Consider the following 139,861-nt stretch of genomic DNA (forward strand, 5'->3'; position numbering starts at 1 on the left):
CCACTGCTACTGCACGTTAGACACCATGGAGGATCACGACACTGAGCAAGGCGATGATCCATGGCCAGACATCGAAAACATTTGCTCTAGAACACCTTATTATAGGACGTGGCCAACGGAGGAGCCTTAATGCTGGCCGATGAGGTACCTTGATGGTGCCTTAAATTCTTCTACCACCAATATCTTGGTTTCACTGCTTGCCAAATCTATGAAGCTTCTCGTCGAACAGGTTGCCCGCGGTGCTGCGCCTGCCTGACGAGAGCACTAGATTGAATGCACTCACGCACAACCAAGACGGACTGGAGCTTGGACGGCTTCTTGGGCTAAAGGACGATAGGTTGCAAGGCGAGTTTCGGCAGAACCTCGGGCATGGGGTCTTGGCTTGCGCGGCATTGACCGCGCTCAAAGCCTTGATGAGCAGTAAATGTGGCAATAATGCCGGAAGGTGGAGCTGTTGCTTGAGGGGGAAAGGTGGTTTTCCCCTGATCTTTAGCTTATGTCAGGGAAACCTTGTTGTGCTCATCACTAAAAAAACTCAAAATTCCATCAAATTGATCTCATCCTATGTATCTTCTAATCACTCCACACCAAACCGTAACTCCTCACCCTCTCCTCACACGCATCTTCCTTCCTTTCACTACACGGAAGGACATATGAAAAGTTGCATTTCCCCATCCAAGCATTGGGCGAAATCTTGGTTGGGCACCAACAGTTTTTTTATGGCCGGATCAGCCAACGGCTATGAATAGGCAGAATAGCTAGGGGCACACATCACCCGTGGATTGGCCCGAGGTCAGTATTAGAAAAAATAACCCTCGGGGGCTCAGCTAGGCACAATCGGGATTAGAATATTAGCGTCCTAATGTATAGACAATATAATAAACAGGTCATACAATGATACAACTATCATGATTGATTCTGTCTTCGATCAGGCGGTCAAGCTTCATAGTATAGTTCCATGTTATATGTAGAAAAATATAATAAACATGTCTTACAATGGATTGTCACCTGGAGAGTTGACGTCATAAATAACAGACGATATGGGAAAAATATTGTTGGTAACTATAGACTACAATCTCTCTCTTGTTTCCCTTTCCTCCGCTCATGAAAAATCCTAGTTGATATCTCTTATAGGTAGCTGATGTCACTCTATATACACGGCCTACAATCTCTCTCTTGTTTCCCTTTCCTCCTCTCATGAAAAATCCTAGTTGATATCTCTTATAGATAGCTAAAGTCACTCTATATACACGGCCTCATGGTTCTTGTTTTTCCCCCAAGGATAAGTTGTTCTTTTATTAATACACTTTCATATGTTCCAGTGGAAATAAACTACTCCCCCCCGATCCCAATTGTAAGTATATATAGCCTTCTCCCAAAGCATCAAATATAATTATATTAGATCTCCCATGCACCTTTTTGTTTCATTCTTCCATATATGTCCATACTTAAATGCACCCTAATCCACCTTAACTCTAACAATAATTGATGGACAATAGAGCCATTGTATCTCTCACCTTAATTCTTACTACCTTTGATTCCAAATATAATTTCACTTAGGTCTGTCCTAAGTCAAACATTTCTAGTTTTGAGCATCAATAGCCAAAAAATCATATAGATTAAAAACATAAGCTTGATGTAATTATATTCATCATGAAAAACACTTTCATAATATATAATTTTTTCTATTTGAAATAAAATATTTTTATAAATATTATTAGTTAAAGTGCCATATTGGAGACCTTGTCGATGTCCTTATGGACTTATATTTTGGGATAAGAGGAAGTATGTGTTTTGTAAAAAACAATAATAAGAGCATGAATGCCAATATTCCATAAATAAAAGAACATGAGCACAAGAAGATATCTCCATTACACATGATTTCACAAGATAGTAACAGTATTTTACAGAATATAAATGCAGTAACCATGTGTACTGATGAAACTGAATAGCAAGAATAAAGAGCTAATATAAGTGTTCTCATATTGTTTTGCAACAATTGACTCCAGGACTTATAAAGTCCTGCCCCTTAACTATTGCAATCTACATGTCATAAATTGGGTTGAATCTAAGCCTTCAACTAGTTTCAAAGCCTGTATGAAACTCTAGAAGAAAGATAAAAGTAGGCGGTGCTGCTGTTCTATTCTAAAATTCAGCAACTCAGAGGAAAAAATTCAGATCATATCAACAACAGAGCAGAACCATCTCAACACATTCATTAAACAAACTGAACAATGAGATCATGGAATTCATATATCGCAACAAAATGATCTGAACTAACATCAGTACCTCATCCAATTAATCGATCACATGGCCCAAACTAATTTACTTAGACTACAACCACAATTTTAGTGCATTTGATCATCACAGAACATTAAACTCAAACCACTGTTCAGATCAGAGGAGAACCTTTATACTCATAGAGAAACACGCTCAAAAGCGTTGATGACAGAGGCTAGGCACGACACTCCATCCGCTGACCCAGAAAACCTATCACCTGTCGTTGCCGATAGAGAGAAGGAGACCAGAGATACAAAGCCCCAACCGCACTACAACGGCAGGTGCAGGCGAGCCTCAGCGTCACAACACCGACTTCCATCACCACCAGCTCCCTCCGGTGTCGCACACAACCGAGGAAGAAGAAGATCCCAGTACACACACACGTCGGGCCGAGAGGAGGCAACCCCATGAAAAGTGTGAGAGAGATGTCACTTCTTTCTGCTTCCAATCGAGAGGAGAACCAATCACAAATATATGAGGCCCTCACTTGAGCACGCACTCCAAGGATGGCTACCTCAACCGAAATCAATTCAGCCTCCCCGATCCTCTTTGCAGCACGGGTAAATCCCCAAGGTCCAAGCCCGATCCAGCAAACAGGAGGAAGCCCAGCTATGCCACGGATGTGCGCACAAGCGCGGGAGATCCGGGCACAACCGTTCCACCATCGCCGCCTTGGAATCGCCTGAGGTCAGACCGAATTGGTCTCCTTCTACTCCCCGTCAAACCCTAGACCCGCCCCAGCTCAAGTACTGAGCTTCTCGTGGGCTTGGTCCAATTTCAGCAGGGGGCCAAAACGGAGGAGCCCAGTGGTTAGCCCAAGAAAGAAAAAAAAATTCAACATTAAATTTATTTAAATGAAAACAATCCCCACCACATTTTGATGTTGGAATATCTGGTTTTATATACATGTTTTAAGTAAGATGTACCTTTCAGGTTTGAACGTAGTACCGAGCTACACAAACTTTGGCCCACACAGGTAGAGGATAGAACCTTGATCCTCCACCTTTGTGTGCAGACCTCCATTCGTATAGCACCATGTATGAGGCTGCTTTGCCTTCAGTTCTGGGGTTGGATGTTATGGTCATGTCCATGTACCTTGATTCATGAGTGCCACCTAGAGAAGTACCCGCCTTCTCTATGATTGTGACCACACAATCATACTCACATAGGTGAATTCTCCTAGATGTCCTGTAGGACAACATCTATTGCCATACTGCACTGAATTCATTAAGAGCTAACAGCTCACCCTCTCCTACAGAAGAGCAATGCAACCAATGGGATTCAATTGCTCTTATGTCCACACAGCTTGTTGTCCTAGAGACTAGTTCGCTGGATCTCCGGTCTCTTAGGATAGGTTACTGCCGGTGTGAACCTAATCAGTGGGTAGTAATCCCATTTCTTTTGATGTTGCCTGAATGACCTTTCTAGCCATTCATTTTGTGAAAGGATCTACAAGGTTTCTTTTAGACTGAATATAATCCACAACGATTATACCCATCTCAAATGCATGCCTGAGTGACTTGAGTCATCGTTTTATATGCTTTGAAGTCTTCATGTTGTCCTTCCTACTCTTCACCTTAACCAAAATAGTTTGGTTATCGCAGTAAGTGAGAACAGCCAAAACTGGCTTATCCATTATTGGCAAGTCAGAAAGGAGTTCTCGGACCCATTCTGCCTCTACGACTGCCGAGTCTAGCGCCACTAGCTCAACCTCTATCGTGGAGCGAGTAAGAATGATCTGTTTATAAGACCTCCAAGACACAGTTCCGCCCGCTAGAGTGAAAACATATCCACTTGTAGACTTCATATCATCCAAGTCACTGATCCAGTTGGAATCATTAAATCCCTCAATGACTGCGGGATGACTAGAATAATGAATCCCTAGGTTCTTTGTCCCCTTTAGATACTTAAGTATCATTTCCAGTTCTATCCAATGATCATCTCCTGGGTTAGATGTACAACAACTCAACCTACATACTTCATATGAGATGTCAGTCCTAGTTGCACTGGCCAAGTACATGAGGGAACCTATCACCTGTGAATATTTTAACTGATCTTTCCCATGGTCGATATTTTTCTTCAGCTTAGCTTGGATCATAGGGCCTGGCTGCATACTTACACTCTATCATTCCAAAATGTGTAAGCACCTTGTCCACATAATGAGATTGACTTAATGTTATCCCATTCTCGCCCTTTAGCAACTTGTTGTTTAAAATTACATCGGCTTCTCCCAGATCTTTCATATCGAAGTTCTGAGACAGAAAAGACTTTGTCTGGTTAATCATTTCCATGTACATCCCAAATAGCAAGATATCATCCACATATAAACATAGAATGACACCTCACCCCCACCATAATTGTAATGTCCCAAAACATTAATTACGAAATTAAGCATGCATGATCATCATTGCATGTGTTTATATGTATTTGTCTATTAACTTTAGTTAAAGGTGTTTCAAAAGTGCTTAGGGATGGTCTATAACTCTTTAGGAAAGCCCAAATACCTAGGAGAGAATGAGGAATGGAAGAGGGAGGACATAGGAAAATTTCAGCAAAAAAATCCCCTCGTGATCTGACCGGGGTCACCCGCGGTCTGACCGCCAGGTGTGCTGCCTCGTGGCTTGCCGCGTGTGCTTGTCGCGGTCAGAACGACACTCTTCGCGGTCTAACCATCAGCACATAGAGGCTCGAGTTAAGGAGATTGACCAGCTCTCTCTCTCTCTCTCTCTCACTCCCTCTATCATTTCCTCTCACTCTCACTCTCTCCACCCAACCCTAGAAAGTGAGAGAGAGCTCCAATTGATGTGTGAAGGTCGGGGATCGATGAAGAGAACCCCCATGAGCTTCCCGAGGACTTCCCCAAGTGTTCGCCCTCTTCTCCCTCACCGGAGACTCGTACATCGACCTCGACCTTCACACCACTTCGAGAGCCGATCCGCGAATTGGAGCTTCCCTGGAGGAAACCCATCCGCTAGAAAGCTTCAATACGCTAAGGTGAGACATTCCCCACCATTTTTCCACCAATTCCGAGCTTTAATCGGACTTCATTTCATTTAAGTCCCAACTTAACCCTAACTTCGCTCCTCACCGTGGAATCTTTCGAGGTTCACTCGGTGAATGTCGTTCAATCCACCCTAGAAACACTCCACTAGTCCCCTAGAATGTTTTGGTGCCCTTCACGGTAGAAGGCATCACCGCAATCCTCACGGGTGACCCCACAAAGGCGCTGCTGGTAAGGTCTGGCGGTCTGACTACCACTCTGGTCGGTCTAACCACTAGTGAGGACCGGAGTGTCTGTATGGTCCTCGAGTCGTGTGGGTAAAGGAGTATCCACTGCAGGGTGTAAAAACAATTCAAATTGGCGCACTCTAGGTCATGAGCATGCTTTTGTTCATCCGCATCAGTCATAGAGTTTCCAGATTTGGGATGATTGGTATGATTTGTTAGGCATGGTTATGAATGGTTATTGTTTACATGATATGTTTCTAATTACATCTATGTTCCATGAGATTACAGGTTGAGAAGGGTATGTTGGTTAAGTTTAGATGCCCACACATATGTCTCTAGGTTGCGGGCACATGTGTTTTACTTATCCTTATGGCATTTTTCCTTGCTAATGGCTCAATGCAGACTCTCATTTTTGTTGTTCATAGGTTTTCTTCCGCTGCATAGTTCTCTTTTATTGGTTAGGAGTTGAGTCAATTTTTATCTCCTCCTAGCTCTCTTTTGTTGTAAATTGTAATAACTTTGTTAATGCTTAAGAACTTGTAATATAACTTTAATTACTTGTTCTTTCTTAAGCTGTGTTGTGATGCTATATGTTGGAGAGGTATGTGTTCCGATCTTGGACACAAAACACGTGCCATGAATACTGGAGCGGTATTCTGATTAATTGTCAAAGTCGTGATTAAGAAAATGATAAACTTAATGATTAATTAGAATACTGTTTGGACGATTCCTCATAGCGTGGTATCAGAGCTTGGTTTAATGAAGTAGCCTAAAAATGATTTAGACATTGTTTACTAAGTGTGTCAAACCCACTAAAGTTTCTTCTTGCACCTTTTCGTGATAATATGTATAAACTTGCTATACTATGCCCCTAAGTATAACGTATGTTTGGTTGATACACTTGGTTTGTTTGTGTATGCATTGTGTTGTTCCTCATTATGATGCTTTTGTTAATTAGAATACAGTTTGGATGGTTGCTCACAATAACAATAGTACACACACTTATTGGCTTCATTAACACAGAAGTCGACCGAGGTTAGTGCAGTATCAAACTTTTTATGCCACTACTTAGGTGCCTGTTTGAGGCCATACATGGACTTGATTAGTCTGCATATTTTACCCTCATGTCTTTTTACCATGAATCCATATGGCTGCTGCATATAAATCTCCTCATCCAACTCACCATTAAGGAAAGTAGTCTTGACATCCATCTGATGCACAAGGAGATTATGCGAAGCTACCAGTGCTAAGAGCACACGAATAGTGGGTAATTTGGAAACAGGAGAATACGTATTAAAGTAGTCTTCTCCTTCCTTTTGTGTAAAACCCTTAGCCACCAATCAGACCTTGTACTATTCTATAGTACCATCAGGTCTGTGCTTTCTTTTGAAGATCCATTTGCAACCGACCGGCTTGCAGCCAGCTGGGAGGTCTGCTAACTCCCAGGTTCCATTAGTGATGATTGAATCCATCTCACTACGGACTGCTTCCTTCCAGTACTCTGCTTCTGAAGAAGTGTATGCCTCTAAAAGGTTTTGTGGTTCATCATCCACGACAAAAGTGACAAAGTCATCTCCCAGTGATTTTCCAGGTCTTTACCGCTTGCTCCTCCAAAGTTCCAATTCAGGAACCGTGTCACTGACACTCTGAGGAGCAGAGTCATCAACTAAAAGATAAGGGATATCAACCTCCTTCGCTTGCATAGGAAAGATGTTCTCAAAGAATGTCGCATCCCAAGACTCTATTATTGAATGAATAGTAATGTTTGAGACCTCATAATGGATGACTAGGAATCTATAGGCAGTACTCTGGTGTGCGTCCCCTAGAAAGACACAATCGACAGTCTTTGGTCCTAACTTCCTTTTCTTCGTCTGGGGAACATAAACTTTGCCTAAACAATCCCAGGTGCAAAGAAATGACATGTTCAATTTCCTCCCCTTCCATCCTTCATAAGGGGTTGCGTCGCAGTTTCGAGGAGCGACCCTGTTTAGGACAAAGTTAACTATGAGAATAGCCTCACCCCACCATGAGTTAGCCATAGCAGAACTTTGTAACAAGACGTTAACCAAGTTACAAATCGTTCAGTTCTTTCTCTCGGCTACTCCGTTGGCCTGTGGTGAGTATGGTGGCGTAAACTCATGGATTATGCCACTTTCTCCACAGAAGTCAGAAAAATCCCTGGGGATATATTCCCCACCTCTGTCAGACCTCAATCTCTTTATTGTCTTCCCTAGTTGGTTTTTCATCTCAGCCTTATAGATCTTATAATATTTTAATGCTTCAACTTTTTTTCTAAGCAAATAGATATAGCAGAACCTAGTAGCATCATCTATAAGAGTAAAGAAGTGCCTTTTGCCACCCTATGTTAATATTCCATTTATCTCACAAAGATCAGAATAGATCAGCTCAAGTGGTGAGGTGCTTCTCCCCTCAACCGAGTGAAACGGTTTACGAGGTTGCTTAGCTAGCACACACACCTCGCACTTATGACTCTTGTCATAATTATATGAGGGAATAAGGACCATCTTGCTCAAACGCACAATTACTCCATTATTGACATGACACGAGCAAGAATGCCATAGATCAATATTCTTATTAGAATATGAAGAGTAGAATTTTTTTTTTGCAGAACTATCAAAAATAGAAATGCGAAACATGCCTGCACAATCATAGCCTTTTCCTACAAACGGCCCACACCTGATCAACACTACTTTATTTTTCTCGAAGACTAACTTTATTCCTTGCTAGCACAACATTGATCCGCTAAGTAGATTACGGGTCATCTCAGGCACAAACAGTACGTCCTTCACGACCAGAGTCTTGCTGGAAGTCAACTGCATGCTCACTTGTCCTACTCCATGTACTGCTGTTGAGACCCCATTCCCCATCAGTACGAATCCACCATCTGTGCCCTATAGAGAAGTAAAACACGTCTGATCAGCACAAATATGCCTTGTAGCACTTGTATCAACCCAACAACTTACTGGTAAATTTTCCATAAAGGCCTTAGGTACATGCCCACTAATGGTATCGCCTTTGTTGGTATCATCGGCCGTTACAACCGCCACATGCACTTGGGCTTTGGATGCCTTTTGCTGCTCAGGTGTCGACCCTTGCCCTTACAATCGTGGCATATGTTGGCCTTATGATTCAATCTTCCGTAGACTAGCAGACAATCTCGGGCTTCTTCTTCTTCATGGCATTAGCCTTCGGTCCTGAAAATACAGGCTTGGTCTTCTTTTTCTTCACATTCCTTCCAAACTGGTTCTTGTGCTCGACAAGGTTAGCTTGAGCGGGTGAATTCACCCCACCATAGCTTGCCTTAGACTTCTCGTCGACATTTATGGCAGTGATGAGCTCATTAAGAGTCGATCAAACACTACTTTAAGTGTCGACGCATAGTGACAAAGTCACGCCAAGAAGTAGGCAGCTTGGCTAGTATAACATTAACCTGAAAATTCTCAGGGATGACACAACCATACTGGCCTAAGTCTTGCATGATCAGCTGCAACTCATGGATTTGTTCCATGACTAATCTGCTATCTCCCATACGAAAATTCAGATAACTGGCCACCATGAAGAACTCATTGTCGTTGTCACTTTCAACGCACTTGTCATTTAGCTCCGACCACACCTTCCGTGCTTCCCCGAACCCCATGTAGACGTCAAAGAGACTGTTCGACAGGACAACCAAAAGGCGTGCTAGAGCAGAGGCATTAGCCTTCTCCCAATGGGCTCTTAACCCATCGAGACGCGTTCTTTCGACCTCGTCTTGCACGGCTTCCCCAGGAGGGGCGGGACGGCTCTTCGATGAAGACCCAGAATAATCCAAACTCCATCAACCATAGCCTCGCCCGGGCCTGCTAGAGCTTAAAGCCAGTCCCATCAAAACTTTCAGGCTTAATCGCGTCCGAGGTCGACGGTGGTAGGGTAGAGGAGCTAGAACTTGCCATCTTAGGAGCGATAAGTTTTCTGGATTGTTGTATAAAAGCAATAATAAGAGCATGAATGCCAATATCCCATAAATAAAAAGAACAAGAGCACAACAAGATATCTCCTTTACACATGATTTCACAAGATAGTAACAGTAGTTTACAAAATATAAATGCAGTAACCATGTGTACTGATGAAACTGAACAATAAGAATAAAGAGCTAATATAAGTGTTCTCATATTGTTTTGCAACAATTGGCTCCAGGACTTATAAAATCCTACCCCTAACTATTGCAATCTACATGTCATAAATTGGGAAGCCTTCAACTAGTTTCAGAGCCTGTATGAAAACTCTAGAAGAAAGATAAAAGTAGACAGTGCTGCTGCTCTATTCCAAAATTCAGCAACTCAGAGGAAAAAATTCCAACAACAGAGCAGAACCATCTCAACACATTCACTGAACAATGAGATCATGGAATTAATCTATCGCAACAAAAACGATCTGAACTAACAGCAGCACCTGGTCCAATTAATCAATCACAGGTCTGAAACTAATTTACTTGGACTACAACCACAATTTCAGTGCATTTGATCATCACGGAACATTAAACTCAAGCCACTGTTTAGATCAGAGGAGAACCTTTATACTCAAAGAGAAACACGCTCAAAAGCATTGATGATGGAGGGTAGGCACGACACTCTAGCCGCTGACCCAGAAAACCTATCACCCGCCGTTGCCGGTGGAGAGAAGGAAATAGGAGATATAGAGCCTCAACCGCATTGCGATGGCACGTGTGGGCGAGCCTCGGCGTCACAGCACCGGCTTCCACCACCACTACCTCCGTCCAGCGTCGCACACAACTGAGGAAGAAGAAGATCCCAGTACACACGCACACACCGGACAGAGAAGAGGCAACCCCGTGAAAAGTGAGAGAGAGATGTCACTTCTTTCTGCTTCCAACCGAGTGGAGAACCAATCACAGATATATGAGTCCCTCACCTAAGCATGCACGCCAAGGATGGCTACCTCAACCGAAATCGATTCAGCCTCCTCAATCCTCTCTGCAACAAGGGTAAATCCCCAAGGTACAAGCTCGATCTAGCGGACAGCAGGAAGTCCAGCAATGCCACGGATGCGCACACGAGCACGGGAGATTCGGGCACAACCGTTCCAGTGCCGCCGCCTTGGAATCGCCTAAGGTCAGACCGAATTGGTCTCCTTCTGCTCCTTGTCGAACCCTAGACCAACCCCAACTCAAGTACTGAGCTTCTTGTGGGCTTAAGCCAATTTCAGCCAGGGGCCGAAAGGGAGGAGCCCAGTGGTTAGCCCAAGAAAGAAAAAAAATGAACATTAAAATTTATTTAAATAGCAACAGTATGAAGTCTAAATGGATTTATATTTGGGGTCAGAGGGAGTTGTTCCTATGAACTTCTATAAAAGTTATACGTTTCAAATATAAACATGTCTTGAAGTTGTGCTACTATTATTCAACAGAAATTTTGCAGGAAAATTCTTCATTTCCTTACATGAATTAGGGAAAATGATCATGTTCCGAAAGAGGCTCCGTCCAATGTTTAAATCGGTAAATCATTGAGAGTTTTTGGATTTTAGTTAAAGCTGAAGAATTTAAATCCAAATTAAACACCCACTTAAAAATGCCCCAAGGTGAAGAGTTGAAGAGCAACACGTTATATATAGCCTATATGAAAAGTCTATATAACCCTCTGAATATTGCCCGAAAACGTATCCAACACCCCAACTATGAAACTATTTATCTAGCCGTGAACATTCTAAGCCAGTTCAATTACAGTAACACATTAAACACATAACCTAGTTTTGCAAGGGATCAAGTACATGACATTGCGAAAGTTCAGCGATTGAATTCCTGATTTCTGAATTAGAGCTGTCGTTGTGTGGACTTTTTTCTAATCTATATCGGGTCAGGATTATTTGTTACCGTGTCATGGCAGTGATGTGAGATTTTCATTTCATCGATCATACTCTTGGTACTTCTGTAGCGAACGATTTGGAAAGATCAATAACAAACATTACACCGTACCAATTTTAGAAGTTCACTGTTGGCTGTTGCGCATGAGCTGTGGCAGCCAGGGTTCAAAAAAACCGTCGGTAACCGCCCAAAAATCGCGGTTACTGACCTTCCCGGTCCGGTCCGGTTTCAAAAACCGAACGGTAACCGAAATTTGAATTCAAAAAATTCGAAAAAATAAAAAAATTCAAAAAAAATTCAAAAAAAATCTTGAAAAATACTAGACACAATTCTAAGACCTTCTGTGAAAAAAAATTCAAAAATAATGTCGTTTGCATCATATTCTATAGGGAGAAAGTTTGAAAAAAATGAAAAAAATTGAAGCGTGCGGCTTAATTATTAACTCACGTTAAGGAAAAGTGTAACATGCAAACACATATTTTTCTTGTATAAAATGTATTTTAAGAGAATCTTTAAAATTGATTTCACTTTATTTAGAGTTTTATTAAATTCTCTATGATTTTTACAAAGTTCACAAGCATAAAGTGAATATGTTAAGAAACAGCACTGTAATTAACTTTTTCATGTCTACTATTATTTTTTCTACATAAATCATAATATAAATAAGCTAATGAAAGTGGTTTCACTAATTTTTGAGGTGTGATGGGTCAGTTATAAATTAATCTAGTTGCAACACATTTACACAATCATGCATGTTACAATAACTAATTCATGAGTTCATATATTTTTAAAAAATATAGGATCATGTAAGAAGACTAACAAAATTAGTTTCATGATTTTTGGATTAGCAAAGAGTAAACTATGCATTTAACTTGGTTTAAAAATAAAATTTCTCACAGAAAGTTTTGAACTTTTTTATGAGTATAAATACTTTTATCATGTAGATCATGTTACAAGGAAGCCAACAAAATTTGTTTCACTTGATTTGAAGCTCAGATGAATTAGTTATTGATTTTACAAGATTGAACCCTTTTTTAGGTTTTTTTGTTGAACTGCATTGAAATTCGATAAAACCGCTCGATAAATCGAGAAAACCGAGCGGTTACTGACCCGAACCGCTCGGCAACCGACCAAATCAAAAATGCGAGAAAATCGCTCGGTAACCGACCCAAACCGCTCGATAACTGACCAAAACCGAGCGGTTACCGAGAAGGCAAAAACACGATTTTTTCGCAAAAATTCAAAATTTGCCGAATGAATTTTCTCCGAATTTTTTTGAATTTTTGACTGGTAATCGCGGTTACCGCGGTTTTTCGGTTACCGCCGGTCGGTAACGTGAACCCTGGTGGCAGCATTATGGCCCGTAGGCATGCTCAGATTGATCTGCTTGGAACGCACGCATTCAAATCAAATAATGCAAGGGAATAATTTTATAGCAGATTCTATATTCTTTTCGCGAAACAAATTCTTGTTCTCTTCTGTAGATAAAAAATCACAAGCCGAGAGCTAGCTTAGTCCCGGTGCGACGTGGGTTATATATTCTCATGAAAAGTTCCTGTGATACAGACGGACCTTAGCGGATGACCACACATCACCTTTGGTTGACAAATAATGCTCACGCAAAATATACTTTGTTTCATTGCATGCATCCTGCATGTGAAAAGCGATGATGCTAGTTGAAGTTTATTCGGTGTCTTTGCAGAAAAGGTAGTGTTAGATGCTAATCTTTATCTAATTGACATGATCAGTGTGGTTAGGTCACCGATCGTGGACTCGGTCATGTAGTTATAACGGGACTGAGATCATGGACTAAAATTTCACCGAAATTTCGATGAAATTTTATGAATTTTGGAGGAAAATAAAATATCTAATTTTAAAATTTTCTTTCACGAATATATGAGATCTCATAGTAGAGGATAAAAAATAACCAAAATTTTAGTAGAATTTTGCGAATTTGGATTTTTTAAATTAAAATCCGTGACTGAGATCACAACTAACCGGTAGCTCACAAAACGAGTAAGCACGGGCAAGTTCATTGGTCTTAATAGCTAACTTTGCAGATGGACCGATCTGCCCGATCGGCCTTGTTTTGCCAGTTTGCCACCGACTGCAGTGCCTCTTCGACCATGCATTAATTGTGTTGTGTCACAGCTCACATAATCTCTCTCCTTCAACCTTAGTTTTATTCAGTTTAGCTTTACGGGCGGAAAGTCGTCGTGGCAGCAGGTTTCTTTCGTGGCTATCAAGTTTGCCGGCCTCGGGAACTTTTCGTGCAAGCAAAGCTTGGCGTGAATACCTGATGACTAACGTGTATTCACACTTGGAATGACGACGAACGAAGCAGACGTGGCAGCAGGAGAGATCTCAAATATATACGAAATACAAATACTAGCTACTAGTGTCAGTAGTCGAGAGATAGATATTAGAGAGAATGAAACTTGTGTTTATTGATTGATGAGTTTAAATATATATATATATATATTTAAGGGATATGAGTATGTCGGTTCGGGTGGCAGTTTCACTGAACAGATATCCCTCTGTAATAACTGAGGCTAATTGATCATATGTTAATTACAGAAGTTGTCTGTTCTTAATACTATCTCTTAATCAATTATCTGAACGTAAACTTCTTATTAGAACTCCTTCAAAAAACCTGTGAAAAAATATGAGGAAAAAATAATATATTGATATGTTAATATGCCATTAAAACTCCTTTCAAACTCAATGGAAAAAATAAAGAAAAAATGATATAGCATATATTGGTTATTGCTTCGTTGTAAGCTTATATGAGAAACCTAGAAAGGAAAACTCATTGGTAAGTTTAGAGAGTAATAATTATGATCTTTGAATCTATTAAAACCTCCGAAAATCATTTAGAAAAATAGGAAGAATAAAATAGATATTGCCTCATTAAAAATCTTATATGAGAAATTGTATAGGAAAAACTCATAAAAGAATAGTGCAATATAATATAAATATGTTATTATTCAAGAATCAACTCCGCTGAACCTTGCAAATCTCACCATCGTTGCATACTAATTTTATGAACATATTTTGGAATGTACAAGTTGGTAAGGACTTAGTGAACAAATCAGCGAGGTTATCACATGATTTAATTTGCAAGATTTCTATTTTCTCATTATTTTGCAATTTATGAGGATAGAATATTTTAGAGGCAATATGTTTGGTTATATTGCTCTTTATGTAACCTGTTATATTGCTCTTTATGCTCCTATCTAATGGAGTTTAGTTGGAGCAGCGCTACGCCTAGCTAGTAAGTTCGCTGCAAATACGATATCAGGTCTGGTACAATTTATGAGATACATAAGCACTCTAATAGCACTGAGATAAGGAACCTCGAGTCTCAATATCTCTTCTACTTCCTTCCATGGTCTAAATAGATCTTTCTCCATATCAAGAGATCGAACAACCATGAGAGTCTTGGATGGATAAGATTTATCCATATTGAATTTTTCTAATATTTTCTAGGTATACGCGGCTTGATGTACTAGACTTCCTGAAGGAATATGCTTGAGTTGTATATCCAAGCAAAATTTGGTTTTATCCAAATCTTTCATTTCAAACTCCGTCTCTAGATAACTACGTGCTTCATCTATATCTTCTGTATTTCCGATGATATTCAGATCATCAACATAGACATAGATAATACAAAATCCTATTGAGTACTTCTTTATGAAGACACATGTGTAATCATCATTGTTGGAGTACCCTTTTTGTAAAAGGAACTCTTCTAGTCGATTGTACCACATTCTTCTCGACTGCTTTAAACCATACCATGACTTTTAAACTTTACATAATACATGTTGCGGTTTGTGTTTGGATTCAGAATATCTAGTCCTTCAGAGACTTTCATATATATGTCCGAATCAAGTGACCCATATAGGTATGTAGTCACTACATCCATCAACTGCATAGATAGATAATCTTGAACTGCCAATGAAATTAGATATCAGAACGTGATTCCATTTATTACTGGAGAATAAGTCTCATTGAAATCAATGTCGGGTCTCTGCATGAACCCTTGTGCTACAAGCCTCGCTTTATATCTCACCACCTCATTGTTTTCATTCCGTTTACAGATGAAAACTCACTTTATATCTAACCACCTCTCTTTTGGAGAGCGAGCGCAATTCTGCTTGGATTGCATCCTTCCATTGTGTCCAGTTCGAGTGCTTGCAGCACTCTGCTATAGTCTTGGGATCTGGATCATTGAGAAGGCCGCTTGCAATCTTTGAGGAGAAGTATGTGTCGATAATTGTAGTCTTTCTATCAAATGATTCTCTAGAATCAATATAATTAATGGAAATTTCATCTACCATTTCTGACTCATCGTGATTTCCCATTACGATAGAGTCTAGGTGTTCCGATGTCCCAGCATTAGTATTTGTGTGCACGGTTGAGCTGGGATTTGAATGTTGAACATCCACTGGATTGTATAGTATCCATAGATCATGGGTGTCTTTCAACTTGACGTTGATTTGCATTTACTATTTTGGAGGAAGGATTCCTCTGTTTCGCGGTAGCTTACAAGAAGTTTTATCCTTTGCAGCTGTACTTCTCCCTCTCTTATTTTGATTTGGGAGTTAAGTGATTTTGTTTAGTAACTCCACTCTTTCCGGTACATTCCTAGCAAGAATATAGGATTTAGTGACACCTTTATTGTCAGTAAATGCATCTGGCAGGTTATTTGTAATTTTTGCAAATCTATGATTTTCTGAATTTGGAGTTCAGATTCATGAGTATGTGGATCTGATGAGGAAATGTTTATGGCATTCCAATTTATTTTCTGGCATTCTTTCTGGTACTTGAAATCTCCCCTTAATGCCAAGAAATGCTCCTCATCGAATATGCAGTCAGCGTAACGGGCTATAAATAGGTCCCCAATGAGGGGCTCTAGGCATTTATGATCGACGAAGAGTTATACCCCCACGTAGATCCCTAATTTCCTGTGTGGGTCCTTTGATGTACGCTGCGATGGTGAGATCAGTACATAAACAACGCAACTGAACTTTCACAGATGAGAAATACTTGGAGGATTTCCAAGTACTAACTGCAATGGGAAAGCAATGTGATATGCAGTTGGTCGCAATTGAATTAAGTCAGCAGCGTGTAAGTCTGTATGACCCCAATATAAAGTTGGTAAGTTGTAATTATGTAATAATGGTCGTGCAATGAGCTTGACTCTCTTGATGAGAGATTCTTCCAAACCATTCTGAGTATGGGTGTATGGTACTGAATCCTGGACTTGAATTCCTAGGGCCATAAAATAATCATTGAAGGCATGTGAGGTGAATTCAGCAGTATTGTCCATTCGAATGGATTGTATCCTATGTTCAGGATAATATGCTCGTAATTTAATAATTTGAGCAATTATTTTGATAAAAGCATGGTTTTAGGTGGACAAAAGACACACATGTGACCATTATGTAGATGCGTCAATGAGAACCATGAAGTACCTGAACGGTCCAGTTAATAGTTGGATAGGACCACATATATCACTTGAATGCGTTTAAGGAATTTGAGTGGTTCAGCTTGGATTTTAAGATAAGATGGTCTTAAAATCAATTTTCCTGTGGCAAATACGGTGCACACAAAATCCGAATATTGTGGGAATTTGGCAGTATTTATGTCATGACCAATTGAATTGCTGATAATTTTTTGCATCATTCCGATGCCGAGATGACCAAGGAGATCGTGCCATATTTGGAATGTGTCAACATTCTAAAAAATTACTTTATACGCAACATATGGTACAAGTTTGATATATGTATAGTACAATTCTGAAGATAAAGAGGGATTTTTTTCTAGTATTTGTTTGGCATATCCGTTATTTTTGGTAATGAGGAGATATTCCTCTTTGTTGTCATTATGGGTTTTAATATGAAAATCATTTTGACGGATATCTCTATAACTTAGTAGGGTACGTATTAAATCGGGATACAATTGAGCATCGTCGATTGTAATTTGAGTACCCACATGGAGAGTGATTATAGCACGGCCAGAGCCAACAATCAATAGCATCGCGTCCTGCGATTGTCAAAATATTTCCTTTACTCTGTTTAAGAGTTTGAAAATATTTAGTTTCCCTAAGTATAGGGTTAGTGGTACAGCTGTCCACTAACCAAATTTCCTCTTGAATTGGATTGTCCCCCGTAGACATCTATATATAGAAATGGAGAATTTAAGGTGAAATTCTTCATAGATATATATATAGAATACATACAGCTTTATTGAGTATCAATATGTTGATACATTATTGGAATACACAATATAGTATAAGATGACAACAACCTATTACAACACTATGTAGGATATAGATATTAAAATATCTAATAATTGGGAGTCTAATTGAGGTCTCCAAATAAGTCGTTGAAAGCAAATTTCATGAGCATGTTGTCCGTGCTCTCAAGGTCCTCTTGTTGCTGCAGAGTGATATCGTTGTTCGGTTCTGGATGAACGCTTTGAGAACAACTTGCCATCCTAATGGTGTTAGGTTGAAGATTGAAATGAGCTTCATATCTTTCGCCTTGAGTTGGTCGGTTTTGTCCAATGGACTTAAGGTAGAGATCAACCAGGTGTTTTGGGGTGCATTTCTTAGTTGTGTGGTTGTAGTAATCACATTTACGACAAATGTCATATTTGTCTTTGTTGTTCTTGAAAATGCCCTTCCCCTTATTTTTTCTATGGAATTTCTGCTTCTTGTTATGATTCTTCTTGCCTTTGAAGTTCTTTGGGCAGCATTTGTTGTCGTCAAACTTCTTGGTATTCTGAATATTAGAGTTAACTTCAGGTAAAGGGGCAGTGCCTGTAGAGCGCTGGTGATGATTCTTCAAACGAAGTTTATCATGCTTTTTGGCCTGAAGTAAAGTGTAAATTAATTAAAAATAGTGCTGGTAGTTCCTAGCACGGTATTTTTTGTTAGAATACCCTATGGGCAGGAAGCATTGTAGACAAAGTTTTTTCAGTTTTCTCCTCATCAGTGAGAGCTTTGTCACAAAATAGCAACCTAGAGCAGATCTTGTGAACAAACATTGGTTGTATTCTCCAATGGACTTAAAGTCCTAGAGGCGAATGCTGGACCACTCGCGTTGTGCTTTAGGCAGTATGACTGTCTTTTGTTGTTCATATCGCTCTTTGAGATAGTTCCATAAATCATGTGGATTTTCAACCATAAAGTATTCATATTTTAAATCTGAATGTAAATGGTACCTTATGAAGTATAAAGTCACATACTTGATTTGATCTTGAAGTGGCGGATCTCCCTCTTGTGGAGGATTAGTCGCCGTTATGAGTCCGCATGAAGATAGACTTATCTTCATATCCATTGCTCATGTTAGATAGTTTTTGCCATCTAACTCGAGTCTGTTGAACTTGACGTTGGACATTTTGTCCTACAAATTGATCGATGATTGAATGAACTTACACTTTGGGTAAATTGAATAATCATGGTAATGTTGTAATAATGCAAAAATTGTAAAATCAAGTTGAGATTTCAATTATATAGTGTAGACCTCAAATTATGTTGCTAACACATTGAAGATAGTCACCAAAATTGGTATAAACCTATCAGTAGTGGGGGCATAATCTGTAACTATGCAATGAATCCCACGACTTTGTGTTATGCAAATCTTGTAGTAGCACTTTTAAGGTAATCACTAAAATGGTGTACACCTTTATTTAATTCATATTCAAATTGAGTACGTATGATGAGGATAGTCACTATGTGCTAAACATAGTGTAGATCCCACAGTAGTACTTAGTTACTACCTTATGTATGGCCAATATAAGATATGAATTAAGGTAATCACATAAAAATATGTAGACCTTGGTTCCAAATTTGACATTGGGTACGCACGTTAAGGATAGTCACTATGTGTTAGACATAGTGTAGATCCCGCAGTAGTACTAGAATACTACCTTGTGTATAGCCAATATGTAAAGGTTTGGAACATTGTGTTATATCAAGTCAGAGAGGTAATCACTTAATTTGCAAGAAATAAAATTTCAATTGCAAAAATAAAGTTGTAAACATAATTATATGTCATAGGGAATGCACAAGGGCAAACACATGGGACATAATAATTTTCCAGATAAAACAGGGTCTGGAACATCAATTCACAACATAAAACAGTACGAATCACAATTATAGTTCAAGACAGGGGCTAAAACATAAGTTGACAGTATTGTAAATAGTAAATTTTGAACATGGCTCAAATAATAAAGAAACCTAAGGGGTTTATTGTAAATAAGCTTGACCATTGTAAATTTTGGTCTATGGACCGAAACAACTCGGGCTCTGGTCTGTTAGGCCTTTTGGCCCATGAGCCTGGTCGAGCTCCCCCTCCCCACACCGTATAAAATGGTGAGGCCAGCGGTTAGGGTTGGAACCCTAACCGGTCACCGGCTGTCTCTTTTGAAGCCATCGCCGCCTTATTTGACTGGCCGGAGCTGAGCCGCCGGCCGCCCGAGATGGGCCGACGCATGTTGGTCCGGTGCTGTGATGGCTGCCGTAGAGCCGACGGTCGGCAGTTGATGGAGTGGCGGCGTCATGCTGAAGATGAAGGAGACCACATCAAAGCCGAGCTAGGAAGGAGGGCGTGCCGCCGGGGAAGCCAGAGATGAAGGGCGCGCCGCCAGGGCTGAGCCGGCCGTTCACATGGTGGTCACCGTGGACAAACATGGTGCCGCTTGTGCTGCCATGGAGCCACTCGAAGCAGTCGGAGAGAGGCTAGAGCCGATCCAACGGGATGGAGGCCGGACCACTAAAGATGGGAGTGGCCCAGCCGGCGAGCCACCGAGTCGTGCGTCACCATGTAGTTGGGCCAGCCAAGGTGGAGGTCAAGCCACCAAAAGGGGCCGGACCCGATCCAGTCTAGATGGTGTCGCACTGGTGAGGACGTTGACGAGGGGGTGCACCGCCCCCTTCCCGTCACATGCGCGCATGAATAAATATGTGTAGCTCCTTCCCTAAGCATGCACGCACGCCCGAGCACGCTTAGGCGCCTTCGGAGGGAAAGCCGAAGGCCCCAGGGGCCCACGACCCCGGGCGGAGGCTCGGATGGCGGTTAGCCGCCGCTGTGGCAAATCGATGAAGGGTGTGGTGGGCTGACGCAGTAGGTGCAGACACCATGGATCTAGCGGTCAAGGTCGAGGAACCACGTCGTGTTGCCATAGTGCCTCCGGCTAAGATGCACGGCGCGATGTCAATGGAGGCGGAGGTTAAAGACTCATCAGAGAGAGCCTCCTCGACCTTAAAGCTGGAGTCGATGAAGGCCGGCGCGACGGAGGAAGACCTAGCCGGCATGTTGAGGTCGATGCCATTGGAAGAAGAGGCGGGACCATAGTCCGCCATTGCTCCAAGATGGCTCCTGTCGTGGCGGACTCGGAAGATCCATTGCGGCGAGCGATCGTCACATTGGAAGATTTCGAAGCCGGTTCTGCCATCTTAGAGGAGGCTCCAGTGGCTTGCACTGGAATGGAGCGAGCGGCCTCAACCCTTGGAGGAGACAGCGGGGTGTACTCAGGAGAGTACAACCAAATGCGCTCCTCCGGATCCTCCTCCTCCTCCAAGGAAGACACCACCACCGCTGGAGCGTTGAAGAGAGGAGTAGCACCATAGTGTGCTGCCATAGTTGGTGGTGGTCCGGAGTCAACCCCCATCATGTTGGGAGCCGCAGTCGTGAAGGATCTCAAGCCGTTGGCCGGTGCTGCAGACGCCCGAACTCCAAAAGAGTAGGGCAGCATGGGTAGCGAGGTCAGTGCCAGTGAGAGCAGTGGCCAAATGTTATACAAGACTGTCGCATGTGTTGCGACCCGTGAAGGATTGCTATGGCGGCCAAAACCACGATGAGCAACACTGCGGTGTGGACGATGTCGTGGTTAATGATGGTGAGGACGACACGGCAGGACAACGACGATGACGTGCGGAAATGCAGGTATGCCATGGATTGGGAAAAATGGGTTCGCCATGGAGTGCTCACTGTCTGGGAGAGGCCTTCGTGCCTCTCTGTTGGTATTTGTTGTTTGGCCAGATGGTCTCTTTCTTCTTGCGAATGCTCAGTGGTGAACTACGTGCTTGATAACATGTTTTAAATGAAAGACAGTAGATCGAGAGGCAGAGATTAGAGAGAATGAAACTTGTGTTTATTGATTGATGAGTTTATACACATATATACATGTTCAAGGGACATGAATATGTCTGTTCAGGTGGCAGTTCCACCGGACGGGTGTCCCTTTGTAATAACTACTTATGACAGTTATCAGGCTAATTGATCACATGTTAATCTCATAAGTTGTTTGTTCATAACACTTTTAAGGAGAAGATGAGTCGTCCAGCTAAGCAGTTGGCCTCAGGTATAAGGTTTTCTTTTCTTTTTTGTTTTGCGATGCCTCCTTGCTTATAATTTATGAAGTTTACTAGTTAAATACCCATGTGTTGCAATGGTTCCTGCATTTCACACGGGATATGAACTAAGTAATCAAAATAACAAATTTATCCCTAAAGTAATATTATGGTTGCATAATCATGGTTTCATGTACCTCTGGCAAAAATTCATGTAATATTAATGAATTTCTGAGTTCCGCCTTTTTGCTGCTCGATGCCATGGCATGCAATGTGCAAATGAAGGATCAATGATAGATGGAAACTTCAACAAACATGTACCATACATACTCGATAGCACTATCTAGAATAAAGGATCAAATCAAGAGAATCATAGTACCTTATTGAAGTTAAATACAATGTCAACCTCGCATACATTCTTAAAGCATCTATCCAATGTTTTAACAAAAATTGTGCACAAGATAAAGTGTATACAGATTAATCAACCTCGTAAAATCAAAGCTGATAAAAGGAGTCCTTTTAGACAAAAGTAAGAGAGAAGCAGTTTTAGTGACAGTGAAGTACAAGATGAAAAGTTCAGTAGCTAAACAAAATTGATGGACAGAGAAGCATGTTGATAATGTGCTACTGTAGTTACATCAAAGTTCATAGGTACTTAGCAGCAGAGAAAGATCGCATTGCAAATAAAGAATAGAAGATCACAAGCAAGGGTTTTTGAGTACTGAAAGAAGCATATTAGCAGCTGATGATTTTGTATTAAGACAAGTCAAATCAGTGAATAGCATGATAACACAGTGCATATAATTCATTATTATGCAAATGCCTTCCTCTTTTATTTAGGCATAATACATGTGCCTATCAATTCTAGCAACTGAAAGAAAAACAATAGCATCAATAAGCTATTAGGTTACCTTGTATGAGATCGAGCATGACGAGTTCATTCTCGGAGCTATCAAACACAAAAACAAAGTATGGTGTAGCCAAATGCTTGTATACCATTTTCGTTCCCTACGGAGTGTAAAGAAGAAAATCAACTCTTTCTGACCCTCATCAACTTTTTGTAAGTAATATGAACAAAAGTCCCAACATAATTTTAATCAACATGTAACTTAGCTTATTCAGATATTTATCCCAACATAATTTTAATTTTTAACCTAGATAGAACATAAGTTCTAAACCTAGTAAGGAAATCCCAACTTAATTTTGGACAATATTGCCTACACAGTAGCAGTTAGTACAGCCTACATTACATGCAGTTAGCACAACCTACATTACATGCAAATGGCTAAGATAGCATCAAACAATTTTTCCCTTCTGCATAAGATTTACTTTTAGCCAATTTACCTTTAGCCCGTACAATTCAAGCAAACATTTCATTTTCACATACTCACCCCTAGTGGAAGGTAACCCTGGCACATAAAAAGAAATAAGGGTCTGTTGCAGGTAAACATGGCGATGATCAAACAACTCTTCAAAGAAGTTAAGCAGTAAAGAAGCTCTAAAGGCACCTGCCTAGAAAAAAAATGCAAGCATAGGCAAACTGTAATCGACATATGCTCAACATTGAATAACAAGTGGATATAATCAAACACAAAAAAAAAGCCATTCTAAATTTGCAGTTTATCCACCTTTTGAATAGTACAATTATAAATTCAAAATTTTCTTCATAATCAAACTTAGAAATAGAAACAAAAGAAAGGCTGGGACCGAGGCCAGACCAAGCCACAGAACCGAAAGAAGGCCTAGGACCAATGCCAGACCATGGACCATCGTAAGACTGGAGATGTAGACATGTAGTTGACACGGAAGACCAAGAAAAAAAAAGGCAACCCAACAAGGTTTTATGTGACCAAAAAGACGAAACCGGGATAGAAAGCTAAAAGAAAGTATTTAAAAAAAACTAATGTAACTTAGAGAATCAATAAGCTAACAAAGCATAAAAAAGGGGTTCCTATAAGACCTTCGAGTTCAGCTAGTCGATGCTGAATGGATGCATTGAATCGTCCTTTTAGAGCGGCCAATTCTGAGTAGGATATGGGTGTCCTTTGATTCTTAAATATTGCATCTTCAAGCTCTTCAATCAAGGTGCAAGCACTTCACCCCAACCAAAACCAAGAGGTAAAGCAAAGCTTCTGTCCAATTATCACAATGATAATATGAACTTTGCAGCTACATCACAAACAAACAAAAATATTAGCAAACACCTAAAAACATAAGATAAGCAATTTTTCTAGACCAGAATCATTGTTTCAGGGATAATCAGATTTTTCTAGACCAGAATCAATCGCAAAATTGCGACCTGATGGAAAACTGGATAAGGCCCTATTTGGGGGAGCTTCTGCTTCTCAGAAAAGCTAAGAAGCTGAGAAGCTCCCCCAAACAGGTTGATTGCTGAGGAGCTTTTCTGAGAAGCAAAAGCTGGTTTCTGGTGAAATGAACTAAAAGCTGAAAAACTGGTTGAGGGTGGCTTTTCTGAAAAGCTGGTATGCTGAGAAGCTAAAAATTAAGCCTATAAGCCAAACCGCTTATCTCAGAAGCCATAAGCAGCTTTTCAGAAAAAGCCCATAAGCTCCAGCTCCCCCAAACAGGACCTAAGTCAAGCCATCCATCGAGGGCAAATCATCGCCTTAGAGCACTGCTAATTAAGTCCTAGTCAAACTTCACAGAGATCCATCTCACAGAAAACTGAGACCATATCCAACAAAGAAATTTGCAGGACCTCACAGAGATGCATCTGCCCCAACGCGAGCCATGAAAGCTAATGCTCAAGTAGAAACCCAATTGTGCACAAAGGCATGAGCTCCAAGTGCAGCCCATAATCCCCACAGCCCCACCACGAATCACGCTAGAATCCAGAAATACTATCAAAATCACAGCTAAATCTCGTCGAATTCTACAAACCCTAAGTGAATCCCGAATCAAACCGACCCCAACATCACAACGCCAATCCAATACGCGACCCCGGCGCATCCGATAAAAATAGGCAAAGCGCCACACAAACCGAAGAACCATTGGCACGCACCTCGGCTAGACCGTCAACGACGGCGTTCCTCTCATAGCCCCTATCCACTATAGCCATCTCCTCTTCCCCTTCCTCCTCCTCCTTCTCACCGGCACTGCTGTTGTGGCAGATGGACGAGACCGCCTGCAAGATGACGGGGGGCAGCGAGAGGTTGCAGGAGAGCAGGTTGAGCACACCGATGAGCATCCTGGCCTCCTCCACCGTGTTGCCGGCCTCCTCCACCGTGGCCACTGCGGCAGGTGCCGTTGCGGCCTCCATGGACGCCGCCATAGCTGGCTAGGGTTTCGCGCCTGACATTGTAGATTGTGATGAGCGCCTGCGAGCCGCTGGGCACGAGGATGATGGGAACGATGCCCTTGCTGAGGGACTTCTCCACCTTGGGCTTCGCCAGGGTGACGGCGGCGGTGGAGGGCTCGTGGCGCGAGGGCGTCGCGTCCTTGTCGCCGCCCTTGCGCTGCTCGTCCTGCCGGCACAGGGCATTCTGGAGCACATGAAAGTCGCGGCCGCAGGCGTCAAGGAGGGCGTTGCGGTCCTTGAACGGGCCGCTCGAGGGCGCGGATGTGGGCCCCGTGACCGGCTCATCTGTTCTGGCGTCGGGGTCCTCAGGCGTCGGCAAGGGTGGGTGGTGGAGGTGGGGCTCCTGCGACGACGGGAGGGGGGGAGGGGAGGAGCGGGTCGGTGGAGGGGAGGGAGTTGTGGCCGAAGTGGAGGGGAGGGGAAGAGCGGGTCAGCGGAGGCGACTGGCTGCTGACCGAGGGCGGGCGGCGTAGGGGGCAATACGTGGCGGGCGGGCGAACGCAGAAGGGCGGGAGGTGGCTGGCAATGGAGTGGGCGGCGGGAGGAAGCAAATTTTATAGGACCATGTCCAGAAAAATTCTCGTGAGACCCCATCTATGCCATCCATTCTGTGATCCAATGGTTAGGCTGAAGAGGAGAGAGAGGGAGTGGACACGTGTCATCACAGGAGAGAGGGTCTTTTGTTTAACCGGATCCTATAGAATTTGCTTCTGCGACGGGATGAGGCGGAGGAGCGGAATTAGCGGGATTTGTTGGGGAGTTAAGGAGAGGGAGCCTGTCGGAGGATTAACTCCAGTCGCAGGGATCCCGAGAGACCCCTTTTTAGAGATTCGGCCGGGGGATGATCCTGAATAAGTTCGCCGGAGAAATAAATGGGAATGAATGCAACGGCCGGTGGTGGGGGTGTTAACCTAGTGCAAGAAGAAGTAAATGCACCGGAATTTAGACAGGTTCAGGCCACACGGGGGCGTAATACCCTACTCCTGTATAGATGCTATAACTGTCCTGAGGAAGTCCCTCAAGGATATTGCTGGTTACAAGAATGTGGGTCTATCTAAGAGCTTGGAACTCCTTGTTCTTCGGCTGGGACTAGGCTCAGCCTTCCTCATAGTGTTCTCTTGCGCTGTGCTCTTCACGTTGGTTCTTGGTCTCTGTTTTGCTATTCTTCGTCTCTTGTTTTTTTGCCTCTGTCTCTCTCTTTTTTCTGCCCTGTGCCGCCGGCTGCTTTAAGTACTCGGCGTCCGCGACTTGCCCCGAACGGAAGGAGGGGGCTCGAGTTCCGAGACTCCATAAATGGAAAGGGCATCATCATTTCCTCTGGGCGAAGTGACCAGGGGTGGAAAATACGTCGCACGCCCGGTCATCCGTCACCATAAATGCCCTAACAACGGGCGCCGTGGAGAGGGCCCACCGGGCAGCCACAGAGCAACCCGGCGTGCCCGTCCTGTCTTGTTTCCCTACCACAGTAGCGCGGCAGACGGAACGCCTTGATCCTTACGACGTTATCCCGAGACAAGCCGGATGGCATGGGACGGGACCCGTGCAATTAATAACCCCACGCCTCTCTGCCAAAATATGGCAGGGACTGACGCTGAGTGCGGCGGTAGCAGTTGGAGGCGTCAGGCCACGCACGCTCATTAAATGCGGCCTCGGGCCTTTGACTGGTGACACCTCATCGGTAGGCCCCTTGGGGGTCTTTCTGGGTCATCGGGGTACCGAGTGCTCAGGGGTACTATTCACATCCCCAAGCACTCTCTCCCGGGAATGCCTTTCCTTGTCCTCGGGGTGCCGAGTGCTCGGAGGTACTGTTCACCTCCCCGAGCACTCTTGCATGGACCCTCGGGGAACCGAGTGCTCGGGGCCGCACGCAGCCCCGAGCACTCTCTCCTGAAATTTAGCTCTTCTGATCGTCGGGGACTAGGGTGCTCGGGGGTGATCGTACACCTCCCCGAGCACTTTCTTCCCGGTACTTGGATTCCGTGGATCATCGGGGAACTGGGATACTCGGGGGCCACCGACCGTGGCTCCGAGCATCTTCTCCCGGGACTTGACTTTTTCTCATCCTACAAGAGAGACCTTGCGGGATGGCACCATGTGGCGGATTGCTGGCCTGACCTCGGGATTCGGGGACCTCCGGTTCCTGATACACCGACAGAGCCGAACGCACGTGAGAGGGGGTACGGTGAGATGGGGTGGGCAGCAATCGCAGAGGAATCTATCGAGCAGAGAATTATTATTCTTAGTAGGTCATACATGTTTTTTTTAAGTAGGAGAGAAACCAGTTAGTTAGATACACATCAAACTATCACGGAATACTTAGAAGGTCGGAATCGACAGCTTAACAAACGGCTCGAGAATACTGAGAGCATTTCAAGCAGTCAATACACATTTATTAGACGCTTACACGGAGGAAGAGATGGAGAAAATTATACTACCAGGGCTCCATCCGGTACTGAGGCAGATCATAACGTCTGCTATTATAACCTATTCTAGTAAAACCTAATTTAACATCTCACACAGGATTTTCCGAAACTTGAAGGATAAGCGCAGCATGGTACTACATCGACCAACCGAAGTCTGCACGGTGCATGGATTTTGTTGGACCCAGCGGCGAAGTCAGACTAAAATAAGAGGTGCATGTATAGTTACTGTTTGACAAATTACTTTTTATTTACTCTTTATGATAACTATATTTAATAGTAACTTTAGATGTGAGGGATGCCTGTGCACCTGTCTCACACAACGTGGCTATGCCACCAGTTGGACAGAAGGTGTCGTCGTTGCGATACATATGTTGGTTAGGTATTTTTCATTAGATATTTTAAAAATTTATTCATATAACACTATTATGGTATATTCTAACGTTATTATAGTACTATTTATTTTTTATATCTATAATAGTTACGCTATTTTTTACTTTTCATTACTCTCCTCTTTCTTTTAAATCCACCTATCAGTCTCTATAAACAGTGATAAAAAAGAAAAGTACTTAAATTTAAATATCTCTCTCCTCCCCTTTCCTATAACGGTAGAAAAAAGACTGCAAAATATGCACAATGATAGCGGCATAGTAAATCTGCTTTCTGATGGTCATTTTGGTCCGTTGTGAGACCATGGCTTGCAAAGAAGGTATTTAGCGCAAAGAACTTCTTCCGCTTTTGGAGATTCCACTAATTGATGGAAGGAAGTGGATGCGGCAGGATTAGCCTCAATTAAATCACTAGTAGAAGAGATCCACGTGCAGAGACTGTTAGGAAGATGCATATAAAGGGATATTTGAATTGTTGCTAGAAGGACTTACGATGAATAAATTATTAAAATAGGTTGTGAAAGGGAATCATAAGACAGAAGCTACTGACATGAGGGAAAGAGGAATATCAATTAGAAACATGTTTCTCAAGTGTGATTTAAGGGCTCCGTTAGAGGAGGACTTAAGATCTTACGTTCTAGTCTTAGATTTGACATAAATACTCATATTTTTTAAAATCAAATGTTGAAATAAATAATAAAATGTACATATGAGTACCTACACGGGATATCGCCGGAGGATGGATGGAGATGCTACCCGGTAGGATTCGATGGATGGAGGTGCCTTGCCTCGTCTGCAAAGGTCCAAACTGACCCTATCTGCTGCTCATTTCTTTACTCCTTTCCAGGACGATATTATACCGCCCCACATGACACAACCAGCCAAAGTGTGCCCGCTGTCACATTTTTCAACGCGATTTTCTGCGGCATATCCTTGCTGGGGTCCTGAGTCCTGACTCCTTCCGACGTGTTCACAGTTTCGAACGTAAATATGTTTCCAATTATGATACACGCTCTCTTAAAACAGCAAATGTCTAGTGCACAATCATCATTAAGTACGCAAGGTGAAAGTACCTTCTGCTTCTGTGCTTTTTAGGGCACGTTTCCTCCTTTCGTATTATCAGTCCTAGTGTACTTGCCAAACAACTCCAGAATAGCAACGAGCGATGCGCTGCAGAGGATCCAGCCCAACCACTTCCAGACCGTGGTGGGCCAAGCGGGTACTACTCCATGTCCCGAAGTCCGCCCTCCCCGAGCGCTCTCCCACGCGAGATCGACTAGTCAGTCACTCAATATGTTACAGTAATTCGCGTGAAAGGTACAGTGTCTATGTAGTTTTTACTGTAGCGAAAGTAGTAAGGCTCTGTTTGTTTCAGCTTCGGATTCTGGCTTTCAGCTTTTATAATCCGAAGCTGAAACAAACAGGCAGCTTTTGGTTATAGCTTTTTAAAATCTGCTGGTTGAATTGTGATAATCTGAGAAGCTGGTTTTTCTCAGCTTTTGATAGATTGTGAAAGTCCATTTTACTAAACTGTCCATTAAATTTTTTTAGAATCTACAGTCTAAAAGTTTTTCACAATCCAGCTTTTATAAACTGCTTTTCAGAATCTCTAGCTGAAACAAACAGGCCCTATGAGCACTGCATTACGGGTCCTGTAGCACTCATCGCTGTTTGTCCGCTCACGATCTGACAGCTGAGAGTTAACCAAAGTCGCATTAGTGTAGCATGATACGAATCGCAGGGCCGGCACGAGCCGCGCTGCACTGGCCCGACGCTTCTGCTCCTCTGGTCCAGCGCCAGCTCCAAGCCTCCAAAACCTGCCAACTCGATCCCCCACGCGGGCCTCGCGCCCCACCCACCCCGCGCCCACGAACCGCGGGCCCGCCCGCAGACGGTATTGGGTGACCAAACCCTACCGCACCACGGAGGGAGGCGGCTCGGGGGTCCACTCATCGGACGGCCCCTGACAACTGGTCGCTCCACGTGCCTCCCACTGGACCACCCGACCCGGGTGGCCAGGCTTGGACTCTGGGACCGGGAACTTCCGCAAGGCACGCACCGCATCTCGAGATAATACTCAGATACGGTTAGAAAACGAGCGGGAAAATATTCGGCCGCTGCAGAGTATATGGCAATTATTTTTCTGAGGGGAGGTAGATGATATCGGTGGGAAAGAAATAGAAGGGACAGGTGATTGGAAGCGAGGAAGAGAGAGAAGGAAATTGGGAGTGGTTGACGCGTCGCCGTCGCCCCGCACCCCCCCCTCCCACCCGCCCTTTTAATCCCTGCCGCGCCCGCATACATAGCCGCCATCTACTTGTGCCAGCCGCGAGCTCTCTCCGACTTCCTGGACTGGAGACACTGGAGCAATCAGGTAGTTGCTGCTTCTCCTTTTCTCTTTCTCTTTTTTAGTTGTATGAGATGATGCTGTTTGTGCGGTTCCTTAGGACGGAAGAGGTGTGGGGGGGGGGGGGGGGGATTTGCCTTTTTTTCTTTAGTTTTCTGGATCGTTCTTGCTGAGATTTTGCGATCTAAATCTCTTCAGTTCGTTACGAGTGTTTGTTTGTGTGAGTTGTAGGGGAGGGGGAGTATATTGTAGTTATTCTCTGTGCGAGATTGGTGATTTCCTGGAGGAATATTGGGATGCTTCTCTATCACGCAAGCGTGTGTTCTTTTTGTTCTTCGTCTCCGGGGTTGTGGATTTGCTTCTGTCTGGGGGAAGTTTTGAGGTGTATTACTTCAGCTGTGTTAGCGACTTGTTCTTGGGCCACTGCTGCTCTTTAATTTGCTGGGGATTGCTAGGAATTGGGTCGGGAGCGATTGCTTTGTACTAATAGGTAACTTCTGGTTGTGATCTCATTGCGCGCATCTTGCCATCAATGAATGAATCGAGCTGCAGTGTCCGGGAAACAATTGATTTTGCTTTTGAGGTCAATGATGCTAGACTGCTACTGTAGTGTTTGCACTAATCAAGTCTTTCTGTTGTGTGTACCATCGATTCATCATTAACCAACTTTCAGCTAATCTACCTCTTTGATTCTTCTTGTAGAAAACTTGTACTGTCTTGAATTTAACTTAACAATAAATAATTTCGTCGTCTGGTTTAAGAGGAGTATTTGTTTTTTTTTTTTATCTCAGTATGCTACTAGTAGCATCGTTGATCCACCGTACCGTGTGCTCCTTTATTGTCGGTTGGTACGCGTTTTGCTGTGCTTTCTTTGCGCCTGCAATTCTGGTTTGTTTTGGGAACTGACCGTGATTTGTACCAGAGGACACAGATTATTGGTTGGTTCCGTGACACGGCAAGATGTCGGTAACCAAGAAGGAAGAGGTACTCAGAAACTTCCTCGTTGTAGGTCCACTCTGGTTGTTTGGATGTCTCTATCCAATTCGTACATAAATTCTGGATGTTTTATGAGCAGATTTGCAGTCAACCACACGTTCTGCGATTTGGTGACCCGGCGGTTGGTGTGCCAATAAAGAAAAGACCATTTTCATTGTCTGATGAACCGGTTCCATCTGGATTGCCGTTCTCAATGAATCCCTCGTCTCTAGCGACGGAGATGTCCGTTTCAGCTGCAGGTGCCAGCTGTGCCAAGGAATCCTTCTTCAACACTGCTAAACCAGACACAAATGTGATCACCAAAGGTAAGGGAATCGTTAATTCCCAGATCCAAGACCATGCCAACAGGTCCTTTACTACGCTATCCATGACCAATAGCAATGGAGTGCTATTTAATGGATCAAGAGAGATCCCTTCTTGTGAGAGTGGTAGGAGTGTTGCGCCGGTTGACGAATTACAGCACCAGAGCTTCTTGGCTCTCGGTCTACAGTTACCATCTCGTCGAAATGGCAAAAATAATGGTGGTTCTGTTGTGAAGGAAGAGAAAGTAGATCAGGGGTTTTCTGGCTTTTCTTTAGCACAACACCCCAAAAATGGTCAAATAGCAAGTGAAATCAATGCTTCTTCTAACAGTAGCTTCGGCAAACTACCATTGGATCTGAATGTGCCATTGGACCCAGTTGATTCACTTGAAGGCTTGCCTACAATGCATGGAAGTGGGATTGGGTTGTATCATAGAACAATTCAGCATAAGAAAGCACAGGTTCCCCCAGCTGCACCTGTTTCTACAATAAGCAGTGGACTGAGTCAGAATATTGACAGTACTCTGAACTTGTCCAATTCATATGGGCTTTCTCATAAGTGTGGACCAGCTGATGTTACCTTAGATTTGCAACTTAAACCACCAGCTAGACCTGAACTAGGGATAAACTGGAAAGAACTTGCTCCTGCTCCAGAATTGAGTCTCTCTCTATTTGGTAAGCCCATGGATGAGCCTAAGTCTCTCAATGCTTCTAATGCTTTATTTCATTCTGAACCAGCTGGAAGTTCCAAAAAGGTTAGTGAGGAGGCTGCTACACCGGGGTCAGATAAGTCAACAGTTGAGAAGACTGTGACACTTGTGCCTTGCAATGCAAACACTCAGAATACCATATTGTCGAATGTTTCTGGACCTGATAAGATGGTGTCTAATAGCTTGGTGAAGAAAGAACCTGAAGAACCATCCCAACAGCATATTCTAAACAATGCTGAAAAGGCACATCTGGTAGAAGGACAAAGTGTTGGACTAACTAACAATTGCGCTGAATCTGAAAAGGCTGACAGTGCACCTCAAGTTCCCAGTAAGACTGGCTTTGATTTAAATTCTGACATCTTTCCAAATAACAGTATCCATAACGGGCTTGATATAGCAACTGATAATATCCCAATACCAGCTGAAAGTTTGCCTGATATTGCCCACACTGAGACAATGACTACTGTTCCTGAAGTTGAGAAGTTTGTGAAGCTTGAAGAATCCACAAGTGCTACCCCTAGTCCTGCGGTAGCAACAGTAAGTGGTCATTCTGCACCTTTGATGGCAGCAAAATCATCGACTTTGGAAAGTAATGTTGCCAATCCTGCTGTTGGATTATGTGAATCATCGAGTCAGCCCTTCATTTCTACTTTAGAAGCTTCATGTTCTAATACTGTTTGCAAACCACCAGCCAGTCATATTCATGCTCATGAGGATGTGACACAGATGCCTTGTGATGCTAATGGAGCTTATGATGCATTGTGAAGATCCTCCAATCCTATGGCTGAACCTTTGGTTCTTAGTTCTCAGGACCAGGCTACTATTGATGGTATGTCACAAGGGAGTGCTGAAATGGATTGTTCAGATGATGATGATAATACTGATTCACGGCTACCTACTACTAACAAGCCTCATGGTGAGCCTTTGGGGAGTGGTCCAATCACTGAGGATGGTATCGATGCTAATAACTTATGCAAAGAACTAAAGAAAGAGCATGACAGTGATACGCTTCAGGATTGTTCATCTTTGACAAATAAGGTGAGCATGGAAGGTGTTGATGATAACAAGTGTGCTAAAATCAGAGTGGATGCTGTCAGCCCAACAGGTGAACAGGGGCATCGAAATGAGGTTTTTCTTAATGAAAAATCTAAAGACAAACAATCATTGAAATCAGATGAGAATTCTTCGGTGAACAATAGTGACAATAGCATGCATAATATTAAAGCTGCCATAGGCTCCAGTTCAACAGATCTCGAAAGGTCGTCAGCTTCGCAAAAATCTACTTCCCCTAAAATGGAATCTACTAGGCAATCTCCTAAGTCTTTGGATATCTGCCTTGAGAAGGCTATAAGCCCAGAGATAAGGTCAGAAGGGTCTCCACATGGTAAGCAAGCTGCTAGTTGTCGTGAGGACCATGCAAAAACTGTTGCTGTGAAGACGGAGCATCAGACAGAAAGTGAAGAGGTCGCTAAACAGTCTGATTTACACCCAAGGGATTCAGTCCTGGGTGAAGACTCAGAGCTTGATGGGGCTTCAAGCAGTCAACCACATAGTGAATGCGGCAAGTTGATGTCAGTGTCTGACAAGTCAGAATGTGATAAATCTAAACCTGAATCGTGTAAGACATCTTTACAGATTGAAAGAGATGGACAGCTTGTTGGGTCACACTGGAGAGATCTGGGTCATGCTTATGTGAACAGGTATGAATCGTGTCATTTGTTTCCTTTGTGGGATACTGAGTAATCATGATGCAAGGTCCCCACACATACGGTGCCTAGTTTTGCTTGGTTTTAAGTTTGACTTGAATTACAAAAGTTTTCCCCCCTTTTTTTCAATTTTTTCTTTTACAGGAATGAAAGATGGGAAAGGCTCATGGAGTCCGATCGAGAAAACAAAGGAGAGTACCATGGTGGCAGACATTCATATGACATGATCGACCCACGAAAGACAGACCACCGTTATGGTGGTTGCGGTGCTGGATCCCGCAGTCATCCGAGGAACTTCCGAGATCGAAGAATGAGCAACGAGTCTGAAATTACCTTTGCCGATGAACCTATTAGTGGAAGGAGGCACCCATTTGAAGAGGACGTTGGGCACTTGCACCGAATGCCGCATAGGCGGCGTCGTTCACCGCCCAGCTGCCTCATGAGAGATATGGACATTGACGATTTCCATGGAAGAAAGGTTCCAGACCCTAGACTGGATCTACCACATGACATGATCGAAGAGAGGTTTTTTATGCCGCATTCCTATCGACATAACACACAAGGTGATCATGGATTCATCCACAGACAGAGGAGCCATTCGCCTGTGCAAGGAAGGGGTGCTCCTGTGCATTTCCACCGGGGACGATCACCTGAAGCAATGCACAGATCACCACCCCTAATGCGAACTGAAAGACCATTCCTGCCGCATCGTCGTCACACACGACGCAATGGTTCACCTTTGGATCAAATAGGCCATGATGAGAGAGGTATGCAAAGAAACATGAGGAGGTGTGGCATGATAGATTCACATCAAGCTCTGGAAGGAGATGCCTTCGAGCTACCTTTGCATCCTGCTCACCTAGCTGAACTTCGAGCAGAAGACGAACTCGCGGATAGAAGGAAGTACAGAGAGAGGAGAGGGTATCGTCGTCCCTTGGAAGCAGGCCTGGTTGACGAAGAGGAGATGCTTTCCTACCATACAGAGGACGACATGGATTTTGCTGAAGGTGGTGGTCCACGAGAGCTGGATGGTCGCTTCAGGAACAGGCCGGGACACAGGACGAGGGGCGAGCAAGAAGATGGCTGCAGGCACCGTGGTCCTCAAGGGTGGCGTGATGGCAACTCTGACGATAACAGACCAAAGAGGAGGTACTGACCGACTAAGTCAGAGTTGTGGCCGATACAAATGGATCTAAACTAATGCACACCTCTCGGTGGACCGATTCATGCATCTGCGCCACAGTTCTCCTAACTAAACCCATCAATATTTTGCAAGCGGCTACCGTTCCATATATTGGTTTGTTTCTTGCATTCTTTATCAGGAACATGCTGCAGTGTAATATCTACAAAAGCACCTGCAGCTTCCACTACTTTTACTCCTAAGTAGCTCTGGATCCTGCTTGATACAAGCTGAGGTGTTGGTACATGGGCATGGAGGTGAAGCAGACATTTTCTCTTGGCTGGAATTGAGCGAGGAGAAGAATCTCTTTGAGCAAAAGCTATTGCTACTTGTGCATGTAGGTAGGGCCCCTGTATTAAAGTTGATCTTGATAGCAGATGGGATAGTACTGCTGCCGCTGGATAGTGGGTGCCCGTCTGGTCTGCGTTACGTTGTTGTCTTGGACTGTACTCTTGTTATTTATTGGGTGCACAACTACGGGGCAATACGCGCCGAATAAATGTGTGTGTTTTTCACACCGTCCTTTTATCGGAATCTAATCGTGCCGTGGAAAAGGTGGGGCAGGCTGTGATGAGGGCAACACGACTTAGCTGGAATTTCACGCGATCTCCTGTGTTGGCATGGAACTGGAAGGAGCTGTGAAGCTGCAGCTCCGTGCTGGAGTCATGAGTCAGTGTGAAAAGTTATTGCGATGCGTATGATTGGTGCCTCACTTGTTGACGAGCTTCGTTGATTGGCTGGCGCCTAGTGTACTCGCGTAATGAGCTTGCTGTTTGTGGTCCAGCCGATGCAAGGCATACGGTTTGGCCTGTGAATGGTGTACCATTGACGTCCATGGGCGTTGACGCGGAGCCCGATGGGCCCGTGAAAATCGATCGGTTAGCCGCTCGGCATGTCGACGCTATGCCGGCGTTGCGTTTGGACGGGCGAGTCGTCGTCTCCGTCTGCCAACCAAAATAAGGATTGACGTTTTCTTTAAACTGTGTGTAGTTATAGGATTAGCATATATGTACGTTAGGTGTGTGTGAAGTGAGTGTGCACGTTCATGTTCAGATATTACAGTTGTATTCAGTGGTGAAGAGTAAAAAAAAACCCAAAATTAGGAATTCGTTTGCCGCTTTCGCAGCTTTGCGCTTTCTTGCAAAGTCGCAACGAATTAGGCATGCAAAACGCCGGGGAGGTCGATCGGGCCGTCACCTTCTGTCCTGCGGTTGATCTATCTGTCAGACTATCACCGCCGGTGGACGGCCCGTGACCATGGAGCTAGCCCCTGTGTCCATCGCTGCATGTGTGGCCAGAACTTGAACTGAGGAGCAAATCTCAAGTGCAAATTTCAGAATGCGAGACGATTGAAAATCTGGAGCCTCTGTTTTAACTCATGTTCTTTGGGGATTGATTTCTCAGAATCTCGAGGAGATAAGGGTTAAACGACTTCAAAGTTGTAGCCTTTTCTTGACTCAGATGGTTAGGATTTTTCAAGTTTACACAACACGCGTTTTCGGCAACACAAGCGACTCACAAGATAGATTACAAAGGACGCCCTACCAAAAACCAAAATTCCGGAAGAGCTCATTCACCGCTCGCCGGCGGCTTGGGTGCCGGCGAACCCGGCCATACGCTGATCCGCTCCTTCTCGTACTTGACGAACACCGCGCCGGCCGCCGCGACGGTGTACGCCTGCAGGAACAGCGTGGCGGGCTGGTGGTACTTCACCAGAGCCTGCCCCGAGCCCAGCTCCACGAGCAGCAGCGCGGTAAGCCCCAAGGCCGCGAGCGCGCCGTTCAGCCGCTCGCTGTACGCGGTGAAGCCGAACTCGATGGGCGCGCCGAATGCCGACCGGGCCTCCCGCAGCGGCACGGGCGGGAGCGTGACGGCGTTGGCGACCGCGGCAGCCGCGGCCTTCTTCTTGCGGGCGCTCCGCTTCTTGGGCCCGACGCGGGACTTGATCCGCAGGACGCGCTCCTCGAAGTCGTCGTCCGTGGTGGCCGGGGCCGGCGGCTGCTCCTGGTCCGCGGCGGCGTTCTCGCCGGAGGAGGCTGCGCGGGGAGGGGAAAGTAGTAGCAGCGCGCGGTGCCGGATCGGGGCGCGGAGGGTGGTGGTGGGGGCGAAGGGGCTGGAGAGCGGCGTCGCCATTGCTCTTCCCCTGGGCGCGTGCACGCACCAGCACTTCATGGCGCGCGCGCGGGTGCGGCGTCTCCTCTTGGATTGGCGTGGCTTTGGCTTGCCTCTGGTTTTGGATAGGATCTTGGCTGGTAGGCGAGTGGCTCAGGTGGCTGCACGGTGCCTTGAAAGCTGCCTCACGTAGCATCGCAGTCGTGTGATGGGGTATTTTTCCAGCAAAAATTGAGGGCAATTTGTACCGTGACTTGTGATGCGTCGTTGTCACGTTGATCATTTCGGGCATGCTCTCTTTTGGCCCATAATTTGGTCACATATGTCCAATATTGAGAGTAGATTACAGAGATGAGGGATTAAATTTGTTATGTTTTGTTGTATTGAATCATATATTTATACAATAAGAACAAGAACAAATATGTTTATATCCGTTCGCAAGGCATCCTTCCGTACGGACATCTTCTTCGAAGGGACATGCCGGTGTTTATTGATCAATTCAGTCATCAGTATATATTATGCGAAAAACTCCTCCAAAAATCATGTGAATCAGTGCCAAAAAATAAAGACTCTGTGCTAATCCCATTTCAATAATAGTATGGTGACCATTGCCCCTTTCTAATTATATATGTTACAACAAACAGTCCAATCCCAAATCTTCAATTTCGCCCCAAATCTGAGAACCAAACAGCCGGGAAACCGACGAGACCAATGCGAACTTGGAACCGATCGCCGCCCTCTGCAGTAGGCCAGGCCAGGCCATCCTCTGCAAATATATTTGCCTAACGGAGGGGGGAAACCCTAAAGCTGCCCCAGCAAGTCCAAAGCCAGATCCACGCTGGCACGCTGTCGTCCGCCACCTGCGCGCCATGCCGGACCCTGTAGCCGTTGCCTCCCGATTCTCCGGCTCTCCTGCGTGGGTCTCCTCCTGAACTCGTTTGCGTCGTTCGGCGATCGCATGAACCACACCACAGCTACAGGCTTGAAGAGTGACAAGCGCCCCGTCACGGTGTCCTTCGAGCTCGTCGATCCGCCAGGAGTCTCTCGCTGGTTCGTCCACTACAACGGGTCGGCATCCTGCCCAGCGGCGCTGGCGAGCACTAATCCGTCGTCTTCCTCGCCCCTCGATTCAAGCCTCGCACGGTGTACGAGATCCACGTCTTCTCGTTGGAGAAGCAGGCGTGGAGCACCAAAGTCGCTAGATTGGAGAGAGTACTTGATATTTCTGTTTCACCATTTTATGCAACCATCTAAATGAAGATAACATATCAAAATATCAATTGAAATGCCAAAATTAGGAGTAGCTCCAAAATCTACCTATACTCTTATATAATGCATAAGTTGTAACCGATTCGATCAATCTTCACTGTCTATCCAAATTGATCAAGTGGTTATTGTGCAAAGTTGAACATCGTTTCTCTTTTAAAAAATACATTTAATCTCCTATTATTTTTCTTTCATATTTGGACGTTCAATATTTATCTTCTATATATTTCAAAAATACATTCAATATTTTATTATTTATTTTCCATATATAGGCGTCCAATAGTTATCTTCCATACATTCACCATTGGGTTTTTTCTAAGGATGTGTCGCCTTTCACACTTCCCATATAGTATCAGATTTCTCTAGAGAGTGCACTGCCTCTCGCATTTCGTCTACATCGTTGGGTTTCTCTATAGGGTGCATCGTCTCCCGTACTTTGCCTACATCATTATCTTTCTAGAAAGGGTGCAACGCCGCTTGCACGTCGCCTCCACCGTCATCTACCACGAAGGTCGTCTTTATCATGCTATCTTTACAAGGTACTATACAAGAATTATTTTTACCCCATCACAAATCGATCACCATCTGAATCCTTCTTACAATATTGCTATGAACGGTAAGTCTGGACGATATAGTCCTTTCATCCTCCTATCTAGGTATTTGTCATTCTCCTCACTCTAAAATTACATTATAATATTGTGAATTTTATATTTGTAAATATCTCTTTTTCTATACTATATTATTTTAATCATTCAGATTGTTATATCCTAATTGATTCTCACACACATGCGTAAAGTTATAAACTTACAGTCGATGACCATAAAATCATAAATTCCAGCCCAGAACCCAATTTACTGCGTGCTAGTCTTTGGGTGGGCCGAGCAGGCCCATTTGCGTGAAGACCTGAGGTAAATGGGCTCAGTGGCGAGAGACTGCGCAGAAGAAGAGAAAAGAAAGCAGCGAACACAAAAGAAGGGAAATATCTCTCGCCGCACACAGCGTCCGCGACCTCCCCGACGACCGCTCTCCCTCTCCGACCGTCCCCGATGGCATCTCAGAGCTCCACGCCCGCGCAAGCCGCGGACGCCGCCGCGCCGTCTCCGGCGGCCACGGTCGCCGGGGAGGCGCCTCCGAGCGCCGCTTCCCCCACGCCCGCGCGGAACCCTACAGCTGCTGCGACCGCGACGGCCGGGGCCACGGATCTGGAGAAGAAGATGCGCCGCGCGGAGCGGTTCGGGACGCCGGTGGTGATGTCCGAGGAGGAGAAGCGCAGCAGCCGCTCCGAGAGGTGAGTGCTCCATGGACCCCCTTCCCTAGGATTTAGAGGATTTTTCTTAGCAAATCCTTAACATTCATTGATCTCTGCGCGTGTTATGTCTACTGGTGATAAAGTGTGTTGGTCATGGTGATTTAAGCACAATATCTGTGTAATCTCGAGCAATTAGTCTGTTACTTGAGTTAGACATAGAATAATCTGCATAGATGTGATGCAGTATTTAAGTTCTGGTCATTGCGTCTATATTGAATAGCAAAACTGTAGGTTTGGGGGCGTTTAGGGGTATTAAAGTACAGTCAGTAATGTATACTGTAAGGTCTAAGCGTCATAGCTTTCTACTACCTGTATACCTCAAAGGTTGCAGTTATCCACGATGGTGCAAGTTAAGTTGGTGGTGTTGCAGTGATTCTTAAGTTTTGTTTGCTGATTCGATTGATAGAAATCTTTGTGCATTGCAGGACCTAAGAGGCTAGGTCTTGGCATGACTTATAGTTATTGTGTTTCATGCACTTGCTAATTCAGGTAGTTCATGTTAACCTTGACACTGCTTGCGTAATGCGGTGTTGGACTTTATCCTTGATTCCCATCTTTCATTTCCAGGTTTATTGTGTAGGATAGGTTGTAAGGAGTTCAAAAGCTTTAGCTACATAGTTGTATTTATCCGTGCAGTCATTAAATACCAAAACAAAATTGTAGACAGTTAGATGCATACCTGGTAAATAAGTATTCACAATATTTTAGCTTGTTTTGTTCTAGTATTGGAGATATTTGATCCACTTTAAACATTAGAGGAATAAAAAAGCAACCAGTTGCATCATGGTTTAACCTTGCAACAAATCGCAAGTTCTCATTGGGAGCTTCCTGGGTATATTGACTATCTTGTGAAACCAGAAGTGTTTTAGATCTGAGTCATCTCTATTTTATTTACTAGTCTGCTTCAAGTGTTGGAAGAAGTTTTACCTTGAGTCTGATGTTTTAACCTCAGTAGCAGTCAAGTTTGAAATGTTCTAGATTAGTTTCGTTGCTTAGGCGTGGTAAGATCCTTGTAATAAAATGATGTTGTTATTACTGAACGCTTCCCAATCCTCCCTTTTGAAATCTGAAGGCTGATGCATCAGGTCCAAGGATATTTGGTGATTAAAAACTGTGCTAATATTATGCATATGGCATGTTTAACTTTATTTAAATGCTAAATTTGTAAAATTTATGGTATATGATGAAAATATTATAGCTTTATGTGCTGTATTATATATCTGATGAGCATTAGCTTTAGTTTTTTTAATTGAGGTAGTCAACTGATTTCTATATCCATGAGATGCTTCCTGTAATGCATTGTCTATTTGTCTCTGAGAAGGTTTGCGAAATTTACTTTCTGGGGGCTTATACTGATACTAATAGAGGCTGTCAAATATAAATATGCAATATGTTGATTTGTGTAGTATTTCATGTATTTCACTAAAGAAGTGGTTTGCAACACTTGTTAATACCAACCAAAACCTCACTATTCAATCCAGTTGAGGCATAATGTTTTTCCCTGGTACCTTTTGTTCTTGACTTTAATTTGATCGCAATTGCAGCTGAAAGAAGTGTCGCTATTTTTGAAGTATATCCTTTGCCCTCTGGGTTTGATTCAGCATACTCCAAACTTTGCATCATTCCTATTTAGCTGATCGATTTTCCAAATGACATATTACAAAAATACTAAGTAAAGTGCCTTTTACTTGTCTACAAGGTTCGGGACTGGATCTTCAAATGTAAAGGAGGAAGAGAAGAGGAAGTCCAGGGCTGAGAGGTGTGTTAATACCTCTGTTTATACTCAGAAGAATCTGTAATGGTGTTCTAGTTTTTTCGTATGCTCCCAAGTAGTGAACTGATGCATAGTTGAATGAATGGAATTGATAGGTTTGGCATTGCCTCATCCTCTTCTTCTGATGAAGAGGCTAAGAAAAAAGCTCGTTTAGAACGATTTGGTCAGGGTGCAAATGTTGACAAGGGAGAAGAAGAAAAAAGAAAGTCACGGGCCCTCAGGTTAGTGATTGCGGCAGCGGCATGTCATTCTTGATTCTTGACTGTGGAACTTAAATCTAGCAATCTGCTTAGCTTACAACTCTTTGCAACTTTTCCAGGTTTGCAGAGACAGCTAGTGGATCGCCTCAGGGAAATGGCAAGGACAACTCCAAGCCGGTATGGTTAATGGTTTTGTGAAGAGCTTTGACCTCCTGTTTCTGCATGATATTGTGCGGAACTTTCACCTCCAGTTTGTTCTAATTGGCTCTTCTTCATCTGTTTGTATAAATGCTTAACACAGGACGCAGCCGCTGTGACAGGCACAGCGTGATCGAAGCACTCTGCCTTCCATGAGGTTAGATGATGCCTTTATCAACTTATCATCCCATAATAATGTCTCCTTTCGAAGGCTTGCTATTGTATTTTCCCTAACATGGACAGAATCAACTCCGTTTCTCACAGGTCTCAGATATTATCCCTGGAGACTTGGTGAAGCAATACTACACCACTAACTACGTGAACGGCGTCATGTGTTTCCTAGTCATCATGAGTGCTGGTTTTTGTGTATGACTTGCTTACTGTACTTGCCGGGCAGTGTAGCTAGATTTGCTGCCTGGTTTGTGGATGGTGGTTATGTACCTTTTTGTCGCTCCCCCTTTTGGTGACGATGATTTCTTATCTATGTACTCCAGTTGGTCTTGCTAGCTGTTAGAAGGTGGCACACGTTTATTGTGTTTCAGGCTACTTTTCAGTTGCTACGTGCTACAAGTATGCAAAGCCTATCAGGACTCATGCCATCTGAGTATTATGTGACGCCTGCAAGTGCGATGCGCGTCCAGTGGATAAATGGTCCATTGCTGATAAGCTATACAAAGATATGGATCAGCAAATTGCCATTGGCTATTAACATCTTATGGCATGCTTCTCTTGCACAAACGGAAGTAGATGCATGCATAACTGAAGGAAAGAAAGAAAAAAGAACTACAATGAATGCATTTTTTTGTTTGGTAGAGTTTTTTTTTATCTAAATTCTCTGTGAAAAGTGATTTAGTTGAAAGTGATTTTTTAAATAAACTATATGAAAAAATGATTATGTGGAAACTGTTATTTTCAGTTTCTTAGCATCTGGTTAATTTTAGAGTATCACTTTTATGAATTCTACTTATGTAGAATTAAAAGTTAAAAACTGTTATTTTATAGAGTTTTTCTTGATTTTAACTAAGAAGCTGCTCCGAGAGCTTGATCAAACAGGTCTAATAACTCCCAAGTATGACAACACAGCCACATGAGCAGATCTTATTCAATTCTCTAAGGATACTCATCTATGCAACACTATGAAGTATGAATACATCATCCAAAGGAACGACACAACCTCTGATGGAAGCTGACTGAAGCGAATCACGATTTTCCTCAGTGGCCGTAGAGCTCCCGGTGCGCGACGAGCTGCGACCGCCGCTCGATCGTGTAGCGCAGTTGCTCCTTCACCCGCCGCAGCGCCAGGAGAACGGACTCCACGTCGCCGTGCGGCTTCGGCGCCGCAGTGTCCGCGGCGGGCTGGGGGTCGGCTAGAACGATCGCGAGCCTGTTCTCTTCTTGTTCTTCCCCGTGAGCCACGGCCACGGCCTGGGGCTCTGCGGTTTGCGCTTTGCTGTCTTCCTTTCCTGAGTCATCGTCTGCTCCTAGAACGAGCTGCGGGTCTACCAGCACCAGAGCTAGCCTGTCCCTGTCACCGTCGTCGTCTCGGGAGTCTTGTTCGGATTTTGCTGAACCATCGGATGCAGCAACGTGTTGCCTGGTACAAGAACACATTACACGAGTCATGTACAAGGATTCAAAAACTGGATTACTAAAGTTAACCGATCCAGGCCAATATGGACGGCAACCAGCCATCACCAGCCGGTTACCAGTATTTTTCTCAATCTATTCCGGTTAGGTATTCTCTTTCTTTTTTTTGCATATTGTTTCCTCAAATACTGTGTTTGGTTAGTCTTTCATAAGCGTTAGAACTATGATTACATGAAAATTAATGTGAAAACACCTCATACCGGCCGGCGGTATTTACTAGTCTAGGCCAGTACGGCCGGTAACTGGTCGGTTACCACCTTTTTTTTTTTTTGGCTCCCTGGTCATATATGCTGCGAGTGAGTGACAAAGGAATTGCCAAGATAGCTGCACGAATACAATTGCTCAACAAAATTCTCTCTAAATATACGCATATCCTTTGTAGTTACTTGTGACGGTTATGGTTTAGAGTGAAAAACACTCACTTCTGCGATTCGGTCATGTGGTTTGCAAGCGCATGATCATTTTAGACAGCTATATTAGCATTGCTGGTGTGACCAAGGAAGCTCTAAGGTTGGTTTGCTTCATTCCATGTGGCGTACAATGCCAGAAAATCCGTCCATCTCCTTTCCTATAGTAGTGTGCATCTTTGTAATAATGAAAGGCTATGTGCATCTAAGGGTGCAAAGTCCGGGATAATTATATTCCTTAATCTAAAACAAAAATCTCATTTCCTATCCTAAAAGGCAATAATTCTGTTCTAAGCCAAAGGGAAGCACTAATTGTTTCCTCTATACCTAACATGGTGAAAGATGCCTATTGGAACTACCCGACAGGTATTCCGAAAAGGTAAACATTAAGGAGGAATTCTCTGTCGCTGGAAGAAGGCAATTCCTCTAGAAAAAAAGATAATAAAACTAAAATTAAAAAATTGCGCAAACAAATTTCGGAAGCAACTAAGCAAGATTTGAGCTTTCAACAAGCAAAGTACTCGTTGTGCATGCATACCTCTCTGAATCATGATCATCAGCAGTCTCCTCTGAACTACAGTTGTTGCTGGTGCCCCCAAGATCCATGCAAGGACCGGCCGCCGATTGTTCGGACACAACTGAGCTCCAGCTCCCGTCCTGGGTGGAGTTCATCTGAGTGCAGGAACCAGCCGAGGAGATCCCGGCGCTCTCGCCGTCTGCGTCACCGGCTTCCGGAGAACCGGAACTCAGGGAATCAATGCTGCTCAACGAGCCAGGATTGTTCCTCTCCTCCATCTCCGGCGCCTGGTGACCGGAGCAGGCATTGGAAAACAGCGACCCAACGGAGCCATCGGAGAGCTCGACGTCCAGGATCCTGAGAGACTCCAGCTTCTTGATGGCCTTCCTGAGCCTCCTCTCCGCCTTGTTCCTCACCTTGACCTCGTCGGCGAGCTTCTTCTCCAGCTCGTCCAACTGTGACCAAACCAACCATCACATCAACATTCAACAGACAAAGTGCTCAATTAGGTGTGAACCAACAGCAATTAAAGAAGATGAGGTAGTACGGAATGTTTGTAAGAGAAGGTGAGATAAGGTACCCTTTTGGCCAGTTGGTCGGCTTCCTCCTTGGAAGCCTTGGATGCCACCCTCTCTGCAAGCAGCCTCCCTCTCAGGCACTCCACCGTCCTCATGCCACCACCACCCTCTCCACCCCCACCAATCACCCTGCAATCAATACAACAAAACATAGATGCAGGTACAGGTCAGGAATTGATCCTTTCGGCCCATCAGCCACCTACAAGCAGCTCAAAAACTGATCCTAGGTAGCCAGAATCCAAGGAACAACAGAGAAACCGATGCTAGAAACCAAGAGAATTTACAAGAACGGAAGCAAACGACCCTATCAAATTGTACTGACCTGCGTTGTATGGTCTGCGCAGCCATTCCTCCTACCCTTCTCGTATCCAAGCTTGTCAGGGGATACCAGCTTGTGTTTGACCCGCAGCGTGAGACGGCGGCTTTGGGCGCTCCTGCTCCGTGGCTCTGCTTTTGAGCTCGCGCGGCAGGCAGGGGAGGGCGCGGTGGCTGCTGAATTGGAGGCAGCTTGAAGCGGAAGGTGTCGGACGCCTATATGTTTTGGGGGCGTAAAGGTGAGGCGAGGCGCCACAGGACGCTCTCTTGGGGGAGTACTGGAGCCTAGAAAAGAGAGGCATGGGATTTGCTCACCACAGGAGCCGGTTTTGTCCGTGACCGCCACCCGTGAGGCACATTACTGGCGTCACTGGAAACATCTCTCTTTCACAACACTGCAGTACATTGTTCAGTTACTGGCTGCATTTTCCTTTTTCTTTACACTTCAACGTTTTTGAAAATTTGCTGACATAAGTAGGAGTATACATGCACACATTTTTTTCTTCCAAAAACAAAGAGAAAAATATAAAGTCTTGAATGCAACGTTGCAGCAGTCACATGAGAGTGTTGAAAAAGTATTTTTTGGCTATTGCCAAGACTTGCAGAGTAGATGGTACATATATGTGTGCTAATGATACTAAAAGCAATGCTGTACTTACCAGTGGTAATTAACAAAGAGATGGTCACATGGGACATGTGGGGTTATCACCTTGGGCTTTGCAATCTGCACTCTGCAAGACTGCAAGTATTAAGCGAGAGAGGAGCGGAGGGCAGAAAGGAGAGACACGTGAAAGGCAGATCCTGCTGGTTCATTTAACTCGCTTGCTGTTCGTTCGGCCCCATCACTTCAACAGGCCTCCTGTCCTCTTGCTGCATTTTCTTTTGCTCGTGGTTTTTAGCAGCGTCTAAATTCCGAGCAGCCACCGACTTCTCTGTTGTATATTTCTGAACGAATGAATGTACGTACCAGGACAAAAAAAATCCAGTGTCGCTGTCGCGCTGCCTCACGAGCTGCCTGTGCTGCTTCTGCGATTTGAAGCTGAACTGAATCGGAGAGATAACCGACAGGATGGTGCAGTATTAACAATGACATTTGAGCTGTCGTCTCATGTGGCTCTCAAATATATATAAAAAAAACACTAACTAACAATATTAGCATGAGAGGAGAATGCAGATCAGTTTCGTGAGAGAAGCATAGACTAATCCGAACTAACCTGCCATGTTAAATGTTGCGAGGAATTAGCTGGAGAAGCGCTAGAGAGATTGGCACCGTCCCAACTTGAGAGGCATGAGTGATTTGTGATAGTACTTAAGATTCTCCTCCAGCTGCAGGAGCTGTGGCTGTTCTTGTACCGTACGAAAATTCCTTCGCCCACGAGCTTAACAGTCATGAACGCGCGAATAAACGGCGGGGGAAAAACAGACAGAGCTGCGACGTTTTTCATGGGATCACGCCAGGTTCCGTACGGTGCACCGTATAGGGTCCTCCGGCAGCTGCCACTGCAGGACCTTGGACACCATGGTTAGAGACTTAGAGTATAGCTTTAAGCAGTCAAAATTAGGCTTTGAAAAGCAAACGGTTAAAGAAAGTATAAAGCGATCAAAGTACAACGACAAAGACGACGAGATGGAGACCGTACCTACCCCCAGAATTCAACCAGATACCGCTGGAAATGGTTACTTCTAGGTACTGTGTTAGTATTCTTCTACTGTTGGTCCACGCCTTTCTTAACAGCATGATTACTACGTAACCAGTGAACATCATTCCAGATCTGGGAGTGGAGCTTTTGCGCCGAGACTGACGATCATGGTGTTGGCCATGCTTCTCTGGCAAGTGAATGCAAGCACATATAGCCCATGCCGTGGTAGGGGCAGTGTCCATGCGCAAAAGACACCGCCTCCTTGGCCACCGCTGGTTATTACCTAGCCGTGACATGGGAGGTGTATCACGTGCACAAGATATCAGTATCATAATATAGTACCACCGAAACGATTCAAAACATTTTGAAAGATAGATCGAGACACAGGAATGGACAATTGGACATAATTTGGCCAATGGCCAGGTTTCGATCAAAACAATTTTTCTAGAAATATACAGGCAGTAGAGATAATGCCAAAGGGGATGAAGTGAAAAAAGTTCCCCCTGATCTGTCCCATGCTGGTTTTGTTTGTGGTAACTTGTGATGTCTCTACATCTAGGCACCCCGTGCTCCTAACTATGAAATGTTCCACCACTCATGCACTGTTTTTTCTGTGTGTGCTCAGATGGGAATGCAAAGCTGTGCACTATGATTAAAGAGATGTGGTAATTATACTCACTTAGCTTCACTTGAACTCCAAGCCTCCAGGTTGAGCTGGACCACCACACATCAAGATTGTAAGGCTGCACATAGCCGATGGCCGAATGCGCTTCGAATCATCTCATCGAATCCGCTACAAGTAACGTTATCCCATTGCCTCATTCGCCCAGTCAGTCACTGCATATGGATATCACTGCAGCTTTCAGCCTGTGAAGTTTAGCATGTGAACCCTGGGCACAAAACGAAAATAAGAGTCATGGCTTTCTGGTAGTGAGGCCAGAACAAGTTGGGTGCAAATCAGAGAACTGCTTGCGTGTTTTTCCTTTTTGGAGTTCATGAGCTGGGGAGTAGTGAAGTAGAATGATCCAAGCATGTGAACATCCACAGGCAGGAGGGCACTAAAAGACAGATCTTGTTGTGCTAGCTCTGTGCAGTTCTGATTCTAATGCCAGGATAGGATAGGATACGGGACATGCAAAGCAGGTATGTGCATTCGATTTAAGACAGAGGAAACAAATGCCGAGGAGAAAATGAAGGACTGTCAAAGAATATTGCAATGCATTTTACTTCTGTACACATGTGTTATGGTGTGTCAATAGAGCAAATGTTGATTACGGAAGGTAAATGTTGCAAGGTAGAACCTTTCTTCATTGGATCCACAGCACTAGAGCAACTTTTTGTTGATGAAGTGAACAATCTTCTGCGCATTAGTCGTTTGGTATTCCATCCAGGAGTAGGGTTGCACTCAGATCCTGAAAATTCAGATGTTTCCAAAGTTTTAAATAATCATGGAATTACCCTCCAAAAGTTAGTTAATCAATCAAATCAATACAATTGAATACACCATCGGATGTGAAATACAGTGGTTCAAATAACTCTAAATGTCTGGTATGCTCAGGCATGATAATCATGTCTCAACTATTAGATCCACTGAATGCCATCAATAAAACTTGTCTTCATCTAATAATGGTTGAGGACAAGCTCTTTTCTATCTTTCAGACCAATCAACCATATACAACCAAGTATTTCTTGCATCTCGATTGCTTGATGTATCCACGGCAACAACAAAAAAAACAGAGCATTGATCCCCTCAATTCCAACTACACCCAGGAACCTTCTCCAACCCAACTCCCCACATCATGCTCCTTATGATTTCAGCTTCTTCCCATTTGTCAGCGTTTGAGTATAAATTAGCCATCACAATATAATTACCAGTGTTCTTCGGCTCAATCATAAATAATTGATCGAAAGCATATCGACCAAGCTCAACATCACCAGCTTCTGCTGCTCCATTAAGCAATGGACCCCAGACCTTTGCATTTGGCTCAAACGGCATCCTGTTGACAAGATCAACTGCATCCTTTAGCATCCCAGCACGGCTGAATGCAGAAACCATGCAAGCGTATTGCTCCATCGCTGGAGCGATACCAAACACGACCTGCATGGAGTCAAAAACTTTACGAGCATCAGATACCTTTCCAGCATGAGCACAAGCAGTAAGCACGGCAGTGAAAGCTACGGTATCCGGCAAAGTGCCAGAACTGATCATCTTATTGAACAGGCGCAATGCGTCTGCGGCTTCTCCATGAGCTGCAACAGCTGATATCATTGATGTCCATACAACTTTGCTTCTATCACCAGTCAATTCAAACACCTTCCTAGCCCCATCAAGAAATCCAGCCTTTGAGTAAGCCTCGATCAATGCACTCACAACATTGATGCTCTGATCATAGTTGTTTCTAATCACATAACCATGAGCTTGCTTTGCTCCCATTAGGCCTGAGAACAAAGGAACTGAAGGAATGATGATTGAAAGTGTGGCCGAATTGGGCAGTATGCTAGAACCAATCATCTCATGCAGTAATCCAAGCACATAGGACTGGCGACCATTTTGAATAAGTCCAGCAATTACTGCATTCCAAATGCTGATTCCTTGAGCATCTGCTCGACGAAAAAGCTCCATTCCCTCGTCAACATGCCCATGGTTCATGTACCCAGTAATCATGGCGCTGTAACTGACTGGATCTTTCTTAGGCATCCCTTCAAACAACTCTCTTGCATACTGCAACCGCCCACATTTGGCGTAAAACCCAACTATTGAGTTCCATACTGCGACGTCCATATCAAGCTCATTCTCGGCAGCAAACTGGTGCACGTTGACCCCAAAATTGACAGCCTTGAGTTGCGCACAAGCATGCAACACGCTTGTCACCGTGATGCTGTTCGGTCCAACACCACCACCGGCATGAACCCGCGTCAACTCCTGGAACAGCTCCAGGCACTCCCGGTACCACCCTGCACGAGCGTAAGCCGATATCAGCGAGTTCCAGGAGACGACGTCCCGCCGAGGCATTTCATCGAACACCGCGCGAGCGGAGCGCGTGTCCCCGGCGATGGCATACGCGGTGATGAGCCCATTGGACACGAACAGGTCGGTCCCGAAGCCGCGCAAGAGCGCGACGGCGTGTAGCTCCCTGGCGACAAGTGGGGAGAGCGCCGGCCCTGACGCGGCGTGCGACTTGAGGAGCGCAGAGAGCGTGACTTCGTCAGGGGAGACCGCGGATGAGGCGAAGAGGCGGATTGCGGCGGAGGGGTCGGGCGAGTGGAGCGACAGCGCGATGAGGATGGCGTTCCAGGCGAAGATGCTGGGCTGCGGGATGGCGTCGAACACCCTGCGTGCGTCGTGGAGGCGCGCAGCACGGGAGTAGAGGGAGATGAGTTTGGAGGCGAGGAAGTTGGATGGCGTCACGGAGAAGGCGACAAGGCGGGCATGGAGCTGGCGGCCGGCGGCTAGGTGGCCGGAATCTGCGCAGAGCTGGATGAGGTGGCCGTACGCCCGAGGGTCCGGCGGCACGGCGTTGAGCCATGATGGCAGCTTCATTGGCTCGTCATGAAGGGCCTAGGCGGGTTAGGCTGTTAAGACTTAACTGCTTTTGAACTCAAAATTTCACATGAATTTTACAGATTTCCACATGAAACAGTTCAGTTTATGCAGAATCCGGAAAAAAAAAAAACCCACAAGTACCAGTCGAGCCTTTGGCCGCCAGATTTGGACCGCGCATGATCTAAACTGTTCACGTCTCAGATCAGGTGACCACGAAAAGAAACAACTGTTGTTGCAGTTGTCATTTGCCAGAGAAGAACCAAGAACAGCATATCAAAAGAACAGGCTAACAGCTAACTTCACCCATGAAAGTGAACCATACATCTGATACAGGCAGCATTCAAACCCAGGGGAACGTGACAGAAGTTGCCAAAACAGATTTGATGCGATGACTACAACGCGTAACGAGAATGTCACTCCTGCAAGGAATAATTTTGTGCTCCTGACATATTGTATCATGGGTAAATTACAATGGTAGAAACTCCACACACACAAACCCCCTGGTTTTGTGTTCGTATACGGTACAATATTTTGCATCGTCGACTTACAACTCTATCACACCCGGTGTCCAACACACAAGCTGTGATGGCTCCCAAATAGCTTAAGTAATCCCCTCAGCAACATGCTACGTGCTATGTAGTGTTTCTAAAAAGATACCAGCATGCTCAGCAAATTCAGTGGCTAATCCACCAAACACAGATGACACATAAGTTACTGAGGATCACAACCAGCTCCAGACCATCAATCAACTCAACCATCTTCCAAAAATTGTATGATCATGAACGGAATATCACCTTGCTTCTGCTTCTTCTATTACACTATAGGCTAATGCTATTTTAGAAGTATCCGCCATATCTTTCTCATGTACACCACTAGGGACCATATTGCAAGTCCAGCGGATACATAAAGCAAAGCAACACCAGGAGTAACTAAAAGACCTTGCCCAGGTAGACTGCAATGCAGAGCACAAAGGCGAACCATATCATCTATCAATTAAAAAAAGAAACAGTAACAAAGTTATATTACACTGATGAAGAAAAGCTTCAAATACCTTGGGTCTCTGCTGGCAAGAAGGAGAGTCAATGCTGTCATCTGTGTCGCAGTCTTCCACTTCCCTAAGTTGTTAACTGCCACAGCCTGTTGTGGCAAGTAGAAACCCGTTCAGTGATTGAACTTCTAATTAAGACAATAGAACGTAAATGGAAGGGTGACAGAGCACAGAAGGAACCTCAAGAACTTTGCTATTCTGAGAAGCAGCCCACTCTCTAACAGCTGACATTGTAATCTGCAGAATCAAGGAGTGATATCTTATGTTAGCTCGTGGCAAGCATAGCAAGCTCCCACACTACATTGCAGCAGATATAATTGTTATTCTTCAAAAGGAAAGTGGATACATGTCTATGATTAAGAAGAAAAAAACTAAAGCTGCTCGTGGTAGCACATATCTTCACTGGAATCGGAAGGTTGTCAGACAAATCTGGTGATTTCCCTTAACTTTTAGGGCAACTTATATAGCTCCTCAAAGCTCTTGAAGCATGAAAAGAGTTAATTTTATTATTCAAGGCAGTCTCAAGCTCTAGTTCTATTTGAAACGGGCGGCGATGCTCATCTAACTTAAGAGACGAACTGCACTGGCTCCACTAAAAGAGGTAGAGGTTAGCCAAACAGCACCTTTTCATTTCATGAAGTTAAACATGTATAGTGTATACTTAAATGATCTAGCTAGAACCGATATTACAATAACCAAGTTAATGACCAGGCAGATAATTGTGATGTTGTCAAATTATCATGTAGCATTGGGGGATAAAAGCGTAGATAAAGATTGACTAAGCAGTTAGTACTGCATGAAACATCCATCAGAAGGCAAGATGCCATACTTGCAACAGAGCAACACATATATCAACATAAGCCCCAATAGTTTAATTAAAAATTATATGCACCATGCTAATTTTTCCAATTTATGATTGTCCAATGCCCACCACGACAATTTTACTAGAAACCAATTGTTTCACTATTTGGGAAGTGGCAAGGTAGATTGGCTGAGTAACTACCTCCCTCCCAATGATAGCAATGGAAGGAACTGTTAGAAGCCATGGCCCATCCCTGAGAAGTGAAGTTTCCAAAGGTTTGGTGCACAGCAAGACTAATGTTGCGGCTACCATAAGCTGCACAAGAGAATGAGAGTGATTAAGTTAGATCTTGTGACATGAGTACATCACATTTGGAAACTAACAGTATAAACTAACAGTATAAGTTGTAAAGATGCCAGAAAATGGTGCGAAGGGCAATTTAAGATCAGAGCAAAAGAGAGAGAAAGAAACCTTGTCGGCCACAGGATCAAGAAATGCACCAAAAGGTGTTCCTAACTGCATCTGCATAGTAAACTATGTCAGGAAACAATTTATAAAAAGTTGAAAATGCTGGTACAGTAACCCTATCTAGCATATTTTTCAGACAATATTTGTCACAAACCTTTCTAGCAATATAACCATCCAGCCAATCAGTGACTGCGGCAGCAAGGAAGATGCCAGTAGTGGCAGTTGCTGCCCAAGGATCCTCCATGTAGAAAGCTGTTGGCAGTAAAAAATAATTAGCTCTTAGACATAAAAAGAAAAAATAAGATAAATAAATCTTGGTGAAAGAACACTTGTGCAATCAAATTAATATTGGTAGGTCAAACATAAACACAAAATTAAACAAGTGTAAAATGCACATCAAAGAGCAGTGGTCAGCAGAAACGAACAGAAACATATTGGCTGACTCGTGCATGCCTGCATGGTGCTTAAAGTCAGCTAACATTCAAGCAGGAGAAAAGCCCAGTTGCTCAGGGAGGCCAAGGTGATCAAGACCAACTGCATGAAAATTAAGCTGTTGGAACTTGTGAGGAAAACGCATTGTTCAACCTCCAGTAAACAAGAAGTACTGTTTGACTTTCCATGGATGATAAAGTCGTGTCAATTAATTCAATCATTGCACAAACTCCACACATCATTGAGAGCAAAAGGTTTAATAAAGCTGTGGGCTGTGAGGTTACAAGAAAAGATAATTGTTCTGAAACTTGGATGACTCTAGCGATGGTTGGAAACGTTTCAATGATTCATGAATTATTTCCTCTCCACACTCCTCTTCTAATGATTTACGTTCAGTTAATTACAGGAAACCATAACCTCTGGGGTTCTTTGCAACTTGGACTGTAAACTCTTTACTTTGATAATACGGCAGACTTTAATTGTTTGTGCAAGTTCCATGAACATGAATGAGCTAGATACTGGCGATTAAAGATTAGGGCAGTGAATCAGGGAGGTTAAAACACTCACGCTGTTCCTCCACCATTGATCACTGGAAAAGGTGGCTAACAATTCAATTAATTTGTTCCAGCAATCTACTAGCAACAAAACACCTACGACCCACTAGCCTTTTCAGCCTCTATCTTTCTCCTACTTGCATATGTTTGAATGGTCATACAGGCGAATTTCCCACATTGGTACCACAGACGAACCAACAATACCGTAAAATTCCAACTTTCCACATCCATACTCCACATCACATCATAAACCGATGAGGAAAACATAAAAAGTTTGTGCAAGCTTTCGCTCGCGCTTACTGCTTATCAGGAGCGGCACGGCGGCGACGCGGCCGATGGTGAGCACGGTGGGCAGCGTGAGCAGCCTGGGTGGCCCCGGCGGCGCAGAGGACGGCGGCATCTCCTTCGACATCCCGTTCACCGCCGGCGCCTCCTTGGGCACCCGCCTCCTCCTCCCCGCCGCCCCGTCAGATCCCATCACCTCACCGCCGGCCCCACCGCCAGAATGCGGCGCGGCGCACAGCCCCCGCGCTGACGCGGCCGCCGGAGGCCGCCGGAACCAGCAGCTCGCGGCGGCGACAGTGGCCGTCGGCGGGCGGCGGCCGCAGGCCGTCGAGACTGGGGTGCGGGGAGCGGGGATCCTGGCGGCCGCGCGGGGGGAGAAGAAGGGCTTGGGGTGGAGGTGGGCGGGCCCGGCGGCTGCGGCTCTGAAGAGGAGGAGCGATGCGTGGGTGGCGACGGATGGGGGCATGGAGCGGATTGATCCGATTCCTCCCTCCCTCCACCTTCTTGTTGGGGTTGGGGGAAAGGTGGGCGGCGTAGGCGTGTGCGTGTACCGCGAGCATTGGATGGTGTTCGGAAGGGGTCTCCTAAACTTGGGGGGCAACAAAGGCGGTTGATGGGACGCCGCATCGGAGAGAGTCGGATCCGGCCGGTCGGGCTAGCGGACGGCTGCATTGGATCCTACTGAGCGCAGCGAGCAGCATGGGCGCAGTCCCAGTCCGGCACCGACACGGTGCACGGCGCTCGTGGGGCCGCCGCGGTTCTAGATCGGCTCTTGGAGGAGATAATAATTACTCCCTCCGTTTTCATTTATTTAACAACTTTGACCATGGCGAAAAACAAGGTAATCATTGTTTTTACATAGAGTGATCAAACACGGTGCATGGCATTGATTAAAAAAATTGTCACAGGTTGAAGCTGATGGAAATAATTCGTCCTGTGCTAGAAATGGGCCTTGTTACGCTACTGATGCTACGTTAGTCTTCACCATGAACCTTCACAAAAAATAAAATATCCTTCTATGTTTTTTTCTTAGTAAGTGCCATTAAATTTTTCTATCTATATACTACATGACATAGTAGTTTGAGCCCACGAATAGAGTAGGGTAAAAATGAAAAATGAAATCTCATAAAATGTAGATGTGACAAGTATTTGCAGACAAAAAAAGTGATCAAAATTATCAAGTAAACGTAAATAGAGAGAGTATCTTTGCTCATAAAATATAGATGTGACAAGTATTTACAGACAAAAAAAAATGGTCAAAATTATCAAGTAAACGTAAATAGAGGGAGTATCTTTGTTGCGGGCCATGGTACACAGTGGTACTATACCCAACACGTCCAGAAGAAACGTACTCTCCGTACGTAGGAGTACAGTAGAGACAGAAACTTGTGGGCTCGTGCGTGCCACGTTACATGCCTACACGGCCGGCCGTGTCTCTAACAGCTGTATCGGTTTAGCATGTCCATCTACCCAAGGCAGCGGTTGAGTAACACCGCGGGAGGGAACCAAACAGGTTTACGTAAAACTAGACTCAACCTACTAGATGTACCTATCGTACCGGAGATCATCAATAAAAAAATCGGTGTTTCATATTGATCCCATCATAGGTAGCAAAGATATTTTTAAAATGGGGCAAAGATATTTTTCGAGCGAGAACTGCTGGCGTCACCTAATTTGTCTCGTCTCCGGGGTGTGTGTAGCTCAATCATGTCACTTATTGGGCCTAATCAAATACTCCATAGTACTACAAGCTATGGATCTAGTACTAGTTTTCGACAAGCTCAGGTCCGCGAGTCGGCCTAATTGCCTCCAGGATCTCCAGCTTCGTCCATGACCGACCGCGCCAGTCCATAATCAGGGCCGGAGCAGGCCACCAGCCCAGCCCGACCGTCTCGTCCGGCAGGCTCGTTCTCTGCCGCGCGGTCGCTCAAGGCCGCAGTACGCAGGCTCCCTACGTGTCCTTGTGCCGTGCGCAAGCGTCTGGGCTGGCCGCGCGCCTGTTCTCTTGTCTGCTGCTGGTCGTCGCGGCTGCGGCCCGCCGCAACAAATCCGATACGAATCGAATAGTTAGAGTCAAAAAAAAAAAATCGAATAGTTTATTTTTCATATTGCTATCTACATTTTAATATGAATATGAATTTAAATACTGTTAAATGTGAATATAAATTGGATTATTCGAATATGAATCTGTATACGAATACTTATTAGATTCAGTTGTATACGAATATCCTATAATTTTAACGATAAATTATGAAATAATAAATTTATTTAACATGAACATGATAGTAATTCAACTTAAGAAACTTCATTTTTTAGTTTATTGATCATTTATCTTAAGTCAAAGAGTCACTTTTAATATAATACTATAACTTTAGATAATTTTTTACCATTAGATGGGAGATGAAAAAACTAGATTTATCGTTATAATATACATAATACAGTACCAAACAATAAAATAATATGTAGGATCAAAATAATTATGTAAGCTAATAATATAAAAGAATAAAACTTTATATTACTCATATTTATATATTATAAAAGTATTTTTACATATTTGGATACGGATATTATTTATATCTATTTTTGGGAAAAACAGATTCGGACATATCTATATTCATATCTAGAAACAGAATTAAATATATCTTTATTTATACATGTCTTCCAATCTGATATAAATTTTTCTTACCACATTTATATTTAGCTAAATACGAATATTAAATAATACAGATATCTCATATCCATTTTCCACCCTACCCATGTGGTGGTGCTCTAAGTGTGTTTGGTTGGAAGACAAAGTAGAATGAAATATGATCGTTCTTGTTTTTAGAGATGAGATGATCATCTTTTTTGTTTGATAGATGAATAGGATGGGCTTCTTTTTTATTTGGTTGGAGGGATGAGGAAAGATAGGGACGAGTATCTTTTAATTTTAAATAATAGTCATTAATAAAATACTAATCAATATGCACTAACACGTATTAATATTACTCTTGACATAGTCATTACTAATTAACAATAAAATATACTAATTAACCCTAATCATACTCTAATTAGCTTATTAATTACCACTAATTAGCACAATAACCCTTACAAATTCTAATCTCATAGTAATATACACAATGAGCATGACTAGCAAAGGTAGATGATTTCGTCTCACCGATTTAGAGGAATAACTTTATACAGCACATTAAAAGAATATTTTTTAAGATAGATGATTCCACCTCTACTGCTCCTGAACCAAACATCAATAAAAAAGAATCGCTTACTTCTATCCTATCTTACCTCATCCTCTAAACCAAACACACCTAACAAACAGGGACCGCGTGTCCACCAGATCTTCTGGGAGTGTAGGAGCCATGTCCTCTTCCGTCCAGCCTTAAAGCGTGCATCACTTCGTTGGTATAAGGAGTTATCACGAATGCGGTGGCATGGCGGGCTGAAAAGCGTCGATCGATTCATGCTTTTTGCTGCGGATCGGAGCGCGAATTTGCTTTGTTTTCACGCATGTAGCCGTAGCAGGCCGTAGCATAACAAGTTAACAACCGTTTGGTAGTATACCGTGTACGTACACTTACTTGGTCATGGTTTAGATTTGAAGCTGCTGTCGTCTGGTTCTAAATCAGGCTGGGCCACAGAAATAGTCCCTCCGTTTTCATTTATTTGACAACTTTGACCATAGCATAAAAACCAAGACAATCATTGTTTTTACCTGGAATGACCAAAATACCCCTGATTAAAATAATTGTCACATGTTAAAGCTAATGAAAATAATTCGTCCTGTGCTAGAAATGGGACTTATTGTGCTACTGATGCTACGTTAGGTTAGTGAGACTTCACAAAAATAAAATATCCTTCTATGTTTTTTACTTAATTAGTATTATTGGAAATTTCTATATATATACCGCATAACATAGTAGTTTAGGTCCACACAAGTCAATAAAGAAAGGTAAAAATGAAAATAAAATCTCATAAAACATAGAGATGACAAGTATTTGTAAATAAGAAAAGTAGTCAAAGTTGTCAAATAGATGCAAATGGAGAGAGTATCCACTGCTAACGAAACGACCAAACGACGAAGCATGTAGGTCAAAGCTTGAGACACGGGAACAGTAACACCACGCACGAGCGGCACCGTGTCGTGATTAAAGTACCACTGCGCATGCTCCATTAACCAGTGGCCCGATTATTCTGAAGAAACATGGATCACAGACTATACTACTGGGAACCCCATTTTTGACCAATCTCGTCGTTCCAAATCCAGGTCAAAACCAGGCGATTAAATTCCTAAACACATTCTAATCTCCTCCTCCCCCTCCTCCCCACACGCTGCTTGGTGCTGCAACTCTGCACCGGTCGGTACCGTACAAGCCCAGGCCAGAGGCGTTCGACGAATCACGGCGCCCGGACCGGCCACCACGGCGCGCGCCGCGCGGCCGCCGAGCGCGGCGGCCATGGGCGCTGCGGCCTTTGACCTCGAGTACAAAAGGTGCAGTATGCTACTAGTGCAAATCAAAGCCGCGCTCATGCAGGAGCCAAGCCGAGGGCGAGGGCGCGCGGCATCGTCGTGCCGCGCGCCACGTGCTCGCGCTCTCGCACCGATGCGAATTGCAAAACTGAGTTTTTTCCCCCTTTCTCTTCCCCTTCACCAATCTGCGCTGCTTCTTCTTCTTCTATTCCTCTTCTGCGCTTCGCGCCTGGGCCTCCCTCTGGTGCCGTAGCGGGGCTGCAATTAACGGGCGCACGACTCCACCCGATCTTGCCGCGATCCGTTGCAATCCCTGATTCCTTTTTCCAGAATTTTCCATTCCATGTGCGTGGATCTCGGGGCGCGGGCTAGGGTTTATGGCTTTGGTCAATCCATGGCGTGCGGTGCCGAGGTCGCCCTGTCGCTTCTTCTTTAATGCGCTCTGATCCCCATGGACGCCGAGTCCCGGTAAAACCCCCGAAAGGCGCCTCCTTCGCCACTTCGCCTGACTCCTCTCCTCTCTTTTGGTGTTTTGTTCTTTCTTGCCGTATTGTCTAGGTTGGATTAGCGGGGGATTAATGCCGTGGTTGGGGTTGCCTCCGGGCGCTATGGTTGATGGTGGTGAGGTTTGGCGCAGGGATGCGTATGGATTCGCGGTGCGGCCGCAGCATCTGCAGCGTTTCCGCGAGTACGCCAAGATTTACAAGGTACTTTACCACAGTGGAAATGTTCTGTTCCTTGTTTGTTTATGGGAAAGCTTTAATTTTTCTGGAGGGTTGTTTGCTAGGAAGAGGAGGAGGAGAGGGCGCACAGATGGAGGGACTTCTTGGACAGGTTGGCTGAATCTGCGGATGTTCCCTGCACACCGGGCATTTCGCGGTCCCAAGATGACACTACAGCCGGAGATGGTGATGGAGGAGCTGGAAAGGCAGAAAAGAATAATGGCAGTGGAATACATTGTGATGAAGAAGAGGAAGCTGAGAATGCAGAAAATAACAACAAATTGGAAGACCCGAAGGAAGCTGATGCCAGCGATGAATCACGAGAAGCAAAAGGCGAGTCAGAAAATCTGAACAATGTAACTGACAACTTGGACAAGCTGAAAGAGGAGACTAGTAGTAACTCTGCAGAATCGATCAAAGCCTCAGAGGAATTGAGGGAAGTGAATGGGGGTACTGAAGAATTAAAAGATTCAAGTGGAGGCTTGGAAGAATTGGGAGATGTGAATATGGACAACTTGGAAAAGCTGGTAGAGCTCTCTTTGGATAAGGGGTTGTTGGATGAACTGAAGCCCATAAAAGTTGAGTCTCGGAGGCGGGTGCAGGCATCACTTAGCATCATTGAGAAAATGATGAGCTCTCGGGTGGTGAAGATAGATAACGGTGCAAATGACAATCATGGAAAGGATGCAACACAGCTTTCGTCTATTGAAGAGGAACAAATGACTGCAGAAGCGAGTCATGAAGGGGATCCAGCTGAGGAGTCTTATGTTTCAGAGAAGGTGGAGCTTGGACAAGAGACACCTGATGATTCTACAGGTACTGCTTTGGATGAAGGCGACGCTGGGTCATATTTTCCTTGGAGGGAGGAGCTTGAGAGCTTGGTTCGTGGAGGTGTGCCAATGGCTCTTAGAGGAGAGGTGCAACTGCAAATCAGATTTGCAACTTGCTGTTGTCTGCTTTGTCTGTGAGATTTGATGCCTTTACACTCACATATGGTTGACTTCCCTGCAGATATGGCAAGCATTTGTGGGTGTTGGTACTCGGAAAATTACTGGGTACTACAACAAATTGCTTGATGAAGGGACTGCGAAATCGGATGAAAATGACCTTGAAGACCCAGAGCTGAACGAAAGGGCAAGTGCACCCAGAAAGCTTCCACAGCGTGAGAAGTGGAAAGGACAGATAGAGAAGGTTGTTATTTGAAACAATTTGAATTGAGAGGAAGTATGCCATGGTTAACAAGCTCTAGTGCTTCTATACACTTAGTTTGTCTGTTGTCATTACAGGATTTGCCACGAACATTTCCGGGACACCCTGCATTAGATGAGGATGGAAGAAATGCTTTGAGGCGGTTATTAACGGCATATGCAAGGCACAACCCATCAGTTGGGTACTGCCAGGTAAATCTATGCTCATTGAAGATAATTTTGAATTTTTATCTAGCCTCTCATAAGCTTAAGTATACAAAACTAAAGATTGTAATCCATGCTAAGTGGTCCATGCGAACTATGAAAAGCCATACATCTCGATCATTAGTTCTGATGGGCATTTGAGCAAAATTGTAATATATGGCCTTAAAAATAGGGTTGTGATCTATGATATGTAATCCATTTTGAGCTATGACAACTAGGTACTTTTCAATCATTACTTCTGAACTTCTGATGAGCAAAACAATTTTTAGACCACACACCTATGGTAGCTTCAGAAGGGATTTACAAAAAAAGTAAAACCAACGAAGTCTATCTCAATATACACAATTTGATTACCAGCTAGCTTTACCAGGTCAGCAAAATTACCACATGTACAACGCAACCTAAGGTTACATTTATATTGCTTTCCACATGCCTCACACTATTAATCTGATTTCTGAAACAACCACTATAACCAAAGTACATTTTATCTTACATTATCAAAATTTTCCCTTGCAGGCTATGAACTTTTTTGCTGGGTTATTTTTGTTGTTCATGCCTGAAGAAAATGCATTTTGGTATGTCTGCGTGATATGTGCCTTGTATCTAGAAAAAGATACTTAGTGGCTTTTTTGTAGTGCAAGACTGCATGGTGTCTCCATTGTCATTTGCTTTTGAATTTCAGGGCTTTAGTAGGGGTTATTGATGATTACTTTGATGGTTACTACACTGAAGAAATGATTGAATCTCAGGTACTGTTGAATTCGTGAATCATGATTCATGCCCTGTTTCCTTTCATTTAGATTATGTTGCTGCTCAATTCACAGGTTGACCAGCTCGTTCTTGAGGAGGTTGTACGAGAAAGATTTCCTAAATTGGGTGTGTAGTCCATTTATATTACTGAAATTTGTCTTTGTTATCCTCTCAGTATACTAAGAACACACACATATGCTTATTGCTAAATATGAATAGTGTATCAAAGCATCTACACTTCAAAACTCTTCCGCTGAAAGATTTTTTTTTTTTTTTTATGGTTATCACTTAGCACTTACATCATTTGCAATTCGTTTCAGCCAAACACATGGATTTCCTGGGTGTTCAGGTGGCATGGGTGACCGGACCATGGTTTCTTTCAATTTTCATCAATATGCTTCCATGGGAAAGTGGTCAGATTTTATACATTGTCTTGGTGCTTTCATTACGATATATACTATAAAAATAGTTTTTTGGTAGTTCACTTCGGTGATATCCCCTTATAGCCAACTAACATTTTAATCTAACTATTAGGATGTGGAAAATCCATACTCTTATTTTTTTTATATGTTGTGTATTCTATGTACCATGTGTGTGTTCCAACAGACCTATGGTTTAATGATATCTGATTAAAACTGTCCCTCTCTTGTAGTACTTCGCGTTTGGGATGTTATCCTTTTTGAAGGAAATCGTACAATGTTGTTCCGGACGACGCTTGCTTTGCTGGATTTATATGGTATTAGTTATCCCTCTTTTCATGTTAGCTCTGTTTGTTAGCGTATAAAAAATGTTAATAAGTCGTTTTATTTGTTCTTTTTGATCAATTTTGATGTGCAATCAACATTATTGTCTTCGTATGTTATTTTGTAGGGCCTGCACTGGTGACCACAAAAGATGCCGGAGATGCAATTACATTACTCCAATCTCTTGCTGGCTCTACTTTTGACAGCAGCCAACTTGTACTAACAGCTTGTATGGGCTTTCAATCAGTCAGAGAATTGGGATTACAAGAGTTAAGGAAAAATCACAGACCTGAAATCATAACTGCAATGGTGGAAAGATCAAAAGACCACAGTTCCTGGAAAGATAAAAAGGGTTTAGCAACAAAACTATATAGCTTTAAGCATGACCCTTCATCTGTGTGCCCACAAGTTAATTCCAAGGAAGATGGTTTGAAAGTGAATGGGGAGAGTGGATCATCAAATCTTGAGACCTACCTTAGTACTAGTTCTGTACTAGAGAATGATTTGGATCAGGGTGTTGATCTTGAAGATCAGGTAAGAACTCTGATATTACGTATCTTTAGGATGTGCTAATCTTTTTTGTAAAAGAAATGGGAAATATTGTGTTCAAATATATGGTTTAAACTGATGGTTAAAATCTGGTGATTTATAATGGTTCCATGTTAATATCATGATTTTTTTTTGTAGAACTGAATGGTTCTTGTCATCTTGTTTATATTTTTCTCTTAGAATAATATCCTGACATATACAACCCAAGTATTCAGATGCTTTTTTCTTATGTTTACATGATGGATTCTACACCTTGCAATGTTCACGCAGGTAACATGGCTAAAGGTTGAACTGTGCAAGCTGCTTGAGGAGAAAAGATCAGCTGACCTAAGGTTTGGGTTACTTTTTGTTTGGGACATATTTGTGCCTGTATGAGTTAAGACTAGCAACTTATGCTCAATTTAAGTATTCAGCTCTGGATACAATACCTTAAACATTATTACTTGGTTGAGCAGATTTAACGTATCCATAGATTACAATATGTTTTCCCTTCGGTTGGGACAACATTGATGCTTATTAGCGTTCTTCATACCATATTTGACTTTACTGTTTATTTTCTGGGACAAGGGAAAGATTAAAAAGAACATGCTAAGGTAAGTTGAATCATAAGCTTTTTTTTTCTTGGGTGACAAAATTCATCTTTATTACTGTTCTTTGGTTTCATGACACATCTAGTTAAAATTGTTTGTAAGTTGAATCATATGACTTAATATTGTGCTGTGGCACTATGTTAAGGCCCATTAATATATGTCCATAACTCTAATATTTTTTTATATATTTTAAGAGGTGAGGAGTTGGAAACTGCTTTAATGGAGATGGTCAAGCAGGACAATAGACGAATGTTGAGTGCTAAGGTATGATGGTATCTGGAATCACTTCTCTTTTTTTTCCCTCTCAGTATATGGTTTTGTGATAATAGAATCTCCTTGTACTATTGTATATTTTGGACTTCTTTCTGAACAAAACAGCTGCTTTAACATTTACAGATGATAGTTTACTTTTAGTCCTTGAATCCCCCTTTTTTGTAAGGTTTTTTTCTGTATACATTCTTGACTTAGAAAAGATTAACAGGTTGAGAAATTGGAGGAAGAGGTATCTGAACTGCGAAAGGCTTTTGCGGACAAGCAAGAACAAGAGCAAGCAATGCTTCAGGTGTTGTCTTATTGCCTACATTCTGTGGCTATAATTTGTGGGTTCTTAAGCATCATATTACATGGACCTATCAAGTCCATTGTACCATCTGGTTGGCTAAAAATATCCTCACATTAACTTGCTTGTACAGATCTTGTTAAGAATGGAGCAAGAACAGAAAGTGACAGAAGATGCCCGCATAGCCGCCGAGCGAGATGCTGCTGAACAAAAATATGCTGCTCACTTGCTCCAGGTTAATTCTTCAAGGAACTTTTTTGAGCAATCTTCTGAAAGTGTTGCCCTGTTACTTGGCTACTTGCACAATTTTGTTGTCTGAGAAGACAGATGCTTAAATTTTTCATAACTTTTGTATGCAGGAGAAGTATGAAGCAGCAATGGCAGCACTTTCACAAATGGAGAAGAGAGCTGTAATGGCAGAAACAATGCTGGAGGCTACAAAGCAGTACCAAGCCGGGCAGGTTAAAGCCAACCAATCTTTCACTTCAAGGTATGTTTTGGTTGCTACATTGAACTTCCACCTTCCAAGTATCTGTGTTACAAGCTACGATGAAAAAAAAACCCTATTACTTTTCACTCTAGTCATGATTAATTTTCTTTTGATGCATGTGTCTCACTGACTATTGCTTCAGTTGGTTTCTTTTCCTCTCCCATTATTTCATCTTTTTCTCTCTCTCTATTAGACCTAGATTTTTGCTACCAATCATATTTGATTGATATTCTTACTGGTTTTTTAAACTTTGAATATTATCTTCATAAGGTAATACTTCATTTACTTGGTATTTTTGTAGTTCACCATGTGCAGACAATGTCCTTGGGAAGACGAATCTAGAGCCAAATCAAGATGCACCTAACAGGAGAATGGGCCTGCTTTCTCGGGGACTTGGATGGCTAGACAAAAGCAAGGTGTGTCCATAAAGTCAAAGTTTACCAAAATAACACTGAGTCAATGACATGTCTGCATTGTCATTATCACTGTGACAACCTTTTTTTGGCAAGCTTTGATTTCTACTGCTATGTTGTCGACTTTCCTAAATATTTAATATGCTAGAACATAATATTAACTGATGTGTCCCTACTGAAGCAGCAGCCTCTTTATATAATCTTTGAAAAGGAAACATTATTCATCTTTATAAGAAAGAGAACATACATCTATTCTGCACTTGCATATCCAGCATATTGAAAAAATGATGAACCTAATTGCTCTAGAAAAATTGTACAAAGTTGACGTGCTGTTGGTTCATTATTGTTGTAATGCTTTTAGCAGGGAAGACAGAATTCCACTGAAACAGCTGAAGGCTAAACTCTTCTAGAATCCGGGAGAAAATCTTGGCTCCTAACAAGATCTTGATTTTTCGTTAATGGTTGGATTGCATGATCACCAGAAGCATTGATGTTTTGCCGCGGTAAGATTCAGCTGGCATTTTCCATGAAGTTTTGCAGGAAGTGTACTTTGTATCATATTCAGTTCTCAGATTAAGTTCTCTTGGTAGGTCCGAAAATGGTGTTGTAAGGCATCGGTGTAAATTTTCTTTTTCTGTAGTTTTGTTAAGATTGTCAATAGTTAGTGTTTCAAGTAGGAAAGAGAAAAGAACACAACTATCCATACACATGAGAAAAAGAAACTGTGTTAGATTAGTTTACGACTCTTTGAGTTGTACTGGAGAAGAGCATGTTTTGTTTCTCTTCGGAAACAGTTGTCAAAACCACTGAAAAGAATGATCTTTCAGTGTATTCTTGTTCTATTGATACGGATGGCTTGCAACACTTTCTAGTTTCTTGGCACGTCTTATGTACGACGATCGTTGTGTCAAATTGCGAGGTATCCTGGAAGGCTGATTATTGTTAGAGGTTCGTCACAATGCCGTCCAAAATAATTTTGGTAAGAACATCTCATTTCTTCCCTAAACCTGTACGTATCATACGTGAAACGCTTGTCTCATGCCTTGACAGTTACACTACGGGATCTAAGTTCATGAGGTCTAAGGTTCTAAGTTTATGACGTCTAAGGTTAGATATGCTATAGATTTTTAGATAGCTGTTTGGTTGATTGTATATTTTGTTAGCCTTCTAATCCATACGTTATACACTTAATTTTTTAATTAACTTTATTACACTTGTGATTAAGAATTTTTTAATTATAATTTTTGTGGCAAGACACACTTGAGATCTTAAACGTGACAAACTTAGACGTGAACCAAATATGCTCTACATTTTTTTGCGAGGAATTATTATACTACAGTTGAAGTAAAAAGTGACTAACATACCCTAGAGTCAAGACCAGCTGGACGATTACACTCTGAAAATGGCATACATATGTGGCCGAGAGGTTAAGCAAACATGTTGGAGATCATCTACCAAAAAAGGTATACAGCAGAAATGTACACAATGTGAACCAAACCCTTTTACTCTTTAGGTACATGCTACTGCAGAAAACAATGTACATCATCAGCATCTAAAGAAAGGGAAACGAGACATCCACTTGATCTCTACAAAAGCGTCACGAAATACTATGGAGCTCTATGTCGCAGACGACGATGTCTGATAAGCCTCAACCACAAACATATACCAAAAGTAAAAAATATTAGCTATGAACTATGGAAAAAAATCAACATGTCCTTCCCAGCAATTACCGTTTGAACAGTCAGTAACCATCGCCACAAAAAGCAGGTCTAACAGAAGAACGCCATTTTTGCTTTGCACTGGACTCCTCAGCTTCTTTCTCCCTGATACTGGGCTTGGTTCCCATCAGAGCCAGCTCCAGTTGGTGTGCTGGGAGCCGCCGATTGTCGACGGGCTGTCCGCCACCTGCTTCTGGACTCCATTTCTGAGATCTCGGCGAGAGCTTCAACGACATCTGCCATGGGTGGTCTCATGTTCGCTCTTTGATTGACACAGAGTGCAGCAACAGCGAGGGCCCGATACAACGAAATCGCGTGGTACTGACCCTGCAGCGCCGGGTCTGCCAGTTTGTGGAAATCCTTTTGGTTCACCAGGGGGGGAGCCTGAAATCATACGGGAAAAAAAAGGAAAGGTCACAACAAGAAATTGCAAGAGGAGAATTCATTTCTCTTCACAGCATGCAAGAATTTTGGTGAAGTAGTTGGCAGATTAAGTTGTTTTTGTTTTTCTAGAGAAGAGTACTCCTGAAACTTCTGATGTATCTATCTTGCTAACATTTATAAAGGAACAAAAGGAATGCAGGTTTTGACCTAGGAATCATGGCCCTAAGTTAGAATTTTAAATCACCTTAGTGACCATTAATTCAATACGAGAAACTGTGACTTCCCACCCATCTTGTGTCCTCTCCTCTCCCATGACACATCATATGACCAAGACATGAAAGGCTTCTGCGTGTTCTCGGAAAAGAAAAATAAGGAATTGTGGAAAAGGGTTGCAGTGACGAGACCAGAGGAAATAGAAGAAGCACACAAGTTTAGCATGATCAATTGGCTTAAACAATGATTATTAGATGAGTAACATTTCACATCATTTGACATCAAAGGACTAAGCTGATGAGGAGTCTGGATTAAGAGGCTGCAGTTTTGGTAATTTTGCATAATGTAGAGGCAACGAACAAACAACACCCACTCAAGGGATGCTGCTAGATAGGATGACGTGCCTATTCATAAACAGACATTACCACTATAATTGAGGAGAAGCAAGTAAAAGAAATAAAAAATCATAAAGCAATGGCTTACCCATACAGCAAGAGTTTGCTTAGGTTCATCTTTAGCCTTTCTTCCTGTGAGAACCTCCAACATAACAACACCGAAGCTGTAAATGTCCGACTTTATAGACAATTTACCACTCATGAAGTACTCTGGCGCACAATATCCAGCTGTACCCATGACCCTAGTTGAAACATGAGTATTGTCACCAGTTGGACCTAGCTTTGCCAAGCCAAAGTCAGACAGCTTTGGATGATAACCCTCTCCAAGCAAAATGTTTCCGCATTTCACATCGCGGTTAATGACAGGAGGGTCAACATTGTCATGCAAATGTTGCAGACCTTTAGCTGCACCAACAAGTATCTTCATTCTTGTACTCCAGTCAAGAGGCTGCTTACCAGGGGGGAGATCTGGATAAACCAAGACCCGAATCTGATTACACCAGCTTCTAATATATAACAAAAGGGGAGAACTGTATATGGTAGTGGCAGCATACATACCATGGATATGACTGACCAGGGAACCCAAAGGCATATACTCATAAACTAAAATCCTCTTGCCACGATCAGCGCAACATCCAACAAGTTCTACAAGATTTGGGTGGTGCAAGTTGCCCAAAATCAGAACTTCAGAGAGGAACTCCTTGTTCCCTTGTTGTCCCTGGGGATCAAGAGTCTTTATAGCCACCTCCTGTCCAGGACGCCTTTTGAGAATTAGAACAGCATACAAGCAAATGAAAGCCAACCCGCATCTGCTTGCAACCAGCAATTTTCATGATAAAGAAACCATAGCACTGACTGACATTCAGATATAAATCAAGGGAAAAACTACAGCAATGAGCAATCCTTTCTAGTACGCACCGCTTCAATCATACTTCAGATCACTCTAGTTCATTTGAGTAATGCATTAGCAGCAAAATATCATCGATTGAACGATAGCATTGATCAATAGTCAGCTACAAATCAAGGAAACCAGTATAGCAATCCTAATCCTTTCCTGTACGCACCGCTTACATCGTACGTAAGATCACTCTATAGTTCACTCAAGTAATGCATTAGCAACAAAGTATCATCGATTAACCATAGCGTTGATCAATATTCAGCTGCAAATCAAGGAAATACTACAGCATTCCTTTCTCGCACACAGCGCTTCAACCATAGTTAAGATCACTCTAGTTCATCTGAGTAACGCATTAGTAACAAAATATCATCTGATTTTAGTACACAGAAACATGACTACAACCCTTTGGGCTGAGGCATATGAACCCACCTGATTGGTGCTATCAAGAAAGCCCTTGTACACCGGACCGAACCCTCCCTGTCCCAGGAGGCGATCTGCTCTGAATCCCTCTGTCGCCGAATACAGCTCCTCATAGGTGAATACCTTGTACGCCGGACCACGATATGAGACGAACTCAGCATGCACGGCCTCCTCCGGGATCGCTGATTCTACCATCTCTGTACAAATAACTAAAAATGGATGCAGCATCCGATACATTGCCAGCTATGAGGGGAAACCACACCACTATAAATTAGCAAACATGAAAAGAGAAACAAGACAAGTGGTTCCTTGCAAAAACGAAGCGCAAATATGACAACACAACACAAATGGTAATTTATCGAAACAACCCATGTAATCTGGTGGCTCCTTTTTATGAAAAAGAAACACGCGCATAGTTCGTGATGTTAACCCGCCATCTCAACTTTCAAGAACAGCGCAGAGAAAAATTAAGAGGAGATTAACATCTATTATAAGCCAAGCACATCTACTCGTGACAGGAGCAGGACTAAAATTTGCAAAGTTTCACGAATTTCGAAGCGGAACGAAATATCTAATTTTCAAAAAAAAAAAATTACTAACATGTGTAACCCACACGAACGAAAAAAATGACCGAGATTTTAGCGAAAAAAGTTGTAAAACGAAATTGAAATGCCTGGACAGGACCATGTTTTAGTTTCAACGCCCAGAACCAGAGTTTCTTCACGAAATCTATTTCAGGATGCACAAGATATTAGTTCGAGTATCCCTATTCCAAACAATGCAAACGACCCAAAGGATCACGCGGAAGATAGTAAAGCATCCCCAATCTCAGCACCCTTCAAGAACAGAACAAGCAAATTAAGAAGCACCAAAACCACGCCCCTGGAGATTGTGCCGTAGCCAAGAACCCTCCCAAAACCCACAAAACTATCGGCAGAATTCGATCGACCGCGCAAAATCAAGAAACTTCTCCGTGCTACGGCAGAACAAGCAAATATCAAGGGAACAAGAATCAGGAACCCAAGAACGACGATCGCGCTGGAGCCAAGAACCCTACCAAAACCCACAAACTCGGGCATAATTCGATCGACCGCACCGAAACCAAGAAACCGCTCCGTGCTACGGGGTCATCAAACTAGCGAACCGCGCAGCCGCAGAAACCTACGAAACGCCCAAGAACTGGAGCCGCATTATTTCCTGGAGCAGGATCATCAAGAACGAAGGAGGGAGAAGCAGGAGCATGCACAACACCTGGGGCGGTCGGCACGGGCGCCGTCTCGACCGGCTCGGGCTCCGTCTTGACCGGCGCGATCTGCGACGTCTCCGCGGGCCCCTTCCTCTCGCTTCCCCCGCCCTCCGACGAGAAGCAGGACCCCATGGCCGCCGTCTCCTGAGGTGGGCAAGCGCGAGCGCACGCAAGCGGGTAGGAGGGGTCGAAAGCGACTGGCGGAGCGTACGACGAGGCAACACACGCAGAAGAACGATGCGGGATTTGTTAGAGGAAAGCTGCTGTATTTACCCGTAGCCTTCTAGAACACTACAAATAGACCGAAGTGCCACGTGAGCGTCGTCAGTGTGGGCCAATTAAGTAAACCGTCACGTACAGCGTAGGTGGACAGTGTATTATTAGACCAAAGTGTCACGCGAGCGTCGCTTGCGTAGGCACATAATGTAGCTGAGAGTTTTCTATCTTTTTTAAGCAAGTTGGGTCGGTTCCGTGTAGGGATGGTAACGGGTCTGTTTTGTTGGGTTTTGCTAGAACGGATTTAACTTGAAATCCGACTTGTTAAATTTGATCTGAATCCGAAATCAATATCGAGTGCAAAATGACTCCCACCCCCGGTCCCGACGGGGACCCAAACCTGACGGGGCAACCTGGAACCCGACAATGTGACGGCGACGGGTCGGAGCGGGGCGGGGCGGAGTGGGGTGGGGCGGGGCGGGAGCAGACGCTGGGTGAGTGGGGTTTCGGATTTCAGGTGACATTCACGGGTGAAAAAACAGATTCAAACCTGAACCTGACTCGAGTTAAGGTCCCGACCCGACCTAATAGCTTCGCGGATTTTTTTTACAGCCGAACCCTCCCCTGTCGGGTCTGAAACCCGCGGGGACCCGACCCGACGAGAAAAATTGCCACCCTTAGTTCCGTGTCGTTTAAAATTTAAATAATATATTCACTTTTGATATCCACCATCATCTACTAACTTCCTCATCTCTAAGACTTATTTTACTAATAAAAATAAATAAAAAATTATGAGAAGAATTAGCTAATAATATATTTATGTTTTATTGGATCCTATCTGAAATCAAGCTACGATATCTCTCCTGATGTAATCGTTCTATGGAGCTCGTATGATGTATCCACATCTCTATACTTTAAGTTTATATTTGCTGTTACCATGTCATATATTTATATTTTTGTTACAACACACGAATATTAAACTAGTTGATTTTAGTGTACGGCTGCTAAATTGTTTACTTTTATATCTATTCGCATCTTGATACTTTATAGCGTGTTTAATAATATATGCTATATGTTTCAAATAGACGAAGTGCGCCTTAAAAAACCGATCAAGTGTAAACTATAATTCATGTTGTGATTAAATCTGATTTATAACTTGATATCTTCTTATAGCTGATACATAAAGACACTCTTAATCATTTTCAAAGAAGAATTAATGGTACGAACGATTATCCGTTTAGTTTTGACGTCGTATAACGTTCAATGGCAATATACGAGTGCACAATATTTTCTGCGTCGCTTAGACTTGTTGTGATCAGCCAAGGTATACGCCTTCTCGATTGAATTGTGTACTTCCACTCTCCTGATTCCTGAAGATTTCAATGTACGCCTTCAGAGTAATCTAACGTATTCGTACTTGTACGCGTTTCGTTGGACATTTGTGGGCGCTGCTTGCTTCTCTATTATTCTCAAACCCCTTTGCCGCCGCCGCCGCCGCCAGTCTCGCTCTCCGGCGAAGAGAGTGGTTGCCGGAGGCGGTCATGGAGGAGTACAGCGGGGGAGACCTCCTGAGCGAGGCGATGGACTCAGGGGCGCGCGCGCAGGCGCGTGTGGTGGTGGTGGAGGACTGCGTGGAGGCGCCCGCCGCCTTCGTCCTCCACCTCCTCCTCAAGCGAGCGCTCGCCGGCGGCGGCGCTGCTGCCTTCCTCGCCCTCGCGCAGCCCTTTGCCCACTACGACCGCGTCCTTCGCAAGATGGTAAGCGCCCCAGCCCCATACTCCCGAACGGCATTTCCTCGAACACATTCTGTGCGACTGTGCCTACCGGCTTGCTTGCCTAAGGTGCCTAGCTCTAGCTGCCTCTACAACACTAGCTAACAAATTGTGTGTGTTAACTGCATACTGCATCTATTGTTCCAGAAACTTAGCGGTATTTCTTCGTCATGCCCCAATGAGTATTGATTAATTAGGGACTAGATGACCCAAATTAGTAGGATCAAGTATGGGATTCAGACACATGAAGCTATTCAATCAGGTATTGCTGGTGCGTCAAGCATGGAGGCTTATTCAAAAGCCAGACAGCCTTTGTGCGAGGGTGTTAAAGGCATGTTATTATCCGAATGGCCGTTTGGGTGATACTGTATTCACAGGGAATGCCTCACCCACATGGCACGCCATTGAACACGGCTTAGAACTCTTGAAGCAAGAGCTGATTTGGCGTGTAGGTAGTGGACATTTGATCAGGGTTGGAGAGATCATTGGATTCCAAGGAATACCTCATGCAGGGTAATTAGCAAACAAAGAATTGCAGAATTAAGCGTGTTTCGGCATTCCTGGATGTGAATGGTGCTTGGGATATATAGAAACTCAATCAAACCTTCTTGCCGATGGATGTGAAGGACATTGTAAAAATCAAAACTTCATGTAGAGGTGCTGATGATTTTTTAGCTTGGCACCCAAAGAAAATTGATCTGTTCACAGTGCGGATCGCATACAGACTAGCAGCGGATATTAAGAGGCAAGATGATGGGGGCAAGGTTGCTATCTCACAACTGGATGGTTGCAACCCATTGTGGAATCACATCTGGAAGTTTCATGTTCTGCAGAAGGTACGCATCTTTGCTTGGAAAGCTGCTACCAATAGTCTGGCTACTCAGGATAATAAATGCCGCCATCGTCTTGAGCTAGATGATACTTGTTGTGTTTGCGGAACAGAAAAAGAGGATATCTACCATGCTCTATGCCGCTGCCCAAACGCTCAAGCCCTATGGAATACCATGCGCCACGTATGGCGTTTGTCGTCGGTCGAGGAGTTGCGAGTCACAGGTACGCATGGTTGTTAATTCTATTAGATAACATTTCTCGGACTGATCGCATGATGCTGCTTATGTTGTTATGGCGTGTTTGGCATGTGCGGAATGAGGTGGTGCACCATAAACCGGCGCCACCGGTGGATATAGCCAAAATGTCTCTATTAGATCATGATTGTGATTTTGGTGATTAATGATAATATAGTCAATGAGACTAATATGTTTGTGAAGAATATATTTTAATAGGTCTCATGGATGCAATACATGAAAAAGGCACCGCAGCCGGGACAAAGTTTGGTCGAATTAAAGAAGTTTTAGGAAGATTTGTTTCACCGGATGGTCCGGTGCTTTGGGTGTTGAACTTACCGGAGCATATTTGACAAAAGAGGAGAGAGGCTTGAAGACCTCACTGGAAGGTCCGGTGATTAGCAAGTGTGCTCACTAGAGCAATTCTTCTAGAGAAGTGTGCCGTGCTGAAGAATGAAGGCTAAGCCTCATCGGATAGTCTGATGATCAAAACATGGCAACACTAGAGTGTTTTTGTCCAGAAGGTAGAATGTAACAAATGACCGGATAGTCCGGTGATCAGAGGAAGATACACACCGAAGTATTTCCACCAGAGAAGATTGCAGTCATGGAAGATCGAAGATCAACATGCCGGAAGGTCCGGTGATGAAGCAAGGCTACACCGGAAAATACACCGAACAATAAATAGTGCAAAGGGGTAGAATGAAGTTCAAGGCATTGTATAGTCCAGTGATGAAGTGATGTGCACCGGATGCTAACACCGGAGTAATTTACACAGAGAAGAAGGAAATGCTCAGATGTCTCAGGATAACTCACTAGATAGTTCGGTAATGGAGACGAAGTATACATCAGAGTGTCTGGTGTTCACTGAGACTTGAGTAGGGTTTTAACGGCTAGTTTGTGAGAGTGTACTCACCGGATGATCCGGTGTTAGTACTATTGTTCTCACCAGATCATCCGGTGTTAACAACTTTTCTGAGTTGTTGAGTTAACGGCTAGTGCGCGGGTTTGAGGTTATAAATACCTCTTCATTCAGTCATTTGATGGTGTGACATACTGCTAGAGTCTAGAAAAAGTTCATACACACTTTAGAAGACATTCAAGTCACCAAAATACTTAAAGTGATTATCTAAGACAATTAAGCACAAGATTAGATAGTGTTTAGTGCTTATAGGCCTAGAGTGAGTTGTAGCTAGGTGCTGCAGCTTGAAGAAGGGATCAAGGAGTGATCCTAGCTTGTACCGAGTGGTACGTCGGCCAGTGGCGGAGCCAGCGGAGGCTCGAGGGGGGTGCTGATCTCCTTCATCCAAACAAGTTCTAAACAAGGGGTACTGATCCTCTACTTCTTCTTCCATCTCCTCCTACATCACCTTCTCTCCCTAAAGAAGCTATATGAGAAGTTGTAAGCTAGCAGGGGGTGCTGCAGCACGCCCAGCACCCCCCTGGATCCGCCCCTGACGTCGGGATCTTAGGCTTTGGTGGCTTAAGCTTATTGATCTTCCGACTTGGTACGGAGCGGCGGTAAGACACGTGTACAGGAATGCGGAGACCCTTGCCTTAGTGGCTCAAGCTCCGAAGTGATCACGGCGGTAAGGGATTGGAAGAGAGGCTAGTGGTGAGACTTTGCCTTAGTAGCTTGGTGGCTTATTCAGATGGAGGTCTTGTCGTTGTAACTTGATACCTCAAGAGCCGTGACCGGGTGCTAACTGTGAGTATATCCTTTGTAAAGCTCCAACGTGAACTAGGGGTGACATTCATACCATCGATACCACAGAATAAATATTCTTGTGTCGAGTTTGCTCTCTTTACCTTATTTACATTTTCGTATTTACATTCTTGCAATTTACCTTTTTAAATAGATTGCAAGCGCTTTGATCGGTAGAGTAGACACACTAGATAAACCTAGAGCACATCTACATAGAATTTAATATAGTTTTATCTTATGTAGTTTTTGGAGCCGAATAGATTTTAAGTGTCCTAATTCACCCCCTCCCCTAGGACGTCACTGATCCCCTTCAGTGGAGGCTTCCTGGCGCTTCTTGGAAAGCTATGTCCAATCCTTGTTATTGATCAAGCAGGATCCAAATCTTGATGTGGCAAAAGACAAGTAAATCACTTGGTTTTCTTTGATGACATACAGAAACAATGATGTGGCACTACTTCGATATCCCCAGTGCCCAAACTTTGGTCACGCCCTCCTCCTGGTTGGCATAAACTAAACGTCGATGATTCTTTTGCCCTACAGGATGTGTGTGGTGGTAGTGGGAGGGGGGCATTGGTATAATGTTGTGAGACAACTAAGAAAAAGGAATAGTCACTGCATGCAAATGAATACCGCATTGTTCAGATGCTCTGGAGGCTGAACTAGTGGCATACAAGGAGGGTATTGAGGTTGCGTTCCAATATACATCAACACCAATAATTGTGGAAATTGATTGTACCACTGTTATTCATCTAGCTACAACTCGAGAAGAAGACCGTTCAACCTTTGCCCACGTGGTCAGGGAGGTAAAACTTCTGTTCACCGAACAAAGGATACTGGAGATCAAAAAAGTCGACCGAAGCTAGAACATAGTTAGTCACGAGTTAGCAAATCACTCTCGTATCCATGGCATCTCTGGGACTTGGACAGGGCAGGAGGAGAATGCCGTTATTCGTCTAACTCATGACGATTATATATCTTCTGGTTTCAATTAATATATCCTTTTCCATGCCAAAAAAAAAGTTGATTGGGCTGTTGGAAAATGAGTCTTAAGCTCTTGTTAGTATGCTATTGGTTGGATGTTGAATCAGGCGTCTCACACCAACCTTGAAAAGTTATAATTATTTCCGTACTATGTGCTTTGATGTGTATATGATCCTCACGGCTTTCAGAATTGTACAAAGGTTGTTTTTCGGTATTAACAGAACGAGCTACATTTATTCCATCTTAAATCGTGCCCGATGGTGTTTGAAACCAGTGCTAGACTGTATAGTTTCTGGTTTCTATATTATTTCTCTTCATTTGCTAGCAGCAATAGCTCATCTACTAGCTGAGACACACTATTTAGACAACCAGCGAGGCCAGAAGCAGGAATGGACAGTCTTTATATAAGTCAAATAAAATGTACTAGTTTTAATTTGGATCCGCAAGATGAAGTCTGGGTTAGTGTTTCCATGGCATTAGCTCCCTGATCAGTACAAATTTCTAGAAACCTTGATTTGGTCGCTTTATTGCAATATGCATGCTGGATTCCTGTGCCACTTGAAATATTCACCACCACCATGATTTTTTTTCTTCGGAAATTTGCCAGGGCTGTAACCTTTCTCTGCATAGGAAGAGCGAGAGGCTTCATTTCTTTGAATTGCAAGCATTCCCAGGCAAGCAGTCATTTGACTACCTTGTGTTGCTTGGAGAAGATGTTGTATAATTACTAATTAGTGAGACGCCATTTTGTTTGCTTCTTCGCTGCAGGTGGAGCAAGGGATGACACCATTGCCAACAGCTTTATTCGGCTATACAGTGAAATTCAAAGAGTAGTGGAGGTACACAGGACAGGAGAAATTCCAGGCCAGTTCACCATCGTTATCGACGATGTCTCACTTTTGGAAGTTGCTGCCCATGGTTCCGTAGATGATGTGTTCGACTTCTTGCATTATTGTGTCACTCTTGCATCTGAGATGGTAAAAGATTGTCCAATCAAACACTGCCAGTACCATTGCTAACTGTTACCTTGTTTTCGTGTTCATTACACTTTGTTTATGCCTTGGCAGAATTGCTCGCTGGTGATCCTGATCCACGAGGATATATATGCAAGCGAGGAGAGCATGGGTCTCCTCTTACATCTGCGCTACATCGCAGATCTCGTGATTAAAGCGGCACCTCTGAGCACTGGCTTGGCTGCTGATGTTCATGGACAGGTTAGGCTCTTGATCCTGATCTCCTAAGCTTGCACGTGCCAATCTTATTCTTAGGGTTGGCAACTTTCGCTTTACCCTGACGTAAACGAATGAATGTTTCCAACAGTTGTCGGTGGTGAACAAGGGCATGTTTAGCGAGCAAAGGCCAAAAGCGCAGAGAGTTTGGAACTTCCATTTTAAAGTGAAGGAAAACGGTGCTGACTTCTTCTATCCAGGGAGCAGACATTAGGATTTGGTAAGCCTTGGAGAAATAAATTTGGTCATGTACTTGCTGCTGCAAGGGACCGGTCAGTCGGTCACAGAGGGTACCGGGGGTTGTAACTTGTGTATTCCGTCTGTAAACCCACCCTGTATTTCAGAAAAACTGTCAATTTCTTTCGCAAATTGATTCCGTTCGGGACATCAGAACTCAGGAAGCATTCAGTACAGCAAGTTTATTGAGTTAGATCTATCATAAGACGCGAGGGGCTGGTTAGCATCACAAAATATGCAGCCACCTTATTGCCGAAACTACGTAGAGTTGTCATGGCCAAGTCGCAGATAAAGCAAATATATATCGACTCGAAAAGAAAATACAATGTTGAAATGAACGGCTGAACCACCCAATTATGCCACATCGATCTAGAGATTTGACATGCATGATCCAATGACTGTTGCTGCTGGTTTGCTCATTATGACTCTTGACCAAGTATATCTGTGCAAGAGAACTGAAGATCACGACATCGAACACAGCACAACCTATGGCCATTATGCAGCTGACTCCATAGCACTTGGATGTTCATGTGGGCAACTAGAGAATAATAATAACTGGAGTTCTTATTTATTGATCACTCTAATATGGGAAGGAACCAATGAGCTGCTATTAGCAATGGAAAGAAACTTCCTAATTCTCTGATGTGTCGACGCAGACTGTGTTGGATTAGAAGGGCTGTGTCATCTGTCTGCTTCTTGGCCAGCCTGCTCGTCTTGTCCAGATTGTCGCACAAATTGCCCACGGACCCTTGGACGCTGCTCAGCCAGCCTCTTTCTGCTTTGATAGCGCACCTGAAAATAGGCGGACAAGGCCATCAGAAAGATAACAGTCCAATGCAAACTATATTCAGGCAGGCAGTCAGCAAAGATAATTTTTTAAAAATAAGAAAAATGAAAGGACGCCAAGAATTAGTAAAATGATGCAACTACTACCTTGTTTAAAAAAATGGACATTCTGAATTACTCCTAATAGTTACTTATTCATCTCTGCATTTCAATGCTGCTATATATTAAAATTAGGCCCTTATATACTTGCAAGTAACATAAGTGTTTCTCTTTTTCTCCTTCAAAAGTAGAGATTAATAATAGTCAATTTTATCCATTCTTGTTATATTTATTCAACCATTTGGATAGCATTCTAGTCGATCTCACCATACTGAGTGCAATTAACAGGGCCCTTTAACTCAGCAACCTATTACTATTTTAGGAATCACTGCCACAGCCGGCATGTAACTGAAAACAGGCTACCTTTTTACCGAAGTTCCGATCTTTCCGCTTCAGTCTGAATTTGTTCAATGCAGCTTCTCGTTGGGGAAACCGATTCTGATACATGTCATTACCACTGCCGCTCCCACTTCCATTGCCACCTCCGGCCCCATTTTTTTCCATAATACCATTGACACTCTCCATGTTTGGTCTTGCAATATTGGGAGCAGCGCAGCTTCCATTATGACTACCTGAGATTGCCCCGTTCACACTGTAGTTTGCAGCATGACCTTCAACATGAGGATCAAACACATTGGATGATCCACACTGGGCATCTGATGATCCACGCTCAATTGATGGCTGTTGCTGTGCCATAACATGGAGGTAATAATGGATGTGATGATGATGCTGTACACAGCTTTCTGGTGCCTCTGTTGGGTGGCCCACTTTCACTGCATTGGCAACTCCTTCATCAGCTTTGTCTTTCCCGACCACATTAGCTGGTGATGTTTGGTGCTGTACAGGATGGAATGTTGAGGTATGCTGGGTAGATTTAACAGCTGGTGGTGACGTCACTCTCTCCCTGTTCACAGAAGGCTTTGCGATGACATTCTTTGTACTGGAGCCCATGTCATTGTTATTGCTACTCCCATTGGAACCCTGCTTTATTGGAGCAGCATCTGAGTTTGACTTCATCTTGCAGGTAGAGTCTGTTTTCACTGCCTCAGAACTGTTATCTTGTGGTGAACTGCTTTCCCCAAATCTTGTTCCACCTTGATTGGAAGCCACAGATGTATGGTACCTTGCAAAATAAGAAACAGTTAGCATGCAACTTACTGTTGTGTTCATAACCTAGTAATGACACTGATATTATGTTTTGCACCTGGTGAATGCTGAAAGATCTGATCTTCTCAGAATATTTCGTTCATCATGGAATTCAGTTGCAGCTCCAGTTGTTTTCAATCTCTTCAAACCCAACTCATTGGATGCCATGTCAATATGAGAATCACGATTTTTATCATTCCCATCGGGAATCTCGGAAGGGCAACCAGGTGCATCTGTGATTCTTACTGCCTGTTGGGCTTCTGAGTTTCTGACTATTGAGCTAATCAAATCAGCAGTTTGAATATTTGGTTCGGTCAGCATGTTTGTACCATCATTTTCTACCATTACTTTCTTTTTAGATTTGCTTTGGACCATGCGAGTCTCATGTCTTTTGTCTGTTGGATTAACAGACATATCATTGAGAGAAGATTGATACTCTAGACTTGCATTCCCAGGAGCGCCTATTTCCAAGTATTTTCCCATGGATTCGTCTGTAAAAAAAAACATGGAGTTTGGTGAGTGAGACAATAGTGTGAAGAGGTTTACTTTCTTCTATACAATGAATGTTGTGGAGCATACAATACCATTATTTTCTTTTTGTTTCTTGCTGTTCCTTTTGTTTGCAGTTGGTAACCACTTGTTGCTGCATATCTCTGATTTGGGATGAATAACTTGTGCACATGTACTATCAGGTGGATCAGCTAGTTGACCTGGAGACATAGCTTGTGGGCTGTCAATCTCCACAGCACGCTTTGTCCATGAACTCTGCATTTTAAAACAGATTGTTGACATCATAATACATTGACATAAAAATCCTACACACAGAGAAAGTGATCACAAAATATATTATTTTTTCCAAGAAAGAAAGGTTACAGCCAAGCAAGTAGTACCATGAGTAGATTTCAATGCAAGGGGTAAATAACTTGATTTCCCTAGTTTAATTGTGGCATTTGTTAGCTGGTTATGTAATATTGTATATCCAGATATTTCACAGAACAAATAGCCTTTATGACCTAATTTGAGGTGATATGAATTTTGTTGTAAGTAGTATCCCAGTACTAGCCTGTATTTTATTTTACATATATCGCCGCCATATTCCCATACACATCTAACTACAAATGTAAGAGGGATAAAGAACTATCAAGAAGTAATGAACGATCTCATACTTGAGTGCCACTGCCATTATCACTACCATCCCTAGCATTGAGTCCAATACTGAAGTCATCGTCGTTGTCGTTGTCGTCTTCATCATCATCATGATTGCTGTCACTGTTGTTCTCATACTCGTCACCAGCCTTTGGTTTGGCACACTTTTGTGTCTGGATGCCACTTTCGCTTCCACTGCCACTAGACTGAGTTCCAAAAAGGAAAATTTAACTCAGAGTAATCACAAAAGAAACCCAGATAAAGAAGTAGAATCATATAAACTAATAGCTTACACTGTGGCATCGCCTCCATACATGCTGCCAAAGATTCTTAAGCTCATTCTTACGTAGTGGCTTTACTAAGAAGTCAACTGCTCCCTTTGACAAACATTTGAATACCATACCCATAGAGTCATTTGAAGACATCACTGCATACAAACCACATCAGTGTAGCAGCTAAAAGTATTTAGACTAAATAATTAACAAGACAAAATTTCATAGTGTATTAGAGGAGCTGAGGAAAGCTACTTACTAATCACAGGAATGTCCTTGCAGATTTTGTGACTTGTGATCTTACTAAGCAGACCGATACCAGATAGACAAGGCATGAAAACCTCCGTCAATACAAGGTCAATGTTGTTTTGCATATCTTCAAGATGTTGCCATGCATGTAAACCATTTTCAGCAGGGATAACTGAAAGGGAATGAGATGAAGTTGCCGTCAATACACTAAAATAACTGAAATTCTCTTTGTGTTGAGCAATGTGGATAACTGAAAGCTTCCACTGCTAATGATTAACAACCAAATATAACTCAAATAGGAAATAGAGCATCGAATAAATCAATAAAACATACTGGCCAGATTAACAAATACATCAAGGATACCACAGGGCACCCACTGTAGGGGAGCGCGACAGGTCATCTGGCGTAGTATGTGAGCAGCGTACACCTAATGCACTATGGGACCACATTAGGTGATACATCACTTCTCAAGCTTGCCGCAGGCCCGCAGCGGGAGAGTGGGCTATTTTCGAAATAATAGTAAGAGGGAGCCATTTCCGTCCGAACAAGCAATGAGGGCGCTAGATGAGTCAAATGCAATGCTTGTTGTACCTATTGGGACATTCCCGTGCATAAACCCTCCATTATCGAGATAGACCAGGCCAACCACAGTACGTCAATACCACACCCATCAACTCATACACCAAGACAGTTATATTCAACACTGGGCACCTTCTTCGTCTAAAAGAAAATTATGTGTCAACTAGTTATTAGCTATGGAATATGAAATAACATTTTTCTAAATTTATCTTGGTGCAATGGTGACTTTTGAGCCATGGTCGATTTTGGAAGTGTCATTCAAAATCATACTTGCTTTTTCACATTGCCCAAAGCATTCTATACAAGCATAAACAACTGACATGATTAATGGCAACTCTTTCAGTCTAAGGGTTAGAAATTCCATATTAATCTAATAAAAAAAGGGGGAAATCCACGTAATTCTCTCATCGATCAAGAATATAGAAGAGATGATCTACACTGCTTACATTACTATGCCAGATTATAGCATTGTAGATTAACTAGATGTAAGATATCACAACCATCACAGTTGCATGAGAAACACAAAGTTTCAGATGCAGATATCTTAATTATATATCAAATATAAACATGGGTATATAGCCGTGCAATCAGACTGGGCAGTTCTGTGAGTTTCTTATAACAAACAATGCCAATTTTCCATCCTATAAAATTTGTGAGATACGAGATTGCCACACAGCTAGTTCGAGTCAAATGTAAATCCAAGCTGGAATTGGAGAAAAAAAAAAGAAACAAAAATCAAATTATTCACTCCCAAGTCTCAACTAGAAGATATAGAACCAAGTATGTCACCAATTTAGCCAAATGAAATTAGCGTTGCCATTTGCAGGGCATACCTTCATAGCAGCACTTACGGAGCAGGGCACTGACCACCTGACGAGTAGAGTCATCATCCTCCACCAGCAAGACTCTCAGTGTCTTCACAGGGAGGAACCTCTCCCACCGGATGGTCCGTCCTTGCTGCTCCTTCTGCTCATCCAGTTGCTGCGCAACTGGTGGCAGACCGTCGCCATTGGGCAAGTCCTCTTGCTTTACCCTCAATTCCTCCGCATCTGCCTCGAACCCATGGCCATTCTCTACTGCGCCATTCCCGATCCCCCTTACATCCTTGCGGGAAGGCCCGTCCGTGCCAGCTTGGCAGGCGCTATCCATCAGCCGGATTCGAAGAGAGAGAGAACAACGGTGGTGTATGCAACTAGAGACAGTACACAAATGGTGGCGCGCATCCTACGTCGGCGTCAGAAATGCATATACTGCATCCAACTACTGGAATCTGCACACAAACATACTGGAATCAAAGGCCAATCTACCTAAGAGATGCTCCGAATAACCTACTATTCTTCGGTAATTGTCAGAGAGGACTACTTTGAGCCGAGCTGTAAGAAATGCTTCTTAAGCCATGCGCTCCGCAATGCCTAAAGTCAGGTGTTCTTAATCCCCAGTCCTGAAAAGCATCAAACAGCTCGTAAGAATTAAAGAAACCCCTCCCCCTGCCCACAAAAAAATAGAACTAAAAAAACTTCATCAGATTGAAACCGAATTCGCAAAGTGAAACAAACAGCACACTTCGAACTTACCTCAACTCGAGGAAACGGCAGCGCCTCGCGCCGCTCTTCCCGTCCCGGACTTCACGATATCCGCCGGATGCGAACCCTGCCGTACAAACAACCTCCGAAAACCAGCTAAATTCGAAGACAAAAAAAACTCAAAATTATCTATACAGAACTGAGCTCCGGAGCTAGCTCTCGATAGTCAAAGCCAAGGGCACCTTGGGGAGGGAACTCAGGACGCGGAGGCGGGGGCCTTCGGCGACGGGCAGTGGCACGGGCGTGCTTTTCGGCACCCGGCTGCGTGGATGCTACGAGGAGGTGAGGCCGCGAAGCGGGTCCAAATGGCGGAGGCGACGCGGTGCGGCGGGCTGGCTCCTGGCTGATGGCGAGCGAGGAGGCGGAGATAGATAACGGGGAGGCAGGGGAGGAGTCCGCCGTGACGTGGAGCAAGTGGAGGTGGGGAGGGGGTGGGGGCGGGGCCCGCGCCCCGGCCGAGATCCGACGAGATCAAAAGCCGCGCGCTCCCTGCGTCCCCCCGGCTCCGCAGATCGCCCCCGGCCACGTGGACCGCCCCGCGCCCGCCCGGGACGCTGGAGGGTGGGGTCGCAGGAATCGCTCGGGCCCGCACGTCGGTGGGTTTGGGTGGGTCTCTGGTGCTGGAAGTGGGCCTGCGCTCCGGAGGGAAAGATCGTCACGGCAGGGTTTAACGGCGTTTAGGTGGGACCCGGAGAGCGATTTGTGAGCTAGAGCACTCCATTTCGCATGCTTTGTTTCGCCGGCGTGCTCCAGTTCTGTGAAGCGGGAGGTGATTAAAGTTAGCATTTTTTTTCTGCGGAGATTAAAGTTAGGGTTTGAATAGCCAGCCGTCAGCTATTCACTACACTAATTGCAGCTTGCTTTTGAATATTCTATGGCCTTGTTTTCCATTCATTTATAATTAGCTTTTCCCGGAACAAGTCGTACCTGAAAGTTCAAAACAATTTATGAATTTGTTGGTTGGCTGTGAATTTGTGACCACTCGTACATGTGGCCAGCACTCATTGGTTCGAACGGAGGGTACGCTTTGGATTGAAATCATTTTCCTTTTCTCTTTGTTTTAGCTGACGTTGGCGACGGCAATCGGCACCCGGCATGTGGCTAGAATGTTCTAGAGCCTGGAAGGTGCTTCTAATGGGTTGAATAGGCTTTGGAGAGGACGCTAATGAGCTATTTGTCTAAGGTTAAACTAATCTCCAACGACAGCGACCGTGTACAAATAACTACAAGGAATCGTCATTGTAGTGTTCTTCTAGAGCATATCGGCATATAGTACTCGGCAACGTAGCTCTGTGCTAAACGACGCTTATTTCAAGCAACCAATCTGTTCAAAACACGAGTCAATAAGTAAAACGCTCTGTGTGGCAAAACTAGGCTGAATCTTGGAGGAGAGGCTTTAGCCAAACCTTAGCCCGTTGCTGTCCACCATCACATCCCCTCGTTGCCCACTAGTGACTGGCTAAGCGGTGTCCCATCTTTCTTTTTTTTACTTCTTCTCCTTCTTCCTCTTTCTCTCCTTCTCTCCTTCGACCTCCACACATTGCTCCTTGCGCCGGTATTTTTACCGGTGATGGTGACGGTGCTCCCACGTGGCATCTCATCTTCCTGCTCATCCTTGCCCTCTCGCAGGCGAGGCGGCATGACTGCTCCTCTTGCTCTGGCTGGACGTCGACATGCGCGACATGGCACTGCAATGTCTTTGCTCCAGTTGGACGTTGAAGGGCATGGTGTGGCACTAAGGTGGTAGTTCCATGCAAGCCTGCCTTGGCGGCCACCGGATTTGCGGCCATCCTCCTCTTTGCGGGGTGCTTTGCCATGTCACCGCTCATATCTAGATTTGGACCAGCTCGCAGTGGCACTTGTCGCCGAAGGTGTGCGGTCCTGCGGGGCGCCACTTTGCAGTGCGATTGGTTGGTGCCCAGCAGATGGCTGGGTGACTAATGAAATGGTCGTTGCTAGTGCGGTGATGCTTCTTCCTCTTCTCATATAGCTTACCCAGCCCTTGCATCAGCTCCTCCCCTTGCAGATCAGTCTCTTCCCACGGTCTGGCCTGTGGGGAGCTATGCAACTTGGCTGGCTTCATGGGCTGCGCGGGTGCAAGGTGCCGGGGGTAGCATCGTTGATGGCACGACAACTCCAAGCGTGTGTGGTGGCAATCATGTGGGATGCGAGAACTTCAAGCAAAAGCCTTGCCTAGCATTTTGCCGGTGCCAATGACGACGACACCCTCGGGCGCCACTCCCCTCCCTGGAGACATCGTTGTTGTGCTTTTAGGGATTCTCCAGGTGAAAACTCAATTATGGTCTTTCAAACGGGTGATAGCGATGTCTTCGATGTCGTGTCCTCCTTGGAGGCCCTTCCCTGCATTTGGTGGCCACGGACTTTGGGTCCAACTTTGATCAGTTTAGCGGCGACAATGGTCACAATATGTCTAGTTTAGCTAGGTAGTTGGTTGGATGCGACGGTTAGGGATGGCAGTTTTCCCCGTCGGGTCGGGTCTCCACAGGTTTCAGACCCAACAAGGGCGGGTTTAATGAAAAAATGCCCCCGTGGGACCGTAAGGTCAAGGCCTCGACCTAAACCGGGTCCAGGTCTATGTTTTCACCCCGCAGATGCCACATGAAACCCTAAAACTCTGTGGGCCAAAGTGCGAAATCCTTTACAGCCTAGCCGATTCTGCCAGCCCCTTCTGGCCATGTCATGTGCACTGTCCACGCCACCCAACCAGGAGCCTCACCTCCCTCTGCTACTGTTCTCCCTCTCTCTCTCCTTTATCTCTTCCCATCAGAGCTCTTGCACCTATCTCTAAGTCTCCAGCTTCTTCTTCTTGTTGCTCTCTCTACTCATCTCATTTTTCTCCCTGAGCTCACCACCGAGCACCAGCTGAGCCATAGCCGAGCACCCTAAACAAGCATGCCATCAAGGAGGGAGATGAGATCGACATCACCCTATTGCCTAGAGCTGCCAAAGTGGATGGCGAGGAGCTCTGCATCTCTCCAGGCCACCCCTCCACGCCTTTCCTGCAGCCATGCTCGAGCTCGGAGTCGACGTCCCCAACACCAACCGCCGTACCCTATTGACCTCGCCTCTTGCTACCGCTTGGATCCCCTGGGGAAAACCACTTGGATCCTTTATGGGGAGGTTTCTGTGCTTGATTTCCATATCTTCACGTTCAAATCCAACGTGATTTGCTTTTGCTTTCCTTCTTCTCTGGCGAGATTTCCATGTAGGCACATATGTGGAGCTAGCTTTCCTTTGGTGGACACGGATTCGACGCGATTTGGATTGGCCACGGTGAGGGGAAAGGAAGGAGCAGTGGGAGGTAGAAGACAGGGTCGCAGTGTGGGACTGTGGGTCCAGGCGATAGTGAGAGGGACTAAGGGAGGGATAGAGGGGCATGGGGGCGAGCAGGTTGGCCGTTGGCGCGCAGGCGGGCTCGACATGCGAGTGCAGTGCTGAAAGTGCATCTAGACCCCCTATATGGGTTTTGAATAATTAATGACAAACAATTAAGGGACCAATGTGTTTATTGAAGTTATGAAGAAGTTTTAGTCTCATTGGAGAAATTAAACGACGTTGGCGTCCCTCAAAAAGAAAAGAGAAGCGGCATGAAGTTACTCATTAGGTTTAATTTTTTTTATTCTCAAACTTGAGTTTAGGAATGTTGTACTGTCAAGAGGGATGCGTTTAGGTTGACTTGAAGAGGTCTCAGTGCTCAAATAACTTTTAGACCAAATATGAGAGACACGATCACCCCCACGGACACCGAAAAAATCTTAGTGTTTGTTTGCATTCGGAGTGTCCGGGCTAACTCGGAGTCTCCGAGTTATCGGAACCTCCGGGTAAAGCTCTGGCCAGGGGTGCTCGGGTAGAACTAAGTACTGACTCTAGAGTTTCCGAGTTGACCCGGATACTCTAGATTATGGTCAATGGCCCAAAGTCTTCGGGTTAGACTCCGAATCAAACTCTCTGTTTGGACTTGAGTGGCCAATCCGGAGTCTTCGGGTTGATCCGAATACTTCGGTTATGGGAATGTTTGGACCCTTCAGATAGGGCTCCAGACAGAGGTCTTTGTGGTGCTTTTGAATGCCAACCCGGATACTCCGGGACTTTGGGTGAACCCGGATACTCTTGGTCTGTACAAAAACAACTATAATGGATAGTTTTAGGGAGCTAGGTTTAAATACCCCCTTCCCTCTTTCATCCAATGCTGCTGAACCAACTCGAGACAAAATACTTTATAGTCTCTTTAGAGCCCACACACTCCTCTAGTGCATTAACTCTAGCAAGGATTTGAGAGTTTTGGTTTGGAAAGTGAGATTGAGTGCTAATGAGCTTAAATCCATCTTTTGAGCACTTGAGTTCATCGTCAAGACGTCGACTCGCATTTGTTACTCTTGGAGCTTCGCATTTGTTACTCTTGGAGCTTCGAGCTCCTAGACAGTTAGGCGTCACCCAGAGAGCACACAAGCTTATAAAGTGCCCCGGGAAGTTTGTGAATGTCATCCTCGCCTCCGCAAGGGAAGAGGAAGGTTGAGTAAGCCCCGAGCTCGATCTTTGTGGTCGTTCGGTGAGGATAAGGGTTGAGAGAGATCCGGCTCTTTGTGAGTACCTCAACAGAGACGTAGGATTATTGGATCCAAACTTCAGGAAACAAATACTTGTCTTCTTCACTTTCTTGCACACTTTCTTGTTCTAGTTGATCTTTTGGGCAATTTTCCCTAATCTACTTGTTTGTGAGTTTGTGACCGCATGTGGTTGTTAAAAAGAAGCTCATACATTAATTGAATCATGTGGTAACCTATAGACTCAACTAGATTTACCTAAAAATTCATAGTCTTCGATTTCCTATTATTTCCGGATTATCCGGGTTCATCCGGAGTATCCGGATCCTATACAACCTGAAGTCTCCGGATTGACCGGGAGTATTCGAACTCTATTATCCACTGTGAAATTTTAAATTTCAGGAAATACCTATTCACCCCTCTCTAGACGACATCACGTACATTCAATGGGTATCAAAGCCCAACATCCTACAAGGCTTCACCGCTTGGAGGATTTTAAGATGTCGGGGTCCGGAGAGAAGAGTTTGAAGAGCCCGACGAGTCCAAAGAGTATTCTTTTGACATCGGATAATGGTAAAGGCAAGTGAGTCGCAATTGAGCTCAATTATGATAAATTGAATGCTTCAAATTCTTATATTTCCGTGTCATCAGGTGTGCGCCACATTTTGATGGCATATAATATGCCGCTTAGAGGCATAAAATGAAATTCCATTTAATATCCTTTCATCCAAGTATTTAGAAGATTGTTTGCACAGGTTTTACGTTGCCAAATGAAGACAAAGAGCAAATTCTACACCATAATGCACAAGCGGCAAATGTGTTGCTTGGTGCTTTGAGCCCCGAAGAGTTTAATAAAGTGGATGGGCTTGAAGAAGACAAAATGATATGTGATACACTTCAAGTCACACATGAAGGCACCGTAAGCATGAGGGAATCCAAGATAGAATCGCTTGAAGGCAAATTAGAAAGATTAGTTATGGAGGCTGATGAAACCTCTTAAGCCAGACCGTTTGATGGTGCTAGTAAACAAAATAAGAGGGCTTGAAAGTAAAGAACTAGATGACCACAAGGTGGTGCGAAGATTGCTAAGAGCTTTTGCACCAAAAAAACCCCTACATTGGTCACTCTCATCCGAGAAAGAATAGATTACAAGAGGCTCACACCAAGTGATGTGTTTGGTAGAATACTTGCTCATGAGCTTATGGAGGAGGAAGCAAATAAAGTCAAAAATCTTGCCAAGTAAAACTCAACCTCAAAGAATAAAGATGTAGCATTTAAGGGCAGCAAAAGAAAGCAAGTTGAAGAATCAAGCTCAAGTGAAGATGAGAGCTCGGATAATGAAGAAATAGACTTCTTTGTAAGAAAATTTAAGAAATTCATGAACAAGAGTGGCCATAGCAAGTACAAGAGAGACATTCCCAAGAGAAAAACATCCAAAAAAGTATGCTATGAGTGTGGCGAAGTTAGGCACTTCATCACTAAGTGTCCTAACAAGAAAAGTAAGGACAAAAAAGAAAAGAAAAACAAACCTTTTAAGAAGGACAAATACAAGACCCACAAGAAGAAATATTTGGGTCAAACCCATATTGGTAAGGAGTGAGACTCCAACTTTGACTCTGACTCTGATTCTGACTCCGATGATGAAGGGGTCACCACCATCACCATCCACTCCTCTACACCGATAACGTCACTCTTTGGCGAAATGAGTGACGACGACGACACTCCTAAGTGTCTCATGGCAAAATAGCGTAATGTAAAATCATAACTCAAGCTCCTAGATAGTGATAGCGATAGTGATAGTAGTTACGAAAGTATGCTTAAAAGTCTTAGTAAAAATTCCATGTCTAAGATAAAAGAGCTAATAGAAACAATAGAGAGTCAAGAGGAGATTCTCGAGAAGCAAGAGGACTTGCTCATCCTTGAAAATGAGACAAACCTTGAACTCGAGGAGCTCCTTGATAAAGAGAAGAAGAAAGTTGAGAAGTTGACCAAAGATCTTGATTTGGCTAATATCTCAATTACTAGTCTTGAGGATAGAAATGTCATACTTCAAGAGAATTTCAAATATTTGAATGAATCTCATAAAGCTCTTGAAGTGCTATTTGATGTCCTCAAGAATATCATTCTCACATCTAATGATACAACCTCACTCTCTATTGGTTCTACTATTAATGATTGTTCTCGTTGCTACAATGTTGATATAAATATTTGTGCTACTAATATTCAATCTTTGTAAGTATTACAAAAGAAAAATAAGAGGCTAAATGTTTTGGTTAAGTATGTATGCATCAAGACATATAAATTCAAGGATGCATTATACAAGACCATTGAGGCTAAGAACAATAGACAAAAGACGGAGCTTGGTTTTAATATGCATATGAGCAAGCCAAGTGAGCATGTGGTGATTAATAGCAAGAAATGTCTCAAGTTCATCAAGGGAGACAAGCAAAATGATCTCACCACACAAGCCAAACGACCCAAATGTCATGCATCTCAATCTACATTTTATACATCTTATATTTTAAAGAGGAACCACTGTGTTAAAGTGGTTGCCCTATATGTTGATGCCCGCACAAAAGATCAAGTTGTCAAAAGGAGTGTGTTGGTACCAAAAGTGCTTATGACTAACATGAAAGGACCCAAGCAAATATTGGTATCTAAAATAAAAGTTTAATTTGTTTTGTAGGCATACTCCTCCGATGGATCAAGTTGGGTTATTGATAGTGGATGCACAAACAATATGACAGGAGAAAAGAGTATGTTCTCATCATTTGAAGAAAATAAAGGATCTCATGAGAATATTGTTTTTGGTGATGATGGGAAAGGAGAGGTAATTGGTTTAAGTAAAATTTCCATCTCTAATAATTATTTTATCTCAAATATTTTGTTAGTCAAATCTCTTAGTTATAATTTGTTGTTCGTATCACAAATTTGTGAGATGTGCTATAATTATCTTTTTACTAATGAGGATGTGATCGTCTGTAAAAGAGAAGACTCCTCAATAGCTATTACCGGTCGGTTCAAGGTCAAGCTTTATCTTGTTGATTTTTTAACAGATGAAGTGAGGCCTAAGACTTACTTGATTGCTAAGTCTAGTATATGTTGACTATGACAATGTTGACTAGCCCATGTTGGCATGAGGAATGTATCTAAACTTCTAAAGGGAGGCACATCTAAGGACTAACAAATTTTTTTTTTGAGAAAGATAGAATCTGTAGTGCATGTCAAGCGAGGCAATAAGAAGATGATAATAGGTGAAATCAAGCCTCAAGAGCCCTAAGAGCAATAGGTGGCCAATAATGATCAAGTTCATCCATTTTTATCAACTCAAGTGGAGCCATTTACATCAAGTCAAGATCAAGACTAAGCTCATGATGACTTTAACAAATTGCTTGATGATGATGAAGTAGATGACATTCAACCTCAACCCCAAGTGCCACATCTAAGAGTCCATTAAAATATCCAAAGAGATCATCCGGTTGACAACATCCTCGGTGATATACAAAAGTGGGTAACCACTTGCTCTAGAATTGTGAATATCACTCTTTTGTTTCCTCCTTGGAACCGTTGAAGGTGGAAGATGCACTTGGTGATCCGGATTGGGTGATGACCACGCAAGAAGAAATGAACAACTTCAAGAGAAATAAAGTTTGTTTATTAGTGAAAATGCCAAATCAAAACATGATTAGCACCAAATGGGTTTTCCGGAAGAAACAAGATGAGAACGAGATTGTTACGAGAAACAAGACAAGGTTGGTTGCTCAAGGCTTCACGCAAATAGAAGATTTGGATTTTAGTGAGACTTATGCTCCCATAGCTAGGCTTGAATCAATTTGTATATTACTAGCCTATGCTACTCACCATGATTTCAAGTTCTATCAAATGGACGCGAAGAGCGCTTTTCTCAATAGACCAATCTCCGAATTGGTATTTGTGGAGCAACCATCCGGATTTGAAGATCCTAAGTTTCCCAACCATATATACAAACTCCATAATACACTCTATGGGCTTAAACAAGTACCTAGAGCATGGTATGAATGCTTTAGAGATTTTCTTATCAAGAAAGGTTTTGAAATAGGCAAAACCGATTCTACTCTTTTCACTAAAAATATTGATAATGATTTATTTGTTTGCCAAATATACGTCGATGATATTATATTTGGTTCTACTAATAAAATATTTTGTGAAGAGTTTAGTAAGATCATGACAAAGAGATTTAAATGTCAATGATGAGTGAATTAAAGTTCTTTTTAGGATTTCAAATCAAGCAACTCAAAGAATGAACGTTCATATGTCAACTAAGTATATCAAAGACATGCTCAAGAAGTTTGACATGGAGAATGTCAAGCCAATCAAGACCCCAATGCAAGATAATGGATATCTCGACCCAAATGAAGATGATAAGACTATAGATCAAAAGGTATATCGCTCTATGATTGGTTCTTTATTTTACCTTTATGCATCTAGGCCTAATATTATACTTAGCGTGTGCATGTGTGTAAGATTTCAAGCCGCTCCAAAATAGTGTTATTTAGTGGCCGTTAAGAGGATTCTTAGATATTTGGTTCATACTCCATACCTTGGCTTATGGTATCCTAAAGGTTCATCCTTTAAACTTATCAGCTATTCGGATTCTGATTATGCCAGTTGCAAAGTGGATAGGAATAATACATCTAAGACTTGCCAATTCTTGGGTAGGTCCTTGGTGTCTTGTTCCTTAAAGAAATAAAATTTCATAGTCTTATCCACGACTGAAGCCGAGTATTTTGCTGCGGGTGCTTGTTGCGCACAACTACTTTGAATGAGGCAAACTTTGAGAGACTATGGCTACAACATAACCAAAGTCCCTCTTTTGTGTGATAATGAGAGTGTCATCAAAATAGCCAATAATCATGTACAATATTTAAGATCCAAACATATAGACATTTGTCACCATTTCTTGAGAGACCACTCAACTAGAGGGGATATTGATATTCGCCATGCGAGAACCAAAAAATAACTAGCCGATATCCTCACTAAGCCACTAGACGAGCGAAGGTATTGTGAGTTGAGAAGTGAGCTAAACATCCTAGATTCTCGCAACATGGCTTGATATACTACATGCAATTGATTGTTTTAGCTTTGTAGCTTTGATAGCTAGAGGTTAGCCAAAATTTCTTTTCAATGCTATTTTTGAAAATATTTGATTCTTTGATCTTGTGATCATAATTTGCTACTTGTGATCATAGCTATGTATTGTTGTTTGTTGACATATCACAAGTGGTAAAAATGTCTTATATACCCAACAATCCATCTTCCAAAGATCATCGTCGAATCTCATCTCTAAAATCTATTTCAGCCTTTCTCCACAACCCGGAGAGTCCAGCCTAGCCTGGAATATCCGGATTTTGGAGGCCCTCGGGCTCTGCTGGTTCTGTCGGGTTGACAGAACCCGGAGTCTTTGGGTCCACCTGGATACTCCGGATTCTATCACTCAACCTAGAGTGTCCGGGTTCCCCTCCGGGAGAGCTTCTTGTTTCAAAGCAACCCGGAGTCTCCAGGTTTACCCGAAATCTCTGGATTAACCAATCTATAACCTCCACCTAAGAGGATACCTCTTCATTCCATCTTTCCAACTCCTCTCTCTTCCTTCCACCGTGGTGATTCTTCCCTCCGACGAACTCAAGCTTCAACCGTAGGATTCCCAAGTTCTTCACCTAGAGACTTCCTCCGATGCTCGAATTATCCGGCTTATCCTCCAGATCGTCTTCTAGTGTCTCGTTTGACCTAAAGGTACATCTCAAGTTCGATCCATCCGATCTCTCAATGTCATGCCTTAGAGTCAAACCCCTTTGGTAAAGATACTCTATTTCCTTCCTAGATTCACATATCTTAAGGGCTTTCAAATGCATTAGACACATCCTTTATACCCTAAGTTTTTGCCCTAGGGTCGGGTAACCCGGAGTCTCCGGGTTGTCCAAAAGCTGCCTATCCAGTTTCTGTTCCTCAATTCAAATTCTTGAGCAAATTTTCTCGTATCCCAAGCATATCTTTCATGTGTATCTCATGACTTCTTGAGATGGGGGGAGATCGCTTTGTTGGTCATACATTTCATCGGAGAGCAAAAGCCAAGCATGATTCGCTTGCACAAAGTGATGCTTCTTCGTAGCAAACAGAGGGCAGTGGCAGTAGCAACGACAGTGACAGCGGTGGTAGACATGTTTGCGTTTGCAAGGCTATTAGGAAAGTGTTGATCTCATTAGGAGGTATTCACATTGATGAGCTAGCACCAACCACATATGTGCCTCGTGGCAGAACAAAGATCCAAGCAATGAGAGGGAGAGGAAAAGGAAAGGTTGTGGCATCTGGTTCAAGGGCTCAAAGGCAAGATGACATTGAAGATAAACAAGAGGAGAATCATATTTTGGCCCCTTTGAAGTTTCATAGGCCCTACAGGACACATACAACAAACCATATGCCTAGAGCGGTAGTTGATTACATGAAGAAATCAGGCAAGTACAAGAGAGATAGGTATGGAGATCCTTTCATACATGAGAAGAATATGTCAGATCATCATTTTTTGAATGATTTCCAAGCTGATTTTTATGAGACGGTGATCCTCAGAAAGAAGAAGTCGGTCACCCCAATGCAGTGGATAGATTGGGATTACATGGCAAATAAGGATGATTCTACTTTCAATGAAGTAATTTCAGCTTGTGAGGACAAGAAGGTTAAAAACATCACGAGTCTAAAGTGTGATTAGAGTGTTGAAGTCATAGCGCAATTCTATGCCACTCTTTACTATGACCATGAGGAAAACCAAACTATATTTTGGATGATATCTCATATCAAACTTTTGCTCGCTTGTTTGGATTTGATGTCCGTGACATGAGAAAGATAAAGATTCATGTTGAAGAACAACTTTTCGCCAAAGATATGGATTTTATGTATAAAAATCATGGTGAAGTGACATATGGCTCAACCAAAGGCATGAGGCATTTTTACAAGTGTCTCAATTCCTTGTTCCGTATCACTTTAAATCCTAAAAGTGGTGATGCCTCTACAGTTCAAGGTATATCAAGAAATTTACTTGCTAAGATGTCCAATGAAGGTGATCCGTTTAGTGTGATGGACTTTCTTTAGGAGAAAATTCACATTACATCCTACACACCTAGCAAGAGTTGTGCCTATGCGCCATACATCATGTACATGATTGAAAAGATCACAAAGAAAAACTTCTTCAAGGAAGTGAAGCATGAGCCCTATAGGATAAGGTTAGTAAGCTCCAAGTCAACTTCATCCATTCCACCATCGCCTCCTTTGCCCCCTCCAAGGTCAGCTCCTAGTGAAGCACCAAGGGAGGCACCAAGGCGAACATCTTCCTCATGTGGCTCTCTATCTTTTATCAAGAATACACTCAAAATAATATTCAATGTCCGCACTCATAATGTCATAAAGATAAAGGAGCACAAAGACAAAACTAATATGAGGTTGAGGAAGATTGAAGAGAGGCAAAAGGCTATTTATGTTAATTTGAGGATTGAGCCTCCTTGCTTTCTAATTGCCTCCGAAAAAGAAGTAAGCGAGCCCAAAGCCTTTGAAAACACGTGGGCTTGGTATGATGAGGCCCAGGCTGCTGCAGGAGGTGCTGAAGCTTCACATGCTCAAGGAGAAGCAGAAGAGACCGAAGAACAGAAAGAAGACTTGGAAGGCATCAAGGAAAGCTTTCATGAAGATGATGATAGTAGCGGCAATGGATATGAAGATGTGAACTATGAAGAAGGCAGCGAGTAGATCTTTGTCTTTACTTCTCTTTCTTTTTTGTGCTTGATACCAAAGGGGGCGAGAAATCCTTGAGTTAGCCCAACTGTCTATTTTGCTCCAACCCGGAGTGTCCGGGTTGACCCAGAGTGTCTGAATTCTAAGCATGTTCTGTCTCCAGGTCCAAACTCTTAATCTTTATCAGTTCCGTTGGACATGTAAGATTTTTGTAATAATGTGTGATGAACTATGTGTATGCTTGTCGTTAAACTTTAAATTTGTAAGACTCTATTTATGTTAGTGTGATGCTTATGATATTCTATGGTGCAATGTTTGTTTCTCTACTTTTTATGTGATATATCATGTCATGCGCATCACATTTTGTCATATTCACTCATACTTGTAGCACCCCACGGATGCTAAGATATAGGGGAGCTTTTGCAAAATTCTTTAAATATATGCATTTGATCTCAAAATTTAAATTCTAATCAATGCACACATTTAAGGGGAGCTCACATATATCTTAGAATTCAAAAATCTTTAATTCAATTATCCTTTGTAAGCTTTAATCATGTTGTCATCAATCAACAAAAAAGAGGAAGATTGAAAGTGCATATAGGTCCCTATGTGGGTTTTGGATAATTGATGACAAATGTTAAGGGAATAATGTGTTTATTAAAGTTATGAGTAGGTTTTAGTCCCATTGGAGAAGTTAAATGACGTTGGCGTCCCTCAAAAAGAAAAGAGAAGCGGCATGAAGTTACTCATTAGGCTTAAATTGTTTCTATTCTCGAATTTGAGTTTAGGAATGGCGTACTATCAAGAGGGATGCATTTAGGTTGACTTGAAGAGGTCTCAGTACTCAAAGGACTCTTTTAGACTAAATATGAGAGACACAATCATCCCACAGACATCGAAAAGGTCTTAGTGTTTGTTTGCACCTGGAGTGTCCGGGCTGACCCGGAGTCTTTGGGTAAGGCTCTGACCAGGGGTGCTCAGGTAGAACCTAAGTACTGACTCCAGAGTCTCTAGGTTGACCCGGATACTTCGGATTCTGGTCAGTGGCCCGGAGCCTCCGGGTTAGACTCCGAGTCAAGCTCTCTGTTTGGGCTTAAGTGCTTAACCCGGAGTCTCTGAATTGACCTGGATACTCTGTGTTATGGGAAGGTCCAGACCCTCCGGATAGGGCTTCGGACAGAGATCTCTATGGCGCTTTCGAAGGTCAACCCATATACTCCGGATGAACCCGGATACTCCAGGTCAATACAGAACGAACTGTAACGGTTAATTTTGGGGGGCTGAGTTTAAATACCCCCTTCCCCTTTTCATCCAATGTTGTTGAACCAATTCGAGACAAAAGACTTTATAGCCTCTTTAGAGCCCACCAACTCCTCTAGTGTATTAACTCTAATAAGGATTTGAGATTTTGGGTTGAAAAGTGAGATTGGGTGCTAGTGAACTTAAATCCATCTTTTGAACACTTGAGTTCATTGTCAAGTCGTTGACTCGCATTCATTACTCTTGGAGCTCCGAGCTCTAGATAGTGAGGCGTCACCCGGAGAGCACCCAAGCTTGTGGGAGTGCACTGGGAAGTTTGTGAAGGTCATCCTCGCCTCCGCAAGGGTAGAGGAAGGTTGAGTAAGCCCCGAGCTCGATCTTTGTGGTCACTTGATGAGGATAAGGGTTAAGAGAGATCCAGCTCTTTGTGAGCACCTCAACATAAACATAGGATCATTGGATCTGAACTTCAAAAAATAAATACTTGTCTTCTTCACTTTTTTGCATATTTTCTTGTTCTAATTGATCTTTTGGGTAGTTTTCCCTAATCTACTTGTTTGCGAGTTTGTGACCGTATGTTGAAAAGAAGCTCATACATCAATTAAAACATGTGGCAACTCATAGAGTCAACTAGATTAACCTAAAAATTAATAGTCTTCGATTTCATGTTATTTTTGGACTATCCAGATTCACTCAGAGTATCCGAATCCTGTACACCCGGAGTATCCAGATTGACCTGGAGTATTCGGACTCTGCAATCCGCTGTGAAGTTTTAAATTTCAGGAAACGCCTATTCACCCCCCCTGTAGGTAACATTACGTACATTCAAGCGTGAGAGGGAGGGAGAGGTGGACCGGGGTAGCTTGGGTCACCGCCGGGTCTCGGGTTCCCACTGGGGCTGGGGCGGGGGCTATTTTGCACCCGATATCCATTTCAGGGCTGAGTCGGGTTTGAGGAATTGGTTTTTAGGTCAGGTGTGGTCTAGCCAAACCTGACAGGGGTAAACCTGTTGCCACCCTTAGCGACAGCTTAGGTTGTTATGCGATGTTTCAGACCTAGTTTAGCTAAGTAATTTGTCGCAATGCTCGTGGTTTTAGCCCGAGTTTTCTAAATTAACCGAGCATAGCATGGTTTAGTCTCATTTTCGTTAATATGAGACAACTTCTTCTGACAATAAATCAACAATGCTCTAGCCTTAAGTAAAAAAAAAAAAAAAAACCCAGAGCCTAAGTCATCGTGGAATATGAATAGGCAAAATCTAAAATATGCGCGTGCATACTTTAGTCTTATGACACACATACCTATTTTGCTTCCAAAAGTATACAAATTTGCTTGCGAGTTTGAACCGATTTGTTTTTTAAAATTGCTTATAGAAAAATTGTTCACAAAATTATTCTCATTTTTTTATTAAAAATATATTACAACTAGATCTTATATTGTTTTTGAATTGTTCTAATTTATTCACAAAATTTGTCGAACACCCGATCTAAATTGTCTTAACATATTTATTAAATTGCTCACGGATCTATTCTAATTTACTTATGGGTTTTCACAAAATTGCTTACATAATTGCATTTAAGAGTAGATGAACAAACGGATTTTTTATCAAATGTTTTCTCTATTTTTACCACATATTGAAGCAGGTCACATATAGGTGTTGCAAGTTTAAATAAAAAAATCAAAAATAAAATAAAATACTTATATTTAGATTTTTTATTAAAAATAGATGTGTATATCATAAGTCTAAAATATGTATATACAAAAGACATATGTAGTTTTTAGATGTGTCAATATGAATATCGGTACGTGTCAGGTCGGACTTTTGTGAGCCTGCTCACTCGTTGGTCCGCTGCTACGTACGCACTAAGTGGCTCGCACCGTCCGCGGTTCAGCGCTCAACTCAGTGCGTACGATCGGAGTCGCACTCACACCACGGCCGTCGCAAAGCCAAAAGGTGCCACACGTGCGGACACGGATCTTCTAAAGTTACAGCACAGAGGTTAACACAGAATCCGGACTCACATACGGGTCTTTATGTACTTCTTTCTTTTTTAATACTTATCATTTTTATTAAACTCGTATATTAAGATATATTAAAGGTAGTATCAATTTTAAATAAGAAATGACAAAAATGTTTTTAAAAACTAGTCTAAATATTTAGAAGTTACTGTAAATAAATAGGTAAGAGATATTTTATAGAAATAAAATTGAAGACTACATTAAAAATATGAAGTGATAAGTATTAAAAAAATAATTAAAAATAATAAATATTAAAAAACAGAGAAAGTACTGCATAAGATCCGGATCCCACGGCCACGCTTGATGCTGCTGCCACCTTCGTGAAGCATCACAGGCCCAGATCTGTTTCGGATCCGGAGGCCGGAGCCGTCAACCGGGGCTACTCCGAACGGACACGGATCCTTGCGTTAATGACGATTAAAGGATTACTGGTTGTACAGTAATATGAGTCTGCTACTACAGTCCTCTGCATTAATTAACCACTGTTTACTGAGGATTACTGTAGCTACAGTTTTAATTCTACTGTATCACAGATCTGTATTGTAGCACCATGTACTGTAGCGTAGACAAGGAACAAGCGGAAAACTACTGTCTGCTTTAGAAAGGTTGGAAAATGTACGTAGTAATCTGAAAGAGAGAGAAAGATGGGTAAAGCTCAGCTGCAGAATGAAACTGATAGAGGCCGAGGAAGGCATCTTCAGCAATGGGAAAACACTGGATCTGAACGAGAAATAAACAACCAACCCGGAAAAATCTTTTCCTTTTTATGTTCAAAAAAGAAGAAAATTAAAATCTTTTCGAGAATACCAAGGAGAGGTATGATTTGTCACTGTAAAAATAACTCCATTCAATCTAAAATAAGTATCATTTTAGGTTACACGTAGTCAACTGTTTTAAATTTTAACCGCAAATTGCTTTTTATATATTGAGTTTGAATACTTAAAAATGATAAGGACATATTTGTCTCAAAAATATTTTTATAATAATATATTTTTCTATGTTTATTAATATATTATAGCAGAAAATAGTAGTCAAAATTTTATTTTAGAAATCGTGTCGATATTCAAAACGATATTTATTTGAACTCGAGGGAATAAGTCTTAGACGTAATTGCCGTTACAGAAATTCTCTCGCCTAGGATTGCCTTGGCAACTACTGCCCTAGAGGGGCGACCATAATGCTAGCCGTGTTATCCATAATTTCGGACCTTCAGAGTAATAGTGGGCAGTATGATTGTGTTTCCATGCATGATACTAGCCCTAATGTAGTCTTCAATAATAACGGAAATGAACCTTCATGTACGAATTTTGGCCTGTTTTGGATTATTGTGAAAATTGAATTGCTTCTACGAAATTCTCGTGTTCCAAAAGATCCAGCTTTAGACAATTATGCACTCCCATGCCCACCCATCGGTTTTCGTTGCCATGCTTTTGGTGGGAAGAACCAATGGAGATCGAGATATATATTCTGGAAACCCCACCACGGCACCACCACCTTTCAATCCGTCCGGTGTGGATGTTCTTGCAAAGCCGTCGAAGACAGTGGACTAGCACCGACGACTGACGAGTCCATGTCAAGAGCAAGCACATCCGGAAAGGAGACGGAACATCCATCCGGATCCACAAGCTCATCTTCCAGCCCGGCCCTGTCATCTCGCAAAAATGTAGCAAAATCGACGGGCCACACCTAAACTGCCACGCAGAAATATCGATGTTTAGCAGAAAGCCTAACTAGGTTTCATTCGAAGCCCTGACTTAGCAGGCACGTCGCTTTGGATCACTGAATGTCTGAATCGTCACTGGTTGTGCACAACTCTCAGAATTTTGTTGTTACGAAAAAATTGCCACTCGCATAGTCGCACACTCGCACCCGAGCAGGGACACTCTAATTTGTATAGGCGGCCGGTATAGGTATTTCTGGCATTCTATGTACATGAGAGCGTAGGACACTGGTGCAAAGATATGGATGTGGAGCGTGATTCATTTCAATTTACTCAATCAGTTGACTAATTATTTAATTAAGTTATCAAAATAAGCACTAGAGAAAGAACGTCCTCTGAATTTCATTAAGAGTATGTTACACCTCGAATTCGGACCGACTGAATAAAAACGTGCTCGATTAACTATTAGCACCCGTTACTTGGATCTATGATATTCGTGCTCCACGCCTATCGCTACCGGCGCGGGGTACACCAAGGCGGTCGTGTCGATCGTACGGGTGCCCGCTGCCATCAGATCGATTCTGGGGCCAGCATCCTGCGCCTTTGTCTTATCCCCAGCACGGTGTGGCCGAGGCCGCGTGCTTTCCGGGGTCGCCTCGCCTAGCTTTGCATCCCGCGCATCTCCCTTTGGGTGTGTGGCCGCGGGCCGAGCCTTTCTCCGTTTCCCCCTCTCAGGACCCCAAGCGGCACAAGTACAGCTCCTAGTGCTTCACGTGGCCGCGAGGGATCCTGAGGGCCAGGTTTCCTCGTTCGCGAGCGGCGAGGTGGGGGACGTGTCGCTGTCCTGTTTCGGCTCCGGGAGAGAGAGGCTGTCACGGCGGCGTCAGCGAGCGGGGTGGAGCAAATGGCCGGATGGATAAAGATTTGGCGCGCGCGCGTGGCGTCTGATGGGTGACGGACTGCGCGGATCGCGGGAGGGTGCGCGGGCAAGAGGCGGTGCCGTGCGCGATCCGGGCCGTGCGCGCTTGACCCGAGTCACCCGGCGGCGTGCGCGTTGGTGCTGTTCCGATTGGAATGGCATAATGCAGATGGTCCGTTTCATTCCACGGCTGCTCAACCAAATTCGTAAATCTTCCTGGCCGAAGAAGTAGTAGAGCCGCTACCAGCAGGCTTTTACAGAATTTAGCTAGTGATCACTTGCATTCATAATGTTCTAGTTCTCATTCAAGATTCCTGAGAGGAATGAGCTGTTCGATGTTTGAAATATGGAGTTCAAGTCTAAATCCATTAGACACCTCCGGGCAATTTGTGCGGCCCTTGTTAGAGTTTATTGACCATGCACATGCCCAGTGTACGAAGTTTACCCCCACAAGGTAAAGAAGTGTTCATAATGTTGATGTTCTCGGATGATGCTTTTCAACTTTTTTGCCCCCATTTTGAATATTTTCTCTCAATCTTGCTTTTATCCTGCAGAAATCTGAGATTCACCTTGGGGATAGCTCCAGATGATGTCATTACTTACTCCAACAACAAAAATAGAACCTGTAGAATGAACCAACATAGCCGTTGTGTGACGTACAATCGCTCTAATAGTTTGATCCAGTCAGATTCAGATAAAAATATACGGATTTTTCTGTGAGACTGAATCAACCCCTCATCTAAACACCCTTTGAAGGCGCAGATATTGATTAAAATCTGGCCATACCTAAGGGTAGAACCTGTTCTACACACCTGAGGCCCAGGTCATTGCCGAGGTGACGTGTTGTGGCAATTGTCAGCTATTCTAGTGAAACACTGGCGAGCAAGCGTTGTGTTGATTCAAGCATGCAAGCGTCATGCTGCCGTGGTCGCAGAAAAGGCAGGCTTATTTGCCACCACAAGCAGGTTATCTGATTCTTTTGAATAGTAACAAGCCTTTGGTTTTGCAAGCCAATTAAGCACTCAATGATGTCCAGCTTTATCACCATGACAAATGTAATTAGGTTTACTTATCATCCTATAAAAGCAAAATGTTCTTCAATGTCAGACCTGACGAATGGAAGAGTTAACCATGAAAATAGCAACAAATCATTCATGAATAAGAAACCGCATGCAATTTAGCTATTTAGAGAGTACACAGCAGCAATGGATGAGTTGCTCGCATCGGTGGCAAAACTTTGGACAAGTAAAGCAAAGACATTTCACATTTAGTTCACTGAAAATCGGAAATGGAGAGATGTCCTGAATACAGCTCATTAGCTACAAAAAGTCAAGCGATTGCGCCTTTGAGCCATGGAAATCACATCTCTAGCAAACAAAATGGTGATTCTTCAACACGGTTAGGATGCAGCAGAACATTTGTACATTAACAATTGATCAGAGGTTGTATATCGTACATGAAGACTGACTACAAGAACACATTGTGGAACTATGCATTCAGAAACACAATTCATTTGCTGACTGTTGAATTCTGCATAAATGAAACAGAGATTTAACTAACTGACAGCACCTGGTATGTTTCATATCCGGAAGAAACATGCATTGACTTACTAACAGTAGATCTGAAGTGCCCAATCAGAATAGAAGGCTACAGAAAAGCCACGTAAACCGATGGATGGACCGGTAGATTAATACTTGTCACTAAGGTATCATAGACGCAAAGACATAACATGAGGGGAAGACCAGAATCTACAGCTATGAGAAGCTGCATTGATAACCAAAGCAAAACAAACATCCATATCGGTAACCAGTCCCATTTCAAACATACTTGTTGCTGCTACCAAGTAAGCTTTGCACTCTAAACCAAGAACTTGCTGCATCCTTGTCCATTAATTGAGGGATTGACATACCCATGCCTGTCCAATTTTGCAAATGTCACTCCAATGAAAAAAACTTAAGGCAGTAGTTTTCTCCGTGAAGGGTACAAATGGTTGCCACAGTCCTCCATTCATCCTTAAGACTCAGCCAAAAAAGAGATCATGGGGTCAAAACCGGGAAAATCCGCAATGCACCTACGAAACTTGTAATTAGTGGGACTCAAAACATGGTCATCAACCACAAGAAATGGGTGCCAAACCAATTGGACAAGCCACCAGTTATTAAATTAAGACAATATGACTACTAGGTGAGGTAATCAGTACACAACAAAGGAATGATTTTTTGACAATCAATTTTTTTCATGTTAGAGGAAGTGCATGTTCAGACAGTGAACACACTGTGCACAGTGAATAAAAGGAAGTTGCATGAGCTATTTCAGAATAATTCCCAACTCTAATTTTATGTTACTAAAGCTCAATGAAGCAGTGAAGGACACCCGCAAAGTGTACAAAGCAAAATATAGCAGGATGATATATCTTCTCACATTTTTTACCTTCAGAGAGCTTTAACTCTTAATCCGAGAAAAACAGTGCTGGCTGATGATTTCACAACATCTCAGCATACTGACTGAAACGAATTTGATCCTAAAGACCTAAACCAACACTAACGCAAGCACTCTAGTCTCTAGCCATTTCAAACGTTTTTCAGGGGCATGTAGACTTCAGCGAACCCACAGTGGAACAATAGCAGTCAATTAGGCTTGCCTCTATGCAAATCATATTATCGAATCATTCAACGTTACTAGACAGGGCCCAAACCTTCTCTCCAACCTCATCCTGATTCCTAAACCAGGACGTCCGCAAGCAAGAAACGCTACCAACCAATACACTCACCAGTCTTTAGTAAGTCAGGCCACGACTTGTAAAATGGAAAATTGTGATTCAATTCAAATGGGATTGGGAGCCAGCAAAGATACAAGGAATTCTACAAACAACAAAGAGAGGGAGATGACAACCCATTTCGCAGCGGCACTATGCAGCGCCGGCCTCCTCCTCGAGCTTGCGCACGTAGGCAGAGAGCACGGCGACGACGTCCCTGGCCGGCGCCTGCAGCGTGGTGACGAGGGATGTGGCTGGCCCCTGCAGCGCGCCGAGCAGCTTGGCGTACACCTCGGCGCGGCTGGGCATGGTCTCGAGCGCCTTGAAGTCGCCGGGCCCGTAGAACTTGCCCTCGAAGACGGCACCGACGAAATCGTTGGTCTCCTCGACCCGCTCCTCCTTCTGGAAGGCGCGGTAGGGCTTGAGCGCGGTGGGGACCTCCTCGGTGTGGACGAAGAGCCAGGCGTTCATGCCCTTCATGCACGGCTTGAGCGCCTCCCAGGAGGTGCCCTCGATGGCCTTCCCTACCAGCGTGTTCTTGGCCACCAGCAGGCGGCAGGTCTCCGGGAGCGCGTCGCGGATGCCCTGAATCTGCTTCACCGTGAGGCCCTCGTACCGGATGCCAGCGAGGAGGTAGCACCCCTCCAGCTGCTCGCGGACGGCCGCGACCGTGTCCTCCTTGCGGCCCCGGGTGATGGCCGCGCGGATGGTGGAGCGGCGCGGGCGCGCGTGGGTACGGAGCGAGGCGGCGGTGGACAAGGTTCGGAACGCCGGGAGGGGCTTCGCGGTGGAGAGCGTGGTGGGGAGGAAGGAGGTCTCCATTGTGAGGGGCGGGCGCCGGAGGGACGGCCGGTTGGGTTGGGCGCGGGGAGAGACGGACGCTTGGGGAGGAAGGAGAAAGAGTGGAGTGGGAGAGCTTATCTATGAGAAGATCAGAGGGTTCTCGTGGACTTGGTCTACGCGATCATGTGGGGGCAGAGTGCTCAGTGACTCGACTCAGTCCTTCAGTTGTAGCATCTAGCGCCAGGTAGCAACGTGAGTTTGCAAATCCTATAGGACCCCGGATCTTACTAATATCATTTATTCTATAATTTAATAATTAGATTAAAAATAAGAGAAAAAATAGATATGTGTTATAATAAAAAAGATATTCTTTCGTAAAACAAAGTCATATAAAATTTGCTTCCATCCACTCATTGCAAAGTGCTGCATATGAAATTCTAAATATTTTGGCAGCGCTCTGGAGCTGAAGCTGCGGGAGGGCTAGGTGTTCCGAGTGATCAATGCTGTTTTTATTTTGAATTAAAAATAAAGGTTTGAACCTTTTTATTTTAGCATAAAATTGTAGAGGCAGAGTGCTTAGTGACTCGACTCAGGTCCTTCAGCTGTAGCATCTAGCGCCAGGTAGTCAGTGTCAGGCTGTCAACTCACTGCAGAGAGCTGCATACGGAATTCTGAATACTGTGGCAGGCTGGCAGCGCTCTGGAGCTGAAGCTGCGGGAGGGCTGGCCGGCTGGGTGTTCCGAGTGATCAATGTTGTTTCTATTTTAAATTAAAAATAAAGGTTTAAATCTCTTTATTTTAGCATATAAATTTTAGATCTATCAAATAGGGTCTATGTAACTCCTACGGATAAAAAATATTAAGGACGAATGCAAGGACGAAAATGAAGAAACTTTGTGAGGTCAGATCATCTTCAGTTCAATGCAACAGCCGAAGCTATGCTGGTGCTGTAAATTTCAAGTTGTTAAAAAGTAGTGCAAAGCAAACAACTTGGAAGTTCGATAGAGCGAATTGATGATTGTGATAGTGGAAGGCTATAGTTCACAACTTCAGACAAGAAACGTCTATACGAGATAAGCAACTAACCTGCATGGAAATAATAACATCTGTTACAAACGAGGTGCATTTCAGTTTCAGCTCCACTGCTTTGACCTTTGTGCAGATAAATTAGCCTCTTCACATATGATTCGATGTCTTTATGTGTAGTATTTGTTAGTAGAATGAATAAGAGATAGAGCTCCAGTCAACAATTATTCCAAAATTACTGTGCAGAAAAAAAACTGGTACTACATGTTGTCAAGCATACCAAATAACAACGAAGGGTGGGTGCATTGATGATATTGTCACCGTATACATTCCTTCTCCAAAATATAGTTGACGGCATCTTCAACAGTATCGACAACCTGCAAGGCAGATACAAGTTCTATCAACAGCAAGGCAACATATGGAAAAGGAATTCACGAGAATGGATTGTCAATGCTTCTGCGTTCATCCTAGATATTCCATTGTGCATCAGATGATAAAGGGTGTATTTGGTTGCCTATATATAGTCCAACCTGGTCCGTGAGATGCAGGGAGCAACTGTTTGGTTGTCTGCATACTGTCTCGGTCTAGCTCGTGGGATGCAAAACGGGATTTTGAGTCATGTTGAGTAGAAATGCAGAAATTGGCCGTTTCTCTAGAGATGCAGGTAGGAGCCTAGCTAATGATGTTATTAGTATTTGATTAGTGTGTATTAGCTTATATTAGTCTATTTCAAAGTGGATTAAGGTTTAATATGATGAACTAATGGCTATTAGAGTATATTTACGTAAAATAAACATCATGTCAACACTTATTTTTTCACTTTTATTTCATGTGGGCAACCAAACACATCTCTTCTTAGCCAGGCTGAAAACATATACGCAACCAAACTAAGTTACAAGTGAAACATGAATACAACATGACAACATGTGGCAACCCGCCACAACAGTAGCATGTGGCAAGAACCAAAATCCAAAAACCCTCAATTTAAAGGCACATAAATGAGATAAAAGAAAAATTAGTTAATAGTGAAACATGAATACAACATATTTTTCGTTGAGACTACCAACTAGGAACTAGGTAAATTTTTTGTTAAGAAAAAATAAATGCATCCAAAGATGGCTCGAGTCTCAGTGGTTGAGGCGTAAGCCCACACTTCGCACCAGCTGAACTAGGCTCACTTCCTAAAACATATTTTCTTGATAACAACGTTGTGGTGTGAAAGGACTAGCAATCTAGCACAAACATTAATCGAGCATTACTCAAACAAAGAGGCACATTTTTGTTGGTTATTACTCGAGATCCAGTCCAATGTTGGTCAAAACTCCAAAGTGACACCCTAGTTGTGTTGTGTAAGCTGCTCTACTATTGAGAATGCCAAAGAAGATAATAGAATTGTACAAAGACTATGAGGTTCGGTGTAAGATGAGCAAATTGCTTATGGTTATTCAAAATTTAAGACCAAAACTACTATCATGCAAGACATATATTTTCTTGAAGTGTTTTCAGATGATCTAACATTCAATGTTGGTCAAAACTCCAAAGTGACACCCTAGTTGTGTTGTGTAAGCTGCTCTACTATTGAGAATGCCAAAGAAGATAATAGAATTGTACAAAGACTATGAGGTTCGGTGTAAGATGAGCAAATTGCTTATGGTTATTCAAAATTTAAGACCAAAACTACTATCATGCAAGACATATATTTTCTTGAAGTGTTTTCAGATGATCTAACATTCACAGGGTGGAACCAAAAACATCACTAATAAGACGTACCACATCAGCAGGAAAATGTGGATCATTATCCTTTCCCCTAAAAACACTAGTCCTTGTAAGAACAGACGACCAAGGGTGGCCAGCCTACACCGTGCAAGTTGCTGCAATGTTAGCATCTCTTGACAGGAAGCAATGGATTACTTGCTCATAACTGCTTTCAATGTAATAAAAGGGCAACATAGAAAAAGGAGGATGTTGAAAGTGGAAGGTATGTTATTAAAAAAGGTAATGCTGTCTTCCAATGCATCAGGTAACCTTTTTTCGCTGGATTACATGTTAACTGTTCAACTCTGGAAACATATACTACTATCTTCTAATGATAGGCCATGTTGATATACTAAGGAAAAGCCATGCAACTTCCTCACACCATCAACCACTCCATGCAGTGATTTTTCTTTAAGAAATGACCAAAGATATCAGAGGCTAACCTTCAAAGCTCCATTTATATCAACTTGGGATTATCACCAATCATGTAGATAGTCGAGAATTGACAATCTTTTACTTCCTTTGATGTCTGTGAATTCGGATACATACTCATAACGAGTTTTTCAAGTATGTTTGCAGCATTCTTGAATACAAATGGGTTAGGCTTCCCGTAAGATGTATACTTCAGTGGATGATCATTTACTCTGCAGTTCAAGCAGACAATAAATAAGCATGCAACACATCCATGCTGAGAAATTAGAGGTACAATCTTATATTTACTAATTGGGGGCTCCTTTTGGTGCCTTCACATTAATCCTAAAAAAATCATAGAAATTCTCATAAAAAAGCAAAACATCCAACCGTCGAATTGATTGATTGACTAACTGTAACCATGGATCAACAAATAGACGAAACAATATAGAAGATTAAAAAACAAATCATAGAGTCCAGCCCTAAGACTACTTCTTGCCTTGCCTTTTCTTTTTTTTATAGATATCGTTTGTCCAACAAGTTTACGTCAGCAAATTCCAACTTAGTTACGTTAGTAATCAACACATTTTTCCAAATCAATTAAAATATACCAATTAAATATGCGTGTAATCAAACATTACAAAATTAAAACAACAGAACGCAAACATATTACGGATTATCACATAAAAATAATATCAAAGAATTTATAATGTATTTCCAAAAAAATAATATGAGATACGGTGACGGCATTAAAAATAATAAAAATTTCAAAAAATCAAGAAACAAATAAAAATCAATTTGCATAACACATAAAATGAAAATTATAAATTAGATCTATTCACAAATAATAAACATGATTCCAATATTATAAACAAATTTATATTTTACATTCCAATATTTAAATATAAATAGATGATGTATCTTAGCATACAACCATTATTAACACAAATATCTACAATTCAGCCGTAAGCTAAATTTCTAGCATGTGCAGTCACACAGGTTGATGCGCTAGTATCTCTTAAACCATAATAGTGGCTTACTGATTGAAGATGCTTTCCAGTGCTATCCTGAAGGCACCCATTCCAAGCCGCTCAGAAGGAAATGCAGCCTACCATAGGAGCTCAAAACTAAGTTTTTTTCCAGTGCTAATTGCTATCTTATGTATGAATGCATGGAACCTGGATGAAAATCAGAAAAATTGTGGCCTGCAGGGTGTTCACAGTGTTGTTCCATTCTTGATACATCATCTTACCCGGTATTCAAGATCATCAGCTGCAAAATACAAAGGAGGTTGACCTCCTTTTTCACTTCTAGGAAGTCCACCAGTTGACAAGATGTCACAAAGTACCTTCCATATGTAAATAAAAAACCACAGATGATTAAGCTTATGTATGCCAACCTCTTCAACAAAAAAGTAAGTAAGCCTGACATGATTGTTCAGATATGTTTATAGGCGAGGATGTTTCTAGATCATGCATTTAACATTTTCTACAAAAAATGAACCAGATGCAGCCCAAGATGATTTTTCGTTAGTGCAACACGGGCCAACAAGAGTACCTGTAGATCTCTTCCCCAGTCAGTAGGATCGCTGACAACAAACACTCCTTTCACTTGCTCTGTATAAACATCATATGATGGGTGCACTTTTGCTGGCATGTTACTGTCTGTTTGCCCAACTTTCCAAGTCTTAAAAGGAGCGAGGGGGTCAATATCTCGAAAATACAATGAATATTCATCTATGGATAGAACTTTTCTGCACATACAGATAACTCATGAGAAATTCACATAATAAATTTGACCTATGATCATAATAGCAACATGAAGTATTACCTAAATCCATACTCAGACATCACTACAGCAGGCTCTCCTTTTCCAACAGCAACAATAAGGTCATCTTCAAAACTGCAGTGACCGGAAGAAGGGGGTTCCATTCAGGTGCTGACACGTTGATAAAGAAACTAGAAATTATTGATGGCAAATCACAAAGACGTCTATATATCCAATAGGACAGAACTTTAAGGCAACTTATGTACTTTAAGGGCATACCGATTCACCAGCTCTCTGTAAGGAGAATGGCCATGCACGACCTGCATCATCAGAAAATCCATAGACCGAAATTTATCATAATGCTGGCTTCAAATATAAAGAAAAGGGATGCATTCCTTTTCTTTCCCTAATCTTTAAGGGTTTATTTGTTAGCTTGAAGGTCCACTGCTGTGAGTGACTGTACATGAGCAATGACTCATGAGTACAGTAGAAGTACCTGTGCTGGAGAAATAGTAACTCCTAAAAGTTCACTTAGCTCAAGAGCCCTTCTGTGCTCTAGAACACCTCCTCCTGCCAACAAATTGGTAAACATTAATAAATTTAATAAAAACTTCAGTAAAATAATTGAAAAGTGGCAAGCACCATGGTGCCTTTGTACAACTCTTAATTGTGATGACCATGTAAAAGGTGTAAAAAAAACTAGAAATCCAATAGAGCGTTCGGATAATAACTGTCCCCAGCATTAAACATTTGATAATCATTCTTTCCATACCAAGATTGCCTCTTAGCCATCCAGATAGTTCAACATTTTTCAAGAATAAACAAAATGCACAAATCTGGCAAATCTTTTCATAGTAATTTGGCAGTCTAGTTCATAATAAGGTCCTCAAGTTAGTTAACCCCAAAGAATGGTATGTACCAAAGAACATATCGCGTTGAATGCATTACTTGAAGTACAGTAGGAATTAGGGCGTAAGCAATAGTTAAGCCACGATCTTGCTCATGTTAAGAAAAAAAACAAGCTTGATATGAAATTGATCAAAATGGACGAAGTATTCCATCGCTCTCTGCCAGAATTATTTTAATATGCAATTATGAGAGCAAAACAGGGCGTGCAAATGACACACTGAACTACTCACCATTAGTTAAAAACAGGAACAGAATCTTCAGGGCACCTGAAAAGGGGCAAAGAATGATGATCCATGAGCTTTAACCAACATAAACTAGAGGCCTAACTTAGTAAATAGCAACATTGGCAACAGAAACTACTCGCACAGGTTTATGCTTGTTTCCTTTCTTTTTCTTTTTTTTTTTTGGTTGAAAGACCTGGCAATGCCGGCTTATATATTAATAAGGAGAAAACAGATACATGCGCTACTTTGCACCCGAGTCTCTTGCTCAACAAATACAGCCAAGCGAACTACTACTCACAACCAATGGAGCAACCAAGAGAAGCTACAAAAACAAGTAGCTAATTACTCGCCGGAGGGAAGATGAACTAAATCGCTAATATGCTTGGCTCTCGTCGCAGCAGCCTTCTTGATTGAACCACTGCTCACGCGAGTTATAGCCGCAATGACCGCAAACACCTTTGGAGGAAGCCGCGTCTTATGCATATTCAGGTAGACCTGAATGGCTTCGTCTCCTATAGGTTCGCCGGGGTTTATGCTTGTTTCAAAAACGAGATATTGATGCAGCCTAAAATTTCAAAGCTAGATTCAAGTACGATGTAATCATGTAATCCAAACACCACGCGACTCGTTCGAGAAAATGCTCCAAAGACACGAACGCAGCAAGCATGACCTGACTGGCATCCAAGACCATTCTGCCGGTACGAGTACGACGAGACGCTCCCCGCCTGATGCCTACGAGCTGCTTCAACGCAAATGCAGGGTAGTACGGGAATCATGAGAGGGTACCGTCTTCGCAGTAGAGGCGGCGGATGGCCCCGCGGCGAACCCCCGATCGGGATGCGGCCGCGCAGGATGACTCCGTCGATGTCGAAGCAAACCCAAAGGGCGGCCTCGCCGGCGTTGCCGCGGAGTGGGAAAAGCGTGGTGCGACATCCGACGGCCGGCGGAGCTGCACTGCCTGGAGCTCCGCCCGCGATCGCGACCGCGCCGCGCGGGCCAGGGTGATGCGGAAGCCCCTCATGCCGCGCTGCCGTGCTCTACTGAAGGAAGAGGGGAATTTCCTTTTCTACCATCCTACCGGTGGCGCATGTCAAGCTATCTTCGGCAGCTACTTTAAATTTTTATCCTTAAAAATACTATTACAGTATCTTCTATCACTGTTATAATATTCTTTATTTTTTTCATCTCCAGCAGCTATCTTATTTTCTACCTTCCACTCTTTTTTTTCTCTCTCCGGACCCGCGGTCATCCTCTGTAAACAGTACTGCTACAGTAACAGACATTGCTTTCTGCATCCGGGCCCACTGACAGTCTCTGTGAGCAGTGTTGCTACAGTTCTGACACAGTGTGCTGCAGTGTTACGGGTGCTACAGTAGTTCCGCGAAGTTGCGGTCCCGTTTTCTCTCTCTGCAGTACTGTAGCGATAATGTAGCACCGGTACCGACTTTGCTGGAGCTGCTACAGTACCCCCCCCCGCAAGTCACTGTAGCAGCCGCATCTGTAGAAATGTCTCCTCTGCTGGAGATGGCCTCAAAACACCATTATGAACAGTATCCTGCGCGGTCGCATCCTCTCTCCATTTGCCACCGCACCCACACGCAGATACGCGGATTAACGTTACCCTTATGAACAGTATCCGAGAGATAAAAAATAATATATATCGATTTTTTATATACTCTATAATTCATAAATAACCTATTTTAATTGAATTTGACTAAAAATCTCGTGTAGAATTCAAATTAAAATTCTCCAAAACGCATTATTTTTGCAACTTCTATTAATTTTTAAGGCCTCACAAAAATTCCAAAAAATATGAAAAAATTCACTAATATTTCTCTAATGTGATTTACTAATTTCTAAAATTATCTTCTATTTTAAGGTATATGGTAAAAAAATGAGTTCCGTTGGAATGACTATTTATTAATAAATAGGCATTACAAAGAAACTCAATTTTTCACTTTATAAACTAAGGTGAAAGATAATTTTAAAAATTAGTACATCGTATTAGAGGATTATTAGTAAATTTTCTAAGATTTTTTGAAATTTTTATAAGACCTTAAAAATTACTAGAAGTTGCAGGGGTGGAGGTGTTCGACCTGAGCGGCAAGGCCGTACCGATCGTTGATCTGTGGAAGGATAGGAAGGCCGTGGTTGCGTTTGCCCGCCATTTCGGGTCGGTTTGCTGTTTCTGCCCGAATCATGTGTTTAATTCTGGGCAATTGGTGTAGCTGAGATGCTTCTGCTGGTTGTTTGCAGGTGCGTGCTGTGCCGGAAGCGGGCCGACCTTCTCGCGTCTGAACAGGTTCCATGTCTGATTCCTCACTCTGTTTGTCTGTAGCCAAAAAGAACAAGAGAACAATCTCTTCTGAAACGAAGAACAAGGGAACAATCAGATGCTTAAAGGGATGCCGTTTGGTACTTTGCCATTTGCTTAGGTGCAATAACAAAATATGAAATCTTTCCCACTTCTTGTGCCGATAATAATATCAGCTCTGCTCAGTGCATGTTAGACTTCAAGAACTTTTGTAAACCTTTTATTGGTAGTTTGACAAAGGTCATTTTTTTTTACATGATAGATATTTTTAATTCATCAAATGTTGAGGGTGGGTGGTTGGGGGGGGGGGGTCCTTCATCACCACTGAAATTAAATTGATCCCTCAAATGTAACCTTACAAGACCTGAGGAGCACGTATCCGACTCAGAGGGTTGTGTAGTCAGGATTACAATGAGAGGGAGGATAGATATTGAAGAATTGGCTTTTGTTAATTGTGCAGTTTATTAATTTCCCTTGAATTACAAGTTGGATTAAGTATATTATAAAGAACAACCATTTTCAGTTTTGCTATTTGTAAGTTGTCTCAATTATTGTATAGATTTTCCTAGACATAAAATTAGTTTTGAGTTAATGCAATGCCTCCGAATTGTGACTTATGTTTAAGGAAAGAGTAATCCACACTTTAATAGACATGCCTCTCTTTGTCAGTCCATCTGAATTCTGAACTTATTTCTTGGCTTGCCACCCATGTGCAGGATGTGATGCAAGCTGCTGGAGTTGCTCTTGTTTTAATTGGACCAGGTACTGTTGAACATGTATTTGTTCATCTGCCATAGAAGAATCTCACTGTTATATTTTGTTGTTTGATCTGGAACTTGGTAGTTATGAAATGTAAGAGCTAATATGGAGGGTAGTAGGGATGATACCATGATATGTTCTCATGTGGTACAGCAAGAGTGACATGTGATTATCCTTACTAACATGCAGTATGTGTTGTTTGATTCTTGAGCAAGTTGATAAGCAGATTTCTATCAAAGTCAGTGAGCATTTTTCTTTATTTATCTCGATTGTGATTACTGTGATGAATGGCACATTCTTTTGATGGGAGATCAATGAAACTTTAGTTTGCTGGAAGTAAATTAATTCCAGTGTAAACCATCCTTCATTGAGAGTGTTACTTGATCGTAAAACTCTTGACGATGAGTTACATTTTTACATAGAATTCTGACGATTGGTAATTGAAATATTTTTTTGGTTAACTCCATTTCTATTGCAGATGATCTAAAATGTCAGTGATTAACTACACTGTCTTGTCTTTTTCTTTATCCAGGCAAAGGCATTTTGTGACCAAACCAAATTCAAAGGAGGTGTGTTCTTGATGAACATTCATAGATCTTTTTCTTTTACAAGTTTGGTTTTGCAATGGAATTCAGACTGATCCATGTTACACAAGTTGATGATGGTAGCGTGTACTTTGCTCCTGAAGTAGTAGCTGTACGGATCACTGACCTGTCCGTACAGCTTTACCTGGATCCCTTTTTCGTCTTCCTTCTTTTTGAAAATGTATCCTTTTTCTTCCCTCGAAAGGAATAGGAGAACCTTCGAAAACAAGCAACTATCAGTGACAGACGTGGCTTTTCGGCTCAAGGAACAGATTGATCAACATCGTCTAGCTCTCGCCTTTTCCTCTTAGTGTATGAGTTTGTTTGTGCTTAGTTTTAATCTGCTCTGTCGTGGATGAACGGTATGTTGTTGAAGCGTTCATAGTCTCCCATTTAGCTGTGGGGGGGGGGGGGAGTTTGGCCTCTCTAGCCTTGCTTGTTGCTTCCATGCCGTGTGTGTTGTACAGGTCCCGGTCAGGTCCTGAGACCTTTTTTTTCCTTTTTGGAATTTCCTTCCTAATATATGACCGGTAAGCCTCTTGCCGTTCCTTTCGAAAAAAAAATTCCTTATAGATATTTAAGTTTGTGAATCTGTGATTTATGTGTATTCTGATGAGTATTTTTTTTTTTTTGCCGCAACTGCAACTTTTTTACTCTGTATAACAAATCTGATATTGTACATTGCAGAAGTACATGCAGACCCAAATCACTCATCATATGGCGCTCTTGAATTTGCATTTGGGTTGTTCTCAACCTTTACACCAACGGTAACTCTCGCTGGACTAAATTTCGCATGCTGTGCATTCTATATTCCTCAACAAATACAGAAGCGGTTTCTTTCATTATTTCACAGGCTGGTCTCAAGATAATACAGTTGTACAGGGAGGCAGGACTGGGAACTATCATTCGAAAAGAACACCAGGACAAAAGGCGGATGGTACGTTTGCATCCTTGTTTTAACTGTTAGAGATTTTGTAAACTGTCTTGCGAGCTGGCTGTTAGAGCTTTCGTGATTGCCTCTCTAGCGTTGATCTGTCGTGGTCGAAATGATGAGTACATTTCTCTATTTTAGGTACCAAAGGGGGTCTACTTGTTGCGGGTCCAGGTATCGACAACATCCTGTACATCCACAAGGTCAATACCCCTCGTACGACCATTTTCCACTCGACCACCCTATGGGTGCTAACAGGGGCGGAGCCAGGCTTCGGCCAACCTGGGCTCCGACACCCGCACGTTTAACACGCTACTGCTCGGATTCAAGGAGCCCGCCCACTCCCAGGCGCTGGACCTCTTCTACCATGACGTCGTCGTGCTGCGTGGCTTCATGCCGGATGCCGTGTCATACTCATACTGCGTGAGGATGGACGCGAACTGCAAGAAAGGGAGGTTCTTGGATGCCCTCGAGCCGCTCGACGAAATGCGCAGGAGTGAGAACTGCAAGCTGACACTGCAGTTGCTACATTGATATACTGACAACTACTGAAAATAAATTATTGAAAAAAACTACTAATACTACTAAACAAACTATTGACAACTACTAATAATTACTGATACTGCTGACATAAACTACTGAACAATTTTACTATAATTTAAAACTATTAACACTACTGATACTACTGAAAACTACTAACAACTAAGGCTGGACAAAAAGCTCGTGGCTCACGAGCTAGCTCGAGCTCGTGGGGGCTCGGCTCGGCTCGTTACCCAAATAAGTCGAGCCCGAGCCATACCGTTGGCTCGTTTTGTGAACCGAGATGAGCCGAGCTAGCTCGCAAGCCGCTCGTGAGTCAAACCGAGCCATGGATCGTTGGCATGCCTGGTCCAGTAGTTCAGCACTCCAATATCAATCCGTTTATTTGTAGACAATACGTGTATGCATATTTTTGCTCTATTGATTTGCTGCCCTACTTATTCATAGCTAGACCTCGTGATGGATGCACTACAGAGCTATACAAGCATATAGCTGGGTGTGGTGATTGAAAGGACAATGATGTCGCTCAGAGGGGGTGAATAGGCGTTTTTACAAAAATTCGTCCCCTTGTATCGTTGGCCTAAACTTACAGCGGAATATAAACTAACGGGTTTTCACAAGTGAAAAACTTAAATATGCTAAGCTCAACTAGTGCACAATCACCTTAAATAAGTGTGGAAATTACAATCCTAAGGTGACAAAAATTACTCTAATCTAGCGAGAGATATGCAATAAAATTTAAATTGAAAAAGGCTGAAAACACTGTTCATATACCTGAAATTACTGTCCATCCGGATACTCCGGTGAATACCGGAGTCTCCGGGTTGTACAGGTTCGGAATCTCCGGTAAAGTCCGGATTCTCCGGATTCTATACAGAACTGAACCCGAAATTGAATATAAAGGATAGGTAGAGAGTTCTAGCTCAAACCAAGTGATGCCGTGTGTTCCCGAAGATGATTCCAAGTAGATTCACGGAGAACCCACACTCAAATACACACAAACATGTAGATTGAGCAATATGCACAAATATTTGAACAAGAACTCAAAAGTAAAGAAACAAGAGAGGAGACACAAGATTTGTTTCCTGAAGTTCGGATTCACCACCGTGAATCCTACGTCTCCGTTGAGGAAGTTCCAATGAGCCGGGTCTCTTTCAACCGCTTTCCTCGATCCACTCTTGATTCTTCCCTTACGGAGGCGAAATCGAGCCCTTCACAAACTTTCTCGCGACTCACCACAAACACGGGAGCTCACCAGTGACACCTAGCCGGCTAAGAGGCTTCACCTCCAAAAGTAACAAACGTTTCGAGAACTTATTGTCAAGAACTCAAGTGCTCAAGATTGGATTTTAGCTCACTTGCACTCAATCTTCCAATCTCTCAACCCAACTCACTTTTCTTCTCAAATCACATACTAGAATGGAGTGGGAGAGGTTCTTTTGGCTCTAGAGGATGTTCTTTTTGTGCCCTTGCAGCTGCCCTAAAGGATGGAGTGAGTGGCGTATAAATAACCCACTTCAAAAAACTAGCCGTTAGGCTCTTTTCTGAACTTTACTGGAGTATCCGACCTACACCTGAGTCTCCAGCCACTCCAGGTACCGGAGAATCCGGTCTTCACCGGAGTCTCCGAGTACAGCACAGCTGACCTCCGAAAAACGGCGATAACTTTTGATCCTGGAGTCCGATTTCGACGATTTTGGACTCTATGGAAAGCTTATTCAGAGGGCTACACATCCCAACTGAATTCATGACCTAAAACACATAGGATAAAATTAGGAACACTCCAAAACCTATTTTGGACACTTCCACACTTTTCGCTTTGAGTTTGGTTGGGAACTCTTGAGCACTGAGACGCGACAATTAGCTCACGTTGCATCCCTCTTAATAGTGCGGCATATCTATACTCAAATTCAAAGATAAAACTCGTTTGAACCACTTTGAGCTTTTGAAAAAATTTCAAGTACCGATTCTTTCTTTCAAACCTTGAGGGTTGCCAACTTTCATATATTCTTCACTCCATCTCTTCTTGATTCTTCATATGATTGATGTGAATCATCTATAGCTTCCCATGGCCTCGCACGGTCCATCGGTGCAAAACCTTTACTCGCTTTTCACCACCACCTTGGTCCTTCGGCGCCAAGCCATTTGCTTGCCCTTCACCACGGATGGTCCATCGCAGCCGAGTCTTGCTTGCCCTTCACCGTCTTGCCATAGAAAACTACTTTGTATTCGACATCTTCAAAAAATTCATTTTATCAAATATGGAGTCCACTCTTGTTCTTCACTCTTAGCATATATGATTTCAATTCAACTTATGTCTTCTTATGGATCCTAACCCCAACTCACTCTGAAGCACAAAGCACATGGGTTAGTCCATAAAACCTAAATGACAACATTTATACCTTAAATTACTTGATCTCCACAAGTAACGTATTAGCCTTCATACATATTGTCAATCTTCATATAGAACCTAACCCCACTCATTCTTAAACACATAGCACACGGGTTAGTCCATAAAACCCTATTGACAAGTCATACCTTTAGTTACTTGATCTCCACAAGTAACTTAGCATTCAAGCTTATTGTCAGTCTTATTGAGCTTCTTCTTCTTCTTATGAGCATCACCAAAATCTCAATGACTTTTGATGCAATTCTTTGGACTCATGGCATTTCTCAAAGAATTCATGCTTTATAATTTATGCATCTCCTATGGAATAACCTAATAGCAATTCTCAATATGATTGTTAGTCCATAGGCATTGTCATCACTTACCCGAGCATCACCTAGAGCTCATTCATCTTGATGCATTTTCATTCTCCACATTCACCTAGAGCTCATGTATATCTCTCATCCATACATCACCTATGGAACAACCTACTAACAAACTCAACACCATTATTAGTCCATAGGTATTATCATTAATTACCAAAACCACACATAGGGGCTAGATGCACTTTCAGTGATGAAGACTGCAAAGCTGTAGCAAGTCTGAGACTACCTGGTGTGAGCTTGAGCTGTGTTTTATGACTCATGCTTGAATGTATATAAATAAATCTAGTAGTTGTTGTTATCGTGTGTTTTTTGTTTGCGTGTGAGGTGTTTTTGAGCTTCTGTCCTGCATTGATGCCTGATGGTCTGGAAGGCTCGCGAGCCGGCTCGAGCTGGCTCGAGCCAGCAACCGAGCCGAGCCTACACTTCACCGAGCTTCTCTGGCCCGGCTCGGCTCGTTTCCAGCCCTACTAACAACTACTAATACTATTGAAACTACTCTGAATAGCTGCTGACATAACTACATAACAAAACTATCGACAACTATTGAAGCATCCGAATTATAAAAAATAATGAATGACAACTATTGAATAATTAGTGAATGACAACTACTGTACTGGGCGAACGGGCGCGTGGGGGGACACGTGGTGGCGTAGGGGCGTAGGCGCACGGGGAGATGTGGGCGCGGGGCATCGGGTCGGCTGTTGTTGGGTCAGGGTGTAGAATACACAAGGTATAGAATACACCCCGGGTGTGTGTATATATATCTGCTACACGAATCTATAACGTCTGGTATACACGTCATCCTTTCCCTGCTTCATTGTCGCACTGAGATGTTTTTGGATTCAAGTAGACATTGTTGGTATCAAGGTTTACAAATTCATTTGAGATTCGAAAACCGGGACCTCGCGATTTTCCAAAAATCACGAATATCAGAAATTTTGGTCAAAATTCGGTGAGAATTTGGTCAAATTCATAAATCGGAGACAAAATTCAGACGAATCGACCATTTTTGTAACCCACCAAATTCAATCAAAAATTGACCAAATTCAACCAAAAATCGACCGCATTTCCTGCATTTCGTTTGTGATTGAAAACCGCTCAAATTCCATAAAAAACCGTTCGGTTTTATCGAATTTCAATAAAATTCAAGAAAAACAAAAAATAGCTCAACCTTGTAAAATTGATAACTAATTTATTTGAGCTTCAAATCAAGTGAAACTAAAAGTATTTATACTTATGAAAAAGTTATATATTTTCTATGAGAAAATATACTTGCTAAATCTAGTTAAATGCATAGTTAATCCTTTGATAATCCAAAAATCATGAAACTAATTTTGTTAGTCTTCTTACATGATCCTATGTCTTTTAAAAATACATGAACTCATAAAATAGTTATTCTAACATGCAGTATTGACTAAATTTGTTGCAACTAGATTAATTCATAACTAACCCATCATACCTCCAAAATTAGTGAAACTACTTTTATTAGTTTACTTATATTATTCTTTATGCAGGAAAAATAATGGTAGACATGAAAAAGTTAATTACAATGCTTGTTTCTTAACATATTCACTTTATGCTTGTGAACTTTGTAAAAATTATGGAGAAATTAATATAAATTTAAAGGAAGTGAAAATAATTTTATAGTTCATCTTAAGGTACACCCTACACAAGAAAAATATGTTTTACATGTTAAGCTTTTCGTTAACATGAGTTAATAAATGAGTTGCACGTTTCAATTTTTTTTTCAAACTTCCTCACTAAAAAATATGATGTAAATAACATTATTTTTGAATTTGTTTTCACATAAGTTCTTAAACTGTCTGTAGTATTTTTAGGATTTTTTATGTTTTTATTTATTTATTAAAAATTTAAATTTAAATTAAAAAACTGATAGATTTCAGATTTCGATGTGGACCGAATTTTCCGAATATCATGAATTTTGACAAATTTTGGAACCTCGCCTGGCAGACGGGAATCCTATATATCGGCCACCCGGTTTTGGCCTCCGTGTAGGCCACTGTTTGAGATCGGTGCGGAGTGCCGTGGATGGCTGAGATCGACGGAGGTGTTGATGCGGACGAGCAGGCATGGGTTCCGGTGCGGGTCTAGGTACACGTGGCACGCTGAGGTTGGAAGGGGTGGGATGGGTAGGCCGTAGGATGATGGGTTTAGATCGGTTTCAAAACTTTAAACCTAATTTTCTCCCAAACCGAAGTCTTTTTTTGAATCCGTTTGAACTATGATCTTGTTAGAATTAATGCAAAAATTGAGATCCTACATTAATATTTCTATTATTCTTGATTTTTTTAAAGAATTATTCAACATTTCGAATTTACTAGTTCAACACTTTGCAAAAACTATTTCAACATTTTCTATTAAAATTTTGAAACAGTATATGCAAAATACTGAACTCGATTTTGAAAATGTTTGAATCAATTATTTTAAAATGTTAGAAGGCACAAAATCATAAACCTAGTACATGATGATTAATCACACGCATGGGAAGAAAAAAGAAAGAAAAAGAAAAATGAAAAAAAATCCGGGCTGATCTCTCTAGCGCTCTGGCCCGAACTCTCTTGCTAGATGGGCCTACTTGGTCCTTCTCAAGCACGTTGGTGGGCTGGCCTATGTGGAAGCAAAAATCAGGTGGCCTGCATATAGGAGGTCCCGCGGAGCCCCTCACTCCTCCCCCAACCCAAACCAAACCGCAGCCGCGCTCGAGCACAAGCCCCGCCGCCGTCTCCGCCGTCTCCGCCGTCTCTTCTCCCATTCCTCCTCACGCCCCCACCAAGCCCCTCGTTTCCCTCCACCGTTCTCCAAATCCCTCCCCATGTCGGAGAAAAAGCGCCGCGCCGGGTCGGACGCGGCCGGTCCCGCCTCCAGCTCCAAGCGACCGCGCGCCTCCTCGGCCGCGTCCTACGCCGAGTCCCTCCGCTCAAAGCTCCGCCCCGACGCCTCGATCCTCGCCTCCCTCCGCTCCCTCGCCTCCGCCTCCTCTTCTAAATCTAGGACTGCCGCGAAGTCCCTCGCCGAGCAGGACCCATCAGATCCTGCCTCCTCGTACATCGTGGTGGCCGACCAGGACTCCACCTCCGTCACCTCCCGCATCAACCGCCTCGTCCTCGCCGCCGCGCGCAGCATCCTCTCCGGGCGTGGCTTCTCCTTCGCGGTGCCCTCCCGCGCCGCCTCCAACCAGGTCTACCTCCCGAACCTCGACCGCATCGTGCTCCTCCGCCGCGAGTCCGCGCGCCCCTTCTCCAGCGTCGCCACCGCCCGCAAGGCCACCGTCACGGCCCGCGTTCTCTCCCTCGTCCACGCCGTCCTCCGCAGGGGCATCCACGTCACCAAGCGAGACCTCTTCTACACCGACGTCAAGCTCTTCGGCGACCAGTCCCAGTCCGACGCCGTCCTCGACGACGTCTCCTGCATGCTCGGATGCACCCGGTCCTCCCTCCACGTCGTCGCCTCCGAGAAGGGCGTCGTCGTGGGCCGCCTCGTCTTCGCCGACGACGGGGACCGGATCGACTGCACGCGCATGGGCGTCGGCGGGAAGGCCATCCCACCCAACATCGATAGGGTCTCGGGCATCGAGAGCGATGCGCTCTTCATCCTGCTGGTGGAGAAGGACGCCGCATTCATGCGCCTCGCCGAGGACAGGTTCTACAACCGCTTCCCGTGCATCATTCTCACAGCGAAGGGGCAGCCGGATGTAGCCACTCGGCTGTTCCTGCGGCGGCTCAAGGTGGAGCTGAAGCTGCCGGTGCTCGCGCTGGTGGACTCCGATCCATACGGGCTCAAGATCTTGTCAGTGTACATGTGCGGTTCCAAGAACATGTCGTATGACAGTGCCAATCTGACGACGCCGGACATCAAGTGGCTCGGCGTCCGGCCGAGCGACCTCGACAAATACAGGGTGCCGGAGCAGTGCCGACTCCCCATGACCGACCACGATATCAAGGTGGGGAAGGAGCTGCTCGAAGAGGACTTTGTGAAGCAGAACGAGGGCTGGGTAAAGGAGCTAGAGACGATGCTGCGCACCAGGCAAAAGGCTGAGATACAGGCCCTTAGCTCCTTCGGGTTCCAGTACCTCACCGAGGTCTATCTGCCTCTCAAGCTGCAGCAGGAGGATTGGATTTAAGAACTCTTTGATGCTAGGTACGAGATCTTGGTCTTGCTTTATCTGCATTTCTGTTTTTGTTGGGTTTGATTCCTTCGATTTCTAAACACTGAGCAATGATTAGTAAGTGTGATGTGTGCCTTATGAAACATAAGTGGATTAAATTTGAGGTACCTGTAAGAATTGGTATACAATCATCATGTACGAGTTAACTAATATTGTTATTCGTGTTTCTGCTTGCAGTTAGCGGTAATTTCTTTAGTGAGGGAGACCGCATCCTCGGCTCGAAATTTTCAAGGAGTAAATTGACACGAGCGATGAAGACTTCGCTAACTAGCTCATATTTAGCTGTGGGAAATCTCCTTGTACTATTTATGTATTTGAACATCAGCTGTTGTGTTTATTTATTTCTGCTGAAGAACTAGACATGTAACAGTTGCTGCCAGATATATGTACTGAAAGTTGATATCACAACAGGAAAATTGAATGTTAGAACTATCATACCTGACATGAATTCTTGAGAAGCACTTCAAAATTTCAACCTGAGATACAACCCTGTTGAGTGATGCAATTGGATTTACAGAATAAAATTTGTGATGCTTTGGTATCTGAATGCACTGGGCAATACCCAAGGCTCCATTGGCTGTCATGTAAGCAAGTCCTCCTAATCATGTTGTTTGCTGGGACACCGGGAGCAATAACCTGTTTAGATATGTACATCATCCAATCCTAGGATAACTGTGTTAATCTTGGAGGTATAAATGGAAAAAAAAGAACATCTAAAGGAAATATCACTGTACAACCCTCACAGCTTTCTTCTTCAACCAATGGTTCAGCGAGTTGATAGGGATTTTTATCACTCCCTGTGGTTTCCTGGCAAAAAAATTAGATGCTTGCTCTAAATTACTCCTAGATTTAGTCGGAGCTTTGGGTTTTGATGAAACAGGAGGACGGTTTCCAGGTCCGATCAAAACTTCGAGACCCAGGTCATCCGTCAAAACAGTAACTATTGCATGCTCGACCTCCACAGCACTCGTTTCAACTACAGAGCTTGGTGTCTTCTCATTACCAGTGATGATGACCACATCATCCTGGATTGCTCTTCCTAGTCAAGGTTAAGAGTAGGGTGTTGTCAACTAGAAACTTAGCATTGCAGGTTTTGACTGTAATACAGATAGAATAGACAGCTCACTTTACCTAGTATATACTTTTCTTTCATCTTCCGGAGAACAGAGAGAACAACAATGCGAGCTTCAACCTGTGAAATCAATAGTTAAGCATACAAATTAGGGATAGTATCTGTTATGACAGGTCATATTCTAATATCAACAGAATCAGGTATTATGTTCATGCCAAAGATCGTCAGGTCTGCAGCTCATAACTTTTCTTATTTTAATACAAAGATGTGCAGCTCTTCGTGTTTCCCCTAGAAAAGAAAAATGTCATATCATAAGTAAATAGGTTGTCAATTACCTTTGAAAGCCCGCGAACATCGACAGTTTGGTTTTGATCAACATCTTCTTGCAAGAATGTTGCTACTTTCTCAAGCAAAAGGTTGAATGATTCTTTCTTCTTATGTTTCAGATCCAAATCGTAAAAACCTCGATTTCCACTGTGACTAGACAGAACTCCTTCACACCATTCCACTATTAATTCCTTGAGATAATAGTCATTTGCTTCATACCTGTCAAGGGAACACTGTGGAATTTAATGCCAAAAGAAAACATATACAAATACCCTATGTAGACTATGCAGTCGTTATATCAGACTAACAGGTTGTCAGCATGTTCCCACAAAGCAACAATGGAATTAAGAGCAGTAGACACCTACATATGAGATTATGAACTTAAGACTCACTGGATGATCAATCTTCTGCTGATATTTGTCTTTAAAATGATTGTAGCTTGAAGGACTTCTAGTGTGTATTATCTATGTTGTATTTTAATGAAAATGCCTCTCTTGTATACTGGAATGTGTATAACAGATAAACCCTTTTCTGTTTGAAGAGAAAGGTAGCTCTTCATCATTGCATTTTTGGTCAATTGTTGTCTTCTCAAAGCAATAACTAATCTAGAAAGATAAAGGTAAAAGAACTTTTGTTGACCTCAAAAGTGTGTGAAAGAATCAATGTACAAATGTTCTAGTCGCGTACCCTGCTTTCCTCATTTCCTGGTAGATTGCTAAGCATTGCTGGACTTCCTGTAATGATCCGTATTTGCTACGTGCTGTCAGGAGAGTTTTGTATGTCACCTGAAAAATGAACTCATACCTCAGTATCTCATATGCAATTTGACATCAATGCAACACTTGAAAATTGACCATAAATTTCAGAAATTTATGGTCATCTAATAATGTAAAAGGCATTGATAAAAAAACCATGCAACCACGCCATGCATCATACTCCCTCCATTCTCAAATAGATGACGTTTAGGGATGCTTGCAGTCTAGAAACTGACCACTAATATACACAAAAAGTATTAAGATTTGTCACATGGAAATGGTGTTCATAGATTTGTCATGACAAATACTTTCAAATGATTATGTTTCCAATACATTTCAATAACAAATGCTTAGAAAAAGTAATGGTCAAAGACATGCATTGGATACCATGTTGATGTCTAAAACATCAAGTAAAAAAAGAACGGAGGTAGTACCGTACTGTTTAACATCAACAAGCAACAGACAATAACCAAGAAATCAACCCTGGATAAGTATCAACTAGCGCAGCAAATACTCTGGATAAGAATTGAGAAACTAGAGGTCATACTAGTACAGAAAGTGCCAAATAGTTCATGGATCAAAACAATAAATGTTAACATAACGAAAGCATCAAATCCTACTAGTTAAGAAAAGGAGCAAAGCATCAAAGTTTTGTACCATACATTTAAAATAGGGACTCACCAAATTTGGCTTCAGTTGGTGTGTTTTCATTTCTTCAAACAAGTGCAACGCCAACTTCAAATCTTTGCTTTCAACACATGCCTGGAGGAAACTGCAGCATAAGCTTACTGCCAAATCATAAGTTTATAACTAACATGAAGTGCACAATGTCCTGAATCTTGACCAAGTGAACTAGGTTTTCTAATGACCAACCTTAATCGCTACAGTGTATGCAGCGACATTAAGTCTTATTCCAATGCGCTGCATTCTTCTGAGTGCCTGTGCCAAAAAAAAATGGATAGCATTATTAATTCCTTACTAATAAAAGTATAACGCACTAAAATCATCATAACCCATATTTAGCAGGTAAGGACGTAAGCAGCATATTTTGTTTATTCAGATAGAAAACAGCATAACATTGTCAATCGGCATATATGATTGCATGGGAACTCTTTCATGGTAAGCCATAATCGTCGACTGGGAAGTATTGGAAAGCAATGCTAGATTGATAGAAGTATATTCTGCAACAGTTATGAGAACAGTAAAGAGTATTGTACTGCAAAGCAAAGTAATATGCACTGTAGCTACAGATGTTTGAAGGATTATTTGCCTTCAGAACTCCACAGGCTATTTAACTCTACTAATCAAACAGTTCAATATCTGGTGGATTGTCCATTAAATTTCTTGGCTTTCAGTCTACCAGAGGGTTGTCAGTTCTATAGAGTGGAATACTTCAACAGGGGGAAATGATGAGACCATATGTAGATGTCACAACAGGAGATATCCGGCCAAATATCATAGAAGCTTATGGTGTGCACAGAAAATACTGACATAAAGCTTCGGGACCAACCTGAATAGCACCATCCCTGTTTTGAGATGTACCATAGATATTCATGAGAATAGACCAGCTAATAATGTCAGGGCAAAGGCCGCTCCGCCTCATCTCATTCATAACAGATTTTGCGCGTTCACCATTAGTTCCACAGGCTTTCATCAAGATATTATAGGTTGTAACAGTTGGCCTAAATGGAACCACCAACACAATACCGCCATTACTTGGATGCTCTATACAGAATGTGAAACTGCCATCGAGACATCCTTTCTGTTCAGGAGATAGAGATATCCTGATTCCAGACTCCTTCCAGCTATAGAACAAGCGGAAAGCTCTATCATATTGGCATGACTTCACACAAGCAGTAAGGATAATATTGAAACATGGAGCAGTAGGTTGACAGCCATCCCTTATCATTTCTTCAAGAATCTCTATGGCACGATCAACCAGATCAGAATTTGCATAAGCGTTGATTAATGATGACCATGTGACTAGGTTAAGACGAACACCAGCCGCTTGCATATCCTTTTTTATGTTGGAAGCCATTTTCCACATTTTCACATCTGCAAACACCTGGAATTAAAGAGAAAAGAACTCTAGAAACCTTGAAAAGGCAAAATGTATGGACTACAGCAGCAGCAGCCTGATACCTTCATCATTGTACTATATGTAAAAACATCTAACTTTAAAAGACCATCACACTCCTTTTTCTTCATTTCCTCATAAATTTCTTGAGCCAAGTTGAATTCTCTGGCATTGCAGCATGTCTTCAGAAGTATGTTATATGATGTCAAATCAGGAGGGACACCAAGATTCTGCAAATTAATGGAGTCAAGCAGAGCATAAGGTCGCTGCACATAAGCTCGTTGAAGATATTCCGGCATAAATGCAGTAAAAAATTGGGAAAAGCATAACCAATTGCACACTGCACATATTCTTGTTAGTTAATATAATTCAAAACAACCTGAGCGAGAATGCAAGAACAAAAGAAAAAAAAAATAGGGGGCTCAGATAATAGAAAGTGAGAAGCACCAGTTACGAAAGGCAGATACAGGAGAAAGGAGTTTATAATGATGCAATAGAATCAATTCTCTTGAAGCTAAAATAACCTACCTATGAACAGCAACAATAAGGTAGAAGATGCATTACTTGCATATGTTTGTAGACCGAAAAGTTGTAGCTGAAACTATGGGCATTCACATTCATAAGGCTGTTGAAGACGTAGGTATTCGGAGTAATCTTATCAGCAAGCAGTCCCTGCATAAGAGTCACATATATAAGTGAAGGCTGGAACCTGCCTACCTGAGTTATTAAACAATTGGGCTACAACATGTGAATAGAAGGTATACTTTAAGTTAGTTATTAGACATCCCTCTTTCAGGGTTTCTAGATGGAGGGAAAGATGTAGGCTGTGATGAAAGAACATTATAAAGGAGGGATTTATCCTATTTTTTTAATTTTCTTAATTGATAATGGATACAAGGCTAGTCATTTTATTGGGACAACTCAACTTGACCCCTAAGAAACAATCTCTAAACTTAGGGAACTTATTTCTGACACATGGATATATCTTAAAAATATAAAGAAGCAAACTCAAATAACAATTCAAATTTCCAACTAACATTGTGTCAGCAGACCTGGTGGATAGTACTGCATGTCTAGGCTTGAGGTAAATTGAAATTGTGGTCAATAAAGATATCTGGTACCTCAAATATAATACGAGCCTGCACGGAAGAACCACAATGACCGCATATATCAATGATACTTCGGCATGCAAACATATTGATGCCTCCAGGCTGGATCTTAATAGCTCCGAAGACCGTTAGAGCATGTTTCAACACCTTCCTTTTCCCAAAAGCTTCCATAATATTGCAGAGTAAAAGTTGGGAATGAGGGAAGATGCGTGCATACCTACATGCAGAAAGCAATGCTTGAGCAGGTATCAAGACTGCCAGAAAGAGTATAAAATTTTAAGCTATCCCAACTGGAAACTCCAAGGATGAAATTATCAGACAGTAAAACCTCTGAACTGATTAATGATTTGTATTAGAAAAAAAAACTCTGCCACAAGAACATGTTATACTAACAGCAACAAACTTGAAGCAGTCACCATTTGTTGAACTGACAAAAGTCAAGACATAATAAATGAAGATATAACAAGTATGATCACCTTATCGCCATATCTGGGTCACGCTTCCTGACAAATATTTTCAATACATCCATTTGGTTCGCAATGCTTTGAACGAAGAATCCATACTCTAAACAAACAAAGAACAAAACAAAACCTTAACAATCAAAATTTCAAATTAAATGAACATTACAAGTAAATTACCAACCAACGCATGGCATGGGGGAACCCATAAAAAACTTTCACATAAACAGTGCTGTTTTCTAAGGATGCATGTACAGCAATGAAGACGTCCACCAATCAAGATGGCAAAACAGTACTTCCTCCAATCACAAAAAGAAAAAGAGTGGTGACATTTTGGACATTGAAAAGGTCTCTCCAAAACATAACTTTGACCACTAATTTCTATTGTGATGTATTTATAAAACCTAAAAAAATTGAAGAAAAAATATTATGAAATTACATTTCGAGGTGAATCTTTCCATATCCTTTTTGACTGTTCAAACTTAAAATTAAAAAAGATATCTCAGGCTCAGTTTAAAAAGTTTGACTACATGCAACCCAAAACACACTTTCTGTGAGCGTAGGGAGTATGTCGACAACATGTAGGTGAGTGCCACTTCATCAATAATTAAATTGCATTTACCTTGTAAAATAATTAAACACACAACAAGAACATAGACAGCAAGAAAGTGCTATTGGTTCGTGTTTGTCTGATTGTCATGGGCATCAAGAGTCAGAACATGTTTATTCTCAGTAGGAACTTTATGTTGCTACCAAATTCACTAGAAGTTTGCGAAGGAACCAAAAAACAGAACAGAAACACGTGCTTACATCTAACAATTAAACATGTAAATAAAAAATGACATTCTGCACTTTTTAGATGCAATGCATGCTATCTGTAAAAAATGCTATCCTGCACATTGATGCATGATATCTGAAATTGTCATTACATTAATTAAACAGGTAGCCAGGTACAAACCAATCCTTATATCAACTGCTAGGTAGCCATATCAAACAGATTGGTTCACTGTGCTGAAGTTAACATCCGAACCGCAGTCTATATACTGGCTACCCAAGTATATTAGCTAAACCACAACAACATGACCCGATCAATAACGCATAAAAAATTAGTTAGATTGGTGCATCTAAACTGAAAGGTACTAAGCCACGTCTACGAACTGGGTAGACAGTTGAAGATTGGTGCATAAGACTAAGCTATGCAAACTAAATCGCGATTGATGCACCACAAAGCTAGCTGCATCAACTGACTGAAGAAGCATAAACATGAAGTGGTTGGAGGCAACATTACGAGCTAGGGCCTCGACGACCTCGACGAACTCCGTCATGCGGCGCTCATCCAGCAGCATCCGGCAGGCGGCCCCAATGGCGTCGGAGGCTTCACCGTCGAGCATCGCAGCGGCGGGGACGCCGACGCGCTCGGCGTCGCGGAGGAAGTCCAGCACGTGGGGGAGGCCGCGGTCGCGGAGCGCGGCGGCGACGCCACGCGAGAGGAGGCGGGCGCTGATGCGCCCCGCGAAGCCAGCGTCGTCCCCGGCGGCCGCGCGGAGGCCCTCAGCGGCGAGGAGAAAGTCGCGGAGGCGGCCGGCGCCCGCGAGGTTGGAGGCGACGCGGGCGTAGTACTTGATGGTGGTGGGGTCCCGGCCGACGCCGACGTTGGAGAGGAGGGGAAGGGCCTTGGCCCTGGATTTGAGTTTGGGGGTCGCGGGTTGCGAGCGGCGACGGCGCCGGTGGGAGGGGGGCGGTGGCTGCGGAGACGAGGATGTCATGGCCAAGGCCATGGTGGAGGGTGGGGTGAGTGGGATTGGAGATGGGAATCAAAGGCGTCTACTGATGCTTCTGGTGCACGGGGTTTTCGAGTGGCGCCTGGCGCGGATATTTCCTTTCGTTTGGATAGGAAGCTGGCTGAGCGTGTCGAACTGACAAACTGTGGACACTGGACACTGCAGCCTTGTGCCGCGGGGGCGCTGCACGGAGGGGACGCGGATATTGGCGAGCAGAGAGGGTTTGCTGGGATGTTAGAGTATCGACGGTATGTATTGGGTTTAAAAGAACCATATGAAAGTATGGTATAGCGTATATACAGGTTATACATAAATCCTCTACAGTTTTGAAAGTGATTGCGTCGTACATCTATGAATGGTATGTTTTCTTTGAAATGACTAATAGTTTGAATGATATAAATGTTTGACACTGCTCTAACATTTTCAGCAGATTCATGGACGAGACTACATCTCCTGTGTCATACACTATTAACAGTAATACATATGATATAGGCTACTACTTAGGTGATGAAATTTACCTCGAATGGGCGATCATAATGAAACCAATTTCAGCACCAAGGGGGAACAAGAGCGTGCATTTCTCCACCATGCAAGCATCAGTCTGGAAAGATGTTGAACACGCATTTGGCATCCTGCAGTTGAGGTTCGCCATAATTCGTGGTTCAGAAAAAATTTAGAATTAAAGCACACTGCACAACATTATGACCGTATGTGTCATAACACAATATGATAATTGAGGACGAGAGGGGTGGCGCCAATGTGGAGGAGGTGTACGACGATATGGGCGAGAAAGCGACAATGCGTCGCGATCCAGACCAAGCCGTCCTCCAGTACATTGAAGTCACTGAAACAATCAGGAACCGGGTATTGCACCACCAACTGCGTGATGATCTGGTGGAGCACCTATGGAGTCGTCACGGAGCACAGTAGATCGGTCATCACGTTCCATCTAGATCAAGCATCATCGTTGTTCATGCCAGTTGCAATGCTAGTTTGTGAAGAATCGCATGTTTGTAATGAACTAGGCTTTCTCCGAACTTGATTACGTTGCAATGAACTAAGCTTATACAAAATTTTGCATATTGGGTAGCACAGAAGTAAGATCATGTAGGATATAGCCCAGCTTGCATTGAAGCAAATTCATCATCTGATGGCTTAGTGCAAATCCATGCAACAAGCAAATCCATACATAGGTACAAAATATTTGGAAAATATTACACATAGGTCGGCACAACAAAGAGTTCTCGCAAATTCGGCAAAAGCACCTTGCAAAGACATAATCAATGAACATCTACGGGTTGTGCACTATGGCACTCCAATGCGCCAGGATCTAGGATCTCTTACTGTCTCTTCCTATAGTGCTCTCTAAGGGGATCACTAACACTATCCAAGTCGACCTTTATTATGCGCTCGTCCTGATCATTTACTCAGATGAATGCCTGCAGACGCACGACCAAAATCTGCTCCTTCTTCAACTCCACCATAACCTTCTTTGTTTCACTGATCTCAGCAAGGTGACTTGCATACATCCCACCCGACACAGTAGGCAAAGATGTACTAGAGCTGATGTGTTCGATGTTGCGTTGTTCCAATGGGCCTAGAAAGGTCAGTAGAAGCGTTCGATGTTACGTCATTCGGCACTTCATTGCACGCTGCTTGGTTGGACTGTGTGTCGACTCCCTCTTGCATCTTGTGCGCATTCGTGAACTCGTGCTGTGTCACTTGGGGTGATCAGCAAGCATGACCCAGCAATGTGTGTAAGTAAACGATGACCCCTCAATCTTCTTGTACGCTCTGCAAGCCCGCGCTATCTGTGAATCGAGGAAACAATGAGAGAAGCAATATCATACAAGTATTGAAACAAATCCTACCGTTAAAAGTCAACAAAACTCCCATTGCAACCACTACATCCAAGCATCCCACAATAGCATGACACCAAAGTAATTGAAGTTTCACAGGATGGCAGAAAACACACACAAAATGAGTTAAAGATCAAGAATATTGTATCCTAAGATAAATATTTAAGTACTCCTATTACCTCACTCAAAAGAGAAAAGGGTCAGTATTTTACTATTTGGTAAAGACCATCCTTCTGTTTCAAACTAGTAGAGGCAATGCAACTACACACAAGATACCAAATCCTGTTGGAGACCACATGGAACTGGAATCCTGGAGGGTACTGGGAGCATAAAATACTGGTGGGGGTATGCCCTATCGTTTGATTTTGAATTATATTTGCTTTTAGATGTTGGAAAGTGAAAAGTGTTGAAGTTTCAAAAGAACAATGAGGGGAAAACTGAACATGACTGGAATTGGACCGGTAACCAGTTGCTCCCAGTTCCTTGCCAATGTCAGATAAATTGTTGAAAAGCTGTTTTTAAAAACCCAGAGTAGAGGTGGACAAAATTTTGCTATATCCTCAAAGGGCCCCACAAGAACCAGATGAAACTACTTGCACTTGAAGATCACATAGACTGTACTTACTTAATGTAACATCAATTAGAAAGGCAAAAATGTTAATATTGGTTCAGACTATTGAACAGATCCATGGATCTTGTTGCATCAAGGTAAGACTTCCATACTGTACATAAAGATCGCAAAAGGAAAAAAAAAATCTAGATCTCAAACACTAGCAAATACAACTCAGATAGTAGTCCATCTATTTTCAAGAGAACTTCATGACTTCAATGTATACAACATAAGATATGCATAAGGCTACCTTAGTTTATCAACATGCATACCAGAGATAAGAAATATCATACAAGTATTTGTGAGTTTCATGTGTTAGTAACCTTAAGACAATCAAAGCTTAATTGAAACTTATATACGTTGTCACGCTCGTTGGTCCCGCTAGGATTGAGCTGCTCCACCTTACTCACGTGCACCGCAAAACTTGCTAACTGCGTCCGTGATGAGCTTCATGTGGTTGATCAAAGCCTTCTAGGCATCATGGTTGGTTTCCTATACGTGTTGAAGTACTTGGCAATCCTGCCCCAGTACGTATCCTTTGACTAATCAGTTCCAACCACAGGATCCTAGCTCATGTTTAACCATGTGGACACGAGCAGCTCGTCCTCCTCGTCTGTCCACTTTGTTCAGTCCGTCTTCGGCTCTGCCTTCTTCTTCCTCTTGGAGGTGGTCACCTTCTTCCTTCCCTTATCCTCGCTACCCATGTTGAATTGACCCATCTCCTCATCGGGTACAGGAGTGTCCGCAACCATGAACTGGGCCATCTCCGAGGTAGGTGCAACAACAGAGGGTCCCCCCTGCATCTGCGGCCCCGACCGTGTCATCTGTTCCAATCCATCCTAAAGGAAACTCTCGTAAAACGGATCCATGGATCCCCTGCACATCACAACAAAAAGGAACATGAACATGCAGCTGAATGGATAATTCATTTGAACTCTATAAAGATATGCAACTGAATGGATAATACTCTTGCAACATGACACCCACAACTACTAATCTAAAGATATGTACACAACAAAGAAGTTTTTACTTCTAGGAAACCCCGGTGAACTATGCATTTGCGACAACTGCATTTGTATAGCACAAGTGAAGCACTAGTGTAGCACAAGTGATCCCTCAGCTGTTACTTTCAGTAGTTTAGGTACTTCTAACTTCCAGCTTGTACCATATTAATAAGAGTACCATGAACATATAGGAAAAATCCGTATCAAATAGGTTAGGAGGTTAAAACCATATGTGCACAAAAAATCATCTACAACATGATTTAAGCAGACCATTTATGACCTAAAATGTTACAACTAGTTCAAGGTACCTGCCACACATTATCTGAATTTCATATTTTCAGAACAGAACAGTTCAGTGCCACTATTGCACTGATACTTCAGTGCATTTCAGTGCCACTTTCAAACCGATTACTTGATCTTATACACTTTCAAACTGAATACTTGATATTATACTTCAGTGCAACTTTCAAACTGATAAGGGGAAGATACCTATATACACTGCCCTGCAATTTCATACCATGCTTTGAACTTGGACAACTTGATAATAACATGCCTACATACACTGCCCTTTGAAGGGAATTCCAGAAGTTTACCAAACATTTCAGCAACCATGCAATATGTTCTTAACACTTGAGTGTCACTTTCAAACGAGGAAGATACCAATGAAAGGCAACACTAGTCTAGTTCAGGAACCATGCAGTTTGTCCAGTTCAAGTATCAAACACCAACCAATTTGGAAGAATCCAAATGAAATTTAACAACTACGCACAACTAAAGATGCACAGTCAGACAATGGGTTGGCTATAACACATTACAAAATCAGACAATAGGTCAGCTACAACACATTACAAAATTAGAACACATGCAGCTTCAGTTCATACATTGCATGCCCAAATCTTTGCAATCTCATACTAACCAACTCTTGCCTACATAAACTAAAACAACATACAACCAGGGCAACACCTGCATTCATAAATTCATGGACTCTAGGCCTTGCAGGGTTCAAAGTACAACTGAACTCCCAAAATATCAAAAGGCTTGCTGTCCACAAATCGACACCATTTCACACTTCTAGTAACAAACACCCGACCCGATTACAGCCTCCACGAACAATCGGATTCAATGGACACGCAATCATCCGTATCAGCCCACGAAACATCATCTAAGCTCCAGTCAGCGGGAAGGACGTCATCGTCGTCAATTTCCTTGGATCCCGATGCTTCATCTTCAACGGGCACACTACTACTGTCGGGCGAACCAACATGGTTGGGCACGACAATACATAGTACATCCTCGACTTAGAAAACTAGCTGCTTTAAGTTCGCCGTAATGGAATCGACCTCCAGTAGTGCTCTCTTGAGCTCCACAACTGCAGGGGTGTTGTCCAGACTCAAGTTGTCGTTGGCAACCTTCTTCAACATGGCAGCCGCCTCCTACACATGGTCCTGCATCTTCGACACAAGAGCGGCACATGCTACAACGTCCAGCTACAACACGGAGCAGGGTATTCAATGAGCATGCAAGTTTTCGGAAGCACCTATCGAGGCCGTTGTCGCACGGTGGCGACGCGCAACCAGTCGACCGAGGCCGACTAGCCCGACCTACCCGAGACGGATGACCAAACCGAGACAGTGGCGATGCCAGTGGACCCCTCGCCTCCCCACCCCCCACCGGCGGTGCCGCCTGATGCCACACCTGAACACCACCACAATCCGAAATGCCACTCCTCCTCCTACCCCGCACGACAAGTCGCCACCCCTCCTTCACTAGATTCATGTTTCAACTGGCAGAAGCTCAGATCCGCAAGAGTTTGGAGAGAAATTTGTACCTCTCGTTGCCTCTCGTCGTCGCCGGCACGCTGCCTCTGGTCAAGCCCCCGCTTCCCTCCACACCAACGCACGGATCTATCCTTCGAGAGCCCGTCGCCCTTGCCGCCAACCTTCTGCCGCCCCCCTCAAGCGCATCGTTATCGTTGCCCCTCATTTCCGTGTCTTCCCCCCGAGCGCGCGAGCCCAACATCTGGACCCTTCCCTACTCAGCGTCTCCGCGAAGGGATAGGAGAGAGGTTCCACCTGTCCCACGCCAGCCCACGACAGGAAGGCATTCGAGCTAGAGTTTGGTTCCCGTCGTGGTCTTTTTCCCATCGCGAAGGGAACGACAACCGCGACAAGAAGCCCTTGGGGATGGTCTAAAGTCACGATGACTTTAGTTGATCTTCGGCCATAGGATTTCCTATCATTTATTGTTCACAAACCCACCGGTCATCCTCTCCATCCACCTCCTCTCCATGTCTCTATGTCTGCCACCGTTTTTGTTGACAAAGGTGTCTGTCCATCGAGCCACGCCACCAAGCAGCTTCGAGAGAAATCGGACACCGCCTTTATCTTCTCCTATGCCCTCTTCTCTCTCCTTGCTCTCTCTCTCTCTGCTTCACTCTCTCTCTCTCTCTCTCTCTCTCTCTCTCTCTCTCTCTCTCTCTTGGCTGACTGTTCTGAGCAAAGAAGAGAGCAGAGCACACGCAGCACCACCAACTCCAATCCATCGTTGTCGGTGACATGGGAACTAGAGGTCCCCAAGTCCCGAGTCCAGGACAGCAGAATGCCACGTGACGCCTTCCCTCGGGGACTATCTCCCCGAGGGCCGAGAAGACCCAGTTCCGAGAGAGGGTGCTCGGGGCCATAAACAGTGGCCTCCCGAGTACCCGAGTTCCCCGATGACCCGAGAAGAGCCAGTTCCGAGAGAGGGCGCTCGGGGCCATGAATAGTGCCCCCCCCGAGTACCCGAGTTCCTCGAGGACCCGAGAAGAGCCAGTTTCGGGAGAGGGCGCTCGGGGCCATGAACAGTAGCCCCCCAAGTACCCGAGTTCCCTGAGGATCCGAGAAGAGTCAATTCAGGGAGAGGGCGCTCGGGGCCATGAACAATGACCCCCGAGTACCCGAGTTCCCCGAGGACCTGAGAAGCCCCTTGCCACTGGGTCTCACAAAGGTTCAGCGGTGAGGTGTCAATTGGTGAGAGGCCCGATGCTGCATTTAAGAGGGAGCATAGCCTGTCACTTCCAACCACTCCCCCCCACACCTGCCATACTGAGTACGTCAGTCTCTGCCACCGCCTGGCAGGAAGGCGTGGGAACATTTAATGCGACGGGTCACATCGCATGTCACCCTGCACGGCTTGGGGATACCGTCGCTGGGCTCGAGGCATATCGCCTGCCGCCTGCTGTGTCAGACCTGTTCTGACCGGGCGGGCATACGGGGTTGCTCGGTGGCTGCCCGGTGGGCTCCCCTTGCTGCACCCGCTAAAAGGTGGTGTAATGGGCGACAGGACCGGCCGAGGGCGCATTTTCAACCTCCCGTAACATCAAGCTGCAACCCCATGATGGTTGCTTTCCATTTATGGATCATGGGGACTCGTGCCCTCCTTTCTGGGCACGCCAAGCCTCCCCCGACATGGTAAAAGGGGGGTGCACTCCAGAGAAGAACAGGTCCAACAAGTCTCAGAAGCTGAAGTTTAAACACGCCTGAACAAGTTTTGGACGAGCATAACACACAAGTCTGAGAAGCGGGGCAGAGGTTCACCAAGCTCGAAGCAAGACCGAAGCTCTAGACTTAGACAAAAAACCTTGTAATACAGAGATCCAGAGAGAGGCATTCACAGAGCATTAATAGCATACACACAGGAGTAGGGTATTACGCTCCGTGCGGCTCGAACCTGTCTAAAATCCCTCGAGCATTTACTCCCACTAGCAGCCGATCATCCGTCCCGCCTACATCTCACATACTCGCATTAAATCCACGTACGAGGTAGATTCAGAATCATCCCCCGACTGAATCTCAAAAGGGGTCCCTTAGGATCCCCACTTGAGGAGTTCATCCTCTGACAGTCGTGCCCTGATGAGATCCCTCAAGCCCAAGCCTCATGAGCACGGAGGAAGGTCGCAGAAGCTTCACTAAGCCCTCCCCGATCGAATTGACGCATTTCCCCGCTGGATTGGAGCTCGTGCTGCTGTCTTCTTCATCTCTGATGGCTTGCTTCGCCCCTCCGCTGTTGAACCCACCATCACACTGTCTCTTTGGCCCAACCGAGAGCCTGGTAAGCTTCCCTTGAAGCTCTTTTTGTCTTGGCCCATCATCAGCATGAGTTTCCGCGTGAGCCACCTGCCACCACTCCTCTGTGCTTCGTCGACATCCATGCTCCGACTGGGCTCACCGACCGACACCTGCCCTGGGAGCTTCCCCTTAGTGTGCCGCACCTCCTCCCGCCTTCGACCGGCCATTAGCCTCGCTCCCTCGCCCTACTCACGTGCGCGTGCCGTCGCCGTACATCACAGCTGGCCACTTTCTGGTCGTCGCCGTCATCCACATGTACCTCGAACGGGTTACCCGTGTCGCGCTCATGCTTATGGTGCCCTCGGTTAGGCCGATTAGGCTACCGTTCGCCGCCGGTGAGGTCTAGCCGAGCCAGTCGGTCGTAGTTGCACTGTGCGAGCTAGGCTCATGTCAATTTTGACCTGGTCAGCATGGGCTCAGCCCCACCCGTCCTTGGGTGTGGCTAGCCAGCCTAGAGTGCAAAAAGAATTTAGGGCTTTTAATATTCGGATAATCCTGGAATTTGTGAAATCCATTTATTCTTACACTAATAAAGCAGCTGAAAGCTGGTAAAATGTGTAGAAAATGAATATAGCTAAAAAATGTGAAACCACTTTTGTTAGCTTTGTTTTATCATGTTCTACATATTAAAAATTCCAGGAGACATGAAATACGTACTAAAAATCATATAATTAATAAAATGTTAAGCATTAATAATTCATAAGTAATTATCAGTAAATCCAAAATTGGTGAACCCAATTTAGTTAATCTTATTGTATTATGCCATGTTTATTAAAAATACCCACCCTCATGTAAAACATAATTAACTTCCTATTTAGGATTAAGCTTTGATTTAAGTTTAATTAATCCAGGAAAAACATTAAATGATAAACAATAATCCAAATTAAGAGAATCATTGATGCTATAAACTCATGACATGATGCATTAAATCTCCACTATTGTCATGCATTATAGAGCATCTCTCATCGCATATCATCTATACTCATTGCGATGCATCGTTCCTTTATCTAGAAAACGATATTTCAGAGAGTCACGTGATCGAACCTGAAGACAAACCAGTGGAGTTCATGAGTGAGGAACAGGAAGCACCAGGCAAGCATCTATCATATCTCCCCTATATTTTGGTGAAGTTTGGTCAATTTGCTAGATATTGCTATGAGTCGTATATGCATGTTTTAGCGAGTTGATGTCAGAAATCGGGTAGAACCTATTTAATGCATGTGTCCCTACCTTAATATATTGATGATCTCCATCCTTGTAACCTGGGTATAACCATGTTGACGTCCAACATAAAAGAAGTTTGGAATGCGTAGCAACGCACAGGTCACCAGTAGAAGTCGAGTGGTGGTATGTCCATCGTTCGCGAGCTATTAGGCCTTCGATTACTGTTTTAAAGGAATAACAAGTTGGGATGATGAGTTGGTGAATTGGAGATGAGATGTGGGCAGTGTTAGGGTAGTTCAGGAGAGGAGACCCAGATGCCATAGAGTATGAGACGAGATGTGGGTAGTGTTAGGGGCAATTCGGGAGAGGAGACCTAGGTGTCATAGACCGCTTG

General features: G+C 43.3%; 13 protein-coding genes and 3 pseudogenes across 43 annotated transcripts; 6 read left to right on the plus strand and 10 right to left on the minus strand.

The window, feature by feature from the left end:
* Window positions 1-22,969: 22,969 nt before the first annotated feature.
* On the minus strand, window positions 22,970-25,044 carry LOC133910503 (probable ATP-dependent DNA helicase CHR719). Its single transcript, XM_062352880.1, has 5 exons — window positions 24,754-25,044; window positions 24,052-24,156; window positions 23,261-23,264; window positions 23,097-23,161; window positions 22,970-22,993 (listed from the first exon to the last, which is right to left on the minus strand). Exons 1-5 carry the CDS (start codon window positions 25,042-25,044, stop codon window positions 22,970-22,972), a joined length of 489 nt encoding a protein of 162 aa, XP_062208864.1.
* A 5,137-nt stretch (window positions 25,045-30,181) lies between these two features.
* LOC133912217 (uncharacterized) lies at window positions 30,182-35,638 on the plus strand (annotated as a pseudogene).
* Window positions 35,639-36,538: 900 nt separating this feature from the next.
* On the minus strand, window positions 36,539-37,488 carry LOC133912218 (uncharacterized). The gene has a single exon (XM_062354827.1). It carries the CDS (start codon window positions 37,291-37,293, stop codon window positions 36,691-36,693), a length of 603 nt encoding a protein of 200 aa, XP_062210811.1. The 5' UTR covers window positions 37,294-37,488; the 3' UTR covers window positions 36,539-36,690.
* Window positions 37,489-39,444: 1,956 nt separating this feature from the next.
* Window positions 39,445-42,486, plus strand: LOC133912224 (protein MODIFIER OF SNC1 11-like). The gene is made up of 6 exons (XM_062354850.1): window positions 39,445-39,787; window positions 41,508-41,567; window positions 41,678-41,803; window positions 41,902-41,959; window positions 42,084-42,137; window positions 42,245-42,486. The coding sequence occupies exons 1-5, from the start codon at window positions 39,546-39,548 to the stop codon at window positions 42,111-42,113; spliced, it is 516 nt and encodes a 171-aa protein (XP_062210834.1). The 5' UTR covers window positions 39,445-39,545; the 3' UTR covers window positions 42,114-42,137; window positions 42,245-42,486.
* A 566-nt stretch (window positions 42,487-43,052) lies between these two features.
* On the minus strand, window positions 43,053-45,587 carry LOC133912222 (uncharacterized). Its single transcript, XM_062354848.1, has 4 exons — window positions 45,452-45,587; window positions 45,132-45,258; window positions 44,573-45,006; window positions 43,053-43,574 (listed from the first exon to the last, which is right to left on the minus strand). Exons 1-4 carry the CDS (start codon window positions 45,475-45,477, stop codon window positions 43,193-43,195), a joined length of 969 nt encoding a protein of 322 aa, XP_062210832.1. The 5' UTR covers window positions 45,478-45,587; the 3' UTR covers window positions 43,053-43,192.
* A 66-nt stretch (window positions 45,588-45,653) lies between these two features.
* Window positions 45,654-50,698, minus strand: LOC133912219 (pentatricopeptide repeat-containing protein At2g37310). 18 transcript variants are annotated; one of them, XM_062354841.1, is made up of 8 exons: window positions 48,957-50,698; window positions 48,386-48,496; window positions 47,764-47,921; window positions 47,085-47,367; window positions 46,659-46,953; window positions 46,412-46,470; window positions 46,104-46,314; window positions 45,654-45,839 (listed from the first exon to the last, which is right to left on the minus strand). In XM_062354841.1, the coding sequence occupies exons 1-3, from the start codon at window positions 50,623-50,625 to the stop codon at window positions 47,890-47,892; spliced, it is 1,812 nt and encodes a 603-aa protein (XP_062210825.1). In that variant the 5' UTR covers window positions 50,626-50,698; the 3' UTR covers window positions 45,654-45,839; window positions 46,104-46,314; window positions 46,412-46,470; window positions 46,659-46,953; window positions 47,085-47,367; window positions 47,764-47,889. The 18 variants fall into 18 exon arrangements, with proteins under 18 accessions (XP_062210825.1, XP_062210824.1, XP_062210822.1 ...); XM_062354840.1 differs by having other exon boundaries at window positions 46,412-46,488; XM_062354838.1 differs by having other exon boundaries at window positions 46,104-46,470.
* Window positions 50,699-51,048: 350 nt separating this feature from the next.
* Window positions 51,049-54,840, minus strand: LOC133912223 (cardiolipin synthase (CMP-forming), mitochondrial-like). Its single transcript, XM_062354849.1, has 7 exons — window positions 54,233-54,840; window positions 53,101-53,198; window positions 52,950-53,000; window positions 52,680-52,793; window positions 51,857-51,913; window positions 51,680-51,765; window positions 51,049-51,580 (listed from the first exon to the last, which is right to left on the minus strand). The coding sequence occupies exons 1-7, from the start codon at window positions 54,681-54,683 to the stop codon at window positions 51,460-51,462; spliced, it is 978 nt and encodes a 325-aa protein (XP_062210833.1). The 5' UTR covers window positions 54,684-54,840; the 3' UTR covers window positions 51,049-51,459.
* A 3,566-nt stretch (window positions 54,841-58,406) lies between these two features.
* Window positions 58,407-65,774, plus strand: LOC133912225 (uncharacterized). Of its 8 annotated transcripts, none has more exons than XM_062354855.1 (19): window positions 58,407-58,703; window positions 59,320-59,389; window positions 59,470-60,321; window positions 60,416-60,595; window positions 60,691-60,804; window positions 61,333-61,391; window positions 61,499-61,565; window positions 61,641-61,692; window positions 61,887-61,979; window positions 62,219-62,302; window positions 62,437-62,843; window positions 63,129-63,190; window positions 63,643-63,712; window positions 63,930-64,010; window positions 64,141-64,242; window positions 64,367-64,497; window positions 64,799-64,913; window positions 65,272-65,304; window positions 65,339-65,774. In XM_062354855.1, the coding sequence occupies exons 1-19, from the start codon at window positions 58,669-58,671 to the stop codon at window positions 65,345-65,347; spliced, it is 2,616 nt and encodes an 871-aa protein (XP_062210839.1). In that variant the 5' UTR covers window positions 58,407-58,668; the 3' UTR covers window positions 65,348-65,774. The 8 variants fall into 8 exon arrangements, 6 of the variants coding, with proteins under 6 accessions (XP_062210839.1, XP_062210836.1, XP_062210841.1 ...); XM_062354852.1 differs by having other exon boundaries at window positions 58,408-58,703; window positions 59,241-59,389; XM_062354857.1 differs by lacking the exon at window positions 58,407-58,703 and adding an exon at window positions 58,722-59,150.
* Window positions 65,775-66,398: 624 nt separating this feature from the next.
* On the minus strand, window positions 66,399-70,433 carry LOC133912227 (probable serine/threonine-protein kinase PBL7). 6 transcript variants are annotated; one of them, XM_062354861.1, is made up of 6 exons: window positions 70,190-70,329; window positions 69,996-70,099; window positions 68,948-69,135; window positions 68,179-68,368; window positions 67,709-68,088; window positions 66,399-67,012 (listed from the first exon to the last, which is right to left on the minus strand). In XM_062354861.1, exons 2-6 carry the CDS (start codon window positions 70,015-70,017, stop codon window positions 66,719-66,721), a joined length of 1,074 nt encoding a protein of 357 aa, XP_062210845.1. In that variant the 5' UTR covers window positions 70,018-70,099; window positions 70,190-70,329; the 3' UTR covers window positions 66,399-66,718. The 6 variants fall into 6 exon arrangements, with proteins under 6 accessions (XP_062210845.1, XP_062210847.1, XP_062210843.1 ...); XM_062354863.1 differs by having other exon boundaries at window positions 69,996-70,117; window positions 70,190-70,308; XM_062354859.1 differs by lacking the exon at window positions 69,996-70,099 and having other exon boundaries at window positions 70,190-70,433.
* A 1,394-nt stretch (window positions 70,434-71,827) lies between these two features.
* Window positions 71,828-77,548, plus strand: LOC133912229 (elongator complex protein 6). Of its 2 annotated transcripts, XM_062354865.1 has the most exons (6): window positions 72,264-73,008; window positions 73,115-73,225; window positions 76,530-76,596; window positions 76,691-76,899; window positions 76,990-77,136; window positions 77,243-77,548. In XM_062354865.1, exons 1-6 carry the CDS (start codon window positions 72,787-72,789, stop codon window positions 77,363-77,365), a joined length of 879 nt encoding a protein of 292 aa, XP_062210849.1. In that variant the 5' UTR covers window positions 72,264-72,786; the 3' UTR covers window positions 77,366-77,548. The 2 variants fall into 2 exon arrangements, with proteins under 2 accessions (XP_062210851.1, XP_062210849.1); XM_062354867.1 differs by lacking the exons at window positions 72,264-73,008; window positions 73,115-73,225 and adding an exon at window positions 71,828-72,157.
* Window positions 77,549-77,775: 227 nt separating this feature from the next.
* On the minus strand, window positions 77,776-83,624 carry LOC133912228 (two-component response regulator-like PRR73). The gene is made up of 11 exons (XM_062354864.1): window positions 83,431-83,624; window positions 83,240-83,344; window positions 83,028-83,106; window positions 82,499-82,935; window positions 81,097-81,258; window positions 80,859-80,992; window positions 80,586-80,771; window positions 80,004-80,184; window positions 79,478-79,910; window positions 78,637-79,396; window positions 77,776-78,180 (listed from the first exon to the last, which is right to left on the minus strand). Exons 4-11 carry the CDS (start codon window positions 82,812-82,814, stop codon window positions 78,070-78,072), a joined length of 2,283 nt encoding a protein of 760 aa, XP_062210848.1. The 5' UTR covers window positions 82,815-82,935; window positions 83,028-83,106; window positions 83,240-83,344; window positions 83,431-83,624; the 3' UTR covers window positions 77,776-78,069.
* A 20,601-nt stretch (window positions 83,625-104,225) lies between these two features.
* On the minus strand, window positions 104,226-105,108 carry LOC133912230 (large ribosomal subunit protein uL10c-like). Its single transcript, XM_062354868.1, has one exon. It carries the CDS (start codon window positions 105,004-105,006, stop codon window positions 104,338-104,340), a length of 669 nt encoding a protein of 222 aa, XP_062210852.1. The 5' UTR covers window positions 105,007-105,108; the 3' UTR covers window positions 104,226-104,337.
* A 732-nt stretch (window positions 105,109-105,840) lies between these two features.
* Window positions 105,841-112,099, minus strand: LOC133912233 (mitochondrial hydrolase YKR070W-like; annotated as a pseudogene).
* Window positions 112,100-112,684: 585 nt separating this feature from the next.
* On the plus strand, window positions 112,685-116,181 carry LOC133910504 (thioredoxin-like protein AAED1, chloroplastic; annotated as a pseudogene).
* A 5,483-nt stretch (window positions 116,182-121,664) lies between these two features.
* Window positions 121,665-123,460, plus strand: LOC133912232 (DNA topoisomerase 6 subunit A3). Its single transcript, XM_062354870.1, has 2 exons — window positions 121,665-123,117; window positions 123,323-123,460. Exon 1 carries the CDS (start codon window positions 121,793-121,795, stop codon window positions 123,098-123,100), a length of 1,308 nt encoding a protein of 435 aa, XP_062210854.1. The 5' UTR covers window positions 121,665-121,792; the 3' UTR covers window positions 123,101-123,117; window positions 123,323-123,460.
* Window positions 123,461-123,532: 72 nt separating this feature from the next.
* Window positions 123,533-130,891, minus strand: LOC133912231 (pentatricopeptide repeat-containing protein At5g02830, chloroplastic). The gene is made up of 12 exons (XM_062354869.1): window positions 130,232-130,891; window positions 128,962-129,049; window positions 128,498-128,702; window positions 127,941-128,048; window positions 127,442-127,606; window positions 126,810-127,364; window positions 126,173-126,238; window positions 125,981-126,061; window positions 125,232-125,329; window positions 124,553-124,763; window positions 124,277-124,337; window positions 123,533-124,184 (listed from the first exon to the last, which is right to left on the minus strand). Exons 1-12 carry the CDS (start codon window positions 130,719-130,721, stop codon window positions 123,871-123,873), a joined length of 2,442 nt encoding a protein of 813 aa, XP_062210853.1. The 5' UTR covers window positions 130,722-130,891; the 3' UTR covers window positions 123,533-123,870.
* Between the last annotated feature and the right edge of the window lie 8,970 nt (window positions 130,892-139,861).

This window comes from Phragmites australis, chromosome 3 (assembly GCF_958298935.1).
Source record: "Phragmites australis chromosome 3, lpPhrAust1.1, whole genome shotgun sequence".
NCBI lineage: Eukaryota > Viridiplantae > Streptophyta > Magnoliopsida > Poales > Poaceae > Phragmites > Phragmites australis.

Coding starts and splice junctions, on each gene's coding strand:
- LOC133910503 (XM_062352880.1), bottom strand. CDS start 25,044: ATGGCGGCGTCCATGGAGGCCGCAACGGCACCTGCCGCAGTGGCCACG. Junction 24,157..24,753: donor TGCGTGCCAATGGTTCTTCG/GTTTGTGTGGCG, acceptor TTTGCTTCTCAG/AAAAGCTCCTCAGCAATCAA. Junction 22,994..23,096: donor TTGAATTGTACGGGCTAAAG/GTAAATTGGCTA, acceptor CATGTAATGTAG/GCTGTACTAACTGCTACTGT.
- LOC133912218 (XM_062354827.1), bottom strand. CDS start 37,293: ATGAAGTGCTGGTGCGTGCACGCGCCCAGGGGAAGAGCAATGGCGACG.
- LOC133912224 (XM_062354850.1), top strand. CDS start 39,546: ATGGCATCTCAGAGCTCCACGCCCGCGCAAGCCGCGGACGCCGCCGCG. Junction 41,568..41,677: donor AGGAAGTCCAGGGCTGAGAG/GTGTGTTAATAC, acceptor TGGAATTGATAG/GTTTGGCATTGCCTCATCCT. Junction 41,960..42,083: donor GCAAGGACAACTCCAAGCCG/GTATGGTTAATG, acceptor TGCTTAACACAG/GACGCAGCCGCTGTGACAGG.
- LOC133912222 (XM_062354848.1), bottom strand. CDS start 45,477: ATGGCTGCGCAGACCATACAACGCAG. Junction 45,007..45,131: donor CCGACCAACTGGCCAAAAGG/GTACCTTATCTC, acceptor GTTTGGTCACAG/TTGGACGAGCTGGAGAAGAA. Junction 43,575..44,572: donor GATGATCATGATTCAGAGAG/GTATGCATGCAC, acceptor TTCTTGTACCAG/GCAACACGTTGCTGCATCCG.
- LOC133912219 (XM_062354836.1), bottom strand. CDS start 50,625: ATGAAGCTGCCATCATGGCTCAACGCCGTGCCGCCGGACCCTCGGGCG. Junction 48,497..48,956: donor GATTGAGCCGAAGAACACTG/GTAATTATATTG, acceptor CTGAATTTTCAG/GATCTGAGTGCAACCCTACT. Junction 47,922..48,385: donor TGTGGATCCAATGAAGAAAG/GTTCTACCTTGC, acceptor ATCCATATGCAG/TGACTGACTGGGCGAATGAG.
- LOC133912223 (XM_062354849.1), bottom strand. CDS start 54,683: ATGCCCCCATCCGTCGCCACCCACGCATCGCTCCTCCTCTTCAGAGCC. Junction 53,001..53,100: donor ATGGTTATATTGCTAGAAAG/GTTTGTGACAAA, acceptor TTTACTATGCAG/ATGCAGTTAGGAACACCTTT. Junction 51,914..52,679: donor TTGCTATCATTGGGAGGGAG/GTAGTTACTCAG, acceptor TTGATTCTGCAG/ATTACAATGTCAGCTGTTAG.
- LOC133912225 (XM_062354852.1), top strand. CDS start 59,261: ATGCCGTGGTTGGGGTTGCCTCCGGGCGCTATGGTTGATGGTGGTGAG. Junction 62,303..62,436: donor TGCTTTGCTGGATTTATATG/GTATTAGTTATC, acceptor GTTATTTTGTAG/GGCCTGCACTGGTGACCACA. Junction 62,844..63,128: donor GTGTTGATCTTGAAGATCAG/GTAAGAACTCTG, acceptor ATGTTCACGCAG/GTAACATGGCTAAAGGTTGA.
- LOC133912227 (XM_062354858.1), bottom strand. CDS start 70,316: ATGGGGTCCTGCTTCTCGTCGGAGGGCGGGGGAAGCGAGAGGAAGGGG. Junction 68,089..68,178: donor CCTGGTCAGTCATATCCATG/GTATGTATGCTG, acceptor TGGTTTATCCAG/ATCTCCCCCCTGGTAAGCAG. Junction 67,013..67,708: donor AGCAAACTCTTGCTGTATGG/GTAAGCCATTGC, acceptor GTATGATTTCAG/GCTCCCCCCCTGGTGAACCA.
- LOC133912229 (XM_062354865.1), top strand. CDS start 72,787: ATGGATGTGAAGGACATTGTAAAAATCAAAACTTCATGTAGAGGTGCT. Junction 73,009..73,114: donor AGTTTCATGTTCTGCAGAAG/GTACGCATCTTT, acceptor TTTGCGGAACAG/AAAAAGAGGATATCTACCAT. Junction 77,137..77,242: donor CTGCTGATGTTCATGGACAG/GTTAGGCTCTTG, acceptor TGTTTCCAACAG/TTGTCGGTGGTGAACAAGGG.
- LOC133912228 (XM_062354864.1), bottom strand. CDS start 82,814: ATGGATAGCGCCTGCCAAGCTGGCACGGACGGGCCTTCCCGCAAGGAT. Junction 80,772..80,858: donor TATGGAGGCGATGCCACAGT/GTAAGCTATTAG, acceptor TTTGGAACTCAG/TCTAGTGGCAGTGGAAGCGA. Junction 79,397..79,477: donor GATCTTTCAGCATTCACCAG/GTGCAAAACATA, acceptor TTATTTTGCAAG/GTACCATACATCTGTGGCTT.
- LOC133912230 (XM_062354868.1), bottom strand. CDS start 105,006: ATGGAGACCTCCTTCCTCCCCACCACGCTCTCCACCGCGAAGCCCCTC.
- LOC133912232 (XM_062354870.1), top strand. CDS start 121,793: ATGTCGGAGAAAAAGCGCCGCGCCGGGTCGGACGCGGCCGGTCCCGCC.
- LOC133912231 (XM_062354869.1), bottom strand. CDS start 130,721: ATGGCCTTGGCCATGACATCCTCGTCTCCGCAGCCACCGCCCCCCTCC. Junction 128,049..128,497: donor AGGCTCGTATTATATTTGAG/GTACCAGATATC, acceptor ACTCTTATGCAG/GGACTGCTTGCTGATAAGAT. Junction 125,330..125,980: donor ACCAACTGAAGCCAAATTTG/GTGAGTCCCTAT, acceptor TTCATTTTTCAG/GTGACATACAAAACTCTCCT.